This window comes from Arctopsyche grandis, chromosome 1 (genome assembly GCF_051622035.1).
Source record: "Arctopsyche grandis isolate Sample6627 chromosome 1, ASM5162203v2, whole genome shotgun sequence".
Lineage (NCBI taxonomy): Eukaryota > Metazoa > Arthropoda > Insecta > Trichoptera > Hydropsychidae > Arctopsyche > Arctopsyche grandis.
In genome coordinates this window covers 16,156,548-16,300,726 of record NC_135355.1, presented here as the reverse complement: position 1 = coordinate 16,300,726, position 144,179 = coordinate 16,156,548, and the positions used below count along the sequence as shown (strand labels likewise).

At 33.0% G+C, this 144,179-nt stretch overlaps 1 protein-coding gene across 1 annotated transcript; it reads left to right on the top strand.

Annotated features, from left to right (window-relative positions):
- Positions 1-30,004: 30,004 nt before the first annotated feature.
- LOC143911193 (zwei Ig domain protein zig-8-like) lies at positions 30,005-83,030 on the top strand. Its single transcript, XM_077429975.1, has 6 exons — positions 30,005-30,260; positions 80,281-80,465; positions 80,546-80,756; positions 81,955-82,082; positions 82,163-82,331; positions 82,893-83,030. The coding sequence occupies exons 1-6, from the start codon at positions 30,137-30,139 to the stop codon at positions 83,009-83,011; spliced, it is 936 nt and encodes a 311-aa protein (XP_077286101.1). The 5' UTR covers positions 30,005-30,136; the 3' UTR covers positions 83,012-83,030.
- Positions 83,031-144,179: the final 61,149 nt, after the last annotated feature.

The window sequence follows — 144,179 nt, the reverse complement described above, 5'->3', positions numbered from 1 at the left end:
TTACTAAAATGTGGCGGCTCCCCCGTAAATAATATCTTAGCTAGGCTTTTCAGCAAATGCATCCAGAACCAAGCTATACCAGAAGGATGGAATAACGCAACTATCATCTTAATACACAAAAAAGGTGATAAAAGCGATATCAAGAACTACCGACCCATTAGTTTACTTTCAGCGGTCTACAAGCTCTTCACGAAGGTTATTACAGAAAGGCTGAAGAATATCCTCGACGAGAACCAACCTATAAAACAGTCAGGGTTTAGGGCAAATTTAAGCACAATGGACCACCTCCAAGTAGTTGGCAAACTAATCGAGCGCGCCAACGAATATCAACGGCCATTGTGCCTAGGTTTCATACAGTTAGCCATAATGCAGTACTTAACGCTCTACAAACACAGGGAGTGCCGGAACCCTATGTGGGAATGTTAGCTGCAATATATAAGAATGCCACAGCTTCGGTTAAAAATTTTTCAGGTACAGATAGATTTAGCATAGGAAAAGGAGTAAGACAAGGAGATACAATCTCGCCCAAGTTATTCAATGCGGTGCTTGAGCGAGTTTTCAGGAACTTGGAATGGGACAAAGCCGGAGTAGGCATCAACGGTCGCTTCTTGAGTCACCTTCGGTTCGCAGACGATATAGTTTTAATAGCTCGTTATTCAGCTGACCTACTTAACAGACTAACACAGCTGGACAGGGAAAGTAGAAAAGTAGGATTAAAAATTAGCGTAGATAAGACCAAACTAATGTTCAATAGTTATTGCATGCCTGACAGCATCTCATTAGATGATAAACCAGTAGAAGTAGTAAATAATTATTTATATTTAGGTCAAATAATTGACACGTCTGGTAGTAAAGATGAAGAGATAAAGAGACGTATGAAATTAGGATGGAGTGCATTTGGACGGATGAATGCTGTTTTTAAATCAAAAATGCCACTCTGCCTGAAGAAAAAGATCTTTGATCAATGCGTTTTGCCAGTGATGACGTATGGATGTGAAACTTGGACACTGAACACCAACATGCTACATAAAATCCAATGCACTCAAAGAAGTATGGAGCGCTGTATGCTTGGCATAACGAGGAAAGACAGAAAGCGGAACACGTGGGTGAGAAGTATGACAAGAGTAGTGGACATAGTGGATAGAGTGAAGAGATTGAAATGGCAATGGGCGGGTCACGTAGCTAGTAGGATGGAGGAAAGGTGGACAAAAGAAGTGCTTGATTGGTACCCGAGAGAATGCAAAAGGGTAAAAGGAAGACCGCAAGGAAGATGGGTGAACGAAATTAGGAAAATGTGCGGGGTGAGATGGATGAGTGTTGCGCAAAACAGAGACGGGTGGAAGCGTGTTGGAGAGGCCTTCATCCAGCAGTGGATGGCGAGTGGCTGTAAATGATGATATATATATATATATATATATATATATATATATTTATATATATATATATATATATATATATATATATATATATATATATATATATATATATATATATATATATATATATATATATATATATATATATATATATATATATATATATAATAGCTTGTAGACCGCTGAAAGTAAACTAATGGGTCGGTAGTTCTTGATATCGCTTTTGTCGCCTTTTTTGTGTATTAAAATGATAGTTGCGTTATTCCATCCTTCTGGTATAGCTTGGTTCTGGATGCATTTGCTGAAAAGCCTAGCTAAGATATTAATTAGGGGGGGGCCGCCACATTTTAGTACGTCAATGGGAATATTATCTTCCCCTGGGGTTTTACCGTTTTTTGCAGTTTTTAGCGCGGCCTCTACTTCGTTAGGCAATACTGCAGGAACCCTTTGGCCGTGTGTCGATTCCGGAGCGGGAAATTGACCGTTGTTGTTCTCGTAAAGTTTTGCATAGAACGTATAAACTCTGTCTATGATCTCTTCTCTATTCCTAATTATTACTCCGCTCTCTGATCTGATTGCGATCATTTGGTTTTTGCCTAAGAAAAGATCTTGTTTGCACTTTTTCAGGCTACGGTTATTCTTAATGGTATTTTCTATTAGCTTGCTGTTAAAATCCCTGACATCCCTGACTATTCTCTTCTTAATTTCCTTATTTACTAGATTGTATTCTTGCTTATTATTATCCCTATCTAACTTCCTTTTATTCTTAATTAGATTTTTGGTTTCCTCTGAAATTTTACTTAGCTTAATCTGTTTCCTGAGTCCAACTAATTTCTTACCTGTTGAGGCTAGAACCGAACTAATTACAGTGTTCAATTCCTCGATGTCTGCTTCTGGGTTTAATTTTCCGTATCGATTTCCAAGATCGAGTTCGAATTCCTTTTTCCTAGACCTTAGTTGAGCGAAATCTGGAGAGTTACTGCATCCTTTTATTAATTTCCTACGTTCGCAATTTATATTAATGGCCATCCTGGCACGGACTAATCTGTGATCGCTACCTATATCTACTTTACTTAAAACACTAACGTCTTTAACGGAGTGCAAGGCATTTGTTAGGATGAAATCGATTTCGTTTCTGTCTCCTTTAGGACTCTCCCAAGTCCACTTATTGTTGGTGTTTTTCCTGAAAAATGAATTAGTGATAAAGAGCCTGTTGTGTTCTGCGAATTCTATGAGGCGATCGCCTCTGTCGTTTCTTTGGCTGGTACCAAAATTGCCTACTGCTCTTTCTGTGTTTGCCTTTTGTCCTATTTTTGCGTTAAAGTCGCCCATGATTATTTTAAAGTGGTGGCGGCTATTATCCTATGCGCCCTGTAGTTTTTCGTAGAAGTCTTCTATTTCCTCGTCTGGGTGGCTAGATGTGGGGGCGTACACTTGGAAGATTTGACAAGTGTACCTGCTCGAGATTCTTAATACTACATAGCATATACGTTCCGATATGTCGTTTATTTCTATAATATTTCTTTCTATTCTCTTATTGATTAGAAACCCTACTCCTCCTATTCTACCATTTGGTAGCCCTCTCCAGTAGAGACAGTTACCACTTTTTAGGATTATTTGGTTTTGCTGTTTTCGTCTTACTTCACTAAGTCCTACTATATCCCATTTGATATTTTCTAATTCATTCTCTAATGCAAGCACACTTCCTTCACTCGATAACGTTCTTACATTGTACGTGGCTAAATACAGGTTTCTATTAGCTAAGCTATCATCCATCGTCACTCTTACCTTGTTGGAGGTTTGGATATTATTTTTCTCGCATTTATCCAAGATGTGTTGAGAAAAAGGCGGTACTTGAGAGAGATTTCCATTCAAGGAGTGAGTTCTTACCGCCATAGACTCTTCTCTGTGGTCAGCTTTGACAGATAGTCATCCTAGGTATCACTTGGATCACTTATGAATTATTACATGCCATTTAACAGGGTTACTTTGTAAGTGAAAGTAGTTAGTTATGATAATAATAGATTAGCAATTGTTATACTACTTTTTTACAGATCTTTATCGTGAGACGCCTCTTTGGAGACAACGGATTTATATATGTGTGAGTGCGGTTTGCAATTTAATATTTTAATAATAAATTTAGTAAAGAATATAAAATTACACGAATTACTTTGATATAATTTAAATATGAAAAAGAACTGATAGACAGTTGGGAAACACTGTTTCTGCTTGTTATTAAATAAAGTTCGTTAAAAATTTTGCTGGAAGCAATTATGTGGAAGATTTATTGCTTCTGTGGGACAAACTATTGACTGACGGGAAAGGACCTTATTTTTGTATTCAGGTAGGGAGATATTACGAATATACCCCGGCCGTATTGGCTTTGCACAGATTTTAGACACAAACAAAAAAAAAAACTAATATGACAAAATTTTACGAATTCACTGATATAAATACGCTTTACGACCGATCTGCTGATTATTTTTACACTTAAATTATACTAGGATGCAATTAGTAAAATAAGTGAGTGGATGGTTAAGTTTTTAGATTTAATTTCGTGCAATAGCCGGGTTTAAGCGAGTAGTAGCGGGGAGAACGCAGAAGCACGTCTTCCCCGCATGACACGAGAGACCGAACTCATATATATATACATATATATATATATATATATATATATATATATATATATATATATATATATATATATATATATTATGTATTGTTTATTTATTTTTATATTTTGTAAATAAATAAATATTTTTTTTATTAATAAAAAATATACAGTAAATTGAAAAAAAAATTTTTTTTACAGTGTCCTGGAAACGATCCCGGTCTCCGTCCCGTGTCCCGGGAATTGAAAAAGTCCGGGAAATCAGAAACCCTAGTGTACACTAAAGGTCCGAATTATCGAAAAGATTTTAGTCCTTTGTGAGTCTTTAAATGTATACTACCAAAATGTAAGGGGACTTAATTCAAAGACCGACATTTGTTTATCTACTGTTCTTGCTCAAGATCATGACTTAATTGCTTTTTCTGAAACTTGGATTTGCGATTCTGTTTTAAATGGCGAACTTTTCGATGACCGCCATTTAGTATTTCGGAGGGATCGTTGCAGCAGAGGCGGGGGAGTTCTTTTCGCTGTACGAGCTGCTAGTTTTCAATCTGTTCGCCTTTTTGATCAGCTCAATACCATCGGTGAACATATTTGGGTTGAACTTCGCTTAAAGAATTTCCCTATTTTAATATGTGTACTGTATTTTCCTCCGAATTAATCTCCTCTTATTATAAATTCATTTTTTTCAAATTTGCAAAATAATTTTAATGTTTTGGCTGGCAGGAAAGTCATGATCTTGGGTGATTTTAATCCTAGGAGTTTGAATTTTGTTCCTAATGAATTAATTTTTATGTCAGAACTATTTAATATGAGTCAATTGAACTCAATAACTAATTGTAATGATTTATGTGTTTATGTGTATATGCATGTATAATGTTTGTATGTATGTATATGGATGTATGTATTGTATGTGTATGTGTATATGTATATATATATGTATATGTATGTATATGTGAATATATATATATGTGTAGGTGTGTATGTATGTATATGTATATATGTGTATTTTTATATTTATGTATGTATGTATGTGTATTTGTGTATACGTGGAAGTATTTGTGTATATATGGATGGTGTACATATATGTTTATATAATTGTCTTTGGCCAGGAAGGCGTATTGGGTTTACCTGTTAGGCCTTCTTGGTGTAAATTAAATGAAAAATAAAAATAAAATAAAATATTCATGTTGTGAGGGGAATGGAATATGTATGATAAAGAAAAAATAAATCCGTCTGTCTTTCGGAGAAAAGTAGACTACAAAGAAACATTTGCGAACACAAGTAAATTTTTGAATACCTTCAATTTCCTTTGATGTTTTCAATGGCTCAAATAAAATTAATAAAAATATATATTTTACTGATAAAATAACTCGTGCGATATCATATCATATAAAATTTAAATTAAGATATATACGATATTAAGAAATTTTAACTCCCGGGAAATAGACCATTTGAAACGATTCCTATTGGCAGCTTTGTGTAGCTTTAATACATTTTTATGAATCGGATTTCTATTAAAACTACAGAACGGTACAGTTAATTGGCGCCAGTGTCCTATGGCCATGGCGGCAGCGCTGTCTATCGCCAAAATTAAATACGCCGACATTGATAACAAAACACCAGTAGATCAGATCACTGATCACAAACGGCTAGTTGAATTGTATTGTAAATTTTATACCTCAAAATATTTTTTCTTAAACCGGAATTAGTACTTTTTCTCTAGAGAATCGAGGTTTTTTATGATTTTCTCAGAAACCTTTTGGTTTATTGAACTGAAATTTCATACCTAGAAGTTTAAGCTTAATAGTAAGTTCTGTATAAAATTTGGTAAGCGTCCGTCAACCAGAAGTGGCAGTTAACTCCTGTACGATTTTTTTTCCACTATTTTTTCCACAATTTAATTAATTTAAATATGTGTGCTCTTCGAGAAAAAATTCAAGTATAATTCTTGTAACAATTTCATGAAAATAAAAAAATTATTCAATTTTATAAACCGGAAGTGGGATTTTTTCCTCTTAGAAAGGTCAAAAATGTTGTGCTCACTACTCTGTCCACACCCCAGAACGTATTAAGCTGAAAATTTATATTTGTATTCTTTATTTAAGTAAAAATAAAAAAAATATCACTTAATTTAACTAACCGGAAGTGGGATTATTCCTCAAATACATAGATAATGTCATGGGTTGGTCACACCCGAATTTTTTTTACATGTAATAGAAATTAAATTTAAAAAAATACGGCAAAAGGAAATATGTAATAAGAATAAATTTTCATTGGATCTCCTTATGGTGCTTTCGGATTGATACATGATTTAAAATAAAGTTACAATATGAATAGTAATAATTAATCAGAATCAGAACTGAAACAGAAATTGGGAATCGGCTATGCCAATTAAATTATGCAGTAAAAAATAATAAAAACCAAAGTCAACATCGAAGACGAAATCGGAATCGGATAATATGAAAAGTATTTATGTATGTACATACATCGCGTGTCGTAAGCAAAAAGATTTGTGAACTATGTATGTTTAATGTACAAAACCCAATACCCACAATTATGTATAAACAAATTCCAGTCATTGACCTCCAGTCATTAAAATAGTATTGAATATTAAAGTTATTTAGAGCGTTTTTTTTTCTATCGGGACCGTAGTGTAATGGTGAGCGGCAATCTGGAATTAATTTTATTTTTCAAATATCGTTTAAATATAAATTAATTTCAATAATTTCAACTAAAAATATATATTCAATTATTTTATATGAAAACAAAAAAAAAGGTTTAAAACGAAATTTCATTTTTGATATTGTTTATGTTTGTACAATTATCAAAGAGAATTTAATATGCTCTGAAATAAATTTTCATATTGAAAATGTAGTAAAAAGTGTTAATTCGTATTTGTAATATAAACATGTATGCACTCATTTTTACTTACCTCTTATTATAAATACTGTAGCGTGGACGTGAAGAGGGGTTTCCGGGATCGGAGGGAAATACGCAGTGAGTGTATAAGTTTTACCTAAATGTCTTCCTACAGCGGATGTTGGTTGTTGGATCAAGTAAGCCTATTACAGTTCCTCGAAGTCACACTAGAAGTCGAATCTGGAAACTGGTCGGAAATAGTTTATCATAGGAAACATATAAACCGTTATAACTCAAAAATATGTACATATGAGTCGGACACCGTATTTCACAACTTAAATAAAGAAGAAAAAAAAACATTTTATTGGTCGAAATGTTGGTCGTCTTCTTTTAACGTCCATATTTTGGATTTGTATTAGTGTGGTAGCACTATTGTGCCAAAAAGCGGAAGCGAAACACGGCCTCTGTAAAGACATAAATGTTTAAAAGTAATGAGAATGCACGGTTATTTCCTACCTCAGCAATTTTGGGTTAAAATTTTCTGTGGTTATATTTTAATATTATTTTAAATCGCTTTATGTACATACATATGTACACATGCGCATACCTATAACATTTTATGCGGACCAATTAATTTGCTTTTGTGCTGAATTTAGAATTGTATATATGTAGTTTATAGATTTTTTGGTGAATAATACTTTTTCCATAAAAACACTTTAAAATGTTTTTATTACTACTTAAAGGTGATTTAATTTAATATTTCTGAATGTATGTACATACATAAACATATATCTAATGCAGTACAAATGAAAAAAACTGCAAAAAAAGAAGTAGTACTTAACGACGTTAAATATGTATGTATATATATGTATACAATAATTCATAAATACATACATGTGTACATATAAAAAACATTTAAATTTTTAAATAATTTAATAGTATCGTATTAAAAATAAGAGATAGTAAAAGTGTAAAAGTGATATTTGAAGTTATCGATGGAATATCTGCAAGGCCGGGCGATGACGATGACGATGACGATGTCGGAGCAAGTAGGAAAGCTTTTCATCCAAACCCAAAAAAAACGTATATGGAGCAGAATAGACTAGTGGTTAGCATATAAAGCTTTTAACGGGTCACGGGTTCAAATCTCACTGGTTTCTGCTGGCCAGACCTTGGATTTGTGACTCCAGGTCGATTGTTTCAGAGTTTCAAATCATAGTTTGACAATTTTTCTGATTTTCATTCCCGTTCCAAAAAACGACAACGGTTCCAAAAAATTGACAACCTTACCTATTTTCTCTTAAATTTCGAGTTTTCAGCAATCTCGGATCTCACTGAATTGTATAAAATACTGCAAATTTACAAATTTAACCATAAATGTTTCTGTGAATGTTAATTGATATATAATACTTACTGACTTTTGCTGAATTGTTTAAAAATTATTGCAAATTTACAAACTTGACCATAGATTTCTCTATGGATGTTAATTGATATGAATTTACGTTGTATAAAATGTATAATGTTTCTGACCTGTTAGGTCTTCTTGTGCATATTCGATGTGCATATGTATGTAAATATAATAAAATGAGTCGGAGATGCCCTAATTTATTATATTTTTACCCAAAACAAGTACGGTGACTATCGATGTCTTTGAATGACAATATCATTAAATTTGAATAAAAATTTTGGCTTTTTAAAATATGTCGTATCAAAAAAACTATTTTTAATTTGTAAAAACCCCATAGCAAATAAATCTTTAGAAGCTAGTCAAATAATGACAGCAAACAAAACGACACTGGTCTCATGGTGCGTACGAACCGAACCAACGAACGATCTCTGGGCCAACTTTTTAAACCAGTAGCGTACAAAATATCGAAATAAAAATTAAATTTACAAATTGAAATTAAATATCGAAATAAAAATTAAATTTAAAAATTGAAATTAAATATCGAAATTAAAACAATTATTATTATATTAAAATTAAATTCAAATATCAAAATAAAATTATAATCATTATATTAAAATTAAAATAAAATATTGAAAGTTAAATATAATTCGATCATCAACAATCACATACAGGTAATCCTCGACTTAAGATGTTTTGACTTACGAAGATACGCACTAAGATCGAAAAAAAATCAAAGAATTATTATTTTTACTTCCCCGTAATGCACAGTTACTGAGAATATATCATGTATTAGTATGGGTGATCCAGCGATCGTTGCCAATCCGTTGCGTTGTCGGTACATCAATCGAAATTTTTTTAGTTTTCAATTGTTTCTGTCCTCGAAATAAATCATATAATTAAATCCATCTCAGAGGTAAAATTTATCGGATAATGTGTGATTTTTAAATTTATTTCGACGAAAGAAAAAAAAATCCTTTGACAAATCACCGACAACAGACACCGACGGTTTTTTTTGTTAAATGTTTCATCGACGGCCGAAATACAGTAGTATATCGTGACGACTTTTAAGAAATAATAACAAGATTTTTTTTCGCTCGTAATCAGAGAAATTGTAATATTTCTCTGGTTGTAAATGCGTATCGTCGTAATTCAAAACATTGTTGATATTCAAAACATCAACGATGATCTAATTTTAGCTCAATCTCGCTCTTTAGCTTAATTTTGATATTTAATTTCAATTTTTTAATTTAATTTTTATTTCGATATTTTTTACGCTACTGGTTAAAAAGTTGGCCCAAAATCGTCGTTGGTTTGGTCCGTACGCAGCATCACAGCTGATTGTATTTCAATAGCCTTCAAGGTATTTCCGAAGATAATGTTTCTAAACTCCTTTAGATTGGAAGTGAGGAAGACTAACATGATCAATCTAGCATTCCATATTTCTATATTTCTCATAAATATTTTTATTTTAGGTATTATTTAATTGAGATGGCAATGTTGGAGACTTTTTGAGATATTATAAGTGTAAATATTTTTTGCATTAAGTTAAAATTATTTCAAAGAACACTGATGTTGTATTTAGCAAATAACCAAAATAAATTTTATTGTAATCTATATACATATTGTATGTACATATTTAGTAAATTTAAATAATTAAATTCATTGAGATAGAAACCCTAAATGGGCGGATGAAACATCTCTTTTCTCACTTCCTATATACAATTTAATAAGATAAGAGCATACTTAATTGTGCGATAAGGAGAACGGTTTTCCCCTTTATCGGCTCGTGCGAGGGGTTTCCCGTGAAAGGAAATCCTATATGAATGTTCCTGAGTGAGGATGCCGTTTGTGAAATTATCGTAATTGTTGTGTATTTTAAAATAATCACTTAAATGCTTTTTATACGATAATTTATCGCCAAAAATTTATTTTGAATCTGCGTCGGATTTAAAGGTAAATGCTAAGACCAATTAAAAACGAAAGTTCTAGAATTAGAGGATATATTGTTTAACGTTTTATTAAAACTTATATATGTACACTTACGTATGTACATTTTTTTTTTAATAAGAGGATAGGAATTAACAAATAACATAACGGAATATTATTTGTTAATTCCTATGATAGCTTAGCTAATAGAAACCTGTATTTAGCCACGTACAATGTAAGAACGTTATCGAGTGAAGGAAGTGTGCTTGCATTAGAGAATTAATTAGAAAATATCAAATGGGATATAGTAGGACTTAGTGAAGTAAGACGAAAACAGCAAAACCAAATAATCCTAAAAAGTGGTAACTGTCTCTACTGGAGAGGGCTACCAAATGGTAGAATAGGAGGAGTAGGGTTTCTTAGAAATATTATAGAAATAAGCGACATATCGGAACGTATATGCTATATAGTATTAAGAATCTCGAGCAGGTACACTTGTCAAATCTTCCAAGTGTACGCCCCCACATCTAGCCACCCAGACGAGGAAATAGAAGACTTCTACGAAAAAATACAGGACGCATACGATAATAGCCGTCACCACTTTAAAATAATCATGGGCGACTTTAACGCAAAAATAGGACAAAAGGCAAATACAGAAAGAGCAGTAGGCAATTTTGGTACCGGCCAAAGAAACGACAGAGGCGATCGCCTCATAGAATTCGCAGAACACAACAGGCTCTTTATCACTAATTCATTTTTCAGGAAAAACACCAACAATAAGTGGACTTGGGAGAGTCCTAAAGGAGACAGAAACGAGATCGATTTCATCCTAACAAATGCCCTGCACTCCGTTAAAGACGTTAGTGTTTTACGTAAAGTAGATATAGGTAGCGATCACAGATTAGTCCGTGCCAAGATGGCCATTAATATAAATTGCGAACGTAGGAAATTAATAAAAGGATGCAGTAACTCTCCAGATTTCGCTCAACTAAGGTCTAGGAAAAAGGAATTCGAACTCGAACTTGGAAATCGATACGGGAAATTAAACCCAGAAGCAGACATCGAGGAATTGAACACTGTAATTAGTTCGGTTCTAACCTCAACAGGTAAGAAATTAGGTGGATTCAGGAAACAGATTAAATTAAGCAAAATTTCAGCGGAAACAAAAAACCTAATTAAGCATAAAAGGAATTTAGATAGGGATAATAATAAGCAAGAATACAATCTAGTAAATAAGGAAATTAAAAAGAGAATAGTCAGGGATGTCAGGGATTTTAACAGCAAGCTAATAGAAAATACCATTAAGAATAACCGTAGCCTGAAAAAGTGCAAAAAGGATCTTTTCTTAGGCAAAAACCAAATGATCGCAATCAGATCAGAGAGCGGAGTAATAATTAGGAATAGAGAAGAAATCATAGACAGAGTTTACACGTTCTATGCAAAACTATACGAGAACGACAACGGCCAATTCCCCGCTCTGGAATCGACACACGGCCAAAGGGTTCCTGCAGTATTGCCTAGCGAAGTAGAGGCCGCGCTAAAAACTGCAAAGAACGGTAAAACCCCAGGGGAAGATAATATTCCCATTGACTTACTAAAATGTGGCGGCCCCCCCCTAATTAATATCTTAGCTAGGCTTTTCAGCAAATGCATCCAGAACCAAGCTATACCAGAAGGATGGAATAACGCAACTATCATTTTAATACACAAAAAAGGCGACAAAAGCGATATCAAGAACTACCGACCCATTAGTCTACTTTCAGCGGTCTACAAGCTCTTCACGAAGGTTATTACAGAAAGGCTGAAGAATATCCTCGACGAGAACCAACCTATAGAGCAGGCAGGGTTTAGGGCAAATTTCAGCACAATGGACCACCTCCAAGTAGTTGGCGAACTAATCGAGCGCGCCAACGAATATCAACGGCCATTGTGCCTAGGTTTCGTCGATTATGAGAAAGCCTTCGATGCAGTTAGTCATAATGCAGTACTTAACGCTCTAAAAACACAGGGAGTGCCGGAACCCTATGTGGGACTGTTAGCTGCAATATATAAGAATGCGACAGCTTCGGTTAAAATTTTTTCAGGTACAGATAGATTTAGCATAGGAAAAGGAGTAAGACAAGGAGATACAATCTCGCCCAAGTTATTCAATGCGGTGCTTGAGGGAGTTTTCAGGAAATTGGATTGGGATACAGCCGGAGTAAGCATCAATGGTCGCTTTTTGAGTCACCTTCGGTTCGCAGACGATATAGTTTTAGTAGCTCGTAATTCAGCTGACCTACTTATCAGACTAACACAGCTGGACAGGGAAAGTAGAAAAGTAGGATTAAAAATTAACGTAGATAAGACTAAACTAATGTTCAATAGTTATCGCATGCCTGACAGCATCTCATTAGATGATAAACCAGTAGAAGTAGTAAATAATTATTTATATTTAGGTCAAATAATTGACATGTCTGGTAGTAAAGATGAAGAGATAAAGAGACGTATGAAATTAGGATGGAGTGCATTTGGACGGATGAATGCTGTTTTTAAATCAAAAATGCCACTCTGCCTGAAGAAAAAGATCTTTGATCAATGCGTTTTGCCAGTGATGACGTATGGATGTGAAACTTGGACACTGAACACCAACATGCTACATAAAATCCAATGCACTCAAAGAAGTATGGAGCGCTGTATGCTTGGCATAACGAGGAAAGACAGGAAGCGGAACACGTGGGTGAGAAATATGACAAGGGTAGTGGACATAGTGGATAGAGTGAAGAGATTGAAATGGTAATGGGCGGGTCACGTAGCTAGGAGGATGGATGAAAGGTGGACAAAAGAAGTGCTTGAATGGTACCCGAGAGAAGGCAAAAGAGTAAAAGGAAGACCGCAAGGAAGATGGGTGAACGAAATTAGGAAAATGTGCGGAATGAGATGGATGAGTGTTGCGCAAAACAGAGACGAGTGGAAGCGTGTTGGAGAGGCCTTCATCCAGCAGTGGATGGCGAATGGCTGTAAATGATGATGATGATGATGATATACCAGGAAAGAAAACAGGTAAAACCCAATGTGCTTTTCTGGCCAAATAATTTAAAATAAAATATAATAGTATGCATGACTTATAATTAACATACATGTGCATAATTCATAACTATGCACATGCATATATTGAATAAGAAATGTATAAATTGTATATGCTTTGAGAAAAGTGGTACAGTCCACACGATCAATACAGTCACAGGTGAAATGCTAATGAATTGCCTGATGGCAATAAAAACATTGAAACTCTAACCTAAACTAATGAAATATGTAAAATCAATACTTAGAATCATTAATTTCAATATATATATATATATATATATATATATATATATATATATATATATATATATATATATATATATATATATATATATATATATATATATATATATATATATATATATATATATATTCAAACTTTACATAATAGTATGTCTCGGGATATACGTGAAATATATATATATATATATATATATATATATATATATATATATATATATATATATATATATATATATATATGTATATATATATATATATATATTTTTTTTTTTCACGAATATCCCGAGACATGATTGAGTCATATGTACAAATAGTTGTTGAATTATTAGAGAAATTTTTGAAAATACATAATTCGTAAGTTAATAATGGTCGACCGGCCGATAATGCAACGTCTATTACATGTTGGAAATTTTTCCGATTTTTCACATATTTCACGGCGGATTTTCCTCATAGATTTACGGACGGGGAGCGGCGACACTACAGCCCGAAAAATGCCAAACCCTTTTTTACTTCCCTTCCGTGCGTATTAAATAGAAAAGTGAGATTACAGGTCGGGAGAGGGCATTCCGAATTTATTATATTCGAGATCCTTATAAGGAGTGCGAGAGGTTGAGGTGAGTTATTGACTTTCGCACAGGGTCGAGCCGTAGAGGCTCTTATATTTGTTTTTTATTAACACCTTTCAGTGCCCCGGGTACAATAAACGTCAGGATGAAATACGCGGGGCTCAGTTTGAATGCAGATTTCATGCCAAATAGTGCCGTAAATCGTTTGTAACGTACGCACTTTCGCAAAGAAAACTTTTCGATTTCTTCCTGGTGCAATGGCGAGCGCGTTGAATTTGCAAGGACGAACGCGAAGACCCGTTTAAATCTGATAACCGCAAATGTTATCATCGCTTATTCGCGATAATTTTCATTTATTTATTTTTTTCTATTTTAAGAAGACGTGAAAATTAGATGGTAATATTAATTTAACTGTACCGCAGTGCTTGGAAGGGTGGTTGTGATAGGAAAAGGGGTAGTAAACTGTCTAGGTCAGAGGTCGTGAACCGCTAATGCGAATGCTAGACGATGTCACAAAAGAGGATTAAAGGTTTGTTTCCATAATTAAAGCATTCAAGCGATGCACAAATTCCAGACGATAAAATATTTCACTATCATTGCTATAATGGTTATAACTATTGATTTAAACGGTTATTCATCATTATCATGATCATCTACAGCCGTTCACCATCCACTGCTGGATGAAGGCCACTCCAACACACTTCCACTCATCTCTGTTTTGCGTCACACTCATTCATCTCACCCCACACATTTTCCTAATTTCGTCTACCCATATTACACCGATAAAAATGCGCAGTTTTTTTGTACTTTTTATCATGTAATAGGTGCTCATTAACATCTTGGTGACATCTTTACTAGCTTAAATATAATAAACATTCAAGAAAAAATATGAAACAAAAAATATGAAAATCACATAAATCGCGACAAATAAATCTATGAAAATATGTAAATTAATTGATTCAAAGGTAAAGGTAAAAAGGAGAGGAATTTTTTAAAATCAATATAATTTCAATCTGCACGGTATATTTTTATTAAATAAGAATGCTTGTGACGGAAAAAAGAAAACAATAGGGTAAGACGGTGATTTTCTGTTACATAATAGAAAATATGAAACTGATTCTGAAGCCCAACATGATCGCTGCTTTTAGAATGTTTTTCATCATACTTACACGAGTGGGTGTGAAACTAAAAGGGTGCGAAAATATCACTCACCGTCCCTCAGGCGTAGAGGGTGGTGAGAGGAGTGGGAGGATCCGGCTCAGCAGCACTCCAGGTGCGACTACAAGGGGATAACGTGAATGAGAGTACGGGAAGGGGACGTGAGGTCCATCAGGAGGAAGGGGGTGGAGTTGACGAAGGTGTGGGAGGTTTTCATCCCCCTCCTTTCCCCCGCAGATGCGGGCTCCTGTGTAACTTTGCCAGTGGAAATGGCCCCTCTGCGGTTCCGCGATAAAATGGTGTTATTAGGTCATTGGTACACAAGTGAAGTTGACATGAGTGAGGATAAAATTTGAATAATCACGCAGAGCATTTTTTTCGAGGATGTTCCAGGATGTACTCGAGTGAAAGGGATTTTCGTGCGTCAGGACATTTTGTGAATTTGTAACGTTAGCGGTTTGAAGTTGGTCGACGAATATAGCGTTTCATGGAGTAGTTCAGAAATTACACTCAATGAAATCACAACGTTGGTATTTGTATGTATAATATGTACCTCTAACTTTAATGATAACATTTTGATGACGTTAGTATTACATATATAAAGAACGAAAAAGTACGTGTTAAAAGTAAAATACATACATATATCTTTTAATTACAAATATTTATTAATTTTAAAACAATTGTTTTAAAGACAAATTAAGTGGCTTAGGGGATAATTGAATCCAAAAACAAATAAAAAAGAAGAAACCTACCTATGTATGCACATATGTGGAGGTACCACTTTCAATCAAATTAAAAATTTGCAACGTTTGTTGCTCAGTGTTAGCAATGATTGATAACACTGAGCAACAAAAAAAAAACCAGAGAAAAAAAAAATCAACATCATATTCGAATACAGTGGCTCAAACTTAGTAAAGATTGGTTAGTCTCCGCTCTGGTAACTCAAAAACGTGATTTTTTGTTGCTCAGTGTAATTACATATTTTATGCAATTATTGCGCAACATTTGCGTATACAATTTTCTCATTCGAGTTTTCCTATACAAGTTATTACCGCTGCTTCCACTTCATTCCATATATGCAATTTACATACATATATGTAATATTTGTATGTACATATACATACACATGTATGTATACATATTTTCACTCGCGGCACCGGTCGTGCGCTCCTTTATTTGCGATGTATCATGTCATATTATGAAAAATAAATTCTGAATTTCCCTCGCCTTTAAATGGTTCTGCGACCCAAAAAGAGTATTATCAAATTGGAAGAAGAAATAAGATAAAAACACGAAGAAATAGCGTATTCCACTCCTGAGATGCTATCTGCGACGGACGGAAATATGTTTAAATATTTTTTATTGGACACATTTCGATGATAACAGAAACAGCACACGGAATATATGAATACATTAATTTTACGGTTTTATGTCATTTAAAAGAGAAATGCTCGAAATAGAACAATTTTATTTTATTTGGCTGAGAGAGCATCGAATTTTAAAAAATTTCGTATTTTTGCATGAACATATTGAATTGGTATTCTGTAATTAAGAAAATTTCATTACATTAGCTTGTATTTCACGGTACCCCGACTTTTGCGCGACAGTATATAAGCCCACTTTAGAGGTCAACCAATAAAGCCCTCTACACGAGGCCACCACCCCGCCAACGAATACAGTCTGAGAGACCCTTTCGTCGGAGAACGAGACGGTTGTTCGGAAATAACACTAGAACAACCGCACATCACTCTTATATTATTAATAAGGAAACACCGCAGTATAATTACATAAACACACATACAATTTAAAGAAAATTTAAAGAGAAAAAGAAAAAGGAAGGGAAAAGAAAATATGAGCACGCGTAGCACACATACACGCATGCTCCCTAAAAATAATTAACAAAACACCCATATATACTAACTTGAAAAAACTGCATGGCATAAATAATATTCCGTTTGTTACAGACATTACTAACCAACTAACCAGTAGATTTTATGACAGAACCACTAATAACTAAAGCCCGGATAATCAAGGTGCCGTTCATTGTTCAAATGTTGTAAATGCATTGTTAAAGGTTTGCCGAACCTCTTTTACAAAGCATTTACAACAATTGAACAATGAGCGGCACCTTGGCTATCCGTACTCTACTAATAACCATACTTACACACTTGTGAAGAGTCTTGGTGATTACAACAAAGTGTCGATACCCTTCAGGTATACACAGATTTAAATCGTCGACTTTAAAGATTCTTTAATAAATATTATGTATTAGATGTACTATGAGCATTTATAAGAGTTGTAAATATGTTATTGCGCTTTTTTTATTATGCTGTACATTAAAATTAGAATAATATAATACTATGATTACTAACAAAATTAAATTAAAATTGTAAAATAGAAAATGATCAGTAGATCAGTAGCTATTAAAATAGATATACCATGTATTGTGAACATAATTTCGCAATAATAAAAAGCATTTAAAAATCAAAAAAATACATGCATGCCTATGCACGCACATAAACGCATACACACATCACTTGCATACGCCCTCACCAGTGGCGTGCGCTGAAATTCTCTCTCTTTTTGTCGTATAGCCTTACTTAATGTGCACGAGCAGGATACAAGAGGAACAGGCTATTCCTCTTGTATCCTGTTCGTGCACATTAAGTAAGGCTGTACGACAAAAAGAGAGAGAATTTCAGCGCACGCCACTGGCTCTCACGCACATACCCGTACGGACTCACACACATACAAACACACACACATGAACACATTACACACATATGTACCTTTAGGATCAACCATTAGTTGAATAGTAGCATCCAGGGCAACATAGGTTCCCAAAACACACTGCAAACCTTTCAAAAGCCCTGAAAGAAACTCTGCTACCTATTAAATCCCCGCGATGCAATGGCAATTAGAGCACCCCTGACGCTACCAAGCATAACCTTTTGCTCTACGTCCATAACAGGACAAGACAAGAGAAGATTTAAGCAACGCATGTGGTGGCTTCATTATGCATACTCTAGTACCCTACTCGAACATACATTTACCAAAACCGTATTTTTTTTATTTTACAAAATTTTACATTAAAATGGTATTGTTGCATAGGGGTGGATTCAAATGAAAGGCCAAAGTCACTTCACAGCATTTAAACAACGATCCGGGAGGTCCATACGATACCAACGCTCACTCTAGAATAATCAGATCTACCGTGTGGATGTAACTCCTTATAAAGGACAAGTTTCACACCAAAGCTTTCTTGATTTTATGTATCTATTGTCTAGGCACGTAAAGGTCTACCATGTTGATTCTATTGTTCTGTGAGAGTTCCAGCGTCTGCTTTGTTCGGGCACTTACTTACTGAGTCCCATTAGTCTAATCTGTGGTGTCTATTGTTCACCCACGAATGCTCTTAGACAGTGAATACTCTCTCTCATGTTCCTACATTACAGTATTATAGAAATATAATACATACACTAATCCTATAATATGAATAATCCAAAATTTTTTAAAATGTGTAGTATAAAAATATTTATTTTAATTGGGATCACAATTTTAATTTAAGGAAAAAAAAGCACTTAAAATATATGGCATCGATGTACATACATTTTTATGTACATTGGGGGTGACTATTTCTTAATAACAATAGAGGAAGTTTTTGTATCATGCGAAAGTTCAAACTTGAGATTTTGACTAATTCGAATTCAGAATCGATCGCTGATCACGTTTTCACGGTCAAGAATTTTTTTTTATTTGTGTGTATGTGTGTCGGTATAGTAATATGTCAGCCAGTGTATTCCATTTTTTTGATGACGTCACGGATTTACGAACAACAAGCCAAAGCAATCTTACACAGTCTGTTTCGAAATTATATAATAGATTTTATAATCCACACTTTTTTGTGTAACATTCTTATGAGAGAAAATGAGAAATATTTACAATAGATGACAAATTATTTTTCCCATTTTATGATTAAATTATTTTCCCCATTTCAGTGCATTAATTTTTTAATTTGTTTTTTTTTTATAATTCAGTATTTATTAATTTAGTTTTTTTCCCATTAATAAATAAAAGACTTTTTTAAAGCGGTTTTTTCGGAAATAGGACCGTAAATGATGTTTACGAGCCAGAAGAGGATCCTTTTCATGAAATAAAAGAACATTGAAGGATCCCAAAGCGTAATAAAAACCATATACCCGATTCGAATGAAAAATGAAAGCGAACATATTTTTTGACTGCTACTGTACATATGTATTAAATATGTACATATGTATATCTGTCATGAAAGTATTTCTACGTCTTCATTTTTAATATTGTGTAATAGTAGCGTGTTAAAACATCGACGAGTGGTTTTGGATAGGAATTTGTAATTAACCACATGGTTCAAATTGAAAGTAGTCAAATTCGAAAAAAATGTATGCACGTGGCACTTAAATATGTACATACATACATATGTACTATTGACGTATAATGAATGACGCTGAACAACTATCCACCTGAAAATACGGCGATACTTACAAATACCGTTTTGTTGATCTTTTTATTGTTTTGTTTGTATCGAGTCTGCTCTCTCTCGTAGATACGTGCGATTGAATTGTAAACAATTCAGGGGGTGTTTAGTCGTCGTTCTCTGTGGAGCGTGTCTGGCGTTTGTTTAATTTAATCGGTGGGTGTTGTACGCAATGTTGCCTTGCCATTGCCTTACCAATTACATTAACAACCAACACTGTTTGCGTTGCTATTGCTGCTATACTGTTTTATTCAATCGGAGGTAACGATGTATCACTTGCCCTACATGTATCGACTGGGTATGCCTTGCTATCAGTATGCTTCAATTAGTATACACTAGTGTTGTGCCCGTTGATTTCAACGGGTGGTTTCGGAAAGGAATGGATACACGAACTAAAATAAAGCTACATATACATATGTTATATATAAATGTTGTACCCGATGAAATATCATCGCAAAGGTGTTACCATATTAAGTTATAAAATAAAAATAAAACCGGGTGTGACCAACCTATGACTTTATCTATGTATTTGAGGAATATAAGAAAGTCACAAAACAAGATTCTATATTGAACCGTACACACATTCACACATACCGGCAGCATTATGAAATACTAATAGCTATGACAGCATTTTCAATACAAATTGAGCGCAATTGTATGGAAACTTGCACAAGACAAAAGTTCTACTTCCGGTTGTCGGATTTTGTTAATTTTTTTTTTATTACTTAATCACTTTCAGTATTATACACAAAAAATATCTAGAAGATTTAAATAATTTAAAAGATCAAAATAAAATAATTAAACAATGTTTTAAAAAAAATACTACTTCTGGGTTACGAATTCAGACCAAAACCTTATCAACTCTAAGTTAGTACATTAAAAATGCAAATATAAATTTTCAACTTGATACGTTTCGGGGTGTGGACAGAATAGTCGGCACAACATTTTTGACCTTTCTAAGAGGAAAAAATCCCACTTAAACTTTTGACTTAAAATCATTATCTTTATTATGCACAATTAATATCAAGAAGCTTAAAATAATTTATAAGGTCGAAAAAAATAATGAAATATTGTTTTAAAAAAAATACTACTTCCGGTTTGACCTTTCAGATATTAAATTTAAACTTTAAGATATTAAATTTCAGTTCAATAAACTAAAAGGTTTCTGAGAAAAATATAAAAAAAACCTCGATTATCTAGAGTAAAAGTACTACTTCCGGCTTAGAAATAAATATTTAGGTCGATCGTTTAGGGTTTGGTGCAAACGATCGAAAAGCGCCAGACAGATTTAACCACAGATTAACTGGATGGCTGCTTTAAACGCAATTCTCGACTACACGAATGAAAACTTGCACATCAGATGACGAGTAACCTTTCGATGTGCACAGATGCAATTATTAAAATGGTAATTATTAAAATTGAATTGGATCTTTCTGGCGAGTTTAATAAGGCAAAATTCGGAACTTAAGTATCAGAAGCACAGAACGTATACAGGGTAGGTTTGTCGGGACTTCGGGTAGATTTCGCATAGTGTAAGTGCGAGCAGTGCGCACGCATAAGGTACACGTGTCGTTAATCTGTGGTTCAGTCTGTCTGGCGCTTTTCGATCGTTTGCACCGCATCGATCGTTTATTATCAGATTTAGCTAATTTTTCTGATTTTCATTGAAACTGTTCCTAAAATTGGGACGCATCGAAAAAAAACTGTCCCCCTCCCTTTTATAAAAAAAATGTGTTGCACGTTTGTTTATTTTAAAAATGTGTCGTACATATTTTAAAAATGTTTCGATGGTCATATCCGTCCACGAGTGTATTGTGTTTTACAAGTATTTAAAAATAATTATCAGGAAAATAAAAGCAAAGTATTTTTTTTTCAAAACATCTTGTATTTTTTTTTTTAAATGATTCTGCAAAACATTAAAGCTTGTTTGATAAAAACTTTCAATTATTTGAAAAACAATCTATTTCAGTAATTTTGTTTTATTTATAAATATTTCGCAGGCCATTTAGTATTCCGTTGTTATGACTCGTATTAATAAAACGATGAGGGGCAAGAAAAATTTTGTGCGTCAGCGGAAGCACATAACGGGACAAATCCAACAATTTTACGAAAACGACGGGACAAACGCAAAGCACGTAAAAACGGGACTGTCCCGGCCAAAACGGGACATATGGTCACCCTACTTATGAATCACATATGTACATATGTACAGACGGTTTATAAATATTATTGAATATTTTTGTAAACACTAAGTGAGTAGATGCGATAATTAAAACTGTCACCGCATTCCAATACGCAATTAAATATAAAAATACGTACAAAATGCAAACGATATAATTACATATGCGCTCATTCTGTTTAATATTGTCATATGCGCTCATTCTGTTTAATATGAAAAATACAAAAAAATACAAAACACACATGCACACTTCAATAGGAAAAATTACAAAGCTGCCTCTACAAATCACGAGAGCTTTCGAGAGTGGGTGGGGAGGGCCAGGGGTGGTATAAGCACCCTGCCCGGTGTTCAAGGGGTGGCGAAGTGAGGAGTGCGGGCGGGGTGCGGTCTTTCGATACTAACGCCAGTCTTAGCCGGTTTAGGAGGGTTGCCGCACGCGTTGCGCACAGATAAACACACACACACACACACACACACACACACATATATACATTTGTATATATATATATACATCATCACTACCATTACTGTTGGACTCGTGAATTTTCCGCATACACCCAGCATCCCCCAGTTCGTTTCCGGTTCAGCTGCCCCTCTACGTTGTGGCGCAGGGGTAACGCAAGCGCGCGATCACGCATCGAAAATATTTTATTTGTGTTCGAACGAAAGCTTAAAGTCATCACATAAAATGTGTTAAATTTTGATTAATGTGTGTACTTTTGAACATGTGGACCAATTGACAGTACGCAGGTTAAAAATTAAATTAAAATATGAACATAAAATCCTTCATAAATTTAACGAAATAATTTTAAATTGTTTGAAGCCTTCGGGTTTCCGTGGTTGTGGTGAAATATTTTATTATTATATTTGAGGGCATTCGTAAAGTGAGGGATTGTTGTATGTATATTGGTGCGTGTCTCTGAAAATTAGTGAGCCGCTCACCTCACTTATTATTGAGGATATATGTACCTATATGTACATACATAATACATCGAATTATCTTTATATTGGACTACATACATATACATATCTGGATTAACCTCAATTTAATTTATTTAAAATGTTTTCATTTTGAATTTTGTGTTATAAATAGAGAGCGGCGCGGAAATGCGCCAGCACCAAAAAAAAATGGGATCCTTTTGTCAATTTCTATTGTTAACCTTTTGCTTTCTAGAGAGCAAAAAAAAAGGTTAACAATAGAAATTGACAAAATGATCCCGTTTCGGCGCATTCGTCCGCCGAAGACTGGTTATAAATACTCATGTACGTATGTACTTACATATGTACATTGCGCACAGTGGTGGATCTAGGATTTAGTTTTTGTGACGGGGGCCAGATTAAATGCAAAAAAAAAATGTTAAATTCCATTAATTATATTAAGCAGTTATAAAAATGTATTCAAAAAATAAAATCTAACTTTTTCTTGTAACAAAGCTCTGGAATTAAGTCAGTAGTAGGTTTTGGAAATAATTTTGGTTTTTTAAAAATTTCAGGGCCCCCAATTTCCCTATAACACGCGTCCACGATATATGTAAATACATTCACCTTTATTATAACATTTATAGAACGTTTGATTGAAATATTTTTCCGGGATTCGTGACAAGAATTCCCGGAACCCGGGCAGAAATCCTGGTAGTTGCATATTAAATTTTCATGCAATGAAAATTTTATTTCAATCCCGTTTTGCGATGCGCAAATTCATATCAAACAAGTATTAATGTTAATATATCAAATCCTGGTATGCACATGCATATATTTTTTGATTTTTAAATGCTTTTTATTATTACTAAATTATGTTCACAATACATCTTATATTTTATTTATTTTAATAGCTACTGATCTACTGATTATTTTCTATTTTACAATTTTAAATTAATTTTGTTAGTCATCATAGTATTATAATGTTAATATGTACAGCGTTATAGGAAAATAACTCAAAAACCTATTTACAATTCTTATAAATGCTCATAATACATCTAATACATAATATTAATTAAAGACTCTAAACTCGATGAGCTAAAGCAGATTGTGTTTAGGTAATCTGTGTTTATACCTGAAGGGTATAGACATTTTGTTCTAATCACTGAGACTCTTCACAAGTGTGTTAGTATGTTTATTAGTGATTCTGTCATAGAATCTACTAGTTAGTTTGTTAGTAATATCTGTAACAAACGGAATATTATTAATGGCATGAAGTTTTTTCAAGTTAGTATATATGGGTGTATTATAAATAATTTTTGGGGATTTATTTTGTATTATTTGGAGTTTGGAAAGGTTAGTATTGGAGTCGTTATTCCATACAGGTGAAGCATAGGTTAATAATGGTAATATAAGCGCGCGATATAATTTCATTTTATTTTGAGTTGATAAAGAACTATGGCGATTAAATATTGGGTATATTGAGGATAAACCCCGCATCGCCTTTCATTTCGCTGCCTCAATGTGAGGTGCCCATCTCATTCTTTTATCGAACGTTAATCCTAAATTTTGCTTACCGAGAGCCTCCTTAAACCCATACAAATACAAAATTGAATAAAAAAATGCTGAAAAAACTGCTAAAGTTTAGAAACATAAGTAGGCCAAAGTGACCTATTTTGATAATTGTCCATTAATGAAAATCCAAAATTCGCGTTTTTCACTCCGGTCTAATGTATGTACATTCATATATGTATGTATAACAGTAAAATTTCATCTCTGCCAAATATTTTTTAATGACGATGAAAGTATTTACGGTGATCCCCTGAACTGACAGCAACGCCTTCCACTCGTTACGCTCGTCTTGGAAGTTTGTCCATTTCCCATAGCCCTTGAGGATTATTCGCAAATCCGGACGTCCTTTTCCTCTCATACAGGTTGGATTAGCGGGGTTTTACTGTATTTATGGTTAGTCTACGGGGAGATTGGATTCTTTCCCGTAGGTCTCTAATTTTTGCCTCGGGTACATATGTATGTTTATCAAGATATGTATGCATGTTCATATGTCTTTAATATATATATATATATATATATATATTTTTTTTTTTTTTTTTTCAAATGTTTCAAATGTTACTTGATTTTTGATACAGCCGTTATTGTATGATTTTGAAAAATTGTTTTCAATGGGTATGATATGATACACAAAATGGAATTTCATATTTTGTTTTATTTTAACTATATCCTATGTACGTAGTAGGGCTTGCATTACTGGTTTTCGGTCAAACGGCTTACCGGTAATCATGGCCAAATTCCATTACCGAATTACCGGTAAATAATTTTGGAATTCCCTGTAATTTCGGTCAATATAAAATTATCTTTCTAATATAATAATATTTTTGAACTACGATATTATATGATGATATTTGCAGTGAACAAGTTCGATGCGTTTTTGTATAGTTAATTGGTTTCACTAATTACAATCCAATTTCGACCAATGATGCACATATTTTATATTTTTAGTACTGTTAGTGGGAGTTTTTGTGATGGTTTTAATGGACTGGTTGACTTTATCATGCGTCGGTATGTGATTCTTATGTTGTGTGAGTGTGTGATGTTTTTGGAAAGATTTTGATAAGAGTCGCAATCACGCGTTACTGTGATTACTCCATCATCTAATGATATAAACATGAAAATGTTTTCACTCATAAAGAAAATATGAAATATTATTATTATTTCTTGTTTATATTAGCATGTTTTGTTGTTCTCCGACTTAAAGCGAAAATCTCTAAAAATACGCCAAAGATTTTGGGACGGAGCTTTCAATATTGCTGGACTCAAAAACTCGTTTGAAATAGTTTACTTATGGAACGATTTTAAATTGTGTACTTGGAATTATGGAACGAGATTAAAAACTATGTAAGAAAGATTTACATACATAGATCTAAAGATACATATCGGATTTTGCTCACTCTCGATTAAATTAGCTGTGGAATTTCTGCGGTGCAAAGATACAAATATGTTTAGTAATAGTAACAATGTTTCATTGTTTTTATCAAAATTTTTTTTTCAAGGTATAGAGTTTTATAAAATCTGATAAAAACCTTTTGAATGAAATAATAAATTATATAAATGTAAAATTATTGTTTTATAAGGATATTTTTTTTTAATTGTTTTATATCATAATATAATATTACCTTTTTGTTACTTTAAAAATTCCCGGTAAATTATCGATGATCCGGTAATGAGTTATTTTACCGATTTACCGGTATTGAGAAATTTAAAGATATTGGAAAAGAAGAATTACAGAAATCCTTTAAGCTTAAAAAATTCATCTAGCTAGTTTTTAAAAATATTGAGGTTTTCAGATACTACTACATTATTGGGAAGACTATTCCAAATTGAAACCACTCTGATCAATTTAAAATGATTCTCAGATCAATTTATTCTATTTCTCTTTATGGAGTCTAAGATGAATGTTTACACATCTGAGATGAATGTTTCATTGAACGTAATAAGTTTGGACATATGACAATTATAATGAAAATCACTACATTTAATGAACCGGAAGTGGAATTTTTTCCTCTTAGAAAGTTCAAAAATGTTATTTTCGAAGTTTTCAATGATTTCATAACAACGACATATTGTTGTTGTAGCAGTCAAAGGGTTAATCCGAACAAAATCCGACACCCGGAAGTAGAACTTTTGTCTTGTGCAAGTTTCCATACATTTGCGCTCAATTCGTATCGAAAATTCTGTCATAGCTATTAGTATTTCATAATGCTTCCGTTATGTGTGAATGTTTTTTGTAATTTTCAATATCGAATTTTGTTTTGTGGCCTTTTTATATTCCTCAAATACAATTTTACATGTATTATAAATGATAAATTTCATACATTAATAGTTTATCTCAACTGTACTTTCACTCTAGAGAACCGATGTTTTTATGTATTGAAATATCTTGAAGTTTAAATCTAATATGAAATAATATATAAAATTTTGACCCGTCAACCGGAATTTGACACAATTTATAGTAAAAAATACCTTTGTACCTTGATACCTTTGTGAAAAAGTTCATTTGTAATCTATATTTTGAAATTTATTTTCCACGCTCATTTAAAATATAAAGGAATGGTATTATTTAATAACCTTGGAGTGAAGTAAAAATATATATGTATGGGAGATATAAAGAGCCTTTAATGCAAAGTATATACATATGATATAGTGTGAATTAAACAATTACATAAAAAGCTAAACAAATACGGGAATTACCTATTAAACGTCACCGTGATCAAAATTTTCGCTACGATTATTTTTCACCATCAAACTATAACAATCGATTGAAATATCCATCTTTGACCAAATTGCGCTAAATTGCAAAGTTTCAAAACGATTTGAAGACTGGGAATTTTTGGCTCAATCTTTTATGAGCCTTGTAAAAAGAAGTACATTTATTGTCACTTTTTTTCAAGGTTTTGCTCACCCTCACACTTTTCCGATCACTTTGGAACTTGCCATCTTGCGAACTTTGGCACACAATAGATATTTCAATTCTTTCCTCTTAGTCGATAGTGAAATATAATTTTCATACTATATTATCATTTTTCAATTTATAAATATTATTTGTACGTAAATTGAAATGAAATTATTAAAATCTATTTTTTTTATGAAAGTACATACATATTCAAAATGTTTGCGTTCTGAATAAATACATACGTAGCTCTAACTACATATATGTATTGTACATGTGTATGAACATACATGTTTGAATTCGTTTAGAAAATGTACTAGAATATTTCTTAAATAATTCGAGTGAGGCCGCAAGGGAAATATTTTTTTATTGAACGCATTGCTCGGTAATACACGAAGAAGGATAAGTGTTGTGTAGAGTAAATAGTAAAAAAGAGAAAACGGCTTTAACGTTGTATAAAAATAGCATTAACAGTTTAAGTGGCAAGAGCGCGCTAACTCGCACAATTTCTTTACGGAGATACGCCACGCCATACTTTCTTCTGTGCGTACGAGTAATAAAGACCACATTCGCTCGGCAAGTTGAATTTCTAAATTGTTATCGGAGGGTACGGTTTGCGCCGTATGTGCACGATGTTGGAAATTAATGCATGTCGAACTATGGGAGGTCGGTGTGAGATAATGGGGATGGATCGGGGAGGTATCGTTTGTATTCCGATCGAAGACATGCTGATGATTATGAATTCGTATTTAAATTTATTATTCGTAAGTATCGACCTCGACGGCAAAAAAGCGTTTTTGCAGGAATGTCAGTTTCCAGTTTGAATTGAATTTAAATGAACAAGGACGTGCCTGGGTTAACTATCGAGATAAGATTTTAGATTTACATACATACATATGTATGTACATATATAGCATGATGGATGAGTCTCGAACGATAAATTATAAATTCGTTTCATATAACGGATATGAAAGTATGACAATGAAAGGAAATAGATATCATTTATAATTGTTACCTTTTCATTTAAACGATAAGTAAATCTTTACTTTTGAACTTCAAACATGTACATATATGGAATAATTTAAACATGTATTATATGTACATATGTAATCATGTGTGTGCTTTTTGAATTCAATGTTATATGTATATTCAGTCCATGATTATACACTTCGCCCGACTGGTTAACAATTATAATTCCGAACACGTATCCACCTGTAAATACTATTTATCAGAGAGGTTTTCGTTTAAGTAGATCGTTCTACGTATGTACATATTTTATTTTACTGCTGTTTATGTAAACGACAGAGACGAGGGTCAATAAAAAACCATTGTCTAATGCTAAAAATAAAATAGATTCAATCTAATGTTGACATTGTTGCAGAATAATATTATACCAAATGTTATATTATATAATATAACATTTCGCGCTTACAGTTTTCAAGTATAATGAGTGAAAATTAAAGGGGTGATATTTAATTTTGTCGCGGTTTAAACGCTCCAACATTTCTACGATTTCGCTCTCGAGGCTTCAAAGTAACATGAACACTTATTAAAATTAATATGATTAACAAGCATCTGAGTACGAACATGTTATACTTCATTAAGCATGCTCATAATCGGAATGGGCGTTGGGTGGGTGGGAAGCTGTATTTATCACGAGCATACTTCTCGTATATAATATGATCGCAACGAGCCAATCTTGGAATTAAATTTGTCGAAAGTGTTCTCAGAAACCGTGTATCAGATCTGATGTAACAAAATTTATTTATATGTACATTTATATGTTATATATGAAATATGATATGCTTTCACGTAATATTACGAACATTTGAACTACTGTGTAGGTAACGATGACTTTGCGTGAAAGGCTCACATAAAAGTTTAGAAATACACATTTCAGTAATGAACATATTTCTATTGCGGTATCTCATGATATTTGAGACTAAAAATAAGTGAAATTTTCACCATAATCTCATCGGTACTTCAATATATTGTATCAATATATTAGCAAAAAAAAAAATTTCTGCTTCCCACTAACTCAAATTTCTGCTGACGCCTACTCAACTCATCATTTTCTGTGTATCTGTGGATTTTGTGCCTTAATGGAAATTTTATTCATGCTCAAACATTTGTTCCATGTTTTACGAATATACAAACACTTAATACAATTTCGTGGTAGGCTTATAAATCCATTTAATATTTGTGTGTGCGTGTGTTATTTTTTTCTCTTTTATTTATTTTTATTTGTTTTATCCAGCATCGTCGTATGACAAGGCTTACATATACTTTTGTCAGAAGATATATCGTTTATAATAGGGATTTTTTTTACTAATCCTTCTACGTATGAGAGGAAAGTTTGCTAAGCCTATTCTATACTATTTTTCATTTTATTACTTATAAAATACAATTCGGAGTTTCATCCGGCATATGGGATGTATTCAATACAAATTTGTTTTAATCAAAGAAAGCCCTTCAATTCGGTTTCCAAATAATTTCAAAATACTTTTAGGTTCTAAGTTAGGGTATCGTGGAATAATATGACAAATAAGGTCGTCTTAAATTAAAAATATGGATTTTCAGAACGGGCTAGCAAATAAACATACATAGAAACATTAGTTTTTTGAATAATTATAAGTGTGTATAAAATTGATAAAAGAAACTTAACACCCACGTTACAACTACATGAATTAATATATAATATTATATTATGAGTGATTTTATACAATAAAAAACAATAAAAGTGTAAAAACAAAAAAAATGGAGAATAAATCAAGGTACTTCTTGAAGTGTGAGAGTGATAATTGTGTTTGTTTTCGAATGAAGTTCATATAGAAGAACAGGAGTAATGGGAGGCTTGATGAAATATTCGATTGAAAACGGAGGGTGGCCAGGGGGTCACCACCCTCAAAAATTATCATGGATTCTGTCTACCTGGATGACAATATTGCTGCTGATCTCCCTTTGTACAGGTAATATAATACATTATTAATTTTACACGACAAATATATACTATTTTAATCAATGATTTATGTGTTAATAATGAACATATGATAATAACATATATATATATATATATATATATATATATATATATATATATATATATATATATATATATATACATACATTATTTATATACATATGTATGTACATCCATATATCACTTTTAAAATTATCGATTTCATGTCACTTACAAGAATGAACGATGTTAACCCCGTTTTGTCGTTGGAATGAACGACTCCAATTTATCGAAAATACAAGTATTAGCGTTGTTAGGTATGTATATGTATATACATGAATAGGTAAATGTAATTTATAATTTTCAAAATGCGATTTTTCAACACAAAATTATAACTTACAAACGAGTCACGTGTTATATATACACCTATAAATATTATATATTCGTGTTCGTAAACTTTCGGGTAAAACAAAAATAAAAACCACACGCAATAAACGCAAATTTGAAGTCGAACAAATGCTCGAGTAATTTTGGCATATATTAATAATTTATATTAATTTTTTCTGTACTTCACGAGGTAATTAAGTCCCCACCCATTTGAGTAAATTATATACCCAACGTGTATTTATTATCGTAATATATAATGACGTTTTAAATGAATGGCTTGATTCTACACATTTTTAATAAGTATATTTTCAGAATCATTCGTGGATAATGTGAAAATTCAAGAGTAGGCGATAAAATAAAGTAAAAATTAAAAACAATAATTTCATTATTACAAATAGCAAACATTTCCACGCTGTAATTTCCTGTTGAAGGAACTACGTATAAATTCAACAGAGAAATAGATGTATACCAGGAAGGCCATAAGGTAAACGTCAATGCGCCTTTCTAGCCAATTACAAACATTGTAGCATTTTTTATTACACAAATCGCTGAATTTCGAGATGCTGAATAACACGAAATTAACTATTAATTAATGAATTAATTAATAATCCATAGAGACATTTATGGACTAGTACATACATTTTTACATATTGTACATAAATCAAATTCAGATATTAGTGACATAGTGGGTAGGATGGTTTTTCCCAATTGATGAAGAAACCATTTCAACAATGAAATCAGATAAATTGGCAAACTCTGATAGGAAACGATTGACTTGGGGTCACTAATATCCAAGTCTGACCAACAGCACGAAATAATAGCACGGGATCAAACCCGGTAACCTCTCGGTGCTAAACATAAAAGCAACAACCAAGCCATACTGCTGGCTTGTTATGTTATTATGTTGTTATTTATGGAAAGCATTTTATAGGAAAATTAATGAATTTTGTATTTTACAATTAATTTTTATCAAGAAGTTTTTCAACAATTATTTTCAGAAATACAATAAAATTTAATCCAATGAATAAAATTATGCAATCCAAAATCGCATATTCGACCTTTTTGTGCGCCCTTGATATACAGACAAGGTAAGATATTAATTGTATCATATTACAAATGTTAAAAAAACGCTACTCGGTCAAAAAACACGACCCACAGCCCGAATTTTTAGAGAGATCACCATTAGTATTGAACAAAAGTCAACAGCATACATAGCTCGGTCGTTAAGCCTCTGCTTAGCGTTGAGAGGCGCCGGGTTCGATCCCATGAGCTGATACTACTTGAAAAGAGTATATCTGTAGTTCTGCTGGTCAGACCTGGATATTTGTGATTCCAGGTCGATCTTTTCCTATCAGAATTTGCCAATTTTCTCTGATTTCATTGTTGAAACAGCTAAAATTGGCTAAATATCCTTCCTACCTACTATGTTACCACTATTTGAGATTGATCAATGTACAATTCATAGATGTCTCGTTAATTTGCGAGCTTTTCAGTGTCTCGTAATTCAGTGACTTGTATAATAAAAAAAATAATGCTGCAATGTTTGTAATTGGCCAGGAAGGCGCATTGGGGCTACCTGTAAGGTCTTCCTGGTATATATGTAAAAAAATAAATAAAAGGCATCCTTTCAAGTTATCCAATACATGTGTTTTAACCCTGTTCGTGCAATAAACTTTGATGCAAATCGTTTTATGTCTATTTGATAGTGAATCCTCAGAGATATGGTGCGCAAAACTCTAAACATTTTCTTCCGGCTTAAGCAAAGTTTGGTGGTGCATGCGCCGCATGCAGTTTCAGCGAAACATTCGCTCGGTTAGCCACGTACGGTCAAAACTACGTACATATGTAGGTTTGTGTTTTTCAACTGGACGTCAGCATCCAAAACAATTAAATTTATACGGCCCATTAGGCGGTGGAGACGGGGGAAACATCGGTAATGAAGGAAAGGGGAAGGGTGCGCAAATATATCGTCCAAGTTTTGTGGTCTAACTATCCCCAGGTATTTTGCGGTTATGGAGGTGCACGCCAGAACCCATTGTTCCATGGGGAAGCGGCTAAAGTGGCGTACCTTTGTTTTCAACGCCGCCAGCTCGACCGCAATTACATCATGTATAATTGCTTCAGTTAACAAAAATAACAGATATCGGTATTAGAACCTACCCACATACACACAGGTGGGCCAAATGTCTGAGTGGGGTTTGAGGAGTTATCAATTAACAATTCATCGTGTGTAACTTCATGAATGAGCACCGAGTGAAAATAGTTTAATTTGATTTAAAAAATGGTCGCCATTTTGGGTGATATTATGACTGCAAAAATAATAATTGTATTGAAATATTTTACACCCTATAGTGAACGAACGTTCTAAAATTAACGTTATTTTTACAATGGGCGATTGTTGTAAAATGTGGCGTGAACTATGTGTTAATGCAATTGATCGTATTGAGAAAAGATTTTCATCCTTAGAGCAGTTAATACGAGGCTTGAATTCTCCTGTACTTATTAGTGTTGTGCCTTCTCCTTCTGTTTCTCTCGTTGCTGATGCAGCCGTGAAGATGGGCAAAAAGAAAAGAAATAGACGTAAATCTGGTCTGCGAATTAATCATGAAAAACCTGGACAACCCGCATTACCTGACCGACCTTCGGCTGAACAACCTCCACTTAGACGTAAATTTGAGGTGGGAACAGCAGCTTCTGGAGTTATTGTTTCCGTCAAAAGGAATGTCAATATACATATATGGAAGCTCTCATTGGACACTTCGTGTGACGAGGTTTTGACTCACGTTAGTGCCATCTGTGGATTAAAGGATGGCATTGTGGTTTCCCCTCTTAATGCACGAAGATCTTATACATCCTTTAAGGTATCTGTTCCTGCTTCTGTCGCTGGCCTGTTATTTTCTGCTGGTTCTTGGCCTGCTGGTGTTCATTTTGGTAGATTTAAAGATTGGGGAATGAGCATTAAGAATATAAAATCGAATACTAATACTACTTCTATGTCTGCCACTGACGTTGTTTCATCATTAGAGCTGCGCCCAAGTGTTTCATTTGCTGATGTTTGTTCGGGAGCTGCTAAATGTTTGAAGCCTGATATTAAAACTACGTCTGCAAGTATTGGTGAATCTTCTATGGAAACGGTCGCAGTGACGTCTATGTATGCCTCTTCTCCTACATTTGCCTCTTCTCCTACATCTGCCTGCTCAAATGGTCCTGATAGTCGTGATGCTGTTGTGACTGTGTTGGCTTCTTCTTCTGCTTCCTCTTCCGTTTCGTCTCCGTTGGCTCAATCAAAACTGCCATTTCTTGTCTCAAAGAAAGTCACGCGCCAAACTGGGAAACCGAAAATTGGTAATTTATTACCAAAATGTACGAGGTCTCAGGACAAAGCTGGCTGCGTTTAATTCAGCCGTTTCTACTATTTGTGATGATATGGTAGCACTAACGGAAACATGGTTGACTTCATCATTTTTTGATGTTGAACTTTTTGATTCTTCCTGGAGGGTGCATCGTCGCGATAGAGTTGATCGACGTGGTGGTGGTGTATTATTTGCTTGTCGTGATTGGTTTCGGCCAGTCCGGATGACAAATTTTGAAACTCTATCTGGTGAGGACTTATGGGTGAGAGTTGATTTTATATTTTTGAGAATGTTTATATGTGTGGTTTACATTCCGCCTGCTGCGAAAGAGGACGTATACGAGTTATTGTTTGTGAATATGATGAATGTGCGTGATTTTATGAATGAACGTGATATATTGTTAATAATGGGTGATTTTAATCTACCTAGTGCTAATATTCATGTCCGCAATAAATTTAATTTTGTGATTTCCTATTGCGACATAATACAGATTGGTTCACCCATTAATCCAAGTATGCTTGATATTATGTTAGTGAATGAATGTAATGTGTCAGCAACGATGATCCAATGCCCAAAAGGAACTGCGATCATCCCTGAGGACCTATATCATGATGCATTACATATTGAGCTTTTGTTTCTTTCTTCTGTGAGAGCTGCTTCAGCTTGTTCATCGGTTGGGGTTTCCTCACTGCGATGGAATTTTGCTCGTGTTGATTCTGAATTGGTTTATAATGAGGTTCGTTCAATTGACTGGCGCCAAATGTACCTCATGAATACTGGTGATGCTGTTGAATATTTGTATTATACACTTTATAATATTTTTGACAGTCATGTTCCTCGGTTCATCAGTTATCCTAATTCGGAACAACATCGGCGGGTATTTCCGCCGTGGTTTGGGTGCAAACTTATAGCTGATGTTCGTGCAAAATGGTTGTCTCATAGAAGATGGAAACGTAGCCAATCATTTTGTGACTATGAGAAATTCCGGACTCTTAGGAAGATCGTGAAACGTGGTGTGAGTGAGCGATATACTGTCTATCTTAATGAGATGGAGAGTGCTATTGCGGTTAATCCTAACCACTTTTTCAGATTTATTAAGAGTAAGCATATTTCACATGGTCTTGAGCATTCATTCTTATTTGGTAATAAAAGTTTTGACGGTCCTGAGATCGCCAATGCTTTTGCTTCATTTTTTAGCTCTGTCTTTGACCAGAGAAAACCATCCCTTAATGCTAGTTTGGCTTCACAAATTGGTACTGAGGGTGTCGGTATAGACATTCTGCGGGTATCGCTGGGAGATGTTAGGATGGCTATTATGAAGCTGAAGGGGTCTGTTGGGCCTGACGGTGTGCCCCCTGACGTTAAAGGTATGCTGTAATTCGCTTTTAGAGCCTCTTCAGTTTATTTTTAAGCTTATTCTTGCTTCTGGTAATTATCCTGAAAAATGGAAATTATCTAGAGTCATTCCTATTCATAAGAGTGGCTCTAAAAATGAGGTTGAAAATTATAGACCTATTGCTATTATCTCGGCTATTCCCAAAATTTTTGACATCATCCTTCACCGTTTGATTCTTGCGCAGTTTAAAAGATTATTGTGTGATGAGCAACATGGTTTTACACCCTGTCGTTCCACTACCACTAATCTCGCCTGCTTCACACATTTGATCATGTCTAAAGTTGACGTTGGTCAGCAAGTTGATGTAGCCTACTTTGACTTTCGTAAAGCCTTTGATCAAGTCAATAATGACGCTCTTTTGATCAGGTTAGCTGAAGTGGGTTTTTCAACGCGTCTTCTTAAACTCTTTGCTTCTTATCTTAGTGATAGGAAGCAATTTGTTAGATATGGTCTTTATGAATCTCCTTCATTTTTTACTCGATCTGGTGTTACTCAGGGGTCCACTTTAGGCCCATTACTATTTACAATTCTTATTAATAACCTCCCTAGAGTTTTATGTAATGCATCATGTCTCTTGTTTGCTGACGACGTTAAATTATTTTTTGCTGTCAAGGATGAGAGGCAAGCCTGTCTCCTTCAAGCTGATATTAACGCTGTCTTGGAGTTCAGTTCTAGTTTAGGCCTTGAACTTAATTTAAACAAATGTGCAATTATGAGCTATGGACGTGCACATTCACTCTATTGTCATGGATATTCCATTAGATCCGTCTTGTTGAAGCGTGTGGAATCTATTGTCGATTTGGGATCACTTTTGATCCTCAGCTCACCTTTCACAACCATATCAAAAAAGTCGCTGACGTTTCCTTTCGTCGACTTGGATTTGTTTTGAGATATGCAAGATTATTCTCCAATCCTTTGTCTTCTCGCTTGCTTTTCAATTCGCTTGTGAGAAGTAAGCTAGAGTATAATGCGATTGTGTGGAATCCGCATGAAGCAAATTACTCTCTGATGATTGAGAAAGTGCAAAAAGCATTTCTTCGTTTCCTATATAGGAAAGAATATGGGTATTACCCATATCTCTACCCCACTCCTTTCCTTTTGGGCATGCTTGGGTATAATTCCCTTGAACTTCGGAGAAACTTCTCATTAATTCGTTTCGTTCTCCTGCTCTTACGTGGTAATACGTCATGCCCGTTGTTGCTGGAGCAGTTGGGGCTTTATGTCCCTAATCACTATGTGCGTGGTAGACATCATCATTTGCTGGCTGTACCTCCTACCCGCACAGTCCTTTTTCGAATGGCTCCTATTCCAAGAGCTATCCGACTTCTTAATGAAATCGTTGCTGTCGAGACTGAATGTGATATTTTCCACTTTAGTGAGCGTAAATTGTCGGAAATTACTCTAACCCATTTATCTGGTAGTCTCCGCTCATCATTGTTTTCATGATTGATTGTGATTTATGAGTGAAATTTTGATTAACTCTCTTCCATTTGGGCCTTACAGGGATGTTTTGTATTTGTAGTTGTTTCTTACATATTTATTGAAACTGGCTGTAGGTGCAAGGCATTCCTTATGCTATATTTTATTTGATATTTTTACTTTATCTGTTATTATTAAATGCTATTTTTTATGTATGTATGGATGTATTTATGTTTATGTTTATGTTTAATTGTTATTTTGTTTTTTTTTTCTTTTTTGTGTTATATTTTTTGACCATTGTGGCGCTTTAGGAATTCCTGTTATGCCACAATGGTCTGTTTAAAATAAAAATAAAAAATAAAAATAAAATAAAATATATTTAAACGTTTAATTAAGAATTTAAAATTAGCAAAATGACGGCTTTGAATTCTTGCTAATCAGTGAAAAACTAATCACAATCGCCCCAAACAAACTGCAAAAGGTGACTTTTGAGTGTTTTTTTCCATAAAAATAGTTAAAATTCAAAACTACTATCCGTTATTTTTTTTGGTGTAAATCAATTGATTGGTTTTTTGACACAGGACATTGTTTAAAATCGATGATTTTTTTAAAGTTTATTTGTACGACGTTAGCTTTGCACTAGGTTCATAATACCACTAAGCCAGCAGTTTGGCTTAGTGGTAGCGTATATATTTAGCACCACTGAGGCCAAAAGGTTCGAGTCCTCGCCACTGCTGGTTAGATTTGGGGGTTTTGTGACTCCAAATCAATCGTTTCTCTATCAGAGTTTGCCAATTTTATCTGATCATTGCTGAAATGGTTCCTGAAAATTGGTATTAGATCTAATCCTGTTGTCACAAAATCTGCCTGCGTATAATTTGTAATAATTATACACAGTAATCTGAAATCTATAGATATCTCTATAGACATCTCTATAAATTTCGTATTTATTATATGTATAAAAATTGTATACAAAAAAGAAAATCTAAAAATAATCCATAGATATCTCTATGATTATTATTTCTGATTAATTGGAGCAAATCTGTAATGGCGAGTGTATATTGATTTGTAACAATAAAATAAAATAAAATAATGAGAAATCCAAAACTTGCATCTTTAGATTCGTTCATATATATATATATATATATATATATATATATATATATATATATATATATATATATATATATATATATATATATATATATATATATATATATATATATATATATATATATATATATATATATATATATATATATATATATATATATATATATATATATATATATATATATATATATATATATATACATTCATACAAATGTATACGTATATGTACAACTAAGTCCAGAATGGACCTTATGAATAGAGATCAGCGCGACCCAGTGCTATTTGGACAAAAAATGGGTTCATCATTGTCTATTACAATGAAATACAAAGCTAGAGAGCTAAATAAAAGGTTGGCCATTGTTATAGACAATGATGAACCCATTTTTTGTCCAAATAGCTCTGGGTCGCGCCAAACCTTGCTTATGAGAAGAGTACGGACCCAAAGCGCGCCGCTCATTGTTCAATTGTTGTAAATGCTTTGTAAAAAAGGTTCGGAAAACCTTTAACAATGCATTTACAACATTTTAACTGGTTATCCGGGCTTAACTTATGAGTACAGACCGGCGGACAAGATGCTCGATGGCTAAAAAAACTCACTATTGTGCACTCTTGTCAATTTCTATTGTCAACCATTTTTTTGCTCTCCTGCTTTCTCGGACAGTGGAAAATTCCATTGTTATTTTATGACGGCAATTCGACTGCTAAAATTTGCTTATGGGACATATAAAATGTAGATATTAATAAAATCATCATCGTAAAAAAAATATTTACATAAAAGTATATGTATATGTATATAATATGGTTGAATAAACGGTTTTTGTAACTTATTATTTATTTATTTATTTATTTTAAACAGACCATTGTGGCATAACAGGAATTCCTAAAGCGCCACAATGGTCAAAAAATATAACACAAAAAAGAAAAAAAACAAAATAACAATTAAACATAAACATAAATACATCCATACATACATAAAAAATAGCATTTATAATAACAGATAAAGTAAAAATATCAAATAAAATATAGCATAAGGAATGCCTTGCACCTACAGCCAGTTTCAATAAATATGTAAGAAACAACTACAAATACAAAACATCCCTGTAAGGCCCAAATGGAAGAGAGTTAATCAAAATTTCACTCATAAATCACAATCAATCATGAAAACAATGATGAGCGCAGACTACCAGATAAATGGGTTAGAGTAATTTCCGACAATTTACGCTCACTAAGGTGGAAAATATCACATTCAGTCTCGGCAGCAACGATTTCATTAAGAAGTCGGATAGCTCTTGGAATAGGAGCCCTTCGAAAAAGGACTGTGCGGGCAGGAGGTACAGCCAGCAAATGATGATGTCTACCACGCACATAGTGAATAGGGACCTAAAGCCCCAACTGCTCCAGCAACAACGGGCATGACGTATTACCACGTAAGAGCAGGAGAACGAAACGAATTAATGAGAAGTTTCTCCGAAGTTCAAGGGAATTATACCCAAGCATGCCCAAAAGGAAAGGAGTGGGGTAGAGATATGGGTAATACCCATATTCTTTCCTATATAGGAAACGAAGAAATGCTTTTTGCACTTTCTCAATCATCAGAGAGTAATTTGCTTCATGCGGATTCCACACAATCGCATTATACTCTAGCTTACTTCTCACAAGCGAATTGAAAAGCAAGCGAGAAGACAAAGGATTGGAGAATAATCTTGCATATCTCAAAACAAATCCAAGTCGACGAAAGGAAACATCAGCGAAAACTTATATATGTATGTATATATGTTTGCATATAAAGCCGAAGTGAAAAACGGGAATTTTTGATATTCAACGATGGATTTAGTGGAAAACGTTTTCCGTATAAAGGGAACGGTAAATTATATAAAAAATTATTGACTTTCAAAAAATCTATTTTTCGAGAATAGTTTTGAATTTTTTAGACACTTAATATTCACTTATTTTAGTTTATTTGGGTCGATTATAATACGTTTTGGCTTATGATCGAGAATTCAAAGTTGTCATTTCTGTCAAAAGTCCCCCTTTCCGAGAACGATGCGGATGAAATTGGTGTTTGAATAGGGGAATAGTTATTATCAGAAAATCGTTATTTTTTTCATGTTCCATTAATGATTTTGAAAACAAAAGTCGTTGAAAGCTTTCTCGAGTATTTACCTTAAATCTGAGCAAAAAAATACCCTAAAAGTTTACGAATTTTATGAAATATAAAGAGGCCAAATTTACCCATTATGTCAACAAATGTCATATTTTACGTCAAAACAGGTCATCTTGGCTTCTTTACATTTCATAAAATTCTATTTTTTTGTGTTCAGATTTAATCTCAATTACTTTGATTTTTATCATATTAACTATAATTTTAAAAATTAACAATAAATTAAATCTGTCCTTACGCTAATCGAATAACAGTCACTGTACATATATGTACATATCATATATATAAAGACGGTAATCTGTGTGTGTGTGTGTGTGTGTGTGTGTGTGTGTGTGTGTGTGTGTGTGTGTGTGTGTGTGTGTGTGTGTGTGTGTGTGTCCTAACTCTCGCCGAACATAATGAACGAATCGATAAAAATCGATTAATTCATTTTTCGACGAGACGACTTTGTCGCGACTCGAACCGATCACCCCAAATAGCCTGAATACGGGTCTAATTGAGCTAATGGTCTCGGACATCACGCCAAATCCAATTTTTCATTTCGCCTTTTTTTTTAAACATTAATTGAAATATTCCTTCTCGCCATATAAAAATACGTAATTTTAATAATTTCATTTAGCGAGGTTTTGAACCATTTTTTTTCTTTTCATATAAAACAATTAAATATATATTTTTAATGGAAATTATTGAAATTGAAATTAATTTATATTTTAGCGATATTTGAAAAATAAAACCAATTCCAAGACGCCGACTCGACTACCCCCCTCGCGCCCAGATCAATATACGCTGACCACTACACTATGATACGGATATAAAGACTGCTCTAAATAACGTTAATATTCAATAACTAGTGTTGGACCCGTTGATTTCAACGGGTGGTTTCGAAAAGGAATTGAAACTCGAATAAAAATAAAGTTAAAGATATTGAATCGACTGGTTTCGGAAAGAAATTGATGCACGAATTACGAATGACAAATTACGAAGTGATTACGAATTACGAATTACGAATTACGTTTTGTGCATCGCCGACGCCTCCGGCACCCCGGGGCCTTCGGCCCCAGCGCCGCCGACGCCTCCGGCGCCCGCAGCGCACCCAGCGCCCCCGATGCCTTCGGCACCCCGGGGGCTTCGCCCCCAGCGCCCCCGATGCCTCCGGCACCCCGGGGCCTGAAAAAACTGGGAAACTGAAAAACTGAAAAAATTAAAAAAATGAAAAAACTGAAAAAATGAAAAAAATGAAAAAAATGAAAAAAATGAAAAAATGAAAAAATGAAAATATATATATTTGTTCCCCATACTGGTTGATGGTTGATCGTCCGTCACATATATATGTACAAATATACAAATATACAAATATATATATTTAGCGACAGTCCGTTTTTATATTTAGTATATATATATATATATATATATATATATATATATATATATATATATATATATATATATATATATATATATATATATATATATATATATATATATATATATATATATATATATATATATATATATATATATATATATATATATATATATATATATATATATATATATATATATATATATATATATCGTACGGAACGTATGGACAACCAATCAAAACGGTCATATCTTCGGTAGTTGTCGGGAGAAGTCGGAAGTAGTCGGGAGAGGTCGGGAGTGGTCGTGTGTCATGGATCGAGTGAATCGATTTCGATTTGCAGTATCGCTCGGGGCGATAGCTAATAATAATAGAAAAAAATAGGAAGTCTTTAAATAAATAATTGAAAACTCTCTATGGGAGTCTGCGTATTTTTAAGAATTGAAAATTATTACAAATAAAGAATTGAAAACTATCTATGAGAGTCTACGAAAATAACGGTTCCGGTTTTTTTTTTAGTTTTATACGAGTATATAATAATTTTATACCCATGCGATGATGTTTCATCGGGCTATTCACTAGTATTATATAATACACCTTTTCAATTTTCATCTAATTGGGTTGTTTTATTACGTGTCTTATTGACGTGGATGAAATTAATGAAAACAACAAAATTGAGTTATCAAATGTGGGGAATTTCGCGATACGTATCACCGGTCAAATAAGTCGATAAGTGTTGGCGGAATTTCACGTATATACGAGAATTTTTCTCCGATAAAAATTGACCTACATGCAAATAATACACGCGAGATTTCGTATTAATCAGCATTTTTGTTTCAGCAGGGAATTGAACAATAGTATATTTCTAAACTCACGTATGTATGTACATATGTACATACATATATACATATGTTTTATGTGGTTGGAGAAAAAACTTCCGGATTTTTGATTTAGGGGGAGAATTTTGAAAGTTTATTCAACGTGATAATTTAACGAAGATATTATTGATGTGTTTTATTATAATTATTGATGTGATAAATTTTAAGCACAATTTTTATTTGGTATTATTAATGTGTTTTAAATTTTTTTTTGCTTCCCTGAAAGGAATATTACGGTTCTGTTAATTAATATATGTATATTTATTGAAAAAAATATATATTTAAAGAAAAATCTTATAAAAGTATCACTCAAATTGTAATTTGATTATCCTAAAATAATATTGATTACTAAAAAATAAAATTTAGTTATTTAAATGCCAGATTTTTGTTTGAATTATTTTTGTATTCCACTTCATATATTGATTTTATAGTATGCGTATGTGAAATTAATTGATATTCTTCGTTTGTGTTTTCTTTCGAAAACATGTTTTTTTTATTTATGCAGCGCGTTCATTTAAATTTAACCAAAAAAATTGTATAAAAGAGCTTTCAATGATCGAGGAGAAAATAAAAACTGGTTTCGAATAGATCTTTTTTTTCCAGCCTCGTTGTGGACCACAATACGATCCTATTTTAGGGGAAGGGCTCATTTGTGTCCATCCTACGGGAAAAGCTCTGATCCTGTTTTATTCGCAAGATGACGCATTGTTCGAAGGGAGAATTTTGTTTTATATCCCCGGTCAAAAGCAGACGAACAGATTTCCCTTTCTACGTTGTTTATAGCTCAAACACATTTGCACAAAAGCTTTTATTTTTTTCACTCAAACTCTCTTTCCACCCATCCTCTTGTCTCCCACCTCTCGTTCAGGTTGTATTTCGTTCTTTTGTTGGTGAAATAAATCATCAAAACGGGAGGATTTTGGAATCGGTCTCGCAAATTTGATTAAACCGCCGGCGAGTTTATAAATTTCAATTTCGATTTCAGCAAAAGTTCTCTCTATATTCGTGGTACGGGTATAATAATACAAACGGAAATAAATCTACCGATAAATTGAATATACGAATTAATAAAAAAATAAAATCCCCTTTTAAAATATAATAGCGTATTGACTAATATATTCGATAGATTAGTCTTGAAGTTATTATTTAAAAAATCAAATTAAGTATTTTTAATGTCGCGTGGAAAAACCTGTAAGAAAATAGCATTTTCATGTATTACGAACGATTGGTTGCACGCTATTTTATATTTATGTATATTTAGTATGATACTTATGAAATTGTTTGTTGTGTGTATACATGTACCTACACATATATACATACGTATTGCTTGACATTAAATATCAAATATATGTATATGTACATTGAATTTTTTTTAAATTATTCATCACACAGCTATTTTATGTACATAGCTTTATTGCAAAGATATTAAAACAAAATAAATTGTTCAAACGAACTAAAGATAGAGTATGAACACATTAAAACTCATTTATCCGTATGTATGTACCATTTATAATAACTATGCAACCAATATAAGTTTTGGTAATTTGGTCTTAAATTTAGAATTACTTTAATAATAACTAGTTGAATTGCTATACTGAAGTGTATCTATTTATTTTCATTCTTTCCAATTTTGCGAAAACTCATTTTTTGTATTCTAAACACTTGTGGTTTAATAGCAATTCAGTTTAATATTTGATCATCCATTTAAAATGTAATTGCTGTTAAATTTACAATATTGTGTTATTACGAATTGTATTGAATTTTATTCAATTCTAATGATTTTGTCTTATCAAGCGGAGCCTATCTAACGACATGTCTATTGACGATTAAAAACAGTTTCAATCAATCGTATGTATTATACACATGATGAGTAAAAAAGTTTCAAATTGCCAAAAAGTTATGGGGATAATAAAATAATATAGGGCGTGTTCGTTAAGGACAATCAAAAAAATATTGCAAAATTAATTAAATTCTCATACAAAAGGTTTTTTCCGTTCATCCGCTCGCTAGGGAGCATTTACCCAGGATGGGTCGAAAAAAGGGTGAAAATTACACAGTTTCCCCCGTTATTGCTGGCAATAAAGTTGATGTTTTGTTTGGTGTCGCCGAATTCTGGTGTCTTTCAAACCCCTCTCCATAACTCCTCTTTTCGTCCTGCGTACTATCTAGCTGGTGTTTATTTACTACTAACCAACGTGGAAATAAGACATCAATCACCGGTTTTTATCTGGTGGCAAACCGGACAGCGCCGGATAATCTGCTCGCAGACGCCTCGCAAAATACAAAAACGAATTTTACCTCACTCTTTCTCTTCCTTTTCTTCCGCCAACACCCCCCCTCTCCATCCATTTACTTTCTCAAAAAACCCCTTAGACGAGAGATAATGTTTTTTCGTGGTGGCATAATTGCGCAAAGAATCTTGGACGCGATCGTGATTTTTCATTGTGACCACGATGAAAAATTGCGCATGAAAAAAAAGAAAATTCACCGCAAAATATGTGTGATATTTTTGTTGTCTTATTACCAGACATCTATAAAATTAATTGAGGTAAGGAAAATTAATGGAAGGTACTTCTTGGAATTAATTTCAAATTTATGCGGTATGACATGAAAAAATTCTATTATTTTTAAATACATATACGAACATATTTATTTTTTGAGGATTCTTTTTCAGATGCGAGGAAAGATATATGTATATATACATATACATATGTATGTATATAGTACGGGGTTGGATCGGATCGTGATTTCGTTGCCGCCAGGCATTGTTTTTCGTAACATCGAGATCACTATTTTTAGAAGAAAAGTCATGAAAGCGATTATTTAGGATGCGATGTAGATAAATGTATGTGAATAATACATTCTACCCATATTAATAAATAATATTTCAAAAGATAGTAATTACAAAACCAAACAGGCAAATTTTAAACATTGGGAGATTTTCTCGATATTAATATCGGACTTCATGTCGTGTAAAAGGAGCTGCAATATTTCAAAATTCAGTTTATATCCTCAATTCTTAATATTTCAGAACCTTTTCTCAAATTATTTATATATTGGTACAGTATTATGGGGAGCAAAAGGTGTAAATATATATGTGAAAACATATTTTTAAAATCCAAAATATATAAATTTTCACTCTTTCTTTATAATACCATTAATTTTGTTATTGGATTGGATGTTTTACCTTTCATAAATTGTAACGATTTAATTGGAGCGTTTTTTGTATATATATTTATTTATTATTCATACGTGGGAAAAACGGCATAGCCGATGGACCCAATTTAACATTTTACCGATATGTCGTTTTCGGGTGGCATTTAGGCGAAATTTATGATATCAAACATGTAAATATATAAACTTTTAGATAATAAATTTTGAAGTCGTATTCAAATAGTGGTGACATTACTAGGTAGGATGTTTTTTTTACTAATTTGATGAAGAAGAAAAGAAAGAAGAAAGTTTCAACAATGAAATCAGATAAATTGGCGATTCGATTTCATCCTACGAGATCGAACTCGGCTACCTCTCGAACCTAGATTGAATTTGAACTGACCAGGAACAAACCTGGCAACCTTTGCTGCTATTGCTATTTTGCTTGTTAATAGTGGCTTTGGAAATAAATTGAATGTATAGGTATAGATTGGTCATACTTCGCGTTCGCAACTCGGATTGGACATCCACACACTCGGTAACTGGTTCATTTGACGATTATATTATTCTCGGTTCTAGATGAGACGCAAACAACAAAGTGTACACCATATACCGTACTTATTGCAATAAATATGTACATACATTAATTAAAATACACATTAAAAAAAAAAAAAACAAGATACGCTTTTAAATTTTGACCGAAAAATGGTGTCGGGAGCTTTTTGCACACCGGCTTTTGGCGGCTTTGTCGCTTATAAATGTAATATTATTACGTGGTTCATTCTCGCCACATTTATTCGTCGTCGTCCTGAAAACGTCCGCGTTTCGTCACACTTCCTCGTATATTCAGAGCGCGTGAAAAACGTTACACACGCTCCGGCATTCAGACGGCGTGCCAGCCCTAAAGTGCCGTCTGAAAAAATAAAATAAAACATACGTACATGCGTGCAAAATAAAAAAAAAACATCCAGAATTTTTCCCTCAGGGTGGGAGGCCGGACTCGTCATTTTTCTAACCCTTTCGCGGCCGGGGGCGACTGCTAATTCGACTCAGGGACGTGTGGCTCGCGTCCGTCTCGTTGCATACAAATTCGTCAAAATCAGCTCGGTTGTTAGTGCTTTATACACGAACGTGCACGCATACGTGATACGAATGCCGAGTGCATTTTCGCGCTTTTTATCGTCTCGTCTTCCTCTTATGGATCAGTCGTCGCAGCGGAAGGAAGTCATTTTTCATCGCGGTCGTGCAACATTGTCCGCGTGTGTGACGTATCGTTTTCGTGTCACGCTCCGGAGCGCTTGTGTTATGTATAGTTTTGACGGGGATTGCGGATTCGAGCGACATTTATCACCCGCTTAACCCTTTCGGTGCTCGACGGATGATGCATAAAAAAGTATGTATAAAAAAGTGCGATGGTGTAGCGCGTGATTTTAACTATGCATTCAATTTTATTTGTCTATTTGAAATGACTAGTGGTCTGGTGAACGCATTCGTCCACTCGAAACAGAAACAGGGGAGGAAATAAAAAAAAAACAGGGGAATGAAGGGGGAAGAGGGCAGGGTGGGAAGGAAAAGGGGGGGAGAGGGATGATGGGGTGATTTCCCTCATGCGTCGGTACGGACATGCATACAGATGTATGGTTAGTCTTTAATATACATACATACATACATACATATATAAAATGTACATGTGAAAACAAAACACATCTACAGTCTAAAACCTTTAAAAAGCTCTAACAACTTCCGATTTGAGGGGCAAAAATTAAAAACGATCGAATTCCATATCGGGTAAATACAGTTGCTTGGAGTCGCCCGAGCCCTATTTTTTAATGATAGAATTTCCAAAACTCATCCAGGTTATAAGTTAGGATATCATAAACCGATAAAAATTGGCTTTCCATTAGGAATTGCAATTTACCGACAACTTTCACAAACCGGTAAACGGTAAATTATTGTTCCTACTTCCAGTATACTGGTAATTGGTATCCGGACATGTACCCCCTGGACATATACCCCCCGGACAAATACCCCTGGTCAAAAACCCCCTGGTCATTAACCTGGTCCCCCCGTGAAAATAAAATATTTAAAAATAGTAATAAATAATTAATAATTTAAAATTAATAAATAAGAATACATTAAGTCTGGCATATTTAATTTCAATTTATATACAATATTTAATTTCAATTTATATACAATATTTAATTCGCAGATATCGTAATAGTATCATAATAGATTGCCTACGTGGAATAGCACACAATCTTTCTTTCTGACGTTACATTACAATTGATTTTGGAGTTTTGTATATTTTAAAATATTATTACTGATTTTTTATTATTAATTATTGATTATTTATAAAGAATCCGATATATGTATTTATTATTATCTGTACTTTGGAGTTTATATTTTTTTCTGACTGATTTTTTATTATTGATTATTTATAAATAATCCGATATACATATGTATGTATTATGACTGAAATAAATTAGTAGTGATACTGACTTTTTATTAAAGATACTGTCAAATTTTATAAAATATTTTTATCCTTGGCGAGGGGTTATATTCACGGGGGGGGGGGGGGGTATTTGCACGGGGGGTTAGTGACCAGGAGGTTTTTGACCGGGGGTATATGTCCATTTCATTTCATAAATTTTCATTTTTTGCCGTATTTCCGAGAACATACATATGTAAATAATAAATTTCACTTCTGGCAAATATAATATAAATAATGCCGTTTTCAATACTTTCAAGGTATACTTTTTACGACTGTTTGTTGGTCAACTTATTATATGTGGATAAGACAAAATTTTCGAAACAAAATAAAGACGTATGGAAAAATACCATGGATTGCTGGAACGGCATTATCGGCACGGCAAGGTCGCTCGGGAATATTGAAAGAAAAAAATGACTACCTACAAGTGTACAAGATATTTTTCAAATTTCATTCGAAATAGTATAAATGAATATTTTACGAATATCACAAATTTTTGATGGATTATTCGAATATTCGCACAAACGAAAATCGGGCCAATATTCGAATATTCGGTTGAGAGTCCAAATTCTAACCCTCCGATCAAACTAACATTGAATTCGTCAAATGTTAATGTATTCAATTTTTAAGCAAACGCAGCTCATATTTTTAGCATATAATTGAAAATTTGTATTTTGGGTTTGAAGTGGTCTCTTTAAACTTCGATGGCATTTTTGCGAATCGGAAAATTTGACCCACTTTTCACGGATCGCAGTAATGTCATTATACTACCTTACGAGTATGTATATCTATGTATGTGTGTACATAGTAGGTATCTATCATCGGCAAGCTTTTTTGTCTACTATTATATCGAATAAAAAATAAAGCGAAACCACATCCAGATAGTATGCGGAAACTATTATACTTTCCGATAGGGCATATTTTAAATTTAATAAGCAAGGGGTTCGTGGTATTTTTATGCGTCCCGTTTTAATATTTCGACGATTACGCAAACGCAAAGCTATAAATATGAGCGGAAAAGCCATTCTTTTTTATCGGTGCCTCCTCCCCCATATTTTGATTTCCCCGTCGTGCAATTAATATTATGGCACGGTTCCGTCACTGTGATATATGTCGGTATGCCAGGATGAGTACTTTTCGAAGGTACATATGTACATACCCACATTAAATTTGAATGTACCGCTTGATTGGACATTTCTGTAAAGTGTTGCCCGAATAAAACCAGATTTTCTTTTCGATATTATCAAACACGGGAACGAGAATTTGTGTGGGTACCTCCGAACCAAATCGAACCGTAAAAACAGGATGACGTGACCGGAGTAAAATATTTTCTACACGTGATCAAACGTACACTTACTTCACATATTATAGTTTTATTTCGAGAAATGGACGATGATAAGTCATGGCATTTAATTTTATTCAAAAGACATTTTGATTTTTAGAAATTTTAATAGAAGTGGTGCAAAAGTAAAAAGGAAAAGTAGTTCAGGGTGAATGCTATTATCTACATATGTATGTAAATAATAAGTATAGTGAATAAAAAAATACGTGGAAGGTCCTTTTTTTGTGCTTGTATTGAAAATTCTTCACTTAAAATTGATAATATCTAAATATGCTATAAATTATATGTCACAAGAACGTTAAATCGAAGAATCGAAAAATAATTGAAAGATTCATAAGACAAACTTGAGATTTTTGCTAGTGTTTGTTATTTGTTTAATTTTATTTTAAACATGCATATAAATAATATTGTAACTTATTATTGTCATAGTTCCGTTTTTTGCAGACCACTAGTTTTGAATCTTAGATTAAAATACATACATATTATATGTATGTAAGTATACAATTAATAATATTTAGTTGGATATATTCGATCAAAGGTAAAATGGTTTCATTTTTTTTTATAAATTGCTAGCTGAACCCGGCATGCGTTGCAATGCCACAATAACGCATGCAATTCCCGTTCCCGTTTGTCGGAAAAATGCAGGCAGCGAACACATTTGAAATTATTCAATTATTTGTTTATTTAATTAACAACGCACGTCGCGACGCGAAAACATTTGAAATTATTGCGTTGCAATGCCACTCATTCCCGTTTTTCCCGTTTCCGTTCCCGTTTCTGGCCGATTTTTTTTCACAGTAAGCGTCCCGGACATGCATACAATAAATTCTGAAAGTTCCATTGTTCCATCGTACAGTAACGCATGCAATTCCCGTTTCTCGATGCGTTTCGATAAGTAAATGTTTCAGTTTCAAATTACATAATACTTAATAATCAAATTAAATTATAGTAAAGTATAGGAACGCATACGTGACAGACAGACAAACATTGATTTTTATATATATGTAGGATTGTTATGAGTGGTACGTCATATAAGGTTGGTATGAGTGGCACGTATTGTAAGCGTTGGCATGCGTGCGCGCAAGTTAATTACGCAAACGTAACGTAACGTAACGCAACGTAAACATTTCCTTAACTATACACTTGCGCTTCATACTTTCGCGTCGATGAAATCGTAATTACGAATATTATTATTTATAGGTTTTTCCCTTTTTTTTCACAGTAATCTTTCCGGACATGCATACAACAAATCCTGAAAGTTCCATCGTAATCGGTTTTTTGGTTTAGGAGCCTATTCAAGACAGACAGACAGACAGACAAACATTGATTTTCATGTATATAGATTTTTTTTTTATAAATTAAAATCTTTCTTGATAATTTAATTAAATGCATTTTAAAGGAATCAAAATCCACAACCAATTGGAAAACCATCTGACTATTGATTCCAATACTTGATTTTGAGTTTTGCTTTTTTTTAATCGCTTATATCATATATATTATAAATCATTGTCATATTTAGTGGGTTAAATTTACATAGTAAAGATTGATAAACCTCCGCTCCAGTAAGTAAAAAACTTGATTTTTTGTTGCTCAGTGTTAATAGATCACTCAAAAAGCAATTCTATGTAGGTTACCCTACAAGCCCACACAGTTGGAATGACCGCTGACTGCTCTGAAAATCTTTAAATAAATATAATTGATTAAAAATTAATTCACCTTAATCTGTCAGTGTGTGTGTGTGTGTCAGTAACGCTCTTCGTAGTAAAATATGTAGTCGTTTAGATTCGACATACGTCACAGTTAAACACTGCCAACATAATATATAGTGTAGGACCCGTTGATTTCAACGGGTGGTTTCGAAAAGAAATTGAAACTCGAATAAAAATAAAGTTAAAGATATGGAATTGACTGGTTTCGGAAAGACAAAGGCAGAAAAAAATGAAAATTATGAAAAAAATGAAAAATATGAAAATAATGAAAAATATGAAAAAAATGAAAAATATGAAAAAAATGAAAAAACTGAAAAAAATGGAAACAATGAAAAAGATGAAAAACTTGAAAAAAATGAAAAAAAAAATGAAAAAAACTAAAAACTAAAAATAATGAAAAATATGAAAATAATGAAAAATATGAAAAAAATGAAAAAAAAAAAATTTTCGATTGTCGACGAAAGCCGAAGTCGATTGTCGATTGTCGACGAAAGCCGAAGTCGATTGTCGATTGTCGACGAAAGCCGAAGATACGCGAATGATTGGTTCCCCATACTTGTAAAGGGTAATCGAATATTATGTACGTAATTTAGAGCATCTTTTCTATCGAGACGGCAGTGTAGTGGTTAGCGTGAATGTTCTGAACGCGGGGACCCCAGCTCGATCCCGCGTTTTGGAATTAATTTTATTCTTCAAATATCGCTAAAATATAAATTAATTTCAATAATTTCAATTAAAAATATATATTTAATTGTTTTATATGAAAAGAAAAAAAAATGGTTCAAAACCTCGCTAAATGAAATTATTAAAATTACGTATTTTTATATGGCGAGAAGGAATATTTCAATTAATGTTTAAAAAAAAAAGGCGAAATGAAAAATTGGATTTGGCACGATGTCCGAGACCATTACCTCATTAGACCCATATTCAGGCTATTTGGGGTGATCGGTTCGAGTCGCGACAAAGTCGTCTCGTCGAAAAATGAATTAATCGATTTTTATCGATTCGTTCATTATGTTCGGCGAGAGTTAGGACACACACACACACCCACACACACACACACACACCCACACACACACCCACACACACACCCACACACACACAGATTACCGTCGTTATATATATGATAACGAATCAAGAAAAAACCGATCACAATGTATATATCGATGGCTTGGTGCACAAATATTGTATGTCCATTTTTGAATTTGTATTGAATTTTAAGTTTGTAGACGCTGGAATAATTCTGAATTATTCCGATAAATATAAATTAGCAAATTCAGATAAATTGGCAAATTCTGATAGGAAACGATCGACTTGGAGTCACAAATAACCAAGTCTGACCAGCAGCATTAAAGATTAGCACGGGATCAAACCCGGCGACCTCTCGGTGCTTAGCATGAACTCAACCACCGAGCCATACTTCTAGCTAATTGCATTTCGAGATGAGGATGCGGGAAAAGGCGATTGGAGGCGCCGGGGACGCGTAGGCGGAGGCTTTTCCTTCGTTTGCTATTTCCTCTCCCCCCCTGGGTTTGATGAGCGATGGGTCCCGGAAGGCGTGTGCGGGACCGGAGTCTCCGTTGCCACGACACGGGGGCCCCGGATGACATTTGAATTGCTAATCCCGCGGGAACTTGCCATGCCATCCGCATTACCAAACCCCAAGTACTTACACAGTGGCGCGCTCTACCGGTGATGAATACTCACTACACGCTAATTAGTGTCCCCCCCCCCCCCACATCAGACTTTCTCAACATTTTCGATATAGAAGGACATACATATACTATATGTGTTACGTTTTATTGTATATAATATTATTATAATTAGCTTATTTAAGAGTTCAAAAAAAGTTTTTTTCGATACCTTTATATGAAGCAATATAAATATTACCCTTCTTTATTTCCTGTCTTTTTACGAGGTGTACAAATAATTTTTTGTAGTATTAAAGGGAATTGATAACCCTTCGATTTTGCCTGAGCTTAAATTTCGGGCGCCTGAATGCGGTAGAGCTTTGCGTCATTGCCGACTTTTTATTCAACCTATTGTTGCGAAAACATCTGCTTTCGGCAACTCGTTTCTTGTTAAGGCTGTCCAGTTTCAGTTTGTGATAGATGAGTATTTGGACCTGTTTGATTGGGTGACCGGGAAAATGCACTCGAGATAGTTGCACTGTCGAGACATCCAAACTATCAAAGATGCTCAAGAAGAACTGACGCAATAGAATTCCACAAAAAAACGTCAAGGGTTTGTATGTTATCCGAGGGTGCTAACCTATTTTTGTGAGTTCTTTTTGAGCGCCTTTGAAATGTATGACTTCTTAAAACTACGCTACTATTCAGTGCAATTTAGTGCATCTTTCCGGGAATCGCTTGATTGTCATGTTAATGACCTGGTCAGTATCATGAGTAGAGGTAGGATAGTCACAGTGCTATCCATTGTTCCATTGTTGTAAATCCTTTGTAAAAAAGGTTCGGCAAACCTTTAACAATGCATTTACAACCTTTGAACAATACGCGGCACCTTCTGGGTCCGGTGACTAATCATGAGATATAACACGAGTATATTTGAATCAGATGAATAATTTATAATTTGTTACTGTTCTTGTTTTTTTTTTTGTGGGACTGGTGTGAAACCTGTCATGTCACATTGGTCATTAATTTGTTATTGTTATATTATATTTTATTAATTTTTATTTATACATTATAGTAATAAAATAAATGAATAAATCTAATGGTTTATCTATGATAAATACCACTCATAATATGATGTAACTTGTAAGTATGATGAAGTTTAGTATCTCTCTTTTGATTGTCGAGTCCAAATTAACGTTGGAACATTTCTTGCATAAGTAATTAATTCGAAGATTTTTTTCAGATCAGATTTCGGTTAATTTTCATTGACACGCATGTTCGTGTCGTGTCACATTAGAAATGAAAATATAATTTTCGGTGGAATTGCGGAAAAATGCTCACCGAGCATGATAAGGGGCAGTTTCTGGCAAACGGAAAAACCGAAAATTTTCATGAACACTCCACGCACAAAAGTACATAGAAACGCGCAAATAAATTACTCAATAAAAACATAAATATTAAGCATATCGTTTCCCCGAAAAAAAATCAATTAAACGTCCACTAGGGTGAGTTTGATTGTTTTAAATTGTTTGGCGTTCCTAATAAAACGTAAGCTACGCATTATGTGATTTGAAAATATTGATTTCTAAATTACTTCATCGTTATTTTAGGTATATTGTATTTTATTTTTTTTAACAAACGTATATACAACACGTGTATTGGCCAAGTGGGCTGTATTTGGGCGTAGTTTATTTTTCCAGTATTATCCTATTGGTTTATTTTGTATCCATAAATGCAGTCAAAAGAGGTTTTTAATATAAAATATAATATGTATTTTAGTAAAATGATATAATTTTTTTCGTGTTAAATATTGTAGATAATATCCGTCGTTTCTTTTTTCTCTATGTCGGGGAGGTTTATACCTATGTATGTATGTACATACATATGTACATACTTTTGTATCTACATAGGCTTGCACTTGCATTGGTCCGTCCGTCCGTAATAAACATATTTTCCTGTTTTAACTATTCGACTTCTTGGAGAGTATTATTTTGAGATAAAATGAACACCCCTGCTGGCAGCTAAATAATACCTTGCTTAGAGAAAAAAGGATTTTTGTTTATAGTAATTTCATACAAAACTAGTCTCAATGAACGGGCATAGCAGTTACTTATTTAATATATAATTTTGAAAGAGACTTTGTATGCATGTAAGTATGTATGTATATATGTATCTTTGATTGGGAATTTCATAAGCAAGTCAAAATTTGTATTCATTTTTTTTTTCGATTCAAATAAATTTAAGAAAAAAACAAATGAATATTGTTTATATATACTATTAGATTTTGCCATGTTTACGCTGTTTATATTACAAATACTGAGCGAAGCCGGGTAAAACAACTAGTGTACTATAAGTATTCATTGCAGTTATTTCTTTTCGAAAGAATAATATCAATTTTGAGAAAAAAATAATTTTTTTGACTGGTATTCGTACTTTATTAATCGCAAAAAAGCTTCACGCCCAAAATATAAACTACGCCCAAAAAGATCCCACTTGGCGAACACTATACTACTCGCTAGTTATGACTAAAGCCCGGACCCTGAGGGGGCTGTATATTGTTCAAATTTTGTAAATGGATTATTAAAGGTTTGCCGAACCATTTTTTTTGGACAAAAGAAACTTGTCCGCCGATTTCTGGTTATGACTCATAGCAGCTTTGAGAGAACATTAGTTATGATAAGCAATGATGTATGACTTAATTGTATTTGGTATCAAAAATCCATTTCATTAAGATCTTATTCATATAGGCGCAGCACAGACCAGTAACTGCACGTAGCCAGCAAGCATAGAAAGTATTCTTTGGTACATTTTAAATGATCATATCACATATTCATATACATATTACATTGCTACATTTTATATGCGTCCATATAGAATGTAGCAAATAATACTTTTCATACTTGCTGGTTACGTGCAATATGAATAGATCCTTGGCCGCAAAAGTGAACTTGATTTATTTTAATAATTGACTTAAGACATTTAAAGATGCCGACCAATTAAATACAGGGCTATAAATAATTATTATTACAATTACAAATTACAGGGCTATAAATAATTATATTATTATACTTAATATAATATTTAATAAAAAGATATTTTAGGTGGTTTGTATAGTAAATTCCGTGGTTAAATAATGAAATCGTAATAAAATGAAGCATAACTTTTCCATGTCAATTTTTGATTTATGATATTTAATTTTGCCCGTGTTTCCGATATCGAAAAATCTTGCTGTTGGGTAAATAAAAACCGAAAGATATTAATGACGGCGCGCACTAAGTACTTAATTGATGATTTTGTGGCGTTAAGGAACAAATTCAAACACGAACTTTTATAAGCGAGGTTTTTCGGGTGAGATCTAAAATCCCAGTAACGTTATAATAATAGTAGCACGCAAGCCACTGACCCACGAATTTAGCCTGAAAAACTATTGTGATTATCCGCAATCGCCAAATTAATCTAAAGTTTGAAATAATAGGCAGCCCTTTTTGAATACACAAAACACTTACGCTTACAAATATATATATGAGGTGACAATACAAAGTCATTTGATTCGATTTTTTTACTTTATATAGTCACGTAGTATATAGACACGTAGTAATAATAGGTTAAGTTTTGTGTTCATGCAAAATTTGAACTCAAGATTTTGACTGATAAAAAATTGGTCTTATTAGTCGTTAGTCCTATTCAACTGAAACTTAGTATCGGTTACTGAAATGCTAAATGGCACCTCATTCCATTCTATCCCCAAAGATTCAATTTTCATTAAATTTTCAAAAAAACATGTTGTTCCATCGAGTTTTGACGTCAATATTTAATTGAATTTCTATTCCATATTGTTCAAAACATACATACATATGTATATGCTACAATATTCGTTCGGCACAAAATCATTCATCATATTTTTAAAAACATATTTTTATGAAAATGAAAAATGAAAAAAATATTTTCAATACGTGTTGTATTTTCAAACACGTGTTTAGACCATAAATATAGAATAACATGTAGATGGCCAGGCCTTCTATATATATGGTTGAGACCGATGGTTGAAACACAACTGATTCTCAAAACTCCGTATAAAAAGAAACATTTTCGAGCGGATGACCTAATATCATGTTTTATAAATATTATTTTTGTAAAAAATAATATTTTTAAATAAGTTTCTGCCAGCACCGTAATCCCGGTATTGAGATTAGTTTCAGCACCGTGATTCACGGTACCAGAAAACGTCGGGATCCCGGGATTGGATGCTGTAGTGTGAGCGTGTATTTATCATACATATGTGCATACATATGTATATACTATGTTTCATTATCGAATTTTGTTTTCTTCTGATATTTTTCAAATACATGGATAAAGTTGTGGGTTGGTCACAACCAAATTTTTGAATCTCTGGCTGGCGGCTAAAATAAAAATAAATTCGAGAGCGCTGAAATTTGACACTTTGGATACGATTCATGCTGACTGACTCGGATTTTTTTTATATTTGTAAAACGTAGGATAAAAAGGAAACGGTCCCTTGTATGAATTATTATAAGCGAACTTTCTCTTATGAATAATGTGTCGTATATCATCGTGCGTGTATATATACATACATACATACATACATACATATATTATACGTTCAAGCATACTATGCATACACTGAAATAACCAAATCCGTCTCAAACAAAGCTCGCAAGCTAGTTGGGATTTGCTGTATCAAAGAACATTTAAATAAAGCTTCGAAATCTACTTACGAATTCGTTGAAAATGTATTATGCGTGGCATATCTTCAAAATATCTACATACATACATATATATGTATGTATGTATATATTAGGCCGGAGTGAAAAACGCAAATTATGAATTTTCATCAATTGACCTACATAGTCATAAACATTAAATAAATTAAAATTTCATTGATTTTAGACACTGTCCTGTGCCTCCAACCAATCGATATACATATGTACATATCTCAACAAGTTTATTTGGGTAATAAGTTTTGCCTAATTAACGAGAATTCAAAGTCACCGTTTCACCCGAATGTGTTCATACAAAGCCCGCCGCACTCTCAAGGGGTGTTTGTAAGGGGGGAACGCTATTTTTTTTAAGCGCTGTTTCCGTTATTAATTTGGAAAAAAAAGTCGTCGAGGGCTTCCTTGGGCTATACCTAAATAAAAAAATAGCATCTATTTAAAAATAAATGAAAATATACTAGCTGACAGGAGGATTTCTCATTGATTTGATAAATAATCATAAAAGACGACTGTTATAGACACCAATTACTGCAAAAGATTTTTGTCGAGATATGAGCCATTATAATTTATAGTGGCACAAGTCCACTTTTCTTCCTTTCAAAATATACCTCACAATATATCGAATATAATTTTTTATGTTTAACAATATTTTGAAATAATCGTGGTCTTTAATTCGTTTATTCTATTCTTCTGAGATTCTGGACACATCGAATTAAAATAAGTGCTAACAATTTGTGAATTAAGTCAAACAAAAATAGTGTTTTCGGAACTGAAAATTTTACTTCCACCACTTTCAAATATATCGGCTCATACTACATACTTATGTATATCGATTGGTCGGAGGCACAGGAAATTTGTTGAAAATCGATGAAATTAATTCCCTTGATATGATGCAAGTTTTCTAATAAGTGCATCTATTGAAATCCGAAATTTGCGTTTTTCACTTCGGTTTTATGCACAAGATTCTATGGTGATTTCTGCATGCTTATTAGACTCATTGGTAGAGTTTGAGTAACTCCATTGTTCGCATCAAGGGCTGATTTAAATGTCATCTTGAAAAATAAACTGTTTTGGATCTAGCTACTGATGAGGATTTAAGATGGTTTTCAAAACCATGACATCACTAGCTTCTATTTGGATAGTTACATGTCAAAGCAGAATATTCTGAACTTGTTGAAATTACCTTGAAAGTTCTCTTCCCATTTCCTTCAACTTACCTCTGTGAAACTAGTTTTTCTTCCTTGAGCATTATTAAGACAAAATACAGGAACAATATGGATATATTGGCCCCTTTTACGTGTAACACTATTTACAATCCAACCACAAGTTGAAATTGTAAATAATAAACAGGCCAACCTTTTGCATTAAATAGTCACTGATAGCTAATATGATTTTAATTTAACGATTGTAGCTTGATTAAAATTATTATTTAAAAATATATCTTTTTGACTTTATATATTTTTAAAATATGTGCATATGTATATATTTTTGACTTTTTCCAAACACCAATTCCTGGAGTACGGAAAAAATATTTACTGGTCCTCTAACTTGAAGCATTCGTTAGGGAAGCACTGGCGTAGTACATAGTACGGACATATGTAAATGTAGGTAGCAAACGTATGTAAATGGGTAGCAAACAGTTATCATATTTTACATTTTTATTTAGAAAAATCGTGATTCTGCACCGCAAAAGTTCATCCTCGAAGGCTTTTAATTAAAAAGGCGACTCATCCAGACTGTGTGGAGTGTTTGTAAGTATCAAAGAGTGTCTCGCAACCAAAAATAAACGTAAGAGTTTTCCGACGGGAGAGAGGCGACGATGAAGATCCGACTTTCACGAGGTTTCTCGCGCATTTTCCTTGCCCTATTTGAAGTGTTTACACATTTCATACCCTGATAGACACTTTCAAGCTGTTTTCTGCGGTCGCATTAAACAAATCGAAAACACTGGGGGGGCGTATAATGTTGTTTCGCGAACCACACAACCTCTCGTTATTGCGATAAAGTGTAGGCGATTACGCTGGCTTATTCACAGGAGGGCAGGCTTATTGGGAGGGCCGAGTCGGCTTATGAAATCACGTCGGCCGTAATGAGATAATTTGGGGTGGTCTACAAGTTATAGGCGTTTAAACAGGGCCTCCGTACCACCCGCCACCCAGTAAGCGCGTCTCGTAATGGTTGCCCTAAATGAAACTGCGTCAAATTTTGCACAAAAGGGCGCCTCGTGACTGGCGATTTCTTTTGTATAACGCCGCTCGTCGGACAGAAGTACAATTACGAAATGATAAATGCGATTTCGCAAATGATTCCGACGCGTAGGAGCGAAATCTTACGCTCGCTCGTATGAAGACGAACGTTTTGCGCATCCACGCTCGTGTACTCGTATATTAAATTGTTTCGAAGGCTTCCACCGCTGTTTCCGCCGAAAATAGCTCAAACTAGAATATTTTAATCCATTACGAAAAAAGTGTCGGCGTAGATAGAACAATGTTATTCAATCAATTATGAATCTCTTCGTCAAGGTTTCTGATTTCAAATTGTAACGGCTCGAAATAGATTTTACGGTGTTTTTATTTTTGATCCGGTTGGTTGGGTTTCGTGTTGAATATTGTTACAAATATATAGTTTCATTTAACTTTTAACCTTTAAGTTACCGGCGTACGTAAAATGAGCGTGTATAATGTCGCAGTTTATATGAAAATATGTGTAAAAAAAAGGAATTTATTGCTCGTTGAAATATCGTATACATTACACACAAAAAAGTAATACAACTTTTATAATTCCATTACAATTTTATAATAATAAAATTTTGAAAAAATATTTTTATTACATTAAAAAGTAATTTAGTTTTGTTATATAATATACATATATGTATATGGGATCCATGAATGTGTGCGGGAGGATATTCAAAGTCAAATTCTTTACGCAACTCGTTTAATGTCTTCGCTTCGGGCTCGACCATTGCTTGAGTGACGCCTCTGGCCTGCCAACTTAAAATATTCTCATTCATACCAATCCCACATGTATATGGTCAGAAAACATAAATTTGTAAAAAATATACTTATGAACATATGTATGTATGTAGTGATTGGTCATATGCACGTACTGTTATGTACCTTGCTTATCATTCAAGTTCCCACATTCTAAATTTCACTTTTTATACGGCCATGTATGTGATTAATATAACTATAAAAATTCATGTAATAGGATATTTCTGAAAAGATAAAAATGCCAGACATTGGTCACACATCGAAGGGAATCGAATATATGTATGTATGTATATATGTACATACATATGTATATGTAGAACGCGCCTTGGACGCGAAAGTTAGTCAATAACATGCGACTCTTTGAACGAGTCAGAACACCAGAATCCGCAGTGACAATCAATACCAACCGATCCATCAAGTATAAATTTAAAGCTCTGACCACACTATGCGACAACCGAACGATCCGACACCATGAAATTGTATGAGACATAACGCACTGCGCGACAATCGCATGACGTATAAAGACACCTTGCATCAAAGTTGACTTTTCGACGAACTTTGACGCAAGGTGTCGTTTGCGACGTGACGCAAGTGTCGTTGAGTAGGGGTTGTCTTGCGACAATTATTCTCCTTCTTCATATCGTGACTTTGAAATAGCATGTAGCCATAATCTTCTGGTTTTTCTCGATTGTTCTTCTTCCTCGCATATCAAAGATACTATAATAGCGTGCGTTTCGTCCATCTTGCTCCGAGGTACAGAACGAATGATTGACAGATTTTACTGCAGAGTGTCACATCGCTGTCATTCAAGTGCGGTTTACCTAATATTGTCGGATACTTTTGTGAAGTGTCTGATCGTTCAGTTGTCGTATAGTGCGGTCAGACCTTAATCATTCTAAATAATAAAAGGTGCAGTCTCGAATATACTGTCGATAATATAAAGTATAACGTTTGTAAAGAAATCTTGGTTGGAAGTTGACCGTATAGTCATCATCGTCATCAAGTAGTTTTTTTAAATGCACGTTGGACGTGACAGTATACATATACTACATCTGTTCATATATCATGCGTACATAAATATATTATATACTTATGAGGATTTTTCAAATATGATAATCATTAAATCGCTAATTTCGTATTATTTTTTTTTATTTTTTTTTTTGGCGCCATCTTATCGATTCCCGATAAATCATCACCAGCGATATCGTTGCTCTTCAGATCATGTACGGGCACTATTTTTGCTATTTATTCTATTTATCAGTCAGTGGTTTTAATAGTTGCTAAATACGCCTCAAAGGTCAGACAAACCTGTACTAACATGTGTATGTACATACGTATGATCTGTTGAAATCACATATCATTATTTTTATGAACATACAATCATACTTCAAATAAATAATGAATGGTAATAACCAGCAGCATAGACTAGTAATTAGCATGTAATGCTTTGAACAAAGTGGTCTCGGGTTCAAATCCCACTGGTTTCTGATGGCCAGATCTTGGATTTGTGGGGTCGATCGTTTCCTATCAGAGTTGGCCAATTTATCTGATTTTCATTGAAACGGTTCTAAAAAATTAGCAACCTTACCCATTTTCAAATCTCAAATTTCACTAAATTGTATTAAGTGCTGCAAATTTACAAATTTAACCATATACATATATGTCTCCGTGGATATTTATTGATATGTATTTATTTTACTAATACTAATAATACTTGTTTCTAATTTATAATGTTTCTGGCGAGGAACGTGCATTGGGTATACCTGTTAGGCCTTCCTGTACATACATATGTGTAAAATAAAATAAAATAGTTTGAGATAATAATGGATGGGTTAAATTTAGTACTGTCACAACAATTAAGTTAAGTTTGTGATAATTGGCAAAATGTAACAATAATCGAGTGATCTGGATTTGATAAATATCCAGATCGTGCTAGCAGTAATATGTATATTTACTCTTTATCACCGAGAAAATTCAATGAATTTTTGATTTCAGTCGGGACTTGTGCTCTTTACTAGTAAAGAATCGCTTAACCGGAGTATAAATCATAACTACAAAATGACGTATACTGTGGTTATTAAGTTAAATGAACAAATCCTGTTTTTGATAAGAAACCAAGATAAAATTAAGTAGAAATCAATAATTTTAATAAAATTGGAGACCGTAGTTGGTTCCAGTGGTTTTATTTTGATGTATTTTTTTTGCATGGCGATAGAAAATCGTGCGCTCGTAATAAAGATAAGAAATTAGTCTCATAAAAGTAGCTTATAAAATGGTGTCATCTTTTATTCATATAGAATTGAGGTCAGTCGGATTTTTTTGGAAGCCCACTCGGATACAAAGAAACTCATTAATCTCCAGTCTAGAGAAGGGTATTAATGAGGACGTGGGGAGAAAGGAAATACACATAATATTTTGGTGGGTTTTCGCACAACCTCTCACAATTTATAAGTATGCGAGTACACAAAAATACGGAGTGGAAAAAAATTACTCTCTCCCCAAAAAAAGTTTTAGAAAATATTTTTAATAATTAATAAGTCTTCGAGATGATACGTTCAACTTGATACGTTCACTGGTGTGTGAAAAATCGTTTTTAACTTTTCTAAGAGGAAAACATGCGAATCAGTCAAAATCTCGAGTTTAAATCTATTGTTACTACGTAAATAGATAAAATAAAAATATAATTAAAATACAAATAGGAACATAAAAGTAGAAAACAATTATTTATTAATGAGATCTTCGTTGCTGTTTACTTGGAGCCATTTTTTTATGTAACATTTTGGAGTTTAAATTTTTTAAGCCAGAAGTGCTTATGTTGATTCTGAGTTAAAAAATTCTGTAGGAATTTAAAAAGTAGTAAACCGGGACATTTGGGCGTCCCAAGAGGTTTGTTCGGGACACCGGGACACAATACTTAAAACTGGTGACAATCACCATTAATCGGGACGGCTGACAACCCTATTTCTGCTAGACGCCTGATAAAACTCTGGTAGAGTCTGCACTGGTACCTGTTACTTTGATGCAGTGCTATTTTTTTGCTGTGAAATCATCCAGCTTGCAGAATTCATGATTTTTTTCTCTTTAGGTATTCAAAAAGCCTGAAGGCTTTCTCCTCTACGAGCAGAAGGCTTATTAAAATTTGTTATTGCTGCGTATTTTATTTCTTACAATTTAACTGATGTTTTACATGATTCGTGATTTGAACTTTATCGATTATAATTATTATAATCGTAGAATGATACATTTTATAATCGCGTGCGATGTCTGCCATTCTTATCACCTTTTTCAGATTGTTTTATAATTTTTACTTTGGTCTCTTGTCTCTATTTATCATTAATTTCAAAATAACATTTATGTTTGCTAAACAAGATCATGAGGTATATTTTTATAATGAGAAAAATTAAATGAATCCCAAGCACGACAGAAATATTAACACCAGAAAAAATCTATATTAACTCTAAGATGGATGCTGTGTGTGTGTAATTTTAATACTGTAAAAGCTGCTGGTGGGGATATGCACGACATGTGTAAAATCCAGTGCTGTTTCTCTCTCACACGCGTATACACAATATTTATTTTATGTTAAAATACGAACAGCAAACAAAGCGCATTTAAATTTGAAATAAAAAAAAAATCTGTAAAACTTTATTATTTTTCAAATCGCGTGAGTACAAATTCATTTATGTCGAATTCCCGTATCTCTAGGACTTATTGTACTTATATGTATCTACACACATATATATATATATATATATATATATATATATATATATATATATATATATATATATATATATACAATGTACAAATATGTGTGTAATTATGACGATCGACCTGTATGGGAAAACGTAATAACGCTTTAAGCACGCCAGGAAAACAATTATTTCAAATATTTGTTGAAGTGCATTTGATATTAAATCGTATAACCAAAATGGCGTTTATTTTTTTTGAAAAATATCATACATTTTATTACACATCAAAGTTGAACTCGATAGATTTATTACATTTATTACTTGTTTTATATAGAATTCATATGAAAATCATACAGTTTATTTACATTTGTCTGTTTGTTTGGGAAAAATATTGAAATTAATTTTGGATCCACTTCAATTCAAATACATTTTTGTTTTTAAATGCAAATGGAACTGTGCACATACGCTTTAGTTGTGAGTTTGTTTGCAATGTCGAACTATATTTTCTACGCGAATTACCGTATTCAGATTTTTGCAAATCACTGCCGCGTAAAAACATGAAATTTGCAGAGTTACACCGAATTTCGAAATTTATCCTTAAAATTTGTCAGGCGAGCCTGAAGAAACGAAATCATATCGCATTTTCTTATACCTACGCACATAACCTTTTCGACCCCGTTAAACCCCATGACTGCAACCCACAAACCACCATACCCTTGAATCCGAACGAACAAATGGCGGTTAATTGTTTATCCGTGGTATGTGTTGGTACCGCAGACGATTACAGTTATGGCAGTCATTATCATTTATCATCGCGAATAAAGTGACTGTTTATTCGGGGAGATAGGGGGGGGGGCGAAGAGGGTCAAAAGGGAGAGTGGGAGTAGGATTTGATGGTATTAGACCACCACTGGATAGCTTATTAGCCACCCGATTTAATGTGGCTCCGATCCGCCTGAAATATTTAACCCTTTGCTTGTTACGCGTAATGCGGTTATCGTTATCAATTTGTGCAGTGAAATATCTTACCTTCAAAGTAACACCTTCGGTTAATTGAATGACTGTAAAAAAACTAAATCTCAAAGTAGAAATTTTTCACGAACATAATATTATCATTGTCATATGTATTTGAGGAATATAAGGTCATAAGTAAAGCCCGGATAACCAGTTCAAATGTTGTAAATGCATTGTTAAAGGTTTGCCGAACCTTTTTTACAAAGCATTTACAACAATTGAACAATGAGCGGCGCGTTTTGGGTCCGTACTCTAGTCATAACACAAAATTTGATTATTAAACATACACGTTCACACATACCGGTTATGAGAACATTTTCGAATATGACTTTATTATTATATTAAAAAAAAATATCTATTTTTTTTCCCACCGAGAAGCTTTTTTCTTCGAATATTGTATTTTTTCTTGATAATTTTATTTACAATTTTTACGCTAGAAAAATATTTATATTGACCCGTCGCGTCGTCTAGCGGCTGGGGTTACACCTCACAGTTTATCACGTTTCCCAGTTTATCTGGTGACAGGCAGGCGACATAAAAAATCCCCCACCGTCCTCTATTTGCCCATAACCCGATCTGTGACGCGCCCCATAAGAATTCAATATTTCATCAATTTCCCGTCGCGGCACATGCCACTTTTTCCAGCATCGCGGGACGAAAAAATACCCGGGAAATGACGTAATGGGGAGATGGGACGGGGGTGTGGAATTCACGCTCAAAGTTGGGTATGGGTCGAAGTGAGGCCCCTCTCTGGGGACAGTGCTGGCTTGAATAAATAACTAGCCTATATAGACGGCCGGGGTCATTTTGACCCCTTTGGCAAGCGGGCCGCTTGTATGGGTGGCGCGCGTTCCTTGGAAAAGCATCGCTTAACAGTTCATGAATTATATATTTTATGCGTTTCGCTTGCAAGTTTTCCCCGAGGCCAGATACTACTACCCTTGTTTGGGGTTCGCATGCTGAAACGATGAAGGGTTGAAGGTGTTTTTTTACGCCACAATTTTTTCACTTTTCCCCCGACGAGATGGGTTAGTCTAGTTTTTCGAAATAATGAATTGAGTGAATTCTTCTCGAAAACCCGAGCAATATAAATAAGATATCATTTATGGGATTAAAAATCTCTTGGAATATTTTTATTTTTGAAGACTTCCTGTGAGAAATTCCTTTGAGATTTTATGCTATTAAAAATGCTAGAGGTGAAATGAATTTCAGACTTATTTATATTTGTTACGCTAAGTGAAATGATTGTTTTACCTCATACTTTTAAATGAGCTTATCTTGTAAGTTTGTATTTAATTATAAATGAGTTTATCTTGTAAGTTCATACTTTTAAATGAGCTTATCTTGTAAGTTTGTACTTACAAGATAAGCTCATTTAAAAGTATATGATTGTGAAACACTAACTGGATTTAAAGTACTACAGTAAATTAATGAATTTCTTAAAGAGTGTAACAATATTATATAATTTTTTTATTAAACGTCTTTATAGTTGTAATTAAAATTCGTCAACAAAGTTGAAATGATATGTCCACTCTGAAATATTATAAACATACATAGTTAAATTAAATAATGTTTTAACTTTTATCATTAATTTACGTTTATTATGAAAAGTTTTTTTTAACAAATTTCGTCAGCATGAAAACGTTATTTTTCGTTATAAAAGTGTATTTTTATATCAAAATTTTATGTTTCCACTCATATTAAAGCTAAGTGGTGACACATCTATCAGAGTTTTTCACCCTTTCACCCTTTTGTGTCATTTTCATCAATACATAATATACAGTTGATATGATCACATTTGATTACAATTTTTTTTAAGTACATACGTGTACTTAAGTACATACGTGTACATATGTGTACGAAATCAAAATAATTTTGAGTATTGCATTGAAATTACATTGATAAGAAAATATAAGCTGGTTAATTAAAAAATACCTTGTAATTAACATTCTACCATTTCTTATAACGTTAAGATCTTTTTCAAATTTTGTATAATATTTCGATATAATTTATGAAATACAATTTTAGATATAAATCTAACGATTTATATTAATTTATACGACAAAAAATATTCTGATTTACATTTCAGTTAAATGGGCACAAAAATATAAATGAAAAGAAACATCAAATTTGCTTATACATATAAAGCCGCCACCACTTTAAAATAATCATGGGCGACTTTAACGCAAAAATAGGACAAAAGGCAAATACAGAAAGAGCAGTAGGCAATTTTGGTACCGGCCAAAGAAACGAAAGAGGCGATCGCCTCATAGAATTTGCAGAACACAACAGGCTCTTTATCACTAATTAATTTTTCAGGAAAAACACAAACAATAAGTGGACTTGGGAGAGTCCTAAAGGAGACAGAAACGAAATCGATTTCATCCTAACAAATGCCCTGCACTCCGTTAAAGACGTTAGTGTTTTAAGTAAAGTAGATATAGGTAGCGATCACAGATTAGTCCGTGCCAAGATGGCCATTAATATAAATAGCGAACGTAGGAAATTAATAAAAGGATTCAGTAACTCTCCAGATTTCGCTCAACTAAGGTCTAGGAAAAAGGAATTCGAACTCGAACTTGGAAATCGATACGGGAAATTAAACCCAGAAGCAGACATCGAGGAATTGAACACTGTAATTAGTTCGGTTCTAACCTCAACAGGTAAGAAACTAGGTAGACTCAGGAAACAGATTAAGCTAAGCAAAATTTCAGAGGAAACAAAAAACCTAATTAAGCATAAAAGGAAGTTAGATAGGGATAATAATAAGCAAGAATACAATCTAGTAAATAAGGAAATTAAAAAGAGAATAGTCAGGGATGTCAGGGGTTTTAACAGCAATCTAATAGAAAATACCATTAAGAATAACCGTAGCCTAAAAAAGTGCAAACAAGATCTTTTCTTAGGCAAAAACCAAATGATCGCAATCAGATCAGAGAGCGGAGTAATAATTAGGAATGGAGAAGAGATCATAGACAGAGTTTATACGTTCTATGAAAAACTTTACGAGAACAACAACGGTCAATTTGCCGCTCCGGAATCGACACACGGCCAAAGGGTTCCTGCAGTATTGCCTAGCGAAGTAGAGGCCGCGCTAAAAACTGCAAAGAACGGTAAAACCCCAGGGGAAGATAATATTCCCATTGACCTACTAAAATGTGGCGCCCCCCCCCCCTAATTAATATCTTAGCTAGGCTTTTCAGCAAATGCATCCAGAACCAAGCTATACCAGAAGGATGGAATAGCGCAACTATCATTTTAATACACAAAAAAGGCGACAAAAGTGATATCAAGAACTACCGACCCATTAGTTTACTTTCAGCGGTCTACAAGCTCTTCACGAAAGTTATTACAGAAAGGCTGAAGAATATCCTCGACGAGAACCAACCTATAGAGCAGGCAGGGCTTAGGGCAAATTTTAGCACAATGGACCACCTCCAAGTAGTTGGCAAACTAATCGAGCGCGCCAACGAATATCAACGGCCATTGTGCCTAGGTTTCGTCGATTATGAGAAAACCTTCGATACAGTTAGTCATAATGCAGTACTTAACGCTCTACAAACACAGGGAGTGCCGGAACCCTATGTGGGACTGTTAGCTGCAATATATAAGAATGCCACAGCTTCGGTTAAAATTTTTTCAGGTACAGATAGATTTAGCATAGGAAAAGGAGTAAGGCAAGGAAATACAATCTCGCGCAAGTTATTCAATGCGGTGCTTGAGGGAGTTTTCAGGAACTTGGATTGGGATACAGCCGGAGTAAGCATCAATGGTCGCTTCTTGAGTCACCTTCGGTTTGCAGACGATATAGTTTTAGTAGCTCGTGATTCAGCTGACCTACTTATCAGACTAACACAGCTGGACAGGGAAAGTAGAAAAGTAGGATTAAAAATTAAAGTAGATAAGACTAACCTAATGTTCAATAGTTATTGCATGCCTGATAGCATCCCCTTAGATGATAAACCAGTGGAAGTAGTAAATAATTATTTATATTTGGGTCAGATAATTGACATGTCTGGTAGTAAAGATGAAGAGATAAAGAGAAGTATGAAATTAGGATGGAGTGCATTTGGACGGATGAATGCTGTTTTTAAATCAAAAATGCCACTTTGCCTGAAAAAAAGGATCTTTGATCAATGCGTTTTGCCAGTGATGACGTATGGATGTGAAACTTGGACACTGAACGCCAAGATGCTAAATAAAATCCAATGCACTCAAAGAAGTATGGAACGCTGTATGCTTGGCATAACGAGGAAAGACAGAAAGCGGAACACGTGTGTGAGAATTATGACAAGGGTAGTGGACATAGTGGATAGAGTGAAGAGATTAAAATGGCAATGGGCGGGTCACGTAGCTAGGAGGATGGACGAACGGTGGACAAAAGAAGTGCTTGAATGGTACCCGAGAGAAGGCAAAAGAGTAAAAGGAAGACCGCAGGGAAGATGGGTGAACGAAATTAGGAAAATGTGCGGAATGCGATGGATGAGTGTTGCGCAAAATAGAGACGAGTGGAAGCGTGTTGGAGAGGCCTTCATCCAGCAGTGGATGGCGAATGGCTGTAAATGATGATGATGATGATGATATGGTGTTAATACAAAACTGTGTATGTATGATGTATTCAAGTTAGTATAATAATTTACCTGATAATTTTCTTTATTCCAAGCTTTAAAAATAACTATTATATATGTAGACATTAATAAAAATCAAAATTGTACAAATTCGATAATATCTTATACATATATGGACATAATTTTAAATAGTAAAAAATTATATCGTATATGTAAATATTATATACTTGTGGTTTTACCCGGCTTCGCTCAGTACTTGTAATATAAACCGCTTAAACATGACGAATCTAATTGTAAACATTTTATTAAATTTATTTGAATAGTTAAATTTTATATAAATTTATTTGAATAGTTAAATTTTATATAAATTTATTTGAATAGTTAAATTTTATATAAATTTATTTGAATACTCATTTGTTTTTTTTTTATTGAATTGACTGTCATGAACAAACAAACATATATAGTGTCTCTTTCAAAATTATATATATACTAGAATCCGGTGACCGCGCCCCCGGAGCCTTCGCCCCCAGAAACTTTGCCCCCTAGGGATTCACCCCCGGGGACTTCGAATCGAAAAAAATCGAATCGGCGCCTATGAATCGAAAAAAAAATCGAATTTGTCGTCTACGAACGAAAGTTACATACATATATATGTACATATGTATATGCAAATTCTCTTTCCAAATTATATATTATATATTAAATGTATTCACACATTTATATTTTCTGGCAAGCGATGAAATTAAATATGAAAATGCGCGTAGTACATATTTAGCCATACTCCTGTGATAATGCAGTTAAAATTTGACAAACCTTGATGGAATTTGCGTCAGGAACGAGTCCCATTCCTAATAAATTTAATATATTTGGACGCGCTTTGAGTCGAGCACAATGGAAAGCGAACGAAATTCGATATTGAAGCGCCGAAAGTGCGTAAAACATTAACAAAGTCTTTGCGAAAGGACAGATACAGAGAGCGCGTGCGAAAGAGAAAACTGAACGGACCGTTTCACTGACTGTGGAACAGTCAGTTCGACATGATGAATGTGGTTCCATCCGTTTCAATACGCGGACTTCCGCACGGGGCCCGACAAAAGGTGAGGAAAACCCTCCCAGTCAAACCACCCACCTCCGATTTCTCGTCGACGATGTCTGAAAACCACCCTCTTGAGCCCCCTCCCACTCTCTACAGAAATCTAACGAAGTTGAGAGTTGGTGGCGCTGGGGTGGGTGGCCGCCCATTAGCTTTTGTTCGCAGAATCACAAATGTTTTTCACGAGTGAATTTTCTCCAGTCTCGATTGATTCGACGGCGTGGCGCCTCCGTACGACAGAAAAGGATTCTGATTTATAATATTACTTTTAATTGAAATTTTAGCCATTAGCTTTTTTTCTAGAAATTTGATACTTAATGTATATTTACACACACACACATATATTTAATTAAGTTATCAAAATTTAATAACGGTGAAAAATTCAGATTTCAATCCTCATTTTTGACCTTCTTCTTGATTATTGATTTGAATAAGGCGGTATCCCATACATACATTTCATATGTAGATGGAAAAATTAAAATAATATGGAAACAGTTGCATCTAAAATGAATAAATATTTAAAAAGTAAATTAACAGTACTTCGACACACTATAGATAGATTCGATAAACTTTGATTGGTGAAAATAAAATATTAGAAATGTGAATGACAATTTATCACTTCATCCAATGATAGTTTATACAAAAACCGGTTGCCGGTCTGGGATATTCCAATACAACTGGTTTAAATCCGGTTTTCTGTTTTACTCTAATATTTGTGAAACATCCGATTAAAACTATAAAATAAAAACATTTCACCCATTTAAAACATCTGCATTGAAGAATATGGTGCTTGTCTTTTTTACATACCTCCTTTATTTTCATTATTATTTCATCTCCAAAATGATGTTTAAAAATAATATTTTTTTGAACGTGTACAAGTCAGGGGGAAGGGGTTGTTTGGGATATGACAAAACTGACATAATGTAAAAAAATTATGGATTTAATCTTTAGAACGTTTTTGGAATCAAAAATGTTGAGGAGCCACTGATCTAGACAAAAGGCTCCCAACCTTCTTCAAGTTCCTTTTTGGATTGATGTTTTTTTGTGCCCCCTCCCCCAAAATTATTTGACAACTATTCAAAGGTAAATATGAACACAAGAGCTACGACACAGAAATAAAGATATCATGTTATTTCAGATTATAGAGTTTATATAGACTATTGATTCGAAAGGCAACGATACCCTAAAGAACCGTTGTTAAATTATTTCCGATCCGGCAGTACAAAAAAGGTTCAGTGGAATCCTAGCGTGTTTGCTAGTTTTAAAGGATTTTTTCCCGGAACAAGGAGATTATTTATTTATTTATCATTTTACCGAGGGATCGTTTGGTGGTGGAAAAAAAGTTACTCCCAATCTGTACATATATATATTTATAGTACATACATTTATTTATTTATTTAGGTAATATAATATAATACATATACATATGTATGTATGTACACATATAATACATACATATACACATAGAGAGAAGCTTGTTTAGAATAACGGGATTCAATACCTACTATACTCATCACACCGACGGAACTGCTCATGTAGGTTCTACAGGAAAACACCATGTTCTAGCCGAATACAAAACAAACGAAATCCAAGCAAAATCTATAGCAATTCTCGACTGGCAAGGTCAGCTAACAATATCTGCAGTATACTGTCCTCCAAAATACAAAATTGACAACGAAAAATTTTCAAACTTTTTTAATACGCTAGGTAAAAGATTCATATCTGGAGGTGATTGGAATGCTAAAAACACATTTTGGGGATCAAGACTTACTGTAGTGAGAGGAAGAGAATTGAAGAAATGCATAGACAAACTCCAGCTCACTACATTGTCTACTGGCCAACCCACCTATTGGCCTACAGACCCCAACAAAAAGCCTGATCTGCTAGACTTTTTCATCACTAAGGGTATATCGAACGTATTTACTAGTATAGAAGCCAGCCTGGATAGCTCATCGGATCATTCCACTGTTATAGCTACGATTAGCACTTCAGTAATCCACAAACAGAAATATGAAACTCTATGCAATAGTAAAACTGACTGGAACTCCTTCAGACACCAAAATAAATTTGAACATTGCACTGAAAACAAGATATGACATCGAAGAAGCAACCAAATATATCACCAACCTTATCCAAGTGGCCGCTTGGAAATGCACACCAAGTTTTTCTTCTAGATCAGAGGGAATTAACTATCCATTAGAAATTAGAAATAAAATCGCGGAAAAGCATAGACTTCGCCGGATATGATTCACGAGCAGACACCCTACAGACAAAACTGCCTTCAATAAATCTACTAGGGATTTGAAAAACATGATATCATTCTTCAAAAATGAAACCATTCGACAGCACTTAGAATCACTATCGAGGACTACTCATTACGAAAAGCCACTAAATCTTTCAAGAGACCTCAACAACATGAGCCACCTATACAACATATTGACGGAACCTGGACACGCAGTGACAGTGAAAAAGCTGAAATATTTGCAGAATTTCTTGCAAATGCATTTCAATCTCACGCCTCCACAGACAATAATACCAAACAGAAGATAGATGAAATGCTCAACAGAGATTTCCAGATGTGTCTTCCAATAAAGCCAATTAACAATAAGGAAAAAAAAAAGGACTTGTCTTCTTAACAATTCTATTTAACGGTATAATAAGAACAGCTCATTTCCCTAGCATATGTAAAGTATCACAAATAATTCTGCTGCTAAAATCTGGAAAACCAGCTAACGAAGTATCTTCCTACAGACCCATAAGTATCCTGCCGTGAATTTCTAAACTTTTCGAGAAGATCTTTTTAACTCGTCTCAAACCAGTACTGGAGGAAAAAATTTTCTCCCTGGCCATCAGTTCGGATTCCGTACTAAGCACTCGACCATGGAACAAATTCATAAAACGACTCACAAAATTAGACAATCTATAGAAAACAAAGAATACTGCTCTGCAGACTTTTTAGACATCCAACAGGCGTTCGACAAGGTTTGGCATGAAGGATTGAAATATAAGCTCAAGAAAAACCTTCCGCACACGATCTCGTGAAATTAATAGTAGTCCTCCTGGTGTTTTACTCGAAAAATTCTAATTTTCCAAGTACGAATTGATGATAGCATAAAATGTGTGTGCAAGGTTTTCTTGAGCTTATATTTCAATCCTTCATGCCAAACCTTGTCGAACGCCTGTTGGATGTCTAAAAAGACTGCTGAGCAGTATTCTTTGTTTTCTCGGGATGCCTTTTACCTAAGAGAGTTTAGATATATGTATATACATTTATTTTGATCTTTCATAGAAATTTGAAATTCATAATTGTTAATTTTTATGAAAAAAACATTAATTGCAAAAAAAACCCTTGGTAAAAAAAGGTTTTTTAATTACTTACCTCTTATGTATATAATATTATGATATATAAAAAACTCAAGTAAAAAAAAATAAATGTATATAAAAAACTTTAGTAAAAAAACCCAAGTAACAAAACTATATTAAAAAAACTCAAGTAAAATAAATGTATATAAACAAATAACAAAATTATTAAAATAAAAAGGCAATTTAATCAATATTTCAACAACAAATGTACAAATGTGTGGGATTAAAATTTCAATCAAAATGATTTCAATGATTGGGGTTTCAATCAAAAAGATTTCAATGATTGGGGTTTCAATCAAAATTATGATCCCGGCTTAAACTAATGTAATTAAATATATTACTAAGAGGTATGGGCCGCCTTGGTATGTATGTGATGATCTAATCCCACACATTTGTTTTTTTTATTTTCTACTTTTTAGTGTTACAGAAATTACTATAATACTGAATTATAATTATTTACAAGTTAATTTAATTATTATTTATAATTATTTGCATTGTTGAGTAATATCGCATTTAAATGACTTTAAAGGCACTTTAAAATCTCAATATGTAGTATTTCTATAAATCGTAGTCATAAAGTCCAGTTGCAAAGATGTTTGAATCTTAAAATTGTATATATGCATCTACGAACGAGAGTTATGTATACTCATTTACGTATTATGTATACTCATTTATGCCGGATGGAATTATGTATATGGAATTATGTATACTCATTTATGCCGGGAATTTATGGAATTATGTATACTCATTTATGCCGGGAATCTTACAGTTTAGAATAGCTTATTAATACTAAGATTGCTTTAATTGTAATGTAATCCATACAGTTAAGAATAGTTTATCAATGTATGATTGTCCATAAATGAGTTTATGTATTTACAGAAATGAACTTTTCAATCATCAGATAAATTAAATCAGCTGATAACTAAAAATAAAACTATCACTGTTTGATCTGTGTACATGTGTAGCTTGAATTGGTTAGACAGTTTGTTTTGGAGAAATAAACAATGCAATTTGAGGTTATGGGTAGCTGTTGAACTAATTGTATGTATGTAAGCTTATTGTAAAAAACTAAATGTATGTAAGTTTATTGTAAATCATATTAACAATTAGATACAACATAACTTCTTATTGAATACTTATCTCGCAGATAAAACTCCGTGAAGAGATATACTTTTAGCCGTGAAATGTCAGATTTGACATATTTGGCCAAAAATCAATATATATCGTGTATTACATTACATGAAGCTAGACACCAAATTTGAAATTTATATATACATATGAGAGTTAAAACTATAAATATTTAAATATTAGAGATAACGAGAACCTATAGAGCAAATTTTATAAAATATAGAGTGAATTATAGGCGTTTAAACAATTAAAATCTGAAATAGCATATCAAGGCGAAAAGTTTGAAGATAGATTATGGTAGCCTTACGTACCGTCATAAACGTCACCGTATCCGAGATTCTGAATATTTGTTATGCATTGTATACGATATTTTATCTCCAATGTAATGGCAGACGATACATTAACGTATCAAATTGATGACCAAAATGAGCAATATGGCAAAGTATGAAAACGATCGGATAAGACATAAGAGATATAAAAAAATGACCACTGACACGAAAACCATGTGAACTGTATAAGAGGTAAGTAAAAACCTTAAAAAGCCGTTTGATTGAGCCAAAAAGACGGTTTTCAGTTTTTTGAAAAATGGTCAAAAAGCCGGCTTTTCGGTTTCGGTTTAAACCAACTTGGAAGCCCTAGATCGCGCCCATTACCTTTATATAGTATATATACATTTAAAAAAAAACCGTACACATTTTTCTGTTGCCTATATGTATAATATAGGTTTTTTTCACTTTATTAGTAATACCGAAAATACGGAAATTGAATTTCTGTTTAGCAAAACAATAAGAATAAGAGTGATAAATCAATTTAAAGATATCGTAATTTTAAAATGGCTCAAATCCGTTGATAAAGTGTATCTGAAATTGACATCGACCATTCAAAGGATTTGCCCCTTATCAGAGAAGTACGTACAGGCGCTGAGCCTTATTGACTAATTCGATTTCGAGTTTAATCGCTTGATTACGGAAAGCTTTTTGTTGTAGGCTCTTGCCATCGTCGTATCGGGATTTCTGCGTGATTTAGGTCGGTGGCCGTTCGACTATCGAGCTTTTGCGAGCTTTCGTCCACGTCGAGGGCCAAGGGCCGATCGCCGCGGGAGATGTATGGCCCCGGTCGGGCTAATGGCCCCGACGCTAAATGGCTCGAAAGCTCCCACATTTCCAGGCTCAGAATCACGCCACCGCTTGCCGGTCGGTGGGTCGTTTCGATAAACGGCGGTTCGCGTATTAGTCATTTGCCTCAAAGCACCCTTTATGCTCCCCCTCCTTCCTCCAGCCCACCTCGATACTTTCTCTTATATCGAATTCTTTTATGTACATATATCCGCCATGTTGTTCGGAAAGGCAATTAATCGGATCAATTTTATAAATGGTAAAATGCGTAAAAATGGTAAAGACAATTTTTGATTGGGTTTGGCTTCAAAACCCAGCAATTAATGTGATTTTGCGATATACGGTCAGATTTCATCATAACGTTATAATGACTCGTAGATTTTTACTTTATCTTTTTTCACTATATTGAGAGTTTTTTTACATTTTTTTTTAATAATTTTAAATAATTATAATTGCCTATCGTACATACAAGGGTGTATTGTGAGCGGTGGCGGTTGGTCAGATGCTTATGTGGATGTAAAAATAAATTAGACGACCAAACGAGATTTCATTAAAACGTTTCATATTATTTTTCGAATAAAATATAATGTTAATCCCAAAATGAATTTTATTTTTGCTTTATTGGATAACTTGGATTCGTTTTATTTAGGTAATCGAATCATTATAAGGACAATATTCATAAATTAGAATGCAAACAGACACCGGGAATCTAACCTTGGATGGAGGGAGGGGTGATAGAAAGAGTAAAAAGATTCAAATACCTGGGTACCTGGCTGAATGAAGAGATGGACCCAGATGAAGATCTAAGAATCCGCATCGAGATGGATAGAACAGCATTTGTAAAAATGAAGGCGGCGCTTACAAACAAGCATATCAATCTTCATACGCAGTTGAGATTTGCGAAGAGCTACGTCTGGACAGTATTACTACACGGATGTGAGACGTGGACTCTGAAAACCAAGATGATCAGTCGCATTGAAGCTTTTGAGATGTGGGTCTATAGGCGTATGCTGAAGATTCCGTGGACCAAAAAGATATCAAACGAAGCTGTCCTCGGCATGATGGGGAGAGGCAGGGAACTTGTTTCTGTCATCAAGCGGAGAAAGATGGAGTACCTCAGACACATGATACAGGGTCCAAAATACGAATTTCTCCGTTTGATAACCATGGGGAAAATAGAAGGAAAAAAATGGATTGGCAGGAAAAAGTAATCTTGACTTCGAAACATGCCCATGTGGACCGATATGAGCGCCGAAGAGGTGTTCCGAGCCGCTGAAGACCGATGCGAATATATTCAAATAATCGACGAGTTGGCCGCCAACGTCCGGATGCGGAAAAGGCATTAACAAGAAGAAGATTCATAAATTGTGTTTTTGAAATTAACGACTTCAGTAATATAATTTGATAATGTGTGACTACGAAAAGGCATTTGATAATGTGCGACATAATAAACTAATTGAAATACTATCGCAGATAGGGTTAGACAAAAGATATATTCGGCTAATTGGTAATCTCTACTGGAATCAGACAGCCGTAGTACGCGTCGAACGTGATACAACAGGGAGCGTAAGAATAATGAAGGGAGTTCGGCAAGGATGTGTGCTATCACCGCTACTGTTTAATTTATATTCAGAAAATATTTTTGGTGAAGCCTTGGAAGAGATATGTAGATTCCGGAATTACAATAAATGGCACAGTAATTAATAACATTCGGTACGCGGATGATACAGTACTACTGACCACGAACTTCAACGACTTACAGGCAACACTGGACGCAGTTGTTGTGCATAGCTCTAGGGCGGGGTTGAAGCTGAATACAAAAAATACCAAATGGATGATATTCAGCAAGTCGGCGCACAATACGATCAGCTCTCATTTACAGATCAATAACAGCGTGGTGGAGAGAGTGGATGGTTTTAGATATCTTGGGTGCTATCTGGGTGAAACGTGTGAAAGTGGAAAGGAAATTTGCGTTAGATTGGAGCAAGCAAGAGCTACATTCTTGAAATTGAAAAAAGACCTAACCACACATGATCTCAGTATAGCACTCCGAATGAGACTTCTACAATGCTCCGTTTTCAGCATCCTTCTGTATGGAACAGAAGCGTGGACCCTAACGGATGCCACATGCAAGAAACTAGAGGCATTTGGGATGTGGACATACAGAAGGATGCTGAGAATCTCATGGACGGTGCGTCGTACCAATGCCGAGGTGCTTGCCCTGATGGGAAAACATGTCGAAGTGCTCAAAAGTGTGAAAAGGCGTAAATTGGAGTACTACCAACATGTGATGCGTAACGAAAAATACGATCTCCTGCGCCTAATAATCCAGGGGAAAATCGTAGGCCAACGCATTTGGGCAGGCGGAAAACATCATGGCTAAAGAATCTTCGGCAGTGGTACGGCCTCCAGCAGCAATGGACATAAGCTTATTGTAAAAAACTAAATGTATGTAAGCTTATTGTAAATCATATTAACAATTAGATACAACATAACTTATTATTGAATACTTATCTCGCAGATAAAACCCAGTGAAGATATATACTTATAGCCGTGAAATGTCAAATCTGACATATTTGGTCAAAAATCAATATATGTATATCGTGTATTACCCTACAAGAAGCTACACGACAAATTTGAAATTTATATATACATATGAGAGTTAAAGCTATAAATATTTATATATTAGAGATAACGAGAACCAATAGAGCAAATTTCATAAAATATAGAGTGAATTATAGGCGTTTAAACAATTAAAATCTGATAATGCCGTATCATCGCGAACAGTTTACGCCTTGTTAAACAACACTTGTTAAACGTCAGGAAGATTTACTTTCCCCGTTTTAAAAACGCGTTGTATACGATATTTTATCTTCAACGTAATGGCAGACGATACATTAACGTGTATTGATGACCAAAATGAGCAATATGGCAAAGTATGAAAACGATCGGATAAGAGATAAAAATGACCACTGACACGAAAGCCATGTGAAACGTAAAGGAGGTATGTAAAAATAAGAATGGGACATCTAGTTGCCGACGTTCTAGGAGGACATGGCACATGAAGAAGAAAAAGTAATATAATTGAGCAAGACACACATGTATATTACATATACATACATATGTAATTAACTCCTTTCAAAAAAAATTTTCAGATAATAAATTAGTTTTATATGTACGCTATTTAAGCTCACAAGAAATATAATTACATATAAGACATAACTAATAAATTTTCATTTAATCGATATTTTAAAAGTCGAAAACCCATTAAACGATGGGGATCGCACTATTCTTCCTATCGTCTAGAATAAAAAAAGATTTTTATTAATCTAGAGTTAGACAATTTTAGCGCCCTATATCTTCAATGTATAAATGTGTGTGTACGTTAAATTCGATACTTTTTAGTTTTCAAACTTTTTCCAGGCAATTTGCTTTAAACCCATAAACTCGACTCTTATGAGTGTATAAAGCCAAATGTATGAGTATGTACTAGTTTGGATAAGTCGATTTCAATATGAAATGTTCATGCTAAAAAAAATTGCGCGCCAATAAAATGTACTTCTGGGAAAATTGTCGCAGAGTTGTGGAATTGTGATTATATTAGAAAAAGTGTTACAAATTCAATTTAAAAGTCGTCGTGGGGCTTAAACTTGCTTCTGCGATTGATTTATCTAATATGAAAATTCACTATAAAAAATTCTCTCAGAATTAAATAATTAAATTGATTTTTTTTATAAAATTGTCGCAGAGTTGTGAAAATGTGATCATATTAGAAAAAGTGTTACAAATTCAATTTCAAAGTCGTCGTGGAGCTTTAATCTCTTTCCGCGATTGATTTATATAATAAGAAAATTCACTATAAAAATTTCTCTTACCATTAAATAATTAAATAGATTTAATATAATAAGATGACTTTATGACCTGTTTATTTTTAATAGAAGGTACGAGCTTCGTCGCTGCTGGAGCATCTACAGGAGGACGAAGCAACCAAAATTCTCTATCGCCAAGCACTTCAACAAGAGGACAGCCATATTTTGACGCAGTCCCGCCTAGAAATGTGACCGCACTCTTAGGAAAATCGGCGTATCTCTCTTGCAAAGTAAAAAATTTGGGAAATAAAACGGTAATAAAATGCTTAAAGTTAAAAATATCTAATGCCAATTACTCAAAACAGAATATATCAAGTGTTTAAATTAATGGTAGGTATCATGGATTAGAGACAGGGATTTGCACATTTTAACCGTTGGTAGCTACACGTATTCATCTGATCAACGATTTCAAACAACCCACCACAAAGACTCAGGTGAGTGGACATTGCAAATAAAATTTGCGCAACAAAGAGATGCCGGAAAATACGAGTGTCAGATTCCCACACAGCCGACCAGAAGCTATTTCGTCAATCTGAACGTTGTTGGTGAGTTGAATTGTATATTTTAGTTGAAATGAAATTATACTTTCGTCGTCATAATATCTCGAATACATTTTTGTAATCATATTTGTCTTAAGGGTAGTAACTAATCTTGTTAAAAAATATACTTAACATCGCTCAATGAATATAGCAACTTCCGTCTAAGTCAGGCCGCACACCAAAGACGCATGCAGCATGCACGCTGCAAATTCTTCACTATATGTACATATTTTCTTCGTCTTACACCGGCGCTGTATTTGCAGTCACTTATTTAATAAACTCAATATAAAAATCCGAATCGTCTTTCATTTTTATTTAACTGTCGAGTTTTGAGCAGCAAATAATGAACACGTTCCATCCTTGCAAAGTGCTATGCGCGTGCTGTATCGCAGCAAACTGCGCCGCGCAGCAAATGTTTGCCTAGTGTGCGTGCTACCATTCAAATATATGGGAATAATAAATGCTTCTTGAAGCATTTGCAGCGTGCATGCTGCATGCGTCTTTGGTGTACGGCCGGGCTACATACATAGATCGAAGAGTTTTTTTGTTTATATTTAAACTAAAGAAATGATGGTGTTAATCGAACATCTATCGTAATTAAAAGGTACCATTTATCGGCCCGGCAAATAAAAAAATGCCCCTCTCTAAAATAGCTCGCTCGACAGATTTGGTTTTCGCCCGGCAAATCAAACGTCAAATGGGTTGCCAATAACAAAAATAAAATTTAACAAAAATGAATACCGACCTTAACAACCTGATCTTAAACGAATAGGGCCAACCTTAACTTAACCTAACCTAAGCTAACCCTTAAATAAATAAGTGTTGGCTGCTAAGATATTACGATTATCCATTGAAAATGTAAATGGTTATGATTTCACTGAAACGTCAAATTTTATTTTTGTTACTGGCAACCCATTTGACGTTTGATTTGGCGGGCTAACGCCGATTCTGTCGTGCGAGCAATTTTAGAGATGCCGTTTTGACATTTGTCGTGTAATTTATTTTACAACCATGCCAAAAATATTATCCCGAAATTAAATAAACTATTACTGTAACTTTTGATTTACATATGTATGTGTGTATCTTGAGGTAATTTTAATTAATGATAGTTATCGATACTTTACGACTACACATATAATATTTTCTACTATATGTATGTTCTTCGGAAAGCTAAATTTATTGAAAACGATTGATTTCTGAACAGTTCCAACTGCAACAATATTAGGAGGACCTGATCTCCACGTAGACAAAGGAAGTACTATAAATCTCACATGCAGTATTAGATTTAGTCCCGAGGCACCTGCTTATATATTCTGGTATCATCACGATGAGGTAGGAAACACGTACTATAAGATCATTAATTCTTGTTGATTGGAATATGCAGTTCATTTGAATATTTTATGTTCACGTAGGTGATTAGTATCGATTCGTCGAGGGGTGGGGTGTCTGTAGTGACTGAAAGGGGAGACGTAACAACTTCAAGATTGTTGGTGCAAAGTGCTGATCTACCAGATTCTGGGAAATACTCGTGTAGCCCTTCAAATGCTGAAGTGGCCAGCATAAGAGTGCATGTACTCAACGGTAAGGGAAAAAATCAGGATTATAAGATTTTATGATAATCATACATGCATGTGGAGATGTGTATATATATATATATATATATATATATATATATATATATATATATATATATATATATATATATATATATATATATATATATATATATATATATATATATATATGTATATATATATATATATATATATATATATATATATATATATATATATATATATATATATATATATATATATATATATATATATATATGTATACATATGTCAAGAGTAGTGGATATAGAGGATAGAGAGAAGAGATTGAAATGGTAATGGAAAGGTGGACAAAAGAAGTAATAGAATGGTAGCCTGGAGACTGTAAAAGGGTAAAAGGAAGACCACAGGGAAGATAGGTAGATGAAATTAGTAAAATGTGTGTAGTGAGATATGTAGAAGAGAGTTGCGCAAAACAGAAACGAATGGAAGCGTGTTGGAGAGCCCTTCATCCAGCAGTGGATGGTGAGCGGCTGTAGATAATGGTGATGATGATATATGCATATATTTATAAACTTCATTTTTACAGGTGAAAAACCAGCGGCAATGCAGACAGGCTCCGCAGGACTTTCCAGCAGCGCCAGACACATTTTACCACTTTTATTACTACTAGTCGCATACCAAAAGCTGTGGAATTTAGATCGGTGACGCTATCGCTGAAACCATCAAAAATAAATAAATGGAAAGAAAATATTTCAAAAATAAATGTAGTGTTTTTTAAAAAAAATAAATCTATGCAGCATAGACATACATACATATATTAATTATTTTAAAATATTAAATATCAACTATTGATATTACATATATAATTGATACTATACTTATAATATGAATATAATAATTTAAAAAATAATATGCAAAGCATATAATACGAGAACATTAAATGTACAAAATATTGAAACTTTAAGTAGTTAAAATATTCCAAAATAAATGTAGAAAATTACACGTCGAATGAGGACGTCTTTTTATATAGCACATTAAACTTTAATGATTTGTACATATTTTTAATGAATGTAAGTATCAAATATCTTGAAAGATTGATGAACCAGTGTTATGTTTAATATTCGTATATATAAATATTTGTGAATAACGTGTTTTAAAAAAATAAACAATGCAGTCATCTTACATTAGTAAATTATAATAAATTCTATATAAGATGAGAATATAATATTTATATAATGTGAGTTGTATGTACATATTTACACAATAAATTATTTAAAATTATATGCTAAACTCGTATTATTGATTTCTCCAAAAGTATCGTAATAATATTTTGATGAAGTTCGTAAGCGAGGGGAAAACAGTTTTTAATTAGGGGCAAAAAATGAAGACAATCTAAAATTGCGTTTGAGTTTTGAAACTTTAATATTTAAAACAATCGAAATTGCGAAGGGTTTTCCCAAATGTAAAGGAGCTTTGCGAATTTCAAATCCAGGTATAAGATTAAGTTAAGTCAATATTTAAAAGAATTTTTCTTTTTTGGATATTTTTGACATAAATTGCTTCATTATATTTTTTTAAAAAGTTTTCGGACGAACATTCATATTTCTTATTTAAATATACATATACATATATGTATGTATGTACAATACACAATACGATTTATTTCTTGTTTCAAGTATTCAAAACAATTTAATTCTCATTTTTAACTCTAAATTAGGAATCTTTTGAATTATATGTAATATAATGAGCTTTTAACGTAATACAAATAACACATTTGTATGTAAGTACATACATACATATATCAAAAATTGTAATTTGAAAGCTGGGATACGTATTACTTCGTTACATTTAGAATATGAAAAGAAATCCTTTTGGTAGAAGTTTTCAAATAAAACGATCCGAAAACTGAAATTTGATATAAAATATGTTTACAAAGTTGAAATAGAATTTTGATATGGGATTCGCTTTTTCAGGCATTAATTCTCAAATATGAGCGTGTCGCTATATTATTTTGTTCTACGAAGAGGGTGCAAACGTTGTCGTTACTATTATTATTTTTTCTTGCACAAATTGCTGTTCTGCGAAAGTTATGACGGCGAACTTAAGCTGTCCTAAAGCACTTTGCGAGGGATTTTGCAATGTAGCAAAGACTTACGAGCGAAGTACCAAGTTCATCGTTCACATTTAACTAAACCGCATTGCATGTTTATAACCATGTAAATATGTTGCTAACACGTTTCGCGGGCTTAAAACCATGCGATTATCAACCGATGCGACACGAGACTTCGGCAAAGAATTAAATGAGGTAGAGTATCAAATACATAAGAAGTATCTGGATTCATAAGTAACATTAATCAATAGTTATTTACTTGGGTGCAATATTACAAATGTATTTGTAATATGGGGAGCATTTACATACAACTTGTGGTTTACAGAATTTTTTTGTATTTTGTATTTTCAGTAGGAAAAAGCCTCGATTCGATTTTTTTGGTTTATAAAAATTTATAATTTCATGGCAAGAATTGTATATTGGGTGTGGGACAAAAGACGAAAATGTCTCATTTAATGCAGCTTGTATGTTTGTGCGCACGAAAAGAGGCCTTCCTTTCATAAAAAGCTTTATGATTTTCCACTTCGGTGAATTTTAGCGAAGAGGTGTTTTTCACAACGCCAAGAAAGCAATTTTCTATTATCTTTTCGCACTATTTTTTATAATATTTTTGTACCGAAGCTGTGTTAAAAAAATGTGTAAAGCGTGATCGAAATAAACTTGTCAGAAGTACCTATGTATGTACATATTACATATGTAGTATATTAAAATTACATACCTAATTGTAAAAAATAAAAGATTTTGATAAACAAAATGATTTTAATTAGTTATTAATAAAATACAGAATAAATTAGGTAAGAAGTGATTTAACAAACATTTTGCATTGTACATTTTATTTCAAATTCTTACCAGTTAAGAGGAATATATTTAAAACTGTGTAAAGTTATGAAGAGAGACGCCCATAGACCGATGACGTCATGGTGACGCCGACCAATGGTGGAGTCGGGCGTTGCGGCCAATGGCTGCACCAGACTCCTTGACCAATGATAATACGTGTATGCGCTGAGCGCTCTATGATATAAGAGTGGTACGCTCTCGATCGGTGGCATTCGGATCCTGACCTCCACCGGACGAGCAGCAATAAAGACTTGGAACCTGCCTGCGTGTTTTCTTGTACCTCGACCTGACTCCACTTACCTCTGAATACTCTTCAACTGCATAATATTGTAATTATTGCAATTTCATACAAAAGCATTTAAACAATCATCAGACTTTACACTCGTATATGTATATGTACATACATGTATGTATAATACATATATTATATTTATATGTACATCATCATCTTCATTTACAACCATTCACCATCCTCTGCTGGATGAAAGCCTCTCGCGTCATTCATCTCTGTTTTGCGCTACTCTCACTATCTCACCCCACACATTTTTTTTAATTTCGTCCACTTATCTTTCTTGTGGCCTGCCTTTCATCCGTTTATATTATCTCGGGTACCATTCATGCATTTCTTTTGTCCCCCTTTCGTTAGAGCTATGTGACCCGCCGATTGTCATTTCAATTTCTTCACTCACTCCACTATATCCGCTACCCTTTGCATACTTATCAACTACTTATTTTGTTTTCTCTCCTCATGCTGAGCATACAGCGTTCCATATTTCTTTGACTAGATTGGACTTTGTGTGGCATCTTGGCCTTCAATGTCAAAATTTTATTATCAATACGTCATCACTGGTAAAATATATTGATCGAAGATCTTTTTTCTTCAGGCAAAGTGAGATTTTTCAAATGCAATCCATCCTAATTTTACACGTCTCTTTTTTTCCTCTACTTTATTAGCGAATATGTCTATTATTTATCCTTAATGTAAATAACGCATACATTTTTTTTACCAATCTAATAGCTCGTTTCATAAAAATTTTAAGGTTTAAACTATCGGTATAATAAAAGAACGGATCAATAAACCGTTGTAAAGATCAATTTATTTATATTATTTGATGGATTTTTTTTTATTTTAGTAAAAAAGCAGGTATATATGTCACCCTAAATTTTCAAGAATATAGCCAAAGTCTGTCTAAAGTATGTATTATGTGAAATATTGGGAAAGGTTTCCAACTGCAAAATCCCGGAATTTCAGCTTCAGAAAAAAATCTCCGGCTTGGAAGCACTAATCTCAAGCTATGTATTTATTTATAATGGCATCTGAATTTTGATACATAAATATTATACACATGTTTAGGTATATATGTACATATGTATATGTTATGCATTATAATAATTTCCAAATATTGATAAATGCATAGTGAATTGTGTATTTAAAAGGGTTCAAAGTGTCTTTTTCCGTAAATATTTCACAGTGTATTTGCATTATTCCCTGTATGCTGATTTGTTTTCGACTAGACGCTTATAATCCAACGTAGTAGTTGATCTCCATAATTCAGTCGAAAAGTGATCGAGTACCTTAAGAGGGCTGGACACCAGCGCCTTGTCCATACAAACGTATTACACTTCTCCCTTCTTCAATTATGGTACTAGAGAAATTATTTTTTAATATGCTATGGATATTCACCATTTTCATGCATCTGTGTTTTTATTTTTTTGATTAGTTATTTTTTATAGGAGCTAGGAGCCGCCAATCATCTATAAAATCGCCTATTTTTTACACCCACGAAAAGAGTCCAACGTGCTTATTTAACGGTCGATTTAAAAAAAAAATACGCGCACAGGTCCATAGAAAATATGTTTCTCATTCCGATGATGAAACTTTTTTAAAAATTGGTCCAGTTTCAAAGGAGAAAATTGGAGAATACGAAACCTGGATTTTGTCGATTTAAAATACGTATTATCTGGTCGAAGCGCAACTGTCGCATTCACTCAATATATATATTGATATGTGTATATTGTTGCATTCACTCAATATAAACATATATCGAAGAAACGAACGGCAACAAAATTAAGGTTTCGGGTGTTCAGACTGATCGGTGAAATGGTCGTCTAGTTCCATAATTCTATAGACTAGGTCTCATCCCGCCTTCAGGCTTTCGAATAATATTTATTTTTCAGGCGTTGTGTATCAGTGTTGATATATTGAATCGCCGAAAAATGGAATATTTTGTCCACGTTATTCTTGGTCCAAGTATCGCCCTCTATAGATAATAATCGATAATAGGATCGGAGTAGAAATATTGTTTAGGCTTGCCGAAAATAGGACAGAATTTGCACGGGTTATCAATAATATCTGCCTGTGGAAGTCGCCTAGGTCACAATTCAGATTTGGCAAGAAATGTAAAAGAATCAATTTTAAAAATTGAGTTATCTACTTAAAATATTTGGATGTGACCAACCCATGACTTTATTTGAGGTATAATAGGAGAACAAAAAACAAAATTCGATAATGAAATATAACTGCATACACGTTCACACATACCGACCATGAGGTATTTACGACACAAATTGAGCACAAATGAAGGGAAACTTACATACATACAATATAAGACAAAAGTTCTACTTCCAGTATTCAAATTTTGTTAATTTTTTTTAACACTTAACATTACTGTAAATATTATAAACATAAAATATGAAGAAGATAAAATAATTTAAAAAGTCAATATAATTTTTTGTTTTTACTACTTTACTTTACGGCTTTACCCTTATCAACTCTATCAACCTTATCAACTCTAAGTCAGTACATAAAAAATAGAAATATAATCAAAAAATAAAAATAAATTTACAGCATTTTTGCAACATTGACTTTTCTAAGAGGAAAAAATTCCACTTGCGGTGTATTAGATTTAATGTTTTTTTCATTTTAATCACATTGTTATAAAGATTTTACTTCAGTTTACTCGTGAAGAACACACTCGAAAAAAGTAGTAGAAGAAAAACCGAACAAGAGTAAACTGCCACTTCCGGTTGACGGGTGTTCACAGAATTTTACATATAATTTGGTATTAAGTTAAAACTATAAGATATGAAATTTCAGATACACTAAAATGTTTCTGCGAAAAACATAAAAAGCCTCGATTCTCTACAGTAAAATTATTTAACAAATATAAGTGTATTAAATTTATAATTTCTATTAATTGTAAATAAAATTCAGTCTGATCCGTGGAGCAGTTTGGGAGATAAATGAATCCAACAATACCATTTCCAGTCAACTTAAAAAGTTTACGTCGCGTCGTATCGATAAGCATTTCAGTAACCGATACTAAGTTGCAGTCCATTAAGACTAACGGAGTTCAAAAAATTCCCAATATACACAGACACACATACGAACACACTGACACACACACACATTTTTTCTAAATCATGAAAGCGTGATTTGTAATCGATTCCGAGTTCGAATCAGTCAACATCTTCATCTGTTTTGTTACTACGTAAATATGTATGTAGATAAAGTAAAAAAAAAACTCGTTGTAAACAACCTACGACTGTATTTGAGGAATAAAGAGGTCAAATTTTCTTATGGTCAACAAGAATCATATGTTGATACAAATATGTTCATATATATTTATATGTACATATGTACATACTATATAGATAAAGGAAAATTATCATATATGTAAGCTTGTTTGTTAAATGAAAGAATCACTAAGAGATAGAATGGGGGCTTAATACGGGACGAAGAGAGATACAACAGGGTCGTCGGTTCATAACGCAATCAAAGATGTGAAAGTCAGCTGAACGTGTCTTTTAGTATGTGTCGAAGAATTCTATAAGGGAAAAATAGCTCTTTGTTACAGGTTTATTTGTTTTTCCGGGATTGGCGCTTCGGTGATACAGCTTATTTGTTGTAAAATACATTGACACATATGTACATATATGTATGTACATACATTCTATATGCTAGTTAAATTGATCAGAATTCAACAGCCGAATAATTTAATATGTAACTAAAGACTAAAAAGAGCTGAATTATAATTTTAGCAAATTATTATATACTAGTGTAGGGCACGTTGATTTCAACGGGTGGTTTCGAAAAGAAATTGAAACTCGAATAAAAATAAAGTTAAAGATATGGAATCGACTGGTTTCGGAAAGACAAAGGCACAAAAAAATGAAAATTATGAAAAAAATGAAAAATATGAAAAATATGAAAATAATGAAAAATATGAAAAAAATGAAAAAAATGAAAAATATGAAAAAAATGAAAAAAACTGAAAAAAACTGAAAATAATGAAAAAAAAATGAAAAAAAAGGAAATAATGAAAAAGATGAAAAGTTTGAAAAAAATGAAAAAACTGAAAATAATAAAAATATGAAAAATATGAAAAAAAAAAAATTGGTTCCCCATACTGGTTGATGGTTGATCATAAGAAATCGGAAATCGAAAAAGATTGTCGACGAAAGCCGAAGATACGCGAATGATTGGTTCCCCATACTTCTATGGGATAATCGAATATTAAGTAATTTTAGAGCGTTTTTTTTGTCGAGGCTGTAGTCTAATGGCTAGCGACCTGTTCTGGGCGAGGGGGCCTTAGTTCGATTCCGTGATTTGGAATTAATTTTATTTTTCAAATATCGCTAAAATATAAATTAATTTCAATAATTTCAATTAAAAATATATATATTTAATTGTTTTATATGAAAAGAAAAAAAATGGTTCAAAACCTCGCTAAATGAAATTATTAAAATAACGTATTTTTATATGGCGAGAAGGAATATTTCAATTAATGTTTAAAAAAAAAGGCGAAATGAAAAATTGGATTTGGCGTGATGTTCGAGACCATTAGCTCAATTTAGACCCATATTCAGGCTATTTGGGGTGATCGGTTCGAGTCGCGACAAAGTCGTCTCGTCGAAAAATGAATTAATCGATTTTTATCGATTCGTTCATTATGTTCGGCGAGAGTTAGGACACACACACACACACACACACAGATTACCGTCTTTATATATATGATACTAATGTTCACACGGTTGTTTTCAACGGGTGATTTCGGAAAGGAATTGTTTCACGAATTAAAATAATGTTATATATTTATGTATGTATAAATATAGTGGAAGGTAATTTATAGGCGCGCGCGCACGTATTATTAATCGGAATAAAAAGTGCACGTATAGTTTTGTGATAAATTTAAGGTTTTAAAATTTTACCAAGTTATGTATAAAAGTTGGTAACAATCCGTTAACCAAAAGTACTTTATTTAATTACATTTTCGGATGTGTTTTATTTAATCTTAGAAATTTATGGATGCGAACCGAAAATTTAAAAACTGTAGCCAAACTCTCAAAATTAGTACGCCAATATGGGAGTATTTTTTTGCGTAAAACATCGGGAGAGTTCGCAAAATGCAATTGAACGCTTTTAAAATATGAAAACATGCAATTGAACTTTTTTTTCCTTATACATTTGAAATCCCGATGCTAGCACCGGGATCCCGGGATCGGAAATTCCCAGCACCGCAATCCCGGTGCTGAAGTAACCTTCCGGGGTTGGAAGCACTACTACTGATCTATTTTAATTTAATTTGGTTAGTAATCATAGTATTATATTATTCTAATGTACATATGTATGTACAGCATAATAGAAATAAGTGCTCAAAAATCTATTTACAATTCTTATAAATACTCACAATAAATCTAATACATAATATTAATTAAGGACTCTCTAAAGTTGACGATCTAAAGCAGATTGTATTTAGGTAATCTGTGTATATACCTGAAGGGTATGAACAATTTGTTGTAATTACCGAGATTCTTCATGAGTGTGTTAGTATGGTTATTAGTGATTCTGTCATAGAATCTACTTGTTATTTTGTTAGTAATGTCTATAACTAACGGAATATCATTTATGGCATGCAGTTTTTTCAAGTTAGTATACATATATGGGTGTGTTATAAATTATTTTTAGGGATTTATTTTGTATTATTTGGAGCTTGGAAAGGTTAGTATTCGAGGCGTTATTCCATACAGGTGAAGCCTAGGTTAATAATGGTAATATGAGCGCGCGATATAATTTTATTTCATTTTTATGCCCGTTGAAATTTTAACGGGTGCTTTCGGATTGACACATGATTTAAAATAAAGTTACAATATGCATAGTAATAATTAATCGGAATCGGAACTGAAACAGTAATTTTAAAAGTAAACTAAATAATTCATGTGTAAGGTCGAAGAATCGGTTATGCCAATTAAATTATGCAATAAAAAATAATAAAAAAATTATAAAAATCCGAATCAAAATCCGAATCGGAATCGGATAATATGAAAAGTACGTATTTTTACATCGCGTGACGTAGCAAAAATGTATGTTTAATTTGACTAGTTTGTGTTCAATGTATTACGTCTTAGGTATGTGAAGGTGTTTGGATTGAGTTATTGATTCCGTCAGGTGTATTATAGAGCTGTCAATGTCTGTTTTGTTTGTGAGTCTGGTAGATGTTAGAGTAGTGTGGTCATTTATGTACAGTCTCGCCAGTTAGCTCTCTCGCAATTCCAACCGTGCTTGATGATTTCCCCGGGTTTGCCATCGATTGAGAAAATTATCGGGAGGTGATCAGACGACAGGGCTTGAAGGGCATTCGATATTTTTGGGCAGTTCTTAACGAAGACAAGATCTAGTGTGGATGGTTGTTATTTGTGGTAAAGTGTGTGTATGTATCCGGATGAAGTAAGATTGTATCTATTAGTTGAATGTGTTTAAAAAGAGATGTACCTTGTTGGTCAATATTAACGCAACTCCATAACGGATGTTTGGCATTAGAGTCACCAGCTACCACTACCGAACTACCAATGTAAAATATTTTTTTAAACTCGGATACCAATAATCTTTTTTGGGGAGGATTGTATGCGGATGCTACTATGTGACGGGTGTTGTTAATTGTTAGTCAGATGGCGGTTAGTTCTAAATTTTTTAGTGGCGGAGTTATTACGCGACAATGTTTAATTGACGATTTTATAAAAATAGCAACTCCCCCTCCATGCTGTTCTTGGTCTTCGCGATTACAGTTAAATTTAGTTCGGTTAATACGAATATGAGGTTTTAAGAAGGTCTCGGAGATTAGAACTATGTCAACACAGTACTCACCGATCGCCGACTCTAGTTCGTCAATCTTATTCATAAGTCCACGAGTATTCCAAGCTAGAATGTTCAAGCGCCTCCCGTTAATCGAAGACATCGAGATATTCGACGAGCATGAGTGCCAGCTCTAGTTTGTTGGTGCAACCGCTGGCCTTGGCACGAATCTCCTGGAGGATTTTCAACATCTTCGCCATAGACGCCATGGAAGTTATGTCTGATGTTGGTTGAATGTTGGGATTGGTTGGTTGATGAGGTTTTTTGGGTATATTTGGTGTAAAAGTTTTAATGGTCAGTAGCTTTGGGAAGTTATGATCGTTAAAAGGGCTGGATCCCAGCGTCTTGTCCATACAAACGTATTAGACTTCTCACTTCCTCAATTATGGCACTAGAGAAATTATTTTTTAATATGCTATTTACATATATCTACCATAGACATGTTTCTACTTTGTTATTTTTTTGATTAATCAAAAAATCAAAAATCAACTTATCAAAAAATCAATAGAGATATAGCCACCAGTGTCTTCATTCGTTTTCTTAAGTTGGATCTTCACTTGGTGCCGACATGTGATCTTTTATGTTCGTTGTGTGAGTAGTATCTGTTGCGTATGTTTAAAAAGTGTGGGTTTTTTGAAGAAATGACGTATCGCTGTGATATGAGCGCTCGCACAGAATGTCGTTCGTACGTCCGTTCGCACGGAGCGTCGAATGACGAAAGGTATGTGTGAACGCGTATGTGTGTTTAATTATCGAATTTTGTTTTGTGACTTTCTTATATTCCTCAAATATAGAGATAAAGTCATGGGTTTGTCACATCCGAATTTTTTCTTTTATAACAAAGAAAATTTGTAGATTTACCACATCCTCTGAAGCTTTACCTACATATTATTAAAGAATTATAAAATAATAAGTAAAATAAGTGCTTTTTTTTATTTTGTTTGTTGAATGTAAAATATGTAAATATGTATACACATAGTAGCACTATTTAGAATTACACTCTCTCGCGAATGTGCGCTTAATTAGATTTTGCGATGCTCGTCGCTATAAAAGAAATTCAAGTTAAGTGAACATGATTTAAAACAGTCTCAAGTGTAAAACAGTATCATGAGATATGACTGAAATATATTCCAGAGCCAGTCTGGAGCCCGCAAGAGAAGGTACTTTGTTTGTTAGCGCTTATGTGGGGGCGACCCGGAAATTAAACGTTGATTTATTATTGATGATGCCGGACAATATGTGTGTGTGTGTGTGTTAGCCACGAAGATGCACGGTCCCGGATGCACATCAATTGCATTGGTAATTAATTGACAAGATATGTAATATATTTACCAAGCATACATACGTAAGTGTCCCCTTATAATGAATGTCTCGTAAAAACCTAGAAAATGGTAATGTAAACATCGCTCGACTGTAATATTAAGAACGTGTTAGGTAGCGCAATTAGTGACGTTAACGTTCGCTTATGTTATTAAATGTAAATACGTTCCATTAAGAATGTTGTAACAACAAGGCTTGAGCAACGAAATTTAGCTGTTGCGAAAACTCTGTGCATTTGCGAGGTCGAACAGCTCAAAAATAATGATTCATTCTATGAAACTTACGCGATTGTTTATGTAAACTACAAATGGGTACGGTGATAAAGTAAAGAAGTTGGGTTGAACTAAAATTAAATGTTTATTATTATCAAATTTAAGCTTATTTTAGATATTTTCTACACAGCATATTATATTCAATATCATATTTGATATCGAATATAATTATTTAAGAGGTTCCAAGTACAAAGAATGAATATTATAATTTAAGGAACACGAATAATTTATTATTCAAACGAGGGACCAAGTTCTATGTATATTTTCATATATTATACATATTACATGAAAGATTTAGACAAAATTTTTCATAAAACGATAAAAACCACAATGAAATGGTCTCGATTTTGGGAAAACTCATAAGACGAAGTGAAATTACTCAGTTTAACACCTATGTACATATGTATATATAAAATAGTTGATGGAGGAACCAACGTCGTTATGTACATTAGATCGGAGTGAAAAACGATAATTTGGATGGAATAAAAATTAAAACTTTATATAAAATTTCATCGATTTTAAACAATGTCCTATGCATCCAACCAAACCGATTTATCTTGAAAAAAATTTCAAATATATTAATTATATTAAAAAAAATTCGGGTGTGACCAACCCATGACTTTATCTATGTATTTGAGGAATATAAGAAGGTTACAAAACAAAATTCGATATTGAACTAATAATTATGAAAGCGATACAAATTGAGCGCAAATATATGGAAACTTAGATAAAAGTTCTACTTCCGGTTGTCGGATTTTGTTCAATTTTTTTTTATTTAAAATCAGTATAATTATTATACACATTAAATATCAAGAGGATAAAAATAATTTTGAAAGGTCAAAATAAAATATTGAAATATTGTTAAATATATTATTGAAAAAATACTACTTCCGGTTTACGAATTCTGACCAAAATGTTAGCAACTCTAAGTTAGTACAAAATCAACACAAATGTAATTTTTCAGCTTAATACGTTTAGGGGTGTGGACAGGATCCAGGCGACAACATTTTTGACCTTTCTAAGAGGAGAAAATCTCACTTCCGGTTCATTAAATTTGGTGATTTTATTTTTATTTTACTTAAAATCACTATCTTTATTATACATAATAAATATCACGACGCTTAAAATAATTTAAAAGGTCAAAATAAAATAATGAAAAAATGATGAAATATTGTATTAAAAAAAAATACTACTTCAGGTTTACGAATTCTGACCAAAACGTTTCCAAATCTAAGTTAGTACATAAACAACACAAATATAAATTTTCAGCTTAATACGTTCAGGGGTGTGGACAGGATCCAGGCGACAACATTTTTGACCTTTCTAAGAGAAGAAAATCCCACTTCCGGTTTATTAAATTTAGTGATTTTTTTTTATTTTCATTAAATTAATACAAGAATTATACTTGAATTTTTTCGTGAAGATCACACATGTTTAAGGGGTCGAAAAATATAGTGGAAGATAAATCGAACAAGAGTAAACTGCCACTTTCGGTTGAGGTATGCTTACCAAATTTTATCCATAACTTGCTATTACGCTTAAACTTCTAGATATGAAATTTCAGTTCAATAAACCAAAAGATTTCTGAGAAAAACATAAAAAACCTTGATTCTCTAGACTAAAACTACTACTTCCGGTTCAGATAAAAATATTTAAAAAATATTAAGTTATAGACATTATTATTTCTATTAAATGTAAAAAAAATTTAATCCGATTCAGTCCGCGGTTTGGGAGATAATTGAATTCAAAAACTTAAAAAAAAGAGGACACCTATAAGGGGAGGTACCATTTCCGGTCAACTTAAAAATTTTCGTCATGTCTATAAGAATTTTAGTACCCGATACCAAGTTTTGGTTCGATAGGACTAACGGTGTTCAAAAAATCCCCAAAACACACAGACACACACACACAGACACACACACATACACATTTTTTCTAGATCATGAAAACGTGATCAGTAATCGATTCTGAGTTCGAATCAGTCAAAATCTCGAGTTTGAATTTTCGCATGATCACAAAACTTCATCTATTGTTATTACGTACATAGATAAAGTAAAAAGTCAAAATTTCGATGACGACATAGGGACGCTTTTATATCATCACATACGTACGTACCTACGCGGCCCAAACCTCTTAGTAATATATTTAATTACATTATTTGATTTAAATTTTAATCATGAAATCCCACACATTTGTTGTTGAAATATTGTTTGAATTGCCTTTTTATTTTATTTATATTTTAGTACATTATTTTTATACTGCAGTTTTATTAAATAAATTTATTTTTTACTACAGTTTTTTTTTTTTACTTGTTGTTATATTAATTTGTTTAATACATTTGAAAGTAACTTATGTACTTCAAAAATTCGAATATCACTAATTTAATTATTTATGAAATTTCAACGATGACGGTTCGAAAAACACGATTCATAATATGACTCTACTGAATATCGGTATGAAATGACTTTGTTATGTGGATGAAAAGGAATGCCAAATTTGAAAAAAGATACATAATTAAAAGTAACGATAGTTGGAAAAAGCTGCGAAATACTCAAATTTTCGCATGATCACAAAACTTCATCTATTGTTACTACGTATATAGATAAAGTAAAAATTGTATTTATGATAGTAAATCATTCATATATGCATGTCCGCCATTACTGTTTTTTTTCGCGTACCACCAACCACCAGCCGTGTACCACCAAGTGGTACGCGTACCATGGGTTGGGAACCGCTGATATAAAAAATATAGACAACCGGGGCTGGTGTATTCTGCCCCAAAGAGAGATTTTTTCTGCCTCGACTGACTGTCTACTGTTTTTGAATTAAATTATCTCCCAAACCACTCATCAAATCGGACTGAAATTTCTTACTTTTATTGAAATTATTAATATTAGACCCCAATATAATATTTTTTCCTAAATCGAAAGTAGTACTTTTAATTTAGAGAATCAAGGTATTTTTATGTTTTTCTAAGAAATCCTTTAATTTATTGAACTGTAATTTTACCAAGTTATGTATAAAAGTTGGTAACAATCCGTTAACCAGAAGTACTTTATTTAATTACATTTTCGGATGTGTTTTATTTAATCTTAGAAATTTATGGATGCGAACCGAAAATTAGTATTAATTAACTGTAGCCTAACTCTCAAAATTAGTACGCCAATATGGGAGTATTTTTTGCGTAAAACATCAGGAGAGTTCGCAAAATGCAATTGAACGCTTTTGAAATATGAAAACATGCAATTGAACTTTTTTTTCTTTATACATTTGAAATCCCGATGCTAGCACCGGGATCCCGGGATCGGAAATTCCCAGCACCGCAATCCCGGTGCTGAAGTAATCTTCCGGGATTGGAAGCACTACTACTGATCTATTTTAATTTAATTTGGTTAGTAATCATAGTATTATATTATTTTAATGTACAGCATAGTAGGAAAAAGAGCTAAAAAACCAATTTACAGTTCTTATAAATGCTCATAATACATCTAATACATAATAAAAATTAAAGACTCTCTAAAATCGATGACCTAAAGCAGATTGTGTTTAGGTAATCTGTGTTTACCGAAGTCGAAATCCGAATCGGAATCGGATAATATGGGTGAAGCATAGGTTAATAATGGTATTATGAGCGCGCGAGTTTTTCCAGAGGGGATTTTCAGATCTGAACTCGGCTTATGCTTTCTAACACTTAAGAATATGGCGTCTGTTTTGCTTTGATTAATTTGAATTTTCCACTTAGTGTTCCGTCATTGTTTTAATTGCAAATTCAAGATTTTTACGAATAGTGTCTGGTTTTTTGCTAATTGTGAAGCAAGCGGTATCATCTGCATATAGGGCTATGTGACAGTTTTTTGGAATAGGTATGTCATTTATATATTATATATGGAGAACAAGAGTGGGCCAAGCAAGCTCCCCTGCGGAACGCCAGCTACGATATTTTTCGGAGACGATAATTCATTATTTACGCTAACCACTAGCTTTCTTCGAGTTAGGTACGATTTGATGATGAAAATTAGTTAGTTTGGTATTTTGTTATTAAGGAGCTTATGAATGAGTCCATCGTGCCAAACCATGTCGAAAGCCTTTTCTATGTCGAGACATACGATTCCAGTACTTTTCTTCATATTTAAGTTTTTCGTCACGTGTTCAGTTATACTTGTTAGTTGTTGGGTCGTGGAATGTCCAGTGCGAAATCCAAATTGTTCATTTATTAATTTATTATTTACGACTTTGAGTAAACGAGTGTAGATTATTTTTTCTAGAATTTTGGAAATTATTTATAAAAGTCCTCTATGAGTACAAATATTGCACACGTCCTTTAAATTTTCAAATACTTTGTTTTCAATTCTGCATAAATTAAAGAATATTTTAAACGCCAAAGAAAATTATTATAATTTTTCCACGTATAATAGGACTAAATTATTTTTACATAATTTTTTTTGACGATTCAAATGAAAAAAAATGAATCAGTCTCGAGTCCGGGGAATATTCGGTCTCGTGTATCTAGTCCAGGTAATCGAAGAAAACTGAGACTTAAGAGTCCCTAAAGACCGTATGTGGAATGAGGTGCCAATATTAAGTACCTATCATTTATATTGTCGAAAGATTTAATTTAATTTTAGTTATTCAAAGATAGGCGAGTCAGAAAACAATATCCACCTGTGATCAAGATGTTTTTCACAATACGATTCTCGATCAATTAAAATTTTGAGAAATTGAAATATTGAAATTCTGGCTGACTTACTCTTCATTATATATTTACATAATGTTTTCGATAAAAAAAATTTTTTGATGGAAAAATATTTACACACATATTGTATACGAAAAAGTGTGAAACCAACTTAAATTTGATTCAATTGCAAACATTAAATAATATTCAATACTATGCTTTAACTCTACCAACACATCGAAGATACGCTTCAGTATTACAATGTTTATACATATAATACATACGTATGCACATATGTATAATCAAGTGACGGATAGATGTTTCTCATTTCAAGAAACTCTCTCTAGCAAAACATTACTGACGTTGAAAGATCACACTAATAAAATTTAATACACCTAGATGGATAGCAACATCCGAATACGTGGATCTTCCTCCTCAAGGTCCGCATTAAATCAAGCGTAAAAGTAAAGTTGACATAAGTACTTTCAGTATTATTTTCACTTTAATTAAAAAACAGATTAAAAAATCGCAAGACATCAATTTTATCTACCTTCGCTTAAATTATCGAGCGAAACGCCATCATGAAGTTTATCGTTTCAGAACAACATTTGGCACAAATATGTTCACAAGTTTGGTCCACGTTCCGTTCGCTACCGTGAAACATAAATTTTATTTTAACTCTGATTTATGTTTAATTAACCGCACTTTATTATCTGAATTTTGAGAATTTCCCTTGGACAAAATTCCTACGCAATAAATTGACTGTCTTTTTAGTATTGGCAATTTCGAGAATAGTTTTATGGCATATATACATTAATACATACATATATGCATGTATGACATTATATCGGTACAAACTTAAAAGATGGATCATTTATTAAGATTATTTATTGAGAATTTTGAATTAATCTCATATTTTAAATGAGATTTCAATAACAAAATTCAAATATATGTATATATACATAAATATATGTATATATAACAAATATATGTATGTATATGTATATACATTATGTATTATCATTGACCGGAGGTAACATGCTTCGAACATTGCTTCGAACTTGGTTTATAAGAGTAATAATTACGCAAATTTTCGCCATGTACTGTAATACAAAGGCCAATAAATAGATAGAAAAGTGTGGGAGAATCAGTTTCTGAGTAAGGTGACACCGCGTGGTACAAAGTGGCGTGTGATGGTGCCATTTATATGAGTTTATTGCAAATAAACCTTTCCTGCCAATGAGTCGTAAAATTATTGCTTTTTGCTTTCTACCTTCATTCCCTCTTTGTTCCCTTTACTTTTCCGGTGTGGATCTGACGGTTATCAACGTAATTATTTTATAGGAAAACTGTGTTTGCTATTAGATAAAGCGTGGATAAAACTAATAACAGTTTCGTCAAACCACCACACAAATGTGTAAGCGTTTACTATCAGATATTTAGGATTATCTTAAAAAAGCATACTAACATACTCACACGCACAGTTTTTCTAGATCACGAAAACGTGATCAGTGATCGATTCTGGGTTCGAATCAGTCAAAATCTCGCGTTCGAATTTTCGCATCATCACAAAAGTTCAGGTATTGTTACTACGTACATACATATGTAGATAAAGTAATAATAGTCCCAAACTTAATTCGTATATATTGTACATATGCATGCTGTAATAAAATATTATATTATACAATCGCAACGTTCGCACGAACCTGTAATATAACATTACTAGTGTTGGACCCGTTGATTTCAACGGGTGGTTTCGAAAAGGAATTGAAACTCGAATAAAAATAAAGTTAAAGATATTGAATCGACTGGTTTCGGAAAGAAATTGATGCACGAATTACGAATGACAAATTACGAAGTGATTACGAATTACGAATTACGTTTTGTACATCGCCGACCCCCCGACGCCTTTGCCCCCAGCGCCGCCGACGCCTCCGGCGCCCCCAGCGCCCCCAGCACCCGGCTCCCCCAGCGCCCGGCTCCCCCCGGCGCCCCCAGCACCCCCGATGCCTTCGGCACCGCGGGGGCTTCGCCCCCAGCGCCCCTGGCGCTGGGGGCGAAGTGCTACGTAATAAACTACATATGTGCATATAAAAATATGTTATGTAATAGGCGGGGGCTGGCAAACCTATGGCACGCGTGCCAGAGGTGGCACGTTTGAAAATTTTTATGGCACTCGTACGATTTAACATTTTTTCCAATGGAGTATAAAACCAAATGGTTTTATCCAATTACTAAACTAGTAAAACTACGCACAAACTCGTAAACTAGTAAAACTATGTACACACTGCCCGATTTTAGCAACATTGCTCGCAATATGACTGGAGAGGAAAACGATTTTTTGGTTTATTTACCGATCGTGTTGGAGACTAACTTCTGGATTTTCATTGCAGTTTTAAGCGTAAAGAATGGTTTCAAGTCACTGGAAGATATTTTGATCCTTCTAACAAAAGCGGTAAAATTTGTATCAGCCCACGAATAAAAAAAAATTCGGGTGTGACCAACCCATGACTTTATCTATGTATTTGAGGAATATAAGAAGGTTACAAAACTAAATTCGATATTGAACCGTACAGACAGATTATGAAATACTAATAACTATGACAGCGATACAAATTGAGCGAAATTCTTAAAATCACTATCAGTATTATACATATAAAATATCAAGAAAATTAAATTAATTTAACAGATCAAAATAAAATAATGAAATATTGTTTTATAAAAAATACTACTTCCGGTTTACTTACCTTACGGTCTCTTATCAGCTCTAAGTTAGTATATAAATAATACAAATATAAATTTTCAGCTTGATACGTTCAGGGGTGTGGACAGAGTAGTGGGTACAACATTTTAGACCTTTCTAAGAGGCAAAAATCCCACTTCCGGTTCATTAAATTTAGTGATTTTTTTTTATTTTCATCACATTGATACAAGAATTATACTTGAATTTTTTCGTGAAGAACACACGTGTTTAAGGGGTCAAAAAAATGGAAGAAAAATCGAACAATAGTAAACTGCTACTTCCGGTCAAAGGATGCTTACCAAATTTTATAAATTTGATATGAAATTTTCAGTTCAATAAACCAAAACGTTTCTGAGAAAAACATAAAAAACCTAGATTCTGTAGAGAAAAAGTACTACTTCCTTTTGAGATAAAAATATTTAAAAATATAAGGTTATAAAAATTATTATTTCTATTACAAGTGAAAAAATTTCAGTCCGAATTGAATTCAAAAACTTAAAAAAAAAGTGGACACCCATAAGAGGAGGTACCCTTCCAGTCAAATTAAAAATTTAAAAAAAAAATTACGTCGTGTCGATAAGAATTTCAGTAACCGATACTAAATTTCAGTAGGACTAACGGTGTTTAAAAAATCCCCAAAATTCACACACACACAGACACATTTTTTCTAGATCATAAAAACGGGATCAGTTATCGATTGAGTTCAAATCAGTCAAAATCTCGAGTTAGAATTTTTGCATGATCACAAAACTTCATCTATTGTCACTACGTACATACATATGTAGATAAAGTAAAAACGAAGATTTTCAGATATACCTAAAGAAGTAAACTCGTTATGCGATTGTTTAATTATGTACAGCAATGTACGATGTTTGAAGTCGTGAAAAAGTTCTTCAAATATTTGTTAATTGTGTTGATTAAACAAGGCTTTTTTTATAAATGAAATGAAAGGTAATTTTAAATTATAATCAATTAAGTTTCGAAAATAATGTTTTTTATTTATTTATGTCTATTTAAACAAATTGAATATTGAAAACTTGCAAGGTATTAATCAAGCAATAATCGGGATGTTCGATTTCATAAAACCATTTGATGCAAAACTAGACATATTTGATCGTGATGTACATATGTAGTATAGTAACGAAATAACTTCAAATATTTTCCGTATACAATAAAATTGAAAAAACATCAATTTTTTTTCTAGATCGAGACGGTGTCGTTCGATACTCTCAATTTAGAGATGTTAAAGTGACTGAACTAGAAATGCAACTTAATGATTTATAATACAGTTCTATTTGGAATCAAAAGTTTTTTCGATTTAAGATATGCCATGGAAATAATTGAAAACTATCGATTATTGCACGTAATTTCAAATAAATGCAGGAGAAAACATATCAAAAACTTGGAATAGCATTCCAGAAACGAGTTTCCATTGTTTGAAAAACTAGCGAAAATAATACTAACAATTTTCTCTTCTACGCACGCTTGTGAGTCATTATTTTTCGAAAACATTTTAAAAAGTCCAGTTTCAGAAATTAATTGACTCACGAATCTAGCTGGGCATGTACATACATATATTGATGAAAGTTAATGAACAGCAACAAAGATCGCATTAATAAACAATTGTTTTCTATTTTTATTTTTTTATTTTTTTTTACATATTTACCAGGAAAGCCTTACAGGTAAACCCCAATGCGCCTTCCTGGCCAATTACAAACAATGCACCATTTTTTTACACAAGTCAATGAATTATAAGACACTGAAAACTCGTGATTAATAAGACATTAGGAGAATATGAATTGTACATAAATTTTATTGTACATTAATCATGCTCAAATAAAGGTGACATAGTAGGTAGGAAGGACATTTAGCCAATTTTATCGGGAACCGTTTCAACAATGAAATCAGAATAATTGGCAAACTCTGATAGGAAACGATCGACCTGGAGTCAGAAATATTCAAGTCTGACCAGCAGCACTATAGATATGTATACTCAGAAAAATTCTTTTCAATCGAGGTCAGCTCATGGGATTGAACCCGACGCCTCTCAGTGCTAGCCAGAAGCTTAACGACCGAGCTATGCTGATGGCTATGTTCCTATTTTTAATTTATGTTCCTATTAGTATTTTTATTGTATTTTTACTTTATTTACATATTATATGTACGTAGTAACAATAAATGAAGATTTGTGATCATGTGAAAATTATAACTCGAGATTTTGACTGATTCGGATATTTTCCTCTTAGAAAAGTCAAAAATGTTGTGACTACAATTCTTTCCACACCCCTGAACATATTAAGCTGAAAATTTATGTTTGTTTTCTTTATGTACTAACTTAGAGCTGATAAGGTTTTGGTGAGAATTCGTAAAACGGAAGTAGTATTTTTTTAAAAACAATATTTCATTATTTTATTTTGACGTTTAAAATTATTTTTATTTTTTGATATTTAATGTGTATAATAATTTTGAACAAAATCCGACAACCAGAAGTAGAACTTTTGTCTTGTGTAAGTTTTCCTACATTTGCAGTTAATTTGTATCGAAAATGCTCTCATAACTAAAGCCCGGACCCTGAGGGGGCTTTATATTGTTCAAATGTTGTAAATGCATTGTTAAAGGTTTGCCGAACCTTTTTTATAAAGGATTTACAACAATTGAACAATAAACGGCACGCTTCCGGTCCTACATCTACTCATAACCGGTGTTTGTGAACGTGTACATACGTATGTCTAATTATCATTTTTTTTTATTATCACATTAAAATTAAAAGTTTTAAACTTGTTTTATATATATTTATTATGCATTTTGGTCTTTATAAATTTCAATTAAAAAAGGTCATTTTTTTAATTAAAATTTCTTGGCACGCCTAACATTTAGTAAATAAATATTTGTAAATTTAGGCACGTAACCGTAAAAATGCTCGAGACTCCCATAATAGGCTATTTATTTCATGTATTTTTTTTTTACTTCATGCTATACAGAGAAACATTTACAGTGAACACGTTTCTAAATCGAAGACACTCAGTTGCAGTCATTAATACGCACTTATAAATTTTTTTTATGAATTATACAAATTATATGATTGTATAATTTGAATACATAATTATACGATTTTTTTCATTTATATGATTTCATTAAAAAAAATGTATTATAAATTTTTTATAAAATTTGATCAGTCATAGGAAAATAATTTATTAATTCTTTATGATGTGTCATTATGAAGTACATAATATTTTTAGCTTTCAACTTCAGAAATCTCTGACTTCTGGAGGGCTTAAAATTCGGTCCTGGCGAAAAGTTTTACGCAGTTTTCGATGTATTCGAATATTTCCTTACATATGTACATAAATGTAGGGAAATATTATAAAAGGGTACATATGCGAGTTAAAACTTGCACTTTATATATCTCAGGTTTTCTTCACCGTCTATAAAGGAACACGACTTTTCTGTCCCATAGACGAAAGTCGAAACGGAAAATTTTGATTTGTGGGTCAAAGCGGAGCACGAACATGATATGTTATGTCAGTTGAGAAGTTATAGGCTAAAAAGAGAAAAGAAACATTTGATATTTTTATCCCATTTTGAAGTAAAGGATAGAAAAAAATTCTACGCTTTTTTTCGCAAAACGGATGTGATTTATCCAAAATCAAACATATGTATATATATTATATTTTTAGTATACGATTATATTGGTTACGGATTCACTAGTACAACAGAAAAATATGGTACGCAACGACCTCAATGCATCTTATGTTCCAAGATGTTTTCAAACTCCAATCTTAAGCCATCAAAGTTGTTAGAACATTTCAACAATGTGCATGGTGATGAAGGTGCAGGTGTGAACATCTTGTAGTCAAAGAAGGCTCGATTTGATGCCAGTGGTACAATCACAAAATTATGTGGCGCAAAAATTCAAAAACTCTTGATAGAAGCGTCATATCAATTGGTATATCTGTGCGCGAAGAAAAAAAGCCTCACACGATTGCTGAGGAATTAATAAAACCTTTTGCATTAATAATTAATAAAACCTTTTGCATTAATTAATTAATAAAACCTTTTGCATTAATAAACTGAGCAACAAAAAATCACGTTTTTGAGTTACCAGAGCGGAAACTAACCAATCTTTACTAAGTTTAATTTACTGAATTCTAATATGATAATGATTTTCGTTGGTTAGTGATCGTTTAAGAGATATGAGCGTTTAAAAAAATGCGCGATTTTTACAGTTTTTTAGCTTTTGCGGTCTTTAACTCAAAATCTAGTATTGTTGTACTCAAAGTGAGTATTGGAATCAATAGTCAGATATTTTTTTTATATTGATTATAATTTTTTACTGTTTTAAAATACTTATAATTAATTTTCTAGCGAATTTTAAAATTCAAAAAATAATTTTTTTACGGATTATTTCTCCGTCCTATGTTGCATTTATTTGGCCAGTTTTTTATTTCACCACATTCATAAGGATTAGTTTTCTATCTCAATATTTCAGTGGCCGTTAGTAGTTAGTACCAGTGCAAACCGGCCCGGATAATCGTGCCCGGATAATCGAGAGTATGCTGTACATAGTTGATATAATGTACAGATTGAAATGGCAATGGGTGGGCCACGTGGCTGGAAGAATGGACAAAAGAAGTGCTAGAAAGGTACCTGAGAGAATGAAAAAGGGTAAAAGGAAAACCGCTGGGAAGATGGGTAGGCGAAATTAGGAAAATTTGTGGCGTAAGATGGATGAGAGTTGCGCAAAACAGTGACCAGTGGAAGCGTATTGGAGAAGTCTTATTTCATGAGTATGTAGATGGTGAATGGTTGTAGATCAGTGGTTCTCAAGTGCGGCCACTAGTGGATTTTACTGCGGCCATCAGTGACTTAATAGTAAATAATACTATATATATATATATATATATTTTTTTTTTTTTAAAAAGTAACTTAACAACAATAGAAACCATGCTCATCATTGACAAACTAAAAAATATAGCGAAAAGCCTTGTGACAGAAGTTGAAAATGACAATTTTTCAATTTTATCTTCTGTTAGTGATTTGATAAATAAGATGATCAAAATTAAAATTAAAACTTAAAATGATAGAGTGTCTTAAATCTCTGAATCTGGAACTTGATAAAAGGTTCGAAGAATTGAATTTTTTTAAAACTGTTTCTTTTGTATCTTCCCCTTTTATTATGATGACAAATGAAAATTTCATAGTACTACAAAATGGATTAAAATCATTTTCAGTATTGAGATTAATTAACTGCGCTTACGTCAAATATTTATTATTAGAAATTAGTCAAGTTATTATAGATCAAGTGCTATATAACCATTTTAATAATATTTTGGTTCAAAGATTTTGGTCGAAAATATACGTTGACAATGAAACAAACCAATATAAAGATTTAGCAACAATTGCTTTATTAATATTATCTGTTTTTCCCACTACCGTATATTGCGACAGATCATTCAGTGTAATGCACTTTATTAAAAACAAATTTAGGAACCAGCTGACAGACGCAAACTTAGAAGCAGCAATGCGGCTTGCATTGGAAGAAAAGAGTATTGAGCAATTTCCATTTGCATTATTATTAAATAAATAGATACCAAAATGTTAAAATTTCTTTTATTTTATGAATAAATTGATCCATTTTTTTGTAACTTAAATTTATTTGAAAAAATTTGGTGCGGCCACCAGACATTTCCATGGGACAACTATTATCACCTGTGCGGCCACGGTAAAATTTCGCCTAAGAACCATTGTTGTAGATGATGCTGATGATGAAATAAAATTCTGATTTATTCTGAAAACACGAAATTCTATTTTTTTACAAAATTCAATGCATGGGGTCTAATCCAAGTCCCAAGAAACCGACGTATAAGATAGGAGGGCATGGAGATTTTTGAGGCCTTGAAGTGGTGTGTGGCCCAAGAAAAGTTGGGAATCACTGATCTTATATGTAAGCATTAATTAGTAGTCACCGGAGCCTGAGGGGGCCATGTATTGTTCAAAGGTTGTAAATGCATTGTTAAAGGTTTGCCGAACAATGGATAGCACTGTGACTATCCTACCTCTACTAATTAGCACTGGGATCGAAAATTAATTTTTAAATTTGATTTGTCGATACAATCGCTCGGTAAATCAAATTTAATTTTATGTTATCTAATTTAGTTATCATTGTAATCGAAAGGCGTAATTTTTACTTTATTTTTATAAAATATGAAGTTATATCGTATCTGCATCGTTGACCTCATCGTACCCTTCTGGGGTGGTAAGTCGATGAATAAATAACTGTCCGGCTCATCCCATGTTCGTGACCGCGTGTCGATTCCTCTATATGTATTATACAATGTACATATGTATATATACAGGTATGTATGTATGTATAAAGCGGACCTTGTGATGTAAAGTCGACGTTGTGATGTAACCCTTAACGTGCCGCCTGAATAATTAAGGTTGTTGAAAACGAAATCAAATCAGAGTTTGAATTTCGCAGATTATTCAATTTTACGCGCGCGGAAGACCGGACAAGTCAGTATTATTTTCACATGCTTAATTATATAAACGAATTTTGAATGCTTTATCAATTTTTGCAATATAACACCAACACTACATAGTACTGCATTGTCACGGAAATTAGTAAAATGTAATATGTATATGTGCCTTGCTGCGAATTTGCACCATTTCACACATTTTTTAGTCCACGGGAATCATTGATTATGTAGCATAGTAGTCATAGAAAAAAACTTAAATATTCACGATATAAAAATTGTTTATTAGCTCTTTTAGATGTAAAATAATATGTACATGAACTACCGATTTGATAACAAATTCTCATTTTCGACTATATGATACTTTGGTTAGGTTTGATAATTAGATCGAAACTCGGTCAACGACGAATATACATATGTATGTATACGTAAATTATTTAGATACAACAAGAAATCGAGTTGGAAATAGGAGCTGCTGGAGTGCTATATCGCAGAGGTTTCAAGTCTTGGCCGAAATGGAAAAAATATTAGTTTTTCTCGTTAGTTACGGGCACTCTGATGATGCTGAAAATATACGAATCTAATTTATAATTCCGAAAGAGACTTTGTATGTAAGAAAATATTGTTGGGTGGGATTTGGTTGGGAACTTCGAAAAAAATTCGGGTGTGACCAACCCATGACTTTATCTATGTATTTGAGGAATATAAGAAGGTTAAAAAACAAAATTAGATATTGAACTAATAACTATGATAGCGATACAAATTGAGCGCAAATATATGCAAATCCTTGCACAAGACAAAAGTTCTACTTTCGGTTGTCGGATTTTGTTCAAATTTTTACCAAAACATTACCAAATCTAAGTTAGTACATAAAGAATACAAATATAATTTTTCAGCTTAATACGTTCAGGGGTGTGGACAATATCCAGGCGACAACATTTTTGACCTTTCTAAGAGGAGAAAATCCCACTTCCGGTTCATTAAATTTAGTGATTTTATTTTTTGTTTTTATTTATAATCACTATCTTTATTATACACAATAAATATCAAGACGCTTAAAATAATTGAAAAGGTCAAAATAAAATAATGAAAAAATAATGAAATATTGTTTTAAAAAAAAATACTACTTCCAGTTTACGAATTCTGACCAAAACGTTACCAAATCTAAGTTAGTACAAAAAAAATACAAATATAAATTTTCAGCTTAATACGTTCAGGGGTGTGGACAGGATCCAGGCGACAACATTTTTGACCTTTCTAGGAGATAAAAATCCCAAATAGTGGAAGAAAAATCGAACAAGAGTAAACTGCCACTTCCGGTTGAGGGATGCTTACTAAATTTTATACATAGCTTGGTAGTACGCTTAAATTTCTAGATATCAAATTTGAGTTCAATAAACCAAAAAGTTTCTGAGAAAAACATAAAAAACCTCGATTCTCTAGAGTAAAACTACTACTTCCGGTTCAGATAAAAATATTTAAAAAATATATGGTTATAGATATTATTATTTTTATTACATGTAAAAAAAATTAATCAGATTCAATCAGCGGCTTGGGAGATAATTGGATTCAAAAACTTAAAAAAAGAGGACACCTATGTATAAGGGGAGGTACCATTTCCGGTCAACTTAAAAATTTGAAAGAAATTTTCGTCATGTCTATAAGAATTTTAGTACCCAATATCAAGTTTTGGTTCGATAGGACTAACGGTGTTCAAAAAATCCCCAAAACACACAGACACACACACACACACACACACACACACACACACACACACACACACACACACACATTTTTTCTAGATCATGAAAACGTGATCAGTAATCGATTCTGAGTTCGAATCAGTCAAAATCTCGAGTTCGAATTTTCGCATGATCACAAAACTTTATCTATTGTTACTACGTACATAGATAAAGTAAAAAGTCAAAATTTCAATGACGACATAGGGACGCTTTTATATCATCACATACGTACGCACCTACGCGGCCCAAACCTCTTAGTAATATATTTAATTACACTATTTGATTTAAATTTTAATCATGAAATCCCACACATTTGTTCATTTGTTGTTGAAATATTGTTTGAATTGCCTTTTTATTTTATTTATATTTTAGTACATTATTTTTATACTACAGTTTTATTAAATAAATTTATTTTTTTACTACAGTTTTTTTTTTACTTGTTGTTATATTTATTTGTTTAATACATTTGAAAGTAACTAATGTACTTCAAAAATTCGAATATCGCTAATTTAATTATTTATGAAATTTCAACGATGACGGTTCGAAAAACACGATTCATAATATGTCTCTACTGAATATCGGTATGAAATGACTTTGTTATGTGGATGAAAAGGAATGCCAAAGTTGAAAAAAGATAACATAATAAAAGTAACGATAGTTGGAAAAAGCTGCGAAATACTCAAATTTCGGTACCCCGACTTTTCCGTGCGGTCAATAAGCGCTCCGACATAAGTGCGCCGAAATTACCGCGCGAGTATCGTAATATAAAAAAAATTGTATTAAAGTAATCAGAAAAGTAGCGTCTAAAAGATTCGTTCGAAGGTAGTTGATAGAATTTGAACATATCTCAGTGAAGAGTAAAATAATATTCGCATGCATAAATTTATTACAAACAGGTACATCCGGAAATTTGAGTCACAGACGTTGGGTTGAGGTGTAAGAGGCATCTCTAAGAACTTGGTAATTTGACGTTGTTTGTGTCGGTCGGTAGGCGGGAACTTCCACACAGCCAGGCGGTAATAAAGCAAATGGCCAGAAGTTGCCTAGAAGTTTCCAGTTTGGTGATTGTGGACCATTTGGCGCCGCCCGTCCCGCTCAGATTCGCCTGCGGTCGCAAGAGATGGATTGTACCAATCCCAGAGTAGGATTTGTAGGGAGGGAGAAAAAGGGGGTGGAGGGTTGGTCTCATGAAAACCGACAATTCTGAACAATCTCCCCATCCGGTGTTTTGCGGTCCGTTGTTAATATCGAAGTTGATTGTTGGCCTCCCGGTAATGTTTCTGTGCGAATAATTCAAACGATTTGTGAATCATACTGTCTTTGAATTAATTGCCATAAGCTGATTAAACAAACGAAAGAAACGCGATGTTTCAAATTCAATATAAGGCAATACGGAAATCTTTATTGTGCATTCGTACATATGTATATGTACATACATATGTACATATGGAATTTTGATTCATGGCTTCACTTACAGACAATCATCACAAAGTCAATTTTTACATTATCTATGTACAACAAGGGATGAAGTTTTGTAATCATGCGAAAATTCGAACACACACACAAAAATGTGTGTGTATGATAGTGTGTGTCAGTGTATTTTGGGGCTATTTTGAACACCGTTCGTTACTAAAATGAAATTTCATATCTAGAAGTTTAAGCTTAATACCAAGTTATACAAACATATATAAAACTTGGTGAACACCCGTCATCCGGAAGTGACATTTTACTCTTGTTCGATTTTTCTTCAACTACTTTATTCGGCCCCTTCAACATGTGTGCTCTTTACAAGAAATTTTAAATGAAATCCTTGTGTCAATGTGATGAAAATTTAATAAACCGGAAGTGGGATTTTTTCCTCTTAGAAAAGTCCCTAAACTCAAAAAAATGGAATACTTCATTTCAGATTTTGGCAATTTTTCTGATTTAATTGATGATATGGTTTCTAAAAAATTGGCTTACCTTAAACTTGTACATATCCAAGTTCAAGGTTAACCGTTGTCATAATTATTATGGGGATTACATAAACATATGTATATACTCTTATAGAAATTATTATAACTGAAAACATAATAATAATGAATACTTATTCAGTTTGTCACATGTAAATTAGAAAAACAATGCCAAATTCGCATAAAAGATCTTGATTGTATAGCAATCCAGATTTTGCCAGCAGCGATAACCTTACCATACATGCTACCATTTTTGTTCCGATTAACCACAATTCATTGTTAGTGGCTTGTGATATAATTCATGGGCGCATTACAAATTGCGTACAGAATACGTATGTAAGTTTGTATGTAGGCATAGAACATTACGAACGGTTGTTTTGCCTCGTAAATCTATCGCTTCTGTAATAGCTATCGAATGGAAAGTGCCATTGAGATAAAGATTTATTACAACAGTTTGCTTTTGTACACATATACATATCCTTATACATATATGTACACTTTATATATATATATATATATATATATATATATATATATATATATATATATTTATATAAAATGCATCCAGAACCAAGCTTTACCAGAAGGATGGAATAACGCAACTATTATTTTAATACACAAAAAAGGTGATAGAAGCGATATCAAGAACTACCGACCCATTAGTTGACTTTCAGCGGTCTACAAGCTCTTCACAAAGGTTATTACAGAAAGGCTGAAGAATGTCCTCGACGCGAACCAACCTATAGAACAGGCAGGATTTAGGGCAAATTTCAGCGCAATGGACCACCTCCAAGTAGTTGGCGAAATAATCGAGCGCGCCAACGAATATCAACGGCCATTATGCCTAGGTTTCGTCGATTATGAGAAAGCCTTCGATACAGTTAGCCATAATGCAGTACTTAACGCTTTACAAACACAGGGAGTGCCGGAACCCTATGTGGGGCTGTTAGCTGCAATAAATAAGAATGGCACAGCTTCGGTTAAAAATTTTTCAGGTACAGGTAGATTTAGCATAGGAAAAGAAGTAAGACAAGGAGATACAATCTCACCCAAGTTATTCAATGCGGTGCTTGAGGGAGTTTTCAGGAACTTGGATTGGGACACAGCCGGAGTAAGCATCAACGGTCGCTTCTTGAGTCACCTTCGGTTCGCAGACGATATAGTTATAATAGCTCGTGATTCAGCTGACCTACTTAATAGACTAACACAGCTGGACAGGGAAAGTAGAAAAGTAGGATTAAAAATTAACGTAGATAAGACCAAACTAATGTTCAATAGTTATTGCATGCCTGATAGCATCCCATTAGATCAGCGGTTTCCAAACTTTATGCTACTACGCCTCCCTAAAAAAAATTTTTTTTCCGTGCCTCCCTAACTTTTATTTTTAATAGATATAATAATATAGACCCGTTTTAAATAATAAACCTTTATTTAAAAAAAAATACTGAACACTACAATAGACATAATAATAAAAAGGTTTTGCTATAACATAAATTTATACGAACACGTATATTTATTTTTATATTAAATTACTAATTAAACTACATCTAACACATCAAAATTTAATGTGAAGGATGTTGTTGTTTACTGGCACAAAGTTTATCAAATCTTGGGGGCAATATGGAGAGTGCCACTCGTAACTCCTTTTCGGATATTAGCCTGGCACGATATTTGGTTTTCATTGCAGCTAGTTCCGAAAAGCCCGTTTCGCTTAAATAAGACGTTACAAACGGTAGAAGCACTTGCATTGCTTTGCAATACAAAGATTCATACTCTCCACTAAGATTCATCCAAAATTTAATTATGGTTTCATTTTGAAACTTTTGTTTTAGTGAGCTATCGCATAATAATTCCATCAATTTTTCTTTTTCGATGGTTGTCAGCTCGAATTCGTCTTCTTCATTGTAGTTAAATGGAATCTGTATCCACAAAAACTTTGAGAAATCAAGGTCTTTGAAATAATTGGAAAAATGCAGCACTAAACTATCCAAGTGGTCGATAAAACGATTTTTACCTTCTTTAATATTGGCTGTGGCCCAGAAATTTTTGGAAAGTGATGAATCATATCCAACTCATTCTTTTGTAAATTTGATTTCCATAACTTCAACTTTTTAATGAAAGCTTTTACTTTGTCTTTTTGAACAAGTGGATGTATTTGTGATCCCTGCATTGATTTATTTAAACCGCTCAATTTTCCAAAAATTTCAACTAAATAGGCAAGATTAATAATAAAATTATCGTTCGTCCACAAATGTGCCTCTTCATGTTGGTTTTCTTCTTGAAGGGTTGCTAATTAAATGTGTATATAAAAATTAAAGAAAAATAAAAATAAACATTCATGCATTGAATTTTTACTGTTAAGCTAAGATATGAAGTTTTATTTATTTGTAGATATTATGGTATGAAAATTATTTTTTTATTAAAAAGTTTTGGCGCCTCCCCTGGCAATAGCCCGCGCCTCTCCAGGGAGGCGCGCCTCCCAGTTTGGAAACCGCTGCATTAGATGATAAACCAGTAGAAGTAGTAAATAATTATTTATATTTAGGTCAAATAATTGACATGAGTGGTAGTAAAGATGAAGAGATAAAGAGACGTACATATGAAATTAGGATGGATTCCATTTGGACGCATGAATGCTGTTTTTAAATCAAAAATGCCACTCTGCCTGAAGAAAAAGATCTTTGATCAATGCGTTTTGTCAGTTATGACGTATGGATGTGAAACTTGGACACTGAAAGCCAAGATGCTACATAAAATCCAATGCACTCAAAGAAGCATGGAACGCTATATGCTTGGCATAACGAGGAAAGGCAGAATGCGGAACACGTGGGTGAGAAGTATGACAAGAGTAGTGGACATAGTGGATAGAGTGAAGAGATTGAAATGGCAATGGGCGGGTCACGTAGCTAAGAGGATGGACGAAAGGTGGACAAAAGAAGTGCTTGAATGGTACCCGAGAGAATGCAAAAGGGTAAAAGGAAGATGGGTGAACGAAATTAGGAAAATGTGCGGAGTGAGATGGATGAATGTTGCGCAAAACACTTCATCCAGCAGTGGATGGCGAATGGCTGTAGATGATGATGATGATGATGATGATGATATAGAATGCAAAAGGGTAAAAGGAAGATGGGTGAACGAAATTAGGAAAATGTGCGGAGTGAGATGGATGAATGTTGCGCAAAACACTTCATCCAGCAGTGGATGGCGAATGGCTGTAGATGATGACGATGATGATGATGATATATATATATATATATATATATATATATATATATATATATATATATATATATATATATATATATATATATATATATATATACCGTTAACATTTATGTAAAAATGTGGTTTTGGAAAGTAGTAGACACTTGATTAAAAACTAAAGCTAAAATTTATCATTTTTACATACCTCCTTTACGTTTCACATAACTTTCGTGTAAGTGGTCATTTTTATCTCTTATCCGATCGTCTTTATACTTTACCATATTGCTCATTTTGGTCATCAATACACGTTAATGTATTGTCTGCCATTACGTTGGAGATAAAATATCGTATACAACGCGTTTTAAACACGCGGAAAGTAAATCTTTTTGACGTTTAATAAGCGTTCGTCCCGTATCTTCCAACCTGTTCGCCTTGATATGGCGATATAAGATTTTAATTGTTTATTGTATATTGTGTTGCCTGAAAAGATAGAAAGTTATTTTGGAAGGTAACTAGTTACTAGTGTGCTTCTGATACAATCAAGAAAAAAAATAAAACTACATACATATGTACATCAATAGGTAAAATAAATTGTAGACTCATCATAGATATAACATGAGAACGGTTTTGAAAGGTTTGTTGAATGTAAATAACAATCATATTCAAAGAAGCAATGAATGTTAAAAATAAGTAAAATTGCAATAATCTGAATTAATATATTCAGTTCAAAAGTGACCATTAAGAAATTATGGTGAAAATGAGCTGACGAAATTTTGGTCGAAGTTTGAATACACACTTATGCAGATATTGAAGATTGAGTATACAAATTATGTCGTCATCATTAGGTGTCCTTTAGCAAAGATACCCTTCTATCGGGATCCTTTGAACCTAATCCCACTATTGAAGCGGGTCATAATCGATTAGCGCGATATATTAATTAACTAGCGTATTCATATTTATCTTGAATTGGGATATTGAAATTTGAGAAATGTTGAGTGAGCTTAAGAGAGATTACTTCGGCTTATTGAATTAAAAAAAACGAAAATTTACGTCTGATATTACATATTAGCTTAATTTCTTCCGTTCACAGCTTCTGTAGTTACCATGAGATCAAGCTACGGCGTCTTTCGACTTGTTTGTAGCACATCGTCGTTTATTTATGGCTACTGAACCCCCACCCTGGTCCCAGGGGTCTACGTCGTAGCAAATCATGCTGCCGGGCAACGCAGAAAAATAATAAAAAATATATACACACGTATACGTAGCTAAAAAGCAGCAGCTGAAAATCTCTCAGGAGATAGTGCGAGAGAGATGTCATAAAAGTAATTTCGCGAAGTTAATGATGGAGTTGTGAGAGTCTCGTGAGTCTGTGCCTTCAGTAATTACCTTTAATGATCGGTTAGATTAGTATCACTCTTCCCGTGCTTAAGTCGTGGATTACATCAAATAAAAAAAGGAGTGCTGATGTTGGTGGTTTAACTACTTTTTTCATCACATTTGGTGGATTTGGGATTCTTAAACATATTATTGTAGAATTGTTATGAGTTGTATGTAATGTAAGATTGATATGAGTGGTACGTAACATAAGATTGGTATGAGTGGTACCTGATGAGGGTTGGCACGCGCGCGCAGGAGACGCTGCACAGAGTTGTATTTGGCCTCAAAATCTGGTCAAAATTAAAAATTTTATTTTATGTTGGGGTCTCAAAGCATTTAGATTAATATGACGTTACAGAAAGCTAATTTCTGGATAAAAACGTAAAAAAATATCTTCGGCTAGGTTTTCAGGCCAAATACCACTCTGTACGCTGGCTGGCTTGTTAGTTCTTTGTGGGAGACGGATAAAAAAAAACATACATAATTTGTCAAGAAAGAATAAACTACTTGTTCTCGTTTATTCTGTCCACACCCCTGAACGTATTAAGCTGAAAATTTATATTTGTATTATTTATGTACTAACTTAGAGCTGCTAACGTTTTGGTCAGAATTCGTAAACCAGAAGTAGTATTTTTTTTTTGAATTTTTCATTATTTTATTTTGACCTTTTAAATTATTTTTATTTTCTTGATATTTAATGTGTATAATACTGATAGTGATTTCAAGTATTAAATTAAAATTGAACAAAATCCGACAGCTGGAAATAGAACTTCCATACAAGTTTCCATACATTTGTTATAGTTATTAGAATCTTATAATCTGTCTGTACGGTTCAATATCTAATTTTGGGTTGTAACTAAAGGGTGGATAGGAAGCGTGCTTTTTCCAGGAATCAGGGCGTTTTGGGTCTGTTTATAAAGCTGGACTGCAAAAAAAAGGTTCTTCATAAAATTTAACAAAGCACAGCGAACAATCAACAATGAACGGCACGCATCCTATCCGCCCTTTAGTTTTAATTTTCTTATATTCCTCAAATACCTAGATAAAGTCATGGGTTGGTCACACCCGAATTTTTTTGGTTAGATATGTGTAAGTGAGAGATCCGTTTATACATACATAGAATCCTTGCCAAGTTTTGCGTATATATATTTTTGATCACACCGATGTATTTTCATATTTTAAAAGCTTTTATTTAATTTAATAATAATGAAATTTAGCCAGTAAATATTCTTTTGAGAAAAAATAATTTAATTATGTATTCCGATAATAGACAAATAATAATCCAAAAAAGTTTTAAATATAAGAAATACTTTTAATTTATATTTAAAAGTACATACCTAGTTGAATAAATTTTATATCTCATTTCAAATTGAATACAAAACCACGTTTAAATTCCAAATCTAGATTTTAATTAAATTTCAATCATTGAAAGAATACCTTAGTTTTAGCAAACGTCAAAAGAGGATTGATAGGTAAACGAGTTTTACCCCAATAACTTTGCATCAGTGGTTCTCCAGTGAAATTTTATCGTATTCGTATAATTGGATATATGTAGGTACAAAATGTATCTTAGCTGCAATAAATTTGTCTTTGGCGTGATTAAAAAATTTAAAGCTTTTTTATTTATAAAAAACAGAATTATTACCATATCAAAATTCATTTGATTCTTAAAACTTGATGATCTACAGACTACACCAACCACATAAATTGAATAATATCGTTATATACATAAAAAATAGCTTAGTTGGGTTTAAAATTGAATATTAAATAAGGCGGATGAGTACATTTTCTTCGTCAAAATTATTTCGTATCGGAGGATACGAGGTATGTAGATATTCATAGATAAACATCGGAACGTAAATAGAACGTCTTTGCACGAGCTCATCTCAAAAAATCCATATCCACATCCGGTTTATCCTACAACTTCCGCGATGAGGGGTGTTGCTAACCCATGAGAAAGGTAGATTCTCACCAGCTGAAGCATCTGGCGAGACATGATCGTCATAATAAAGGCAATATGTGTCAAGCGTCGTTAGCGCCTCCCAAGCGCCATGATTGAGATTGTTTACTGTCAAGGAAATGAATCTTCAAGTAGTTCATCAGTGAGCTAGGTTTATTACGATTTTCCTTACGAGCCTTATTGATGTTCGTGTTAAAATATAACGAAATTTGAATCAGAAATTTATTTCATTGTGAGTTTCACTTTTCCTGAAAGGTTTATTATAGGTATACTGATGTACAAAGTATCAAAAGTGTGGAGTTAAACTAAAATTTAATTTTTACAATATATTATAGTTTAATAAGTTAATGGTATGTGATGTGTTCATATGAATACACCTTAAAATATAACATAATAAATTATTATTATCGTATTAAATAAAAATGTATATAAAAACGAACGTGATGTGTGTTTGTATGTGGGTATGTATGTGGCAGACGCGTGGATACATAGCTAATCAGAGTAAAGTGATAGAGGAGACGCGGGGAAGTGGGGGGGGGTGTGGACCGTTTGACATGTGCAACGTCAGGCGTACGGGTGACGTCAGCGATGGTTTCGTACACACATACACCCCTGCGCTGCAAACGATTGCAAACCAAGCGGACGCATGCTCATTTCATACTTTTGTCTCGGATTTTGCCATTTTAAACTTGCCAAAAAGATCCAACTCAATTTTAAGAATTGCCAATCATCAATGTACATCGAAATGTAATCTGCGCAACCCCATGAATATCTCGTCTTTCTTACATGCTGAAATTCAAACAGTTAAAATGCAATCGAAATGAGCATGCAGCCGGGTGATTTGCAATCATTTGCAGCAAACCCACATAAACACATCCACGAAGAAACAAAGAAAATACTCAATATAAAATAGTATTAAAAGTGGAAAAAAATCCGAAGTGAAAATACGTACTTTTGACTTTTGATTTGAACTGGACTACTACTTAGAGAGATTTGAAAGCTGAAAAGTACAAAAATGAAAGATATATTATCCTACTATAGATTCCAATATTCATTTTGAACAGGAAATTGACAGATTTTGAGACATCGACCGAACAACACCAAGATATTGAAAAATCGCGCGATTTAAAAAACACATATATCTCCGAATTTCGAGCCAATCAGCATTTTTTATTATCAGATTCGTGTTCACTGGGCATAGATCTATAAGAAAAGTAATATCTCGTCTCTCAACCAAAAGAAAAAGTCGTCATTTGTCGAACAGTGTAATACGTCAATGCATGCGTTTTGACTGTCAATGAAGTGTGTAACAAGTCTGTCAATGAAATGTGTAATGGGCGTGTGTAACGAAATATCTACATACATATGTATATGCAAACCTTTTATATATGTACATACATGCATCACCATTGTTATTAATTACAGCCATTCACCATCCACTGTTGTACACAGGCCTCTTCAACACGCTTTCATTCGTCTCTATTTTGTGCTAGTAGATTTTTCGCATAATAAAAATATATCTAATTTTAAAAAGGTTTATATTAGCTTCACTTCATCCGTTAGTATGGACAAATATCTTACACTCTTCCGATCGCATTGAAACTTTGCATTTTGCGAGCTTTGACCGGCGATAGAGATTTTAACCCATTTGAACCCAGAGCTCGCGTGAAAACACATGTCCCATGTGCCCAGGACTATTTTTTCGTTTATTTTCCAAAATCTTATATCCGAGTTATTTCATGGGAAATATTTTTTATAGGATAGGGATGGATAATTAATTGATTTTTCAACATTTTTAATTTTTTTCAAGGTGGTGTCGTGAACGACCTTTGGGGCTAATGAAACATGTTTTTTAAAATAATACAAAAACCACAATGGAGTCACATAATCAGTTATAATACTTTCTCACTGGTTATTTGTAATTTTATTGTTAAGAAATTTATAAAATTAATTTTAAAAATAACAAACACGCATCTCTTCGATAAAATGATATTTTCAAATCGCATAACATAACACACGTAGGTACATATATTGTGACATATATGTACACATCGTCAACAAAAAAAGGGTGCACCCTTTTAAAAGAAGAAGTGTTATAAACGAGATTTTGGGTTCAAAAATCGTAAAAACAAAATACATGAAGACAAAATAATTAATTATTATGATACGGTACAAAACATTTGTCATGCAATGGAATTTCACAGTTATCACAAGCGGAAAACGTTTTATTTTTACAGTGTCCACCATTTCTCCTTTTCTGTTTGACCAATATCAAATGTCTTCCAACTTCCTTTTGATTTTGATTGACTTTGCCGGGTCTGAATGGGACCAATTGTTTTCGTTTTTGACCATAACACTTGCACAACGTCTCTGTTACCTGTCTGATAAATCCTAATTTATCAAGTTTACAACCAAAACTTTTGCTAAGAATCCAAGCGTCATTCACAGCTACATCGATGTTCCAAAACAGAATAGGCATGTACCATTTTTTCCCTCTAATACTTATGTTATAGTTAGAAATATGGTTATCCATTTGATTAACCCCACCCATATATTTATTATACATATTTATACTAAATGGTTGATTGATTTCCACCCTACTTTTTTCTTTAACCGAATATCAGTTTCCAGGGGTGGTAATATGTATGTATATGGAATCCGGAAGTTGAGACTCGTCCCAATTATCAATTTCTTCCCGTATCTCTGCAGTAGTAAAATTGAATTCTCTGGAAAAAAATATGTGTCATTATCCCAAGGAGTCATATACGACTCCGTCGACTTTGATTTTTTTTTTCAGGAATATGAGATATGTAAACGCAATTTCTCTTATGCATATTATACAATAAGTCCTACTGTATTAGAAACATAAAGATAAATAAAAAATATGTAAAAATAAAAAACTTACGTATGTTTTCTCTTCGACATATCTGCAAGTCGAAAAGCGCTCGATGTTATTCCCTCAAAACTCCAAAAGGAACTGATTTAATTTCGTGTGACTTTCTTAAAATTCATCACCAACATCTAACCAAGCGTAACGAAAGGTTTTACGGCCGGCCTGAGTGATCCCTTTATTTTACGACGCAAAATTGTAAAATGCCGTGAATGACCGCGCTGGCATACATCGTGTAAGTTCATAACTGACCGCGTGGGTTCAAATGGGTTAATTGAGTCCGCTAAGTCGATGGTGAAATATAATCGTAATAAACACGTTTAATAATTTGTAGACGGTGACGACTAACAAATCGCCGACTTTCCACCCCCCCCCCCCTCCACTCGTTTGCCAGATTTTAATTGCTTAAACGCCTATAACTTTATCATTATAACGGAATATCTTATAAAATTTGCATTATAGGCTCTCATTATCTCTCATATATATTTTTTATTTCACTAATAGGTTATTCAATAATGAATGATAAAAATATATTCATATAAAATGATATGGCAGATGCGGTGTTGGTTCTTTGACGTCTCTCTCTTTATGATCTCATCTACATATTTTTGTTTTCAATTATCTGATTTTGACTTTTTGCATCGATTTTGGACTGAGAGCTTCTCTTTGGGATTTGCTATATTTCACGAAACTTTTATTACTAGATTATAAGCCTTTTTCACCCCACATCGTTTTTTATCACCCCACAGTCAAAGGTTAGAGCTGTCAAAACTTCGTTTTTGAAATAGTGAAATAGAAAGCAAAAAGTTCATCCATACATTTTGTAATAAAACTTGCATGGTATGTAGAAAAAATTCGGGTGTGACCAACCCATGACTTTATCTATGTATTTGAGGAATATAAGAAGGTTACAAAACAAAATTCGATATTGAACTAATAACTATGATAGCGATACAAATTGAGCGCAAATATATGCAAATACTTGCACAAGACAAAAGTTCAACTTCCGGTTGTCGGATTTTGTTCAAATTTTTTTTATTATTTAAAATCAGTATTATACACATTAAATATCAAGAGGAAAAAAATAATTTAAAAGGTCAAAATAAAATAATAAAATATTGTTTTAAAAAAAAATACTACTTCCGGTTTACGAATTCTGACCAAAACATTACCAAATCTAAGTTAGTACATAAAGAATACAAATATAATTTTTCAGCTTAATACGTTCAAGGTTGTGGACAGGATCCAGGCGACAACATTTTTGACTTTTCTAAGAGGAGAAAATCCCACTTCCGGTTCATTAAATTTGGTGATTTTATTTTTTATTTTTACTTAAAATTACTATGTTTCTTATACACAATAAATATCAAGACGCTTAAAATAATTTAAAAGGTCAAAATAATATAATGAAAAAATAATGAAATATTGTTTAAAACAAAAATACTATTTCCGGTTTACGAATTCTGACCAAAACGCTACCAAATCTAAATTAGTACATAAAGAATACAAATATAAATTTTCAGCTTAATACGTTCAGGGGTGTGGACAGGATCCAGGCGACAATATTTTTGACCTTCCTTCCGGAAGCTTCCGGAAGGGAAAAAATCCCACTTCCGGTTTGTTAAATTTAGTGATTTTTTTTATTTTAATCACATTGATACAAGAATTATACTTGGATTTTTTCGTGAAGACCCCACATGTTTAAGAGGTCGAAAAAAATAGTGGAAGAAAAATCGAACAAGAGTAAACTGCCACTTCCGGTCGACGCTTACCAAATTTTATACATAACTTGGTATTAAGCTTAAACTGATCGATATGAAATTTCAGTTCGATAAATCAAAAGGCTTTTGAGAAAATCATAAAAAACCTCGATTCTCGTAAAAGTACTACTTCTGGTTCAGATAAAAATATTAAGAAAATATAAAATTATAAAAATTATTATTTCTAGTACATAAAAAGAATTTAGTCCGATTCCATTGGTAGTTTGGGAGAAAATCGAATTCAAAAACTTAAAAAAAAGAGGATGCCTATAAGGGGAGGTACCATTTCCGGTCAACTTAAAAATTTGAAAAAAATGTACGTAGTGTCTATAAGAATTTCATTAACTGATACTAAGTTTCGGTTCGATAGCACTAGCGGTGTTGAAAAAATCCCCAAAATACACAGACACACACACATTTTTTCTAGATCATGAAAACGTGATCAGTATCAAACTATCACTGTTTGATCTGTGTACATATGTATGTAACTTGTATTGTTTAGAAAGTTTGTTTTGGAGGATTAAACAATTCAATTTTAGGTTATGAGTTGCAGCCGGAGATACATATGTATACTCATTTATGCAGTTAAGAATAGGTTATTAATACTAAGATTGCTTTAATGATTTGCTTTAAGAATGGATTATCAATGAGTGATTGTCCATAAATGAGTTTATGTATTTACAGAAATGAACCGTTCAATCATCAGATAAATTAAATCAGCTGATAACTAAAAATAATTGTATGTGATGTATGTATGTAAGCTTATTGTAAAAAACTAAATGTATGTAAGCTTATTGTAAATCATATTAACAATTAGATACAACATAACTTCTTATTGAATACTTATCTCGCAGATAAAACCGAATGACGAGATATACAGTGGAGATATACGATATTTTATCTCCAATGTAATGGCAGTCGATACATTTACGTATATTGATGACCAAAATGAGCAATATGGCAAAGTATGAAAAAAATGACCACTGACACGAAAGCCATGTGAAACGTAAAGGAGGTATGTAAAAATTATGCGAATTTTGTGACAGTTAATTTTGAGTCATTTCATATAATTGGAATTTTGTGTATAAATTTGTTATTTTTAATTTAATATATAAATAAAATTAAAATACCCATCCGATCGGACTATCACTAGACATTTCGAATGTAAAATTCGTACACACGTTTTTATTTTATTTTACGCTTTTTATGTAGTGAGTGAGTGCCGGGGACGGCAAAAGTGCGGACACGCGAGATATTTTGGAGTAAATAAAAAGCGAGGGGCTGGCTCGGTAGACGGCAGTCAATTTCCTCGCCAGTGGTAGGAAATCGCGCGTCGCGGTCCCCATGGGGCCCCTATCCGAGTGCCGTCAGGGTCGGCTTATGTGTCCGAACGGGACTTTCCGGCCCGCGATGACAGGCCACTTAGCCGTCGCGTCGGTGGCCCCTCAAGCGGCCATTCTTTTTTGGTAGGGCACGGCACGAAAACCAACCCCCGCACACTCCCCACACCCCCACGTGACCGGCCAATGTACGGAAAAGCCGCTGCGGCCCGCTACCGCTTCCGCTGCCTACCGGAAATTTGACATGAGGAGGCGAATGGCCGAGGGCGAGAAGAGGAAACAAATATTCTTTATGGCCGGCCATTTATTTGTTCCCGGTGGTCGTTTCCGCGCGGGGACAGTTTCCAAAATTGCGTTTTAGCTAGACACGTTGCCTTTTTTATTTTTGCGGGGTTCGTAAACTTTCGACCGTCATTTACTCGGAGGTCGCACGTTTTTAGTGACTATCGATTATTATTATCGACGACGAAACGGCATTTGGCCGGTGAAAGTTTTGTCGTAATCGATTCGGTTTAGTGCAGGACGATCTACTGATCGGGGTGCGTTTTTTTAGGGGTCGTGAGAAAGCGTTTTTGAAGACAGAAAGCTGGAAACATTAACCAATATTAACAATCTTGAATAATTTATCAATTTCGGCGAAGCTTTTTCTAGTATAAAACTCATGAAATGGGGTCTTTAAATCTACTTGTGTGCGTGACATTCGATGTCGCGCACACAAGTAGGGCTGAGTGCAAACAGAATGCAAGCTGTGTACGTTTATTTCGTGTGTACTAACATGATGTAAGACAAAAGCCACAATGATATTGACATAAAAGTCTTGTCGGTCTTAAGACCACGAAACTTGACCATGAAAATTAATCATCCACTTCCTAATCATATTTTTACTGAGCAAAGATCGGTAAAGAAGGTACATACATACGTATATATGTACGTGCACGGGTCTACCTCACGGCACCGAAAGTCAAAAAATCGAAAATAAAATATCGGAAGGCAAAGATCAAAAATCGAAAGATCTTATGTCGAAAGATCAAAAAAAAGGGTGCATGGTAAACGGTACTATGTGCATATATATACATATATGATATATATCAGTGGCATGCGGGAAATTATCTCTCTTTTTGTCATACAGTCTTGTTTAATGTGCGCGCGCAGAATACGGGAGGAAAAGCCTGCTCCTGATGATGTACGACTGGGGGAGAGAGTTTTACCGCACGCCACTGATATATACAATAACCGTTTTTCATATGTAAACGAACATTTTCGATTTTTTGACTGCCGGTGCGGTGACGGTCACCCGTACGTGTATACATATATGTACATACATATGTACATTACACCCGAGCGAAAACGCGGATTTTGGATCTTCATCGATTGACCTAATGAAAAATATCAAGGGACAGCGAAATAAAAAAAATTCCAACGAATTGATTTATCTCCACAGAATTTTTTAAAGTAGGTTGTTTTTTTAGAATAGTTTGTTGAGAATAATCAATTTTTTCAATATTTTTAATAAACGCATAATATTTACCTCTTGAAGTATTTTTCGGTCAGTTATGATAGCTTTTAGTCCTACGACACGAGCTTAAAAACAACGTTTCAGTATATTTTCCTACAGTCTTCCGATTGTTAAAAATAATTGCAATAAACACTTCTGAATTTTCGTAATTTTTGAAGATGTTGACGATTAATAGGTAATAATTGCTGCAGTTTTTTAAATTTACTAAAAATACTTGAATAATATAACTAATTTCTTGGGCAATGCAGCATGTACATAAATGTGCAGGAGAAAATTGAAACTATTCAAAGCAATCAGAAAATAGAAACAGATTTGAGTTTATGTATGCATGTAATTCGCTGATGACTACATACATATATTTACAGCTTTCTGTCTTCAAAAACGCTTTCTCATCACCCTGATCGGTGGATCGTCAAAATTTTCATCGGCCAAACGCCGCTTCGTCGTCTATAATAATCGTATGATATCTAGAAAGAGTACCCAATGGGGTTATCAAGTTATTCAGTTGCGATATATAATGAAAATAATTATGAATAAAAATAATAATTAAATAAAATTATAAAAAAAACTAAATTAATTTGTAGATAATAATTGAACAAAATTGTATAAGATCATAAAATATAATAAAAAAATATTTTTAAAAAAATGGTTTTTTTAACTGTTAAATTTGATAAATTGAACCTCTTTTAGTTTCGAACTATTAATTGCAAAGGTAGTTGCAATTTTTTTAGCCTTTCAAACTCAGTTAAGCCACTGTATGTAAATTGAATTCAAGGTATCCTTTGAAAAAACAAAATTTGATTAAACGAGTGTCTATTAGGCAAAGTGCATGGAAAATTAATTAATATCAGAACGACCTTCCGCTAAATCAATAATCTTTTCTTATATTATTACGTAATATAATGTAAATATATTATGTTAAATGTACATATGTAATTATGAAATCCAAAATTAGTATCTAATTCGTATGAAACAGCGAGGCAGAGCACGGTCGAAAGAAATTTTTGATGATTGTGAGATTGTTGTAAGGTGGTCTAATAAGGTGTGACATTCTGTTGGGCCAGTCTTCGGCCATCGATCAAAGTTGTTGTCATGGGTTAAGTGCGACCGCATGCCGTCCCCGACCTTAAGTGTATTTGTGGAGTCAGAAGCTTGGTTGGAGCTTTTGTAGAAGCTCAACGGAAGCTTTTGTCACAGATCGTTTTCGTCAGCCTCGGTTATTCGTAGAGGAATGTTGACGGAGCTTACAGCTACGAAGAGTATTTTAAAGAAGTACCGTACCTTACTAAGGTCACATATATACTATATATGTACATATAAATATATAAAATTCACATCTGGTTTGTTTTAGGATTTTTTTTATGAAAATTCGACAGTCAACACGAAATAAATGAATTTATATATACATATTTACTATTCATATGTACATACATAGATACATACATATATTCGATTCTTAAAAATTTTATATCGTTCATAATGTAATAATAATTACGTATAATCTAATGGTTTCTGATCCACTGACTGCTATATTATTTAGCAATTAAATTTAATTAATTCAGATCGAGAACGAAACAAAAGAAAAGTAAAACTGTTTTATTATATGTGTATGTATGTAAATAAACATACACATATATGTAGTAATAATACATATGTACATAGATGTTTCAATAAGTGTATTATTCTATTATTGCATGAATAAAAAATTGCAGACGAACGGTTTGAATAGAAAATAATGACTTATTAATATATTCAGTACAAGAGCTGATTACGGACTAACTTAAATTCTTACAGTGTCGAGTTTATATACAATGTATTTAAAACAATGAAGACACGTGTCGTACAATCTCGATTAGTTATTGCGTGAGGTGTGCTACAAATCAATGGTGCTGTTTATTAAACTAGGTTTATCGTTTATCTGGTTAGTCGTTTTATTGTTAATATTAATTACACATCGTGTGCAGTGGCGTAGCTAATGCACCCGCAGACCCCGCGATGCTGACGGGGAGTGAGGAGGGGGGGGGGGGGCACCGCAAAGCGGCGCGCCTTTTTCACGGCTTTTTTAATTTGTTCTGTAATATCTTTGTATACCTCTCTTATTTGTATACCTATTTGCATTTCGTTTTATTGTATGTAAATATGTACATATACCTCAGAATTCTCTTTTATTCTTTTATATATTTTTTCAGTTTTAAAACAATAAAACAAAATCATATGAGGCGTGAAAACCAATAAAATTTATAAATTTTTTGCTGTCAATATTAACAGGTGGGAAGTTTTTAAAGAAAATTCACCATCAGTTACTTTAAACAGATTGTGCATTACTTGTTGGTCGTCCAGATTAGACTACTAATGCACTTGGATATATACATAGGTACATATGTACATATATGTACAGATGTTTTAAAATTTCTTACAGAAATAATTTTAAAAAGTAAAAGAAATGATGAAAAATCTGAAGCGAAGGAACTAAAAAAGGAAATGGAAAGTTTAGAATTTATTCTCCTACTCGTGATTCTTGAAAAATTCTTCGACCTCCCAACTTTATTTCAAAGCTCCTTCAATCAAAAAACGCTGGTGTTATAAGTTATATGATTAGAAATGCATATTGCGAGATCAATAATGCTAGAAATAAATTCGAAGAATTCGTTACATTTTCGACAATATTGGGGTTGAAGCCAAAATTGAAATTGAACCTCTTATCTAAAAACATTACGATGAACTTAGTCATGATAAACGATTCCAAGATTCACTAAAAGAATTTTTAAAGTTCGCTTTCCTGCAAAGCAATTATCAGATGACGATTTACATATGTATGTATGTATATCGTGAAGCCGAATCTCTAGTCAACTAATATAACAATGACTTTGACAAATCATTGCCTAATCAGGTGATTAATTTCAGTTCATGCTTAAAAGAAAATAAACCTTGTAAAAATAAAAAAGATCGACAGTGTTCATAATTTGGCAAAGCTCATTTGTAATTTTTATATATACTTTAAATTCGTCATTTCAATTATCATGTTCCTCACGCTTCCGGTAGCTGTCGCCATTACGGAGCGCTCGTTCACAAATTGAAACTTGTTGAAAATTACTTAAGGTCAATTACTTAAAAATGAACTATGTCACAACATCGACTAAAAGGATTAGCAATGATTAGTATTAAAATTTAACAAAATAGTCGTGTTTGCCAAAAAAAAATTCGGGTTTGACCAACCCATGACTTTATCTATGTATTTGAGGAATATAAGATGGTTACAAAACAAAATTCGATATTGAACTAATAACTATGATAGCGATACAAATTGAGCGCAAATATATGCAAATACTTGCACAAGACAAAATTTCTACTTCCGGTTGGCGGATTTTGTTCAAATTTTTTTAATTATTTAAAATCAGTATAATTATTATACACATTTAATATCAAGAGGATAAAAATAATAAAATAATTTAAAAGGTCAAAATAAAATAATGAAATATTGTTTTTAAAAAAAATACTACTTCCGGCTTACGACTTCTGACTAAAACGTTACCAAATCTAAGTTAGTACATAAACAACACAAATATAAATTTTCAGCTTAATACGTTCAGGGGTGTGGACAGGATCCAGGCGACAACATTTTTAAAAGGTCAAAATAAAATAATGAAAAAATAATGAAATATTGTTTTAAAAAAAAATACTACTTCCGGTTTACGAATTCTGACCAAAACGTTACCAAATCTAAGTTAGTATATAAATAATATAAATATAAATTTTCAGCTTAATACGTTCAGGGGTGTGGACAGGATCCAGGCGACAACATTTTTGACCTTTCTAATAGGAGAAAATCCCACTTCCGGTTCATTAAATTTGCTGATTTTATTTTTTATTTTTACTTAAAATCACCATCTCTATTGTACACAATAAATATCAAGACGCTTAAAATAATTTAAAAGGTCAAAATAAAATAATGAAATATTATTTTTTAAAAAAATACTACTTCCGGTTTACGAATTCTGACCAAAACGTTACCAAATCTAACTTAGTACATAAACAACATAAATATAAATTTTCAGCTTAATACGTTCAGGGGTGTGGACAGGATCCAGGCGACAACATTTTTGACTTTTCTAATAGGAGAAAATCCCACTTCCGGTTCATTAAATTTGCTGATTTTATTTTTTATTTTTACTAAAAATCACTATCTCTATTGTACACAATAAATATCAAGACGCTTAAAATAATTTAAAAGGTCAAAATAAGATTTTATTTTTTATTTTTACTTAAAATCACTATTTTCATTATTCACAATAAATATCAAGACGCTTAAATCAATTTAAAAGGTCAAAATAAAATAATGAAAAAATAATGAAATATTGTTTTAAAAAAAAATGCTACTTCCGGTTTACAAATTCTGACCAAAACGTTACCAAATCTAATGTAGTACATAAAGAATACAAATATAAAATTTCAGCTTAATACGTTTAGGGGTTTGGTCAGGATCCAGGCGACAACATTTTTGACCTTTCTAAGACGAGAAAATCTCTCTTCCGGTTCATTAAATTTGGTGATTTTATTTTTTATTTTTACTTAAAATCACTATCTTTATTATACACAATAAATATCAAGACGCTTAAAATAATTTAAAAGGTCAAAATAAAATAATGAAAAAATAATGAAATATTGTTTTAAAAAAAAATACTACTTCCGGTTTACGAATTCTGACCAAAACGTTACCAAATCTAAGTTAGTATATAAATAATATAAATATAAATTTTCAGCTTATTACGTTCAGGGGTGTGGTCAGGATCCAGGCGACAACATTTTGACCTTCCTTCCGGATGCTTCCGGAAGGGAAAAAATCCCACTTCCGGTTTATTAAAATTAGTGATTTTTTTTTTATTTTAATCACATTGATACAAGAATTATACTTGCATTTTTTCGTGAAGACCACACATGTTTAAGGGGTCGAAAAAAATAGTGGAAGAAAAATCGAACAAGAGTAAACTGCCACTTCCGGTCGACAGACGCTTACCAAATTTTATACATAACTTGGTATTGAGCTTAAACTGATCGATATGAAATTTCAGTTCGAATAATCAAAAGGCTTTTGAGAAAAACATAAAAAACCTCGATTCTCTAGAGTAAAAGTACTACTTCCGGTTCAGATAAAAATATTTAAAAAATATAAAATTATAAAAATTATTATTTCTAGTACATGTAAATAAAATTCAGTCTGATTCAGTTAGTAGTTTGGGAGAAAATCGAATTCAAAAACTTAAAAAAAAGAGGACACCTATAGGGGGAGGTACCATTTCCGGTCAACTTAAAAATTTGAAAAAAATTTTCGTAGTGTCTATAAGAATTTCATTAACTGATACTAAGTTTCGGTTCGATAGGACTTACGGTGTTGAAAAAATCCCCAAAGTACACAGACACACACACAGACACACACACAGACACACACACAGACACACATACAGACACACACACATTTTTTCTAGATCATTAAAACGTGATCAGTAATCGATTCTGAGTTCGAATCAGTCAAAATCTCGAGTTCGAATTTTCGCATGATCACAAAACTTCATCTATTGTTACTACGTACATACATAGATAAAGTAATAAAATAAAAATATTCAAAAAATATTAATTTATAAAATTTTCGAGTTCAAATTTTCGCTTGATCACAAAATTTCATCTATTGTTACTACGAACATATATATTTAAAGTAAAAATCATAAAGTAAAAATCATAGAGTAAAAAAAATTCGGGTGTGACCAACCCATGACTTTATCTATGTATTTGAGGAATATAAGAAGGTTACAAAACAAAATTCGATATTGAACTAATAACTATGATAGCGATACAAATTGAGCGCAAATATATGCAAATACTTGCACAAGACAAAATTTCTACTTCCGGTTGGCGGATTTTGTTCAAATTTTTTTAATTATTTAAAATCAGTATAAATATTATACACAATAAATATCAAGACGCTTAAAATAATTTAAAAGGTCAAAATAAAATAATGAAATATTGTTTTTAAAAAAAATACTACTTCCGGTTTACGAATTCTGACTAAAACGTTACCAAATCTAAGTTCGTACATAAACAACACAAATATAAATTTTCAGCTTAATACGTTCAGGGGCGTGGACAGGATCCAGGCGACAACATTTTTGACCTTTCTAATAGGAGAAAATCCCACTTCCGGTTCATTAAATTTGATGGTTTTATTTTTTATTTTTACTTAAAATCACTATCTTTATTATACACAATAAATATCAAGACGCTTGAAATAATTTAAAAGGTCAAAATAAAATAATGAAAAAATAATGAAATATTGTTTTTAAAAAAAAATACTACTTCCGGTTTACGAATTCTGACCAAAACGTTACCAAATTTCACTTCCGGTTCATTAACACCTTACCGCCCGCTTTGACGCGTGGATTTTTTTCACCCATGTCCGGAAATGTGCGCGACTATTTTCACCAGAATCCGGGCCGATTTCAGTTTCAATAGAAAAAAAGCCTTTTTTGTGCATTTGATTACTTTTAGAATAATGATTGTATTGTAGTGATATTTTGAAACAGTGTTCATTATATCACTCTGCAATCATCTAAAAATTAAAACCAGGGATTTTAAACTGGAGTACGCGAATTAATGTTAAAAAATAATAAATCACGTAAATGTCATCCGAATATCCTTTGAATATAAAAATAGTATAAAACTGAAGTTTGTAGTAGTGGACAATAATAGACAGACCATGGTAAATCAAAATTCCAAAAATGTGAAGAATAAAATCATTTTTCACACATTTGAAAATGAGACAATTTGTGATAACTTCGGAATAATAGTTGCTTAGGATAATGTTTAAATAGGATATTTGGGTTTAATTTAAATTAACTGTTAAGTATAAGTATATTTTTTTAGTATCCCAAATCAACTAGTGAATCCTTGAGAACAGTATCATCTGTGTTTTAATTTTTTTTAAGATCCAGTGTTTCTTTAACTTGCATTTTTGTAAAGCGATATTTAGGTTTTAAAAAAGGCAACTATTCTTAAGAGGTCATAAAATTTATTTTCCAAGAATTATTCTCAAACTGTATTTTTTATGTAAATACATTAACAATTTTGATTCGGTGATTCTCTAACTTTTTTATTTAAAAAATACTCTTTAGCCATTAATATTTACGAGACGACATTTTATTTTTTTTTTGTAAATTGCGAAAGTTCAAGACCAAGATGTCAAAATAATAATGTTAAGCTCGGTGTTTCTCAAATATTAAGTATTAATCTTGAAAAAGTATGGTTAGTGTCAGACAACACCAGCATCCACCATACCCCAGAAGTGATATCAGCATACCCCAGAAGTGAGTGAGCTGGTTGAACGTACAAACCATATTTTTAATTACTTACATTCATACTCACCAATGATGAATCCCACTGAAGAAGTTGCAATATTTAAAATATGATTAAATATTGACTAGGGTAACCAGCCTTTTTTTATACAAAAAATATTGTTACGTACGCTCGGATTAGGCCGAGTAAGTGCAATCAGATTAGGCCGAGTAGCATCCCAGAGACTGTGTGACCGTTATAATTGGTTTCGAGGATTATCTCCCCCGAATGCACTTAGCGGGAGTCGGGGTCGCATTCCGGTAGAGTTCTCAGAACCCACAGCGGTAGCGTGGGACATCTAGTACGTGACCATAACAATAGGCAAGCAAATCGGACGTTGAAGATGCCCTGAGAGACCTATCCGTTATAAGGCGGTACTTGGGCGATATCAAGATATTCTGGACGGAGCACTGCCAGTGCGTGTATCTCCTTAATCACCAATAAATGCCGTGAAACGACTTTGGCCTTTTACTTGGATCCTCCACCCACCCCTACGCAACAATATTTTCAAGTTGTAAATAAAATCTAAAAATATTCTCATTGTTTTTATGCTATGGCTTATGAATGATGACAAAATTTAAAATAAAATAATTTTTTGGACTAAGGTAACCATCCTTTTTATACAACATTTTTTTTTAAGTGAGTAAACATCTACAAATATTCCCATCTTCTTTATGATTAAAATTTAAAATTCTATAAATTTTGATTAGGGTAACCAGGCTTTTTTATACAGCAAAATTTTTGTAGTGAGATTAAAATCGAAAAATATTCCCATCGTCCCTATGCAAAATTTAAAATAAAATAGATTTTTTGACTAGGGCAACCAACCTTGTTATACAACAATTTTTTTTTTAAGTCAGAAAACATCTCAAAATATTCCCATCATCTTTATGATTAAAATTTAATATACTTTAAATTTTATAACGGTAACCAGCCTTTTTTATACAACGAATTTTTTTAATTGACAAAATAATCTAATTTATTTTGAAAATCTATTTTATTTTAAATTTTGTAAAAGAACGGCGGGAATATTTTAATTTTTTTTTGTTGTATAAAAAAGGCTGGTTACTGTAGTCAAAAAATTATAATATTTTATTTTAAATTTTAGAATAATTGAAAGCATTTAAACGATGGGAATATTTTTGGATTTTTTCTCGCTTAAAGTTAAACATAGATAGATTATTAACTGTACCTTGATTTGATCTAATTTTATTTTAAAATTTTTAAAATTCAAATTTTTTAAAAAATAATTTTTTAACAACGATATACAAATTTTAAAATTTAAATTAAGTTTATTTATTTTTTAAATTAAAATAATAATAAATTGTCATTAAAAATTACTTACATGTTATATTGATTGTTTTTTCACATTAAAAATTGTTGTATGAAAAGATTGGTAAGCCCTGTCTCAAAAATAATATTTTAAGCTTGCAATATTTATAGCATTGAAATTTTTAAATTATATTTCCAACTCGAAAAAAATTTTTGTATAAAAAGCCTGGTTACCCTAGTCAAAAAATTATCATATTTTTAATTTTGCAATAATTTAAATCACAGAGATGATTGTAATATTTTTAGATGTTTTCTAGCTTTAAAAAAAATGTTATATAAAAAGTTTGGTTACCCTACTCCAAAAAACTATTTTATTTTAAATTTTGTCATTATTTATAGTATAAAAACTATAGGAATATTTTAAAATTTTATTTTCAACTTGAAGAAATTTTTTTTATAAAAAAAGGCTGGTTACCCTAGTAAAAATATTTTTATATTTGAAATTTTGCAATTAATTATATCGTTAAGATGATGAGAATATTTTAAATTTTTTTTCTCAATTCAAAAATTTTATTATATAAAAAAAGTAAATCAAGATTTTCAGATGACCGATGATGAGATCATCTCAGCGTTAAAATAAATACATAAAGATATACATACACACATATAGATATGTATGCATACATATCAGTGGCGTGCGGTCCATGGATGCGGTGGATGCGGCGCATCCCCTATAACTTTAAAAAGCCAAGAGTATTTTTAATAAATATTTGAATTTCGCTTCGATGTATTCTTAGTGATGTACGTGATTATGATGTAGTTTATGAGTATATATATATATATTTCACATATCACGTGTTTTTTGTTACATGATGCATTATATAGGATCTTTTGATAATTTTTATTAACGATTGGCATAGGCGGCCGGCCGGCCACAGGCGAGTGACGCTGGCGAGTAGACGCTGACTGAAGTGCGCCCGCGTCATGGATTCGGAGTCGATACCGATCCCATTTGCGCATGCGCACTATGAGGCTGTCTTATTCGCGCGGACGCGTTGACACTTGTTTAACCTCTACGGTGGATTCGGTTTCTCTGTTTGCTTATCTATTGAGTTTCACTTGGAAGCCGCTGTTGATCGATATTTCCGCACGCTACGCCCCAAGTTATTTATCAAAAAGCTAGCCGATTCATTTCTTTAGACGAAGTTAATCATTTATACTGTTGGTTATTTTTTACTTTTGAATTAAGTTTTCATTTTAATTAGTTTCGTCTAACTTTATTTTTAGTTTACTGTTCCACTACTTACGAGTTTTCATTATTGCCTTTAATATGGATATCGAAAATAATAATGAGAGTGGACTTGTCGTCGAGATCAATAATAATTGCAATTGTTTAATTGAAAATGTGCTGAAAAGAAGATTTGCTTCTCTCCCATTTAATGAAAAGGAGATTATTGTTAAGAGCCCCAAACCCACACCAATATTAAATATTCAGTCTAAAACAAAAACATTTAAAAGGTATTTTAACACAGAAACATACGAAAAAATTTCATGGATTTGTGGATGTGCTCACTTAACGAAATTATTCTGTTGGCCATGTATTTTATTTTCTCAAGAAGTGAATGTCTGGAGTAAATTTGGATTTTCTGACCTAAACAATTTAAGTAAATCGCGCAAGAGACATGAATGTTCTCAAGCTCACATATGTTCTGCTGCTCAATTTAAAAAATTTGGAAAGGGACCTCGTATAGAAAATTTTTTAAGTGCTCAATTTAAAGCAAATATTGAAATGCACAACAAAGAAGTTACTGCAAATAGATACATTTTGTCGAAATTAATAAGCGCGATCTGTTTTTTAGCAAAACAAGAACAACCTTTACGAGGACATTTTGAACACCAGGAATCGTAAAATAGAGGGAATTATATTGAATTGCTGTATCTGTTGAGTGAATCAGACATAAAATTGAAAACTCATTTAGATAACTCTACGGTGTTTACTGGATTATCGAACCATATACAAAATGACTTGGTATCCGCAATATCAAAAGTCTTGCTAGATGAGATTAAAACTGAAATACGTGCATCAAAATTTGTTTCCATAATTGTGGACGAATCTACAGATATCAGTCGCAAAGCTCAGCTATCTACTATTTTTAGATATGTAGGTGAAAACAATGAAATTCAGGAGAGATTAGTTGGATTTGTCGATGTTAGTCCCAATAGAACAGCTAATTCTCTTTTTCAGCACATACGTGAGACCTTGGAAGAATTTGGTTGTTTGGACAAATTAATTGCACAAACGTATGATGGAGCGGCTGTAATGTCCGGGGAGCATAATGGAGTGCAACGAAAAATTCGAGATATTTGTCCTAATTCTTTATTTGTCCATTGTTACGCTCAGAGATTGAATTTAGTTTTGTCGCAATCTGTTAAACATATATCCGGATGCAAACGTTTTTTCAGCCGTATGTTGTCATTTTCAACTTTTTTTTGTAAGTCTTCAAGAAGAATTTCCCTTCTCGATTGTCAAATAAAAAAACGATTTCCCACTGCTGCCCCTACACGATGGAACTACAATAGCAAAATTTTAAATATGGTATTAGAATATCAAACAGAATTAATGGAAATATTTAATCAAATAATTAATGATGAAGACGAATGGGATACTGATGCTGTCATAAATGCTGAAGTCCTTCATCGTTATTTAAAAGAGTTTGAATTCAATTTCAATTTGCATTTATTTTCTGCAATATTTAATTCGGCAGATTTTTTATTTGAAATTTTACAAAAAAAAAACCTTTGACATATCGTATTGCGTAAGTGAAATTAAAAAATTTGTAAAATATTTAGATAACAAAAAAGACGATTTTGATTCATTGTGGAACAAAGTAATAACTAAAAATTTTAATAGAAAAAGAAAATATGCTGAATGTGAAGAAGATGTGAAAACAACGTATAAACTTCACTATTCTGAAATTTTAGAAACTCTTTCAGTAAATACAACCAATCGATTTCGAGATATCGAAAATTTAAAATTTCTTTTAATTTTTTTTAACGTCAAAAAATTTAAAGAATATGAAAATAATTTTCCAGATATCCTATTTAAATCACTCCACCTAACTTATGGAAAATAATTTGATTTGATGAAATTAAAAAGCGAATTAATTTACATGTACTCAACGCAAGATTTTCATTTGAAATCTATAAATGACGTAAAGGAATTAATTGTGAAAGATGATCTAATAGAAGTTTTGGAACAAGTATTTAGTTTAATACAATTAATTTGTACGATACCTTCCACGAGCGCATCGGCTGAACGATCATTTTCGACTATGAAAAGAATTAAAACGTTCACCAGAAGTAGTCAAAGTGAAGAAAGACTCTCTGGTCTTACTAAAATTGCAATCGAAAAGAAAATAATGTCAAATTTAAAAAACAATAAAAAATTCTATGATGCGGTTATCGATGAATTTTGTAAAAAGGAACGAAGAATAAAATAAAATTTTAAAAAATAAATTGGTCGGTTTTTTTTTTCAAACAAGAGACAGCATCCCTTGTTTGAAAAGTCACCGCACGCCACTGATACATATATGTATGGGAATTTGCTTTTGTGTGCGTGTATGTACACAAAGCGCAAGCTAATTTTATTCACGTATATACGCGTGAGCGGACGTCTATACAAAGTTTTTATTCACGCATATACGCGTGAGCGGACTTTTACTCAAAGTTTTTACTCACGCATATACGCGTGAGCGGACAGTAAAGTGTTAAATTTGATGGTTTAATGGTCTAAGTTAGTACATAAACAACACAAATATAAATTTTCAGCTTAATACGTTCAGGGGTGTGGACAGGATCCAGGCGACAACATTTTTGACGTTTCTAAGAGATACAAATCCCACTTCCGGTTCATTAAATTTGCTGATTTTATTTTTTATTTTTACTTAAAATCACTATCTCTATTGTACACAATAAACATCAAGACGCTTAAAATAATTTAAAAGGTCAAAATAAAATAATGAAAAAATAATGAAATATTGTTTTTAAAAAAAAAACTACTTCCGGTTTACGAATTCTGACCAAAATGTTACCAAATCTAAGTTAGTACATAAACAACACAAATATAAATTTTCAGCTTAATACGTTTAGGGGTGTGGACAGGATACAGGCGACAAAATTTTTGACGTTTCTAATAGGAGAAAATCCCACTTCCGGTTCATTAAATTTGACCTTTTAAATTATTTTAAGCGTCTTGATATTTATTGTGTACAATAGAGATAGTGATTTTAAGTAAAAATAAAAAATAAAACCATCAAATTTAATGAACCGGATTTAAAACCGAATTTAAAACCGAAAATTATTTTATTTTGACCTTTTAAATTATTTTAAGCGTCTTGATATTAAATGTGTATAATAATTATACTGATTTTAAATAATTAAAAAAATTTGAACAAAATCCGCCAACCGGAAGTAGAAATTTTGTCTTGTGCAAGTATTTGCATATATTTGCGCTCAATTTGTATCGCTATCATAGTTATTAGTTCAATATCGAATTTTGTTTTGTAACCTTCTTATATTCCTCAAATACATAGATAAAGTCATGGGTTGGTCACACCCGAATTTTTTTACATGAAATCAATGTAATTGCAGTTTTTACATTAGGTGGATTGTTTCAATGAATAATTACTAGACGGTACTAACTATTTGTACCGTCAATTTGTACAAAACGAATCAATGAATCAAAGTGATTTTCTTACTTTATTTGATTACATGTCTTTTATTTAATCTTAGAAATCTAGAAATGTATGTGAACCATTTCTAGATTTATGGTTATTTCGCGTAAATGCAAATATAAATTTGATAGCGTTGTATCGATCAAATTATAAGCGGGTTTTCTCGGGTGATAAAATCGATTCGCGATAATTTAATTACATCATCGTCGAACTTTGCCATGTGTTAGATAATTGGGTATTGTCATATCGCCATCTAAGCGTTCATCAATCACCCAAAATTAAATGATCACAGAGCGTCTCGCAACACTTTGTAGGGAGAAAATAATTTTCCTGTTATCTGCCATCCGCAGTATGAGTAATGACAGCCTCTGTGGCAGAGTGAAGCTTGTGCTTTTACCTCGAATCCATTTTTTTATTTATTCATAAGTTAATATGCAGTGATTTTTTCATGAAATTTATAAAATCAAATATCAATATTGTGAATTTTGTATAATGTCAATTTTTCATTGAAGTTGTATGGCTTTTTTTGTGTTATATATTTAGATTTTAAAATGGTTTTTATTATTATTAAATTATGTTCACAATACATCTTATGTCTATTTTAATAGCTACTTATCTACTGATCATTTTCTATTTTACAATTTTAATTTAATTTTGTTAGTAATCATAATATTATACATATATTATTCTAATGTTAATGTACAGCATAATAGGAAAATGAGCTCAAAAACCTATTTACAATTCTTATAAATGCTCATAATACATCTAATAAATAATATTAATTAAAGACTCTCTAAAGTCGATGACCTTAAGCAGATTGTGTTTATACCTGAAGGATATAGACATTTTGTTTTAATCACCGAGACTATTCACAAGTGTGTAAGTATGGTAATTAGTGATTCTGTCATAGAATCTACTGGTAAGTTTGTTAGTGATGTCTGTAACAAACGGAATATTATTTATGGGATGCAGTTTTTTCAAGTTGGTATGTATGGATGTATTATAATTTATTTTAATGGATTTATTTTGTATTATTTGGAGCTTGGAAAGGTTAGTATTCGAGGCGTTATTACATACAGGTGAAGCATTGGTTAATAATTGTAATATGAGCGCGTGATATAATTTGATTTTATTTTTAGTTGATGAATTATGGCGATAAAATATTGGGTATATTGAAAATATACCCCGCATCGCCTTGCATTTCGCTGCCTCAATGTGAGGTGCCCATCTCATTCTTTTATCGAACGTTACTCCTAAACATTTTATTACTGACTGTCATTTCAGACTTTCTCCAGAAGGGATTTTTAGATCTGAACTTGGCTTATGCTTTCTAACACTCAAGAATATCGCGTCTGTTTTGGTTTGATTAATTTGAATTTTCCACTTAGTGTTCCGTCATTGTTTTAATTGCTAATTCAAGATTTTTACGAATAGTGTCTGGGTTTTTGCTACTCGTGAAGCAAGCGGTATCATCTGCATATAGGGCTTTGTGACAGTTCTTTGGAATAGTATGTAATTTATAAATATATATATGGAGAATAAGAGTGGACCAAGCAAGCTCCCCTGTGGAACACCAGCTGGGATTATTTTCGGAGACGATAATTCATAATTTACGCTAACCACTGGCTTTCTACGAGTTAGGTTCGATTTGATGATTTTTGTGTTATATAATATGTATGTATATACATATATGTACATATTTTTACATTATCTACATATACATATATGTGTATAAAGTACTACCCTCGGTTGAGGTAATTTTTTTTACTCTAGAAAATCAAGGTTTCATACTGTGAGGTGAGGCATACTTTTTCCTCGTCCTTTCTATTTCCATGGAATCCGCCCAGATCGGTGCTGCGTAGAGAAGCGTCGAATGGACAACGCTGTTCAGCAGCTTCCTTCTCTTTGGTTTCGGCCCTCCGAGGTTTGGCATCAGTCGTCCCAGCGCCGCTGTTACTGTTGCCGCTTTTTCGGCCACCCTTGTCGCGTGCTCCCGGAAGTTGAGTTTTTTGTCCAGATGGACTCCCAGATGGAAGTATTTCAGGGAATTCTGGAACAGTACCGGCTCTCCACCTATGTTGATAGTCGGCGGCGTCAGCTTTCACCGGCGGGTAAAAAATATCGCTTCCGTCTTCTACCTTGCAAGCGACAGTCCCGCTCCTTCTATCCAATATTGGATACCTTTCTGAGTGCCTCGTTAGTGTGCAGCTCCAGCCACTCGGGTTTCCTTGCCGACAACAGGATTCCGATGCCGTCCGCGAATCCCACCACGAGGGCTTCTTCTGGCAGCTCGATTCGGAACACTCCATCGTACATGACGTTCCACAGGGTCGGTCCGAGAACCGAGCCCTGGGGGACGCCTGCCGTCACTCGGTACGTTCCTCCCTTGCGTCCGTCTCCCGTGGTGTACTCTAGAATCCGGTCCGGTGAAATAGTTTTGAACTATCCTCAGCAGGTAGTCTGGAATTCTGCCGTTCGCCTTCAATGCCTTCATCACTTTCTCCCAGTTTGCCGTATTAAATGCGTTCTTCACGTCCAGTGTTATCAGAGCGACGTGGCTACTGGCTTTTAGGGGTACCACCCAGGCCTCTCTAGAAGTTAAGCTAAATACCAAATTGTATATAAATTTTGGCAAGCATTTGACAACCGGAAGTGGCAGTTAACCGTTGTTCAATTTTTCTTCCACTATTTTTTCGACCCCTTAAACATGTGTGCTCCCCACTAAAAAATTCAAGTAGAATTCTTGTATCAATGTAATGAAAATAAAAAAAAAATCACTTACTTTAATAAACCAAAAGTGGGATATTTTCCTCTTAGAAAAGTCAAAAATGTTGTGACCACGATATTTTCCAAGCCTTACGAACGTATCTAGCTGGAAATTTATATTTGTATTCTTTTGGTCAGAATTCGTAAACCAGAAGTAGTAATTTTTTTTAAGTGTTTCATTATTTTAATTTGACATTTAAAATTATTTTTATTTTCTTGATTTTTAATGTTTATAATATTTATAGTGATTTTAAGTAATAAAAAATTTTTGAAGAATATCCGACAGCCGGAAGTAGAACTTTTGGTTTGTGTAAATTTTCACTTTTTTTGCACTTAATTTGTATCGAAAATGCTCTCATAACCGGTATGTATGAACCGGTCTCCGTGATTTGGCAGAATGTTAAATTACAGAAAACGCAAATATCAGAATGCAAAGATCGAAAATCGAAAGATCTTAAGTCGAAAGATCAAAAAAAATGGTGCATGGTAAACGGTACATACTCACTTAATTTGACTCGACTTAAGATCTTTCGATTTTCGATCTTTGCCTTCTGATATTTGCGTTTTCTGTAATTTAACATTCTGTCAAGTCACGTAGACCCGTATGAACGTATATGTACATTTGTATGGTTAATTATTGAATTTTGTTTTGTGACCTTCTTATATTCCTCAAATAATTAGTATATTTACATATCAAACATATCGATTTATTTTTTTATTTTTGTAGTAACCATCTTATAATAAACTCTCATATCAAACAGTAGAAGTGATAGAAGTGATTAGTCTGAATTTGAAAAATAATTTGTCTTTTGTGACGAGTGGTAAAAAAATTGTATTCAATGCATAAATTATACGACATGAAAATTTAATACAATTCATCATTTCAGTGTAAGCGATAATGCTCATCGAAGCATTCAAGCATGTCGATGATATCACGAGATATTATAATATCCTTCGTACCTTGTTGAAGCCTTGTAAATATCGATCGTCGAATGTGAAACGATATTCGAAAATTACAAGCGTGGCACACACACGTGCGAATTTGATGAAAATAAATGAAAACGTACATATGTTGTATGAAATTTCAGATGAAATAATTTCGTGTTCTGTCGGATAAAGAATTTCTAAATTGATTTAGAACATTTCTCGTTTTATTTTTGCTCCAATTTCAATTCACAACATTTTACATTGTTTCTAACATTGAATAATTATATATGTAGGTAAATTATAAAATAGTCGATAGACTCACCAACTGAAAATGGTTTCCGTAGCAATAGTCCGTAAGCAATAGCAATATTCCGTAGCAAATAGAATTTATTTTTCCAACCACATCAATATACATACTGTACATATAAAATAACTTTAAAAATAAATTTTTATTTATTCAAACGTCACGTGATCCACAAATTGAGAAATATTGAAATAATATGATAATCTTTAGCGCCGTGTATTTGCCTAGAGGAAACATAGGTATAGAATAGTATATATAATAGTTTTTTTCTATTGTTTTTATATTTGTGTACGTTTTGTTGGCAACGGCTTAGCTGTGACCTATATACATATGTATATCAAATCGAAACGATTATTATAGTACTGCGAGCGTTATTGAAGACGGACAGAATAGCGATAATTTGCCTATATATTTATTTATTTATTTTTTACATACATATATGTATACCAGGAAGGCATTACAGGTAACCCCAATGCGCCTTTTTTTTATCATACAAGTCGCTGAATTACGAGACTATGAATTTTACATAAATTTTATTTTAACATAATCAATCTCAAATAGTGGTGCCATAGTAGGTAGGAAGGATATTTAGCCAATTTTACCGGGAACCGTTTCAACAATGAAATCACAGAAAATTGGCAAACTCTGATAGGAAACGATCAACCTGGAGTCACAAATATCCAGGTCTCACCAGCATCACTATAGATATACACTATAGATAGCTCATGGGATCGAACCCGGCGCCTCTTGACGCTAAGCAGAAGCTTAATGACCAATGTTGGCTAATATTTGTATATACATATATGATGTATATGATGATGACGAGTGTTGTACCCGATGTCATATCGTTGGCATATTAAGTTATTAAATAAATAAAAAATAAAAAGAAATGGGGTGGCTCGATCCGCACGTGGTCGAATTTTTTCAAATACCTTTTAAATATATTTAATTAATTGTTTAATATGAAAAAAGGTAAAAACTCTCTACCTACCTACATTTAAACAATATATGTAAAACACCAATAGAAAAATTAATGAATTAATAAAATGTATTTTCAATAGATACAATGATGACTTTTTGTGGTGGTATGTTGAGTCGTTGAAAAGTGAAATGTTATTTCCCCGTTTGTCTCCCGCTCCTTAAGGCCCCCGACTCGAAAGAATTAAGGTAAAGCTAGGTAAACGT

Coding starts and splice junctions, on each gene's coding strand:
- LOC143911193 (XM_077429975.1), top strand. CDS start 30,137: ATGGGAGGCTTGATGAAATATTCGATTGAAAACGGAGGGTGGCCAGGG. Junction 80,757..81,954: donor CGTCAATCTGAACGTTGTTG/GTGAGTTGAATT, acceptor ATTTCTGAACAG/TTCCAACTGCAACAATATTA. Junction 82,083..82,162: donor TCTGGTATCATCACGATGAG/GTAGGAAACACG, acceptor ATGTTCACGTAG/GTGATTAGTATCGATTCGTC.